The sequence below is a fragment of the Balaenoptera physalus genome (assembly GCF_965194825.1).
Source record: "Balaenoptera physalus genome assembly, chromosome: 6".
NCBI classification, from domain to species: domain Eukaryota; kingdom Metazoa; phylum Chordata; class Mammalia; order Artiodactyla; family Balaenopteridae; genus Balaenoptera; species Balaenoptera physalus.
In genome coordinates, this window is record NC_138885.1 from 50,355,189 (window position 1) to 50,499,367 (window position 144,179).

Below are 144,179 nucleotides of genomic sequence, written 5' to 3' on the forward strand. Positions count from 1 at the left end.
CTTCAACTCCTTAGTTCATTTTAATATTTTAAACATCTTTCTCAACCTTTTAATCCTCTGCCTGTCCAATATTTGTGCATCTCCAGTTTCATGTACTGTGTGAATTTTTAAAGCAAGAAAGTTGACAATAAACCCTCTGAGCATGATTCTATGTTTTGATCAAATTTCTATCTTTCAAGAACTCTTAAATTTTTGTGGAATGCTTTCTCCTAAGCAACACTTACAACTGCATTTGAATATATTATGTCAAACAACATGAGCATAAATCTTCTTAGATGAATATAATACCTCCTTTTGCCATTGCTTTTTTTCCCCTTCAATTTATCTATTGAGTGTCACTCTTTGGAATAGCTAGGGGATGCTCAATAAAGCAAGAGACGTTTTGTTGTCACTGTAGGAAGGAGAAGCCAACAGAAAATATTCTGCAGCATGAAGACTTTAAATTCAATTCAGCCCATGGTCTAAAGTCACTGTCCTCTAGCAGCTGTTTTTAGATATCTCCAGAGACAGGGGGCAGAAAGTGGTATGACACAACTGGGGATCCGAACTATAAATAATTAGGATACAACAGAAGTGTGAGCAACAATCCTCAATGTAATTATTAACTGTTAAAACAGAAAACAGCACCTGATGCCTACCCTTCCCACGGCCCAATCTTCAATAAAGCTGTTACACATATATGTATATCTATAGACCTCTCTCTTTCTAACTATCCATCTATCTATCATGACTTTCAGAACCAATGTCATGGTCTAATAGGCCCAAGCATTTGACACCCATCTGTTTTCAGTTTCCTAACTGAAACAGGCAAAAGTCTTTATTACTAATGAGAATTGGAGAAATGTCCCACTCACTGGACACCCCAAAAAGAGAAGGTGAGAATGAAATGGTCTCTGAGGATTCAGAGCAGTCTAGGTATAGATCAATTTGGATGCTTTCTCTGGCCAGGGAACAAGAAGGACCTGCACTTAGGCTCCACTCCAATCAAATAGTCATTGCATAGCTGGAATGTGGATAAGAGAGTAACAGACAACAGCCTGATGGAAAAGAACTTAGGATGGTGGCCAGGCACAGAAAAGGAATGGAGTATGTCCCAGACTTCCAAATCAACCATGAGCCTGCAGTAAGCAGTTACACCTCAAAGAAAACAGGTGTGTAGGGGAAGACCGATGGAGAATGGAATCCTCCAGGTCAGCTGCCGAAGTGTAAAAACAAACAAGAACAACAAAAACCTAATTTTTCTACTTGATTTCTGGCTTTCAGGGTAAACATTACTCAAGTTCCTACCTATGTCTTTGTGGCTGTGGTTTTGACATTTTCTTGTATAAATTGTGACACTTTGATGCTACCAAAGGGAAAAAAGTCTAAATTTTCCATGTTTCAGTAGCCTAGGTTTGAAAGAAGTGAAAGAAGTCCAATCAAATAAACTACAAGTACTGATTAAGATATGCTCTACACACTTAGAGCAAACGGACTTCAATGAAAGAGAATCTCTGTAGGAAACAGGTTAAGGATTATTTTGCCTGAATTATATAAAGGCAGACTTTCATGATACAAGGGAAATGATTTAAAACATGATAATAATGACAGAGAAATAGAAAACAGGGTTGCCAGACTAGAGTGGCAACAGATACCATACTGAGTACTTTAGGGAAGCATGTTAGTTACTTAGAAAGACACTTGAATAAATTATTTCAGAACTAGGAGCAAAAGGGGAAGAAAAGGCATAAATTAGGAAATAAAACATAAATGACATGAGAAGTTTGATATATCCAATATAATTGTAATGGGCATTCTAGATAGCCAGATGACAGAATGAGTTAGATAGAGAAAAGGATATAACCAAAGGTATTTGGGGAGAAAAGTTTTCTGCTCTGAAGAAGGACTTGAGAAGTGTTGCAACATCAGCGTTGATGGTGCTTCATGGCTTCTCAGTCTTGGGCTCCCTCCTGGCACCACTTATGCTCCTCAAGGCCCCTTACTACCCAGCTACATTTTATTTCTGCTATTCTACTCAATACCAACACTGCCTGGTACAAAAACTGAGTGGTATTTGTGGGAATTAGGGAGGATACTTTTGTGAACCTTATGCTATTCTCTTTTAGCAATGTCTTTAATGTCTTAAATGAATAATGTTTGTGGTTCAATATTTTATATATTTCAGCTTTTCTTACAGTTCCTCACACCACTGGGCTGGGTAAGAAGAAAAATCTGACTAATAGGCACCAAGGTTTGTTCAGAATTAGTGTGTCTATCTGTAATTTTGTGGGTGTTATTGTTAAAGGGCTAAGTCTGTAGGATCCAGGTCTTAATCACTTTAGCATGGATCTTTTTTTTTTTTTCAGAAGAGAACTCAACACCTCCTTCTATATGCAAATAGACTATTGTTTGTCTAGCTAACTAATCCAATTGACAGCATATTTATATTCAGTCATCCCTTGGTATTCTCAGGTTCTGTCTCCTCAGATTCAACCGTGAATGGTAAATATTTGAAAAAAATTCCAGAAAGTTCCAAAAGAGAAATTTGAATTTGCTGTGCACCGGCAACTATTTACATAGCATTTATAAAGTATTAGATGTTGTGAGTAACCTAGAGATGATTTAGAATAGTTTATAAACTTCCAAAGAAATTCATAACACAGAGCATACTTAGGGATTATAATTAGAATTATCTTGGTTAATTAATCATTTTTCAGTTTGGAAATATGGCCAGATGTGTCTTTTTTAGAAACAGCATTGTGACATTTGCCGCTCAATTGAATGGATCTGTGGTATCTAATTGGATTTTCAGGCGTGACTTAAAAATTGTAATGTCTACTATTTAAAATAGTCGTTCTGACATTCCTTCAAGCATTTTTATTTAGTAGTTTAAATAATGATTAATTGCTCTTTGTATAAGGAAGGGGAAAACTTCTAGAAAGAAAATATAAAATTAAATCACACATTTGATTCATAGATTGTTTTGTTTTATAATACATCTCTACACATTCATTTACTCAGAAATGGCCACACACCACCCCCTTCATTTCTGTTTTTTCATTACTTCCTTTGATCTCACATTATGCTATTTTTTTCTCCTAAGGACATAGCTGCCTTCCTTCAAAGACACTACCCCCACCCCATACCAAATATCACCTTCTCCACAGAGCATTTCTGGTGCAGCTGAATCCATACAAGATTATACTAGCAAAACATCATCACCTAACAAAAACCTAAGGTGTATCGGGAGAGAATATGGTGTAATTGCTTGGGAATTTCAGTGTGGTTGCTGATTTCTTTATGTGGTAGCATGCTTCACTCCAGAACTTGTTACCAAATATTTATTTCTTCAACTTTGAAAAAAAAAATTATTTAAAAACCTACCACAAACTCTAAAATTCAGGGTATGTTTTATTAATCAATAGAAGGACAATTGACAAAATCCTAATGATTTCAAGTATTTACAAGCTTTGTAACGGTAGATCAGAACTGCATATTGAAAACTTGTTATCAACCCTTCAATTATCCCCTGAGGATGTAAAAATTCTTTCAATGTGGGGGAAATAGGGCAGGTGAAGTTTCACTCAGTCATGAGATAGTGTATGTTTATATCCACCCAAAGCCAGATTCAATAAGTCCGCAAATGGACAGTCATTTAAATAAGAACAATCAGTTACTGTGCCTTTGATTGTTATTCTTTATGGCAACAAATTTTACAAATCTAATTTCATAAATGTACAAACTGTTTGTCTTATAAGTTAGCAATGAAACTTTTTTGTTATCAACTTCCATATAAGAGCTTTTTGAGCTTCAACATGGCAGAGGAGTGAGACGTGGAGATTGCCTCCTCCATACAAATATATCAGAAATACATCTACATGTGAAACAACTCCTACAGAACACCTACTGAACGCTGGCAGAAGACCTCGGACTTCCCAAAAGGCAAGAAACTCCCCACGTACCTGGGTAGGGCAAAAGAAAAAAAAAAAAAAAAACAGAGACAAAAGAATAAGGACGGTACCTGCACCTTGGGGAGGGAGCTGTGAAGGAGGAAAAGTTTCCACACACTAGGAAGCCCCTTCACTGGAGGAGATGGGGGGTGGCGGAGGGGGGGAGCTTCAGAGCTACGGAGGAGAGTGCAGCCAAAGGGGTGCGGAGGGCAAAGCGGAGAGATTCCTGCACAGAGGCTCGGCTCCGACCAGCACTCACCAGCCCGAGAGGCTTGTCTGCTCACCCACTGGGGCGGGCAGGGCTGGGAGCTGAGGCTCGGGCTTCGGTCGGATCGCAGGGAGAGGACTGGGGTTGGCGGCGTGAACACAGCCTGAAGGGGCTAGTGCACCACAGCTAGCCGGGAGGGAGTCCGGGAAAAGGTCTGGACCTGCTGAAGAGACAAGAGACCATTGTTTCTTGGTGCGCGAGAGGAGGGGATTCAGAGCACCACCTAAACAAGCTCCAGAGATGGGCGCGAGCCGTGCCTATCACCACAGACATCAGAGATGGTCATAGACGCTAAGGCTGCTGCTGCAGCCACCAAGAAGCCTGTGTGCGAGCACAGGTCACTACCTACACCTCCCCTCCCGGGAACCTGTGCAACCTGCCACTACCAGCCTCCTGTGATCCAGGGACAACTTCCCCAGGAGAACACACGGTTTGCCTCAGGCTGTTGCAACGTCTCGCCAGCCTCTGCCACCACAGGCTCGCCTCGCATCCGTACCCCTCCCTCCCCCCACCTGAGTGAGCCAGAGCACCCAGATCAGCAGCTACTTTAACCCCGTCCAGTCTAGGTGAAGAACAGATGCCCCCAGGCAACCTACACGCAGAGGCAGGGCCAAATCCAAAGCTGAACCCCAGGAGCTGTGAGAACAAAGAAGAGAAAGGGAAATCTCTCCCAGCAGCCTCAGGAGCAGTGGATTAAATCTCCACAAAAAACTTGATGTACCCAGCATCTGAGGAATACCTGAATAGACTAGGAACTATCCCAAAATTGAGGCGGTGGACTTTGGGAGCAACTATATATATAATTTTTTCTTTTTCTCTTTTTGTGAGTGTGTATGTGTATGCTTCCTTGTGTGATTTTGTCTGTATAGCTTTGCTTTTACCATTTGTCCTAGGGTTCTGTCTGTCCATTTTTTTTTTTTTAATGATAGTTTTTAGCATTTGTTATCATTGGTGGATTTGTTTTTTGGTCTGGTTTCTCTGTTCTTTCTTTCTTTCTTTTTACTTTTTTTTATTACATTTTAATTTTTTTAATAATTATTTCTTATTTTAATAACTTTATTTTATTTACTTATTTTTCTTTCTTTCTTTTTTTCTCCCTTTTCTTCTAAGCCATGTGGCTGACAGGGTCTTGGTGCTCCAGCCAGGTATCAGGCCTGTGCCTCTGAGGTGGGAGAGATCAGTTCAGGACATTGGTCCACCAGAGACATCCCGGCTCCATGTAATATCAAATGGTGAAAGCTCTCCCAGAGATCTCCATCTCACCGTGAAGACCCAGCTCCACTCAACGACCAGAAAGCTACAGTGCTGGGCACCCCATGCCAAACAACTAGCAAGACAGAATCACAACCCTACCCATTAGCAGAGAGGTTGCTTAGAATGATAATAAGGTCACAGACACCCCAAAACACACCACCAGACGTGGTACTGCCCACCAGAAAGACAAGATCCAGACTCATCAACCAGAACACAGGCACCAGTCCCCTTCACCAGGAAGCCTACACAACCCACTGAACCAACCTTAGCGACGGGGGACAGACACCAAAATCAACAGGAGCTACGAACCTGCAGCCTGTGAAAAGGAGACCCCCAAAAAAGTAAGTTAAGCAAAATGAGAAGACAGAGAAACACACAGCAGATGAAGGAGCAAGGTAAAAACCCACCAGACCAAACAAATGAAGAGGAAATAGGCAGTCTACCTGAAAAACAATTCAGAATAATGATAGTACAGATGATCCAAAATCTTGGAAATAGAATGGAGAAAATACAAGAAATGTGTAACAAGAACCTAGAAGAACTAAAGAGCAAACAAACAATGGTAACACAATAAATGAAATTAAAAATTCTCTAAAAGGAATCAATAGCAAAATAAGTGAGACAGAAAAACGGATAAGTGACCTGGAAGATAAAATAGTGAAAATAACTACAGCAGAGCAGAATAAAGAAAAATGAATGAAAAGAATTGAGGACAGTTTCAGAGACCTCTAGGACAACATTAAATGCACAAACATTCAAAGTATAGGGGTCTCAGAAGAAGAAGAAGAGACAAAAAGAAAGGGACTGACAAAATATTTGAACAGATTGTAGTGGAAAACTTCCCTAATATGGGAAAGGAAATAGTTAATCAAGTCCAGGAAGCACAGAGAGTCCCATACAAGATAAATCCAAGGAGAAACACGCTAAGACACATATTAATCAAACTATCAAAAATTAAACACAAAGAAAAAATATTAAAAACAGCAAGGGAAAAGCAACAAATAACATAAAAGGGAATCCCCATAAGGTTAACAGCTGATCTTTCAGCAGAAACTCTGCATGCCAGAAGGAAGTGTCAGGACATATTTAAAGTGATGAAAGGGAAAAACCTACGACCAAGATTACTCTACCCAGCAAGGATCTCATTCAGATTCATCAGAGAAATGAAAACCTTTACAGACAAACAAAAGCTAAGAGAATTCAGCACCACCAAACCAGCTTTACAACAAATGCTAGAGGAACTTCTTTAGGCAGGAAACACAAGAGAAGGAAAAGACCTACAATAACAAACCCAAAACAGTTAAGAAAAAGGTAATAGGAACATACATCTTGATAATTATCTTAAATGTAAATGGATTAAATGCTCGAACTAAAAGACATAGACTGGCTGAATGGATACAAAAAACAAGACCCATATATATGCTGTCTACAAGAGACCCACTTCAGACCTAGGGACACATACAGGCTAAAAATGAGGTGATGGAAAAAGATATTCCATGCATGGAAATCAAAAGAAAGCTGGAGGAGCAATTCTCATATCAGACAAAATAGAGTTTAAAATAAAGACTATTACAAGAGACAAAGAAGGACACTACATAATGATCAAGGGTTCAATCCAAAAAGAAGATATAACAATTGTAAATATTTATGCACCCAACATAGGAGCACCTCAAAACATAAGGCAACTGCTAACAGCCATAAAAGGGGAAATCAACAGTAACACAATCAGTGTAGGGGACTTTAACACCCCACTTGCACCAATGGACACATCATCCAAAATGAAAATAAACAAGAAAACACGAGCTTTAAATTATATATTAAACAAGATGGACTTAATTGATATTTATAGGACATTCCATGCAAAAACAACAGAATACACTTTCTTCTCAAGTGTTCATGGAACATTCTCTGGGACACATCATATCTTGGGTCACAAGTCAAGCCTTGGTAAATTTAAGAAAACTGAAATCATATCAAGTATGTTTTCTGACCACAACACTATGAGACTAGATATCAAATACGGGAAAAAATATATAAAAAATACAAACACATGGAGGGTAAACAATACACTACTTAATAAGCAAGAGATCACTGAAGAAATCAAAGAGGAAATAAAAAAATTCCTAGAAACAAATGACAATGAAAACACGATGACCCAAAACCTATAAGATGCAGCAAAAGGAGTTCTAAGAGGGAAGTTTATAGCAATACAATTCTACCTCAAGAAATATCTCTAATAAACAACCTAAACTTACATGTAAAGCAATTAGAGAATGAAGAACAGAAAAACCCCCAAAGTTAGCAGAAAGAAAGAATCATAAGGTTTAGATCACAAATAAATGAAAAAGAAATGAAGGAAACAATAGCAAATATCAATAAAACTGAAAGCTGGTTCTTTGAGAAGGTAAACAAAATTGATAAACAATTAGCCAGACTCATCAAGAAAAAAAGGAAGAATACACAAATCAATAGAATTAGAAATGAAAAGGAGAAGTAACAACTGACACTGCAGAAACACAAAGGATCATGAGAGATTACTACAAGCAGCTATATGCCAAAACAAATTGACAACCTGGAAGAAATGAACACATTCTTAGAAAAGTACAACCTTCTGAGACTGAACCAGGAGGAAATAGAAAATATAAACAGACCAATCACCAGCACTGAAATTGAAACTGTGATTAAAAATCTTCCAACAAACAGAGGCCCAGGAGCAGATGGCTTCGCAGGTGAATTCTATCAAACATTTAGAGAAGAGCTAACACCTATGCTTCTCAAACTCTTCCAAAATATAGCAGAGGGAGGAACACTCCCAAACACATTCTACGAGGCCACCATCACCCTGATACCAAAACCAGACAAAGATGTCACAAAGAAAGAAAACTACAGGCCAATATCAATGATGAACATAGATACAAAAATCCTCAACAAAATACTAGTAAACAGAATCCAACAGCACATTAAAAGGATCGTACACCATGATCAAGTGGGGCTTATCCCAAGAATGCAAGGATACTTCAATATATGCAAATCAATCAATGTGATGCATCATATTAACAAATTGAAGGGTAAAATCCATATGACCATCTCAATAGTTGGAGAAAAAGCTTTTGACAAAATTCAACACCAATTCATGATAAAAACCCTCCAGAAAGTAGGCATAGAGGGAACTTATCTCAACATAATAAAAGCCATATATGAGAAACCCACAGCCAACATGGTTGTCAATGGTGAAAAACTGAAACCATTTCCACTAAGATTAGGAAGAAGACAAGGTTGCCCACTCTCACCACTATTATTCAACAAAGTTTTGGAACTTTTAGCCAAGCAATCAGAGAACAAAAAGAAACAAATGGAATCCAAATCAGAAAACAAGAAGTAAAGCTGTCACTGCTTGCAGATGAAATGTTATTATACATAGAGAATCCTAAAGATGCCACCAGCAAACTACTAGAGGTAATCAATGAATTTGGTAAAGTAGCAGGATACAAAATTAATACACAGGAATCTCTTGCATTCCTATATACTAATGATGAAATATCTGAAAGAGAATTTAAGGAAACACTCCCATTTACCACTGCAAAAAAATGAATAAAATATCTAGGAATAAACCTACTTAAGGAGACAAAAGACCTGTATGCAGAAAATTATAAGACACTGATGAAAGAAATTAAAGATGATACAAACAGATGGAGAGATATACCATGTTCTTGGATTGGAAGAATCAACATTGTGAAAATAACTCTACTACCCAAAACAATCTACAGATTCAATGCAATCCCTATCCAAATACCAATGGCATTTTTCACAGTACTAGAACAAAAAATTTCACAATTTGTATGGAAACACAAAAGACCCCGAATAACCAAAGCAATCTTGAGAAAGAAAAACGGAGCTGGAGGAATCAGGCTCCTGGACTTCAGACTATACTACAAGGCTACAGTAATCAAGAGAATATGGTACTGGCACAAAAACAGACATATAGATCAATGGAACAAGATAGAAAGCCCAGAGATAAACTCACACACATATGGTCACCTTATTTTTGAAAAAGGAGGCAAAAATATACAATGGAGAAAAGACAGCCTCTTCAATAAGTAGTGCTGGGAAAACTGGACAGCTACATGTAAAAGAATGATATTAGAACACTCCCTAACACCATACACAAAAATAAACTCAAAATTGATTAAAGACTTAAATGTAAGGTCAGACACTATAAAACTCTTAGAGGAAAACAAAGGGAGAACACTCTATGACATAAATCACAGCAAGATCCTTTTTGACCCAGCTCCTAGAGCAATGGAAATAAGAACAAAAATAAACAAATGGGACCTAATGAAACTTCAAAGCTTTTGCACAGCAAAGGAAACCATAAGCAAGACGAAAAGACAACCCTCAGAATAGGAGAAAATGTTTGCAAATGAAGCAACTGACAAAGGATTAATCTCCAAAATATACAAGCAGCTCATGCAGCTCAACATGAAAAGAACAAACAACCCAATCCCAAAATGGGCAGAAGCCCTAAATAGACATTTGTCCAAAGAAGATATACAGATAGCCAACAAACACATGAAAGAATGCTCAACATCACTAATCATTAGAGAAATGCACAACAAAACTACAATGTGGTATCATGTCACACCAGTCAGAATGGCCATCATCAAAAAATCTACAAACACTAAGTGCTGGAGGGGGTGTGGAGAAAAGGGAACCCTCTTGCACTGTTGGTGGGAATATAAATTAGTACAGCCACTATGGAGAACAGTATGGCAGTTCCTTAAAAAACTAAAAATAGAACTACCGTATGACCCAGCAATCCCACTCCTGGGCATATACACTGGGAAAACCATAATTCAAAAAGAGTCATGTACCACAATATTCATTTCAGCACTGTTTACAATCGCCAGGACATGGAAGCAACCTAAGTGTCCATCAACAGATGAATGGATAAAGAATATGTGACGCATATATACAATGGAATATTACTCAGCCATAAAAAGAAACAAAATTGAGTTATTTGTAGTGAGGTGGATTGACCTAGAGTCTGTCATACAGAGTGAAGTTAGTGAGAAAGAGAAAAACAAATACCGTATGCTAACACCTATATATGGAATCTAAAAAAAAAAAAGAATTATTCTGAAGAACCTAGGTGCAGGACAGGAATAAAGATGCAGCGGTAGAGAATGGACTTTAGGGCAAGGGGAGGAGGAAGGGTAAGCTGGGATGAAGTGAGAGAGTGGCATGGACTTATATATACTACCAAATGTAAAATAGGTAGCAAATGGGAAGCAGTGGCATAGCACAGGGAGATCAGCTCGGTGCTTTGTGACCACCTAGAGGGGTGGGATAGGGAGGATGGGAGGGAGACGTAAGAGGGAGGAGATATGGGGATATATGTGTATGTATAGCTGATTCACTTTGTAATACAGCAGAAACTAACACACCATTGTAAAGCAATTATACTCCAATAAAGATGTTAAAAAAAATAAATTTCCATGTAAGAGATGTCTTCTTACAGTCTTAGATGTATCTACTGCCATAAAGAGAAAATAAAAACTCTTACTCTTGTTTTTGCCTCTGGTTAGATTCACCTTCTACTCACAGAAAAGACCACCCACACATGGCCCTAACTGCAGAAGAGATTACAGAAGCAAAAATTTTTACGTAGGCTTTCCTAGAGCCTGTGCTTATTGGCATTGTATAATGACCTACATAACCTAACACATTCATGACTCCATCTTGGCTGTTTTTATCTTATGCCAGCTGACTCTGGGTTCCCAGAGTTTGTTTTTGACTACTGATACCTCTCTCATCTTTCTCTAGATTTCTCTATATCTATCTATCTATCTATCTATCTATCTATCTATCTATCTATCTATCTATCTATCTATCTATCTATCTACCTATGTATCCATCTTTCAGCTCTCTATATCTAACATTTTTCCTCAATCTTGGTTTTCAGTCTCTGATTAATATTTCCATAGAGCAGCTTGAAACCAAATCTGTCAATCTCAATTTAAGATATTCTCTAGCTCATGCATACACTTGGCCAGTCCCTTAGTAGTTGCTCAGTGTGTCAGAGTTTTTATGAAGTCAGTGATTGACTTCTAGGCCTTTCCAGTATAATTTCATGTAAACTGCTACCATATATCATAGTACCTTGTTTATGGTGCTATAATCTTTATACATAGATTCCAATTTATTCATCCATTGTTAGTTGCTGTGCTAGTAAAAAAAAATTGCATAGGCAAAAATAAATAAATAAATTTGTGCCTTAGGGAGCCTAGATTTTAGAGTGGAGAAAAGATATATGCAAAAATATTACAAAGTGAAATGCTGCACAGTAGTACCTATGGGCTACCTAGGAAAAAATCCTGTATTATGCACTTACTAGTGAATGACTTTAAACATATTAAATTCTACACATATTTACTGACACATGATAAGAATTCAATGAATATTTATGGCTAGAGTTGTAGGAAGTCTTAACGCACAATGAACTCCCAAAACGTGGGGAAATAAGTGTATGTTAACATAATTTTTAGATTGATATATCTTTTTATTATCTTTGTCACTAACAGTTGTATTCTCAGTATGAACTATCTAGACTTTGATTTGTTGATTGCTCCTTTATTTGAAACTATCTCTCTACCTAGATTTATGGCATTTCCTCGTTCTTCTCTTATAGACTGACATTGTTTCCTTCATATTAACTCTTGACTTATCCTCTCTAGCAATTCTTATGAATAGGATCAGATATCATTTTCCAGAATAAAATTTTAATATACTAAGGTATAAAATATCTTTCTCATAGTACTTATAATCAAACCCATAATTAATAATTTGAAATACTATCTGGAAATTTCTCTAAAATGATTTTCAGTGAAAATGCAGTTTATAATTAATAGATTTTAGTTGACAATTTCATTGAAGACTTGTAACTTAAAATCAGAAAATAAAAGAGAGACAAATACCTTGTTGAATGATCTGACATATTAAAAATACTAAGTTTACTTCTGAGTTCTTGGGAAATGCGATTACATTTAGAATTGATGTAGCCATGGCTCCACATTTATGTAGGCATGGTACTATCAAATTAGAATAGCTCATGTGTAGTTTGTAGAATAATGGTTTAATCTTTTCTTATCCTTTTCTCTGATGAGAAAGGCAGGGTTTGGAAGGCAGTAGGGATAGAATCCACTATTAAAATCTTCTCCTCCAGCAAAAAAAAAAAAAAAAAAAAACAAGGATAAAATGAGATAAACAATGCAGTTCAACTGAAGCTAATTCTTCATTTTAATCATAAATTATTTTGAAAAATGTTCATGTAATACGGTTTAGATTCCTTCAGCTTTGAGTAAAATCACGGCCTTTTGTAGTTTTCCACCTGCAAATCTTGTGAAGATCAATAATACTCTTCTCACAGTCAAAAATCAAAGGTCGATTTTCAGTTTTGATTCTCTATGTCTTCCACATTTAGGACACTGTTGAGTAGCACGATTGTAAACACTCTCCTTTCTTGGTTTCTATAGTGATGTTCTATCTATCATCTCTCTCTCTCTCTAATCTACCTATCTATCATCATTTTACCAACATCATCGGTAAGACCCAACTCAATGGTAGTAAAAATTTCACTACCTATCGAACTTTATTTCCCGGAATTCACCAGCATTTAGAAATGTTTCTGTAATAGCAATTGCAATGTGGTTCTTAATACAATGCTGTATTGCATCTTTTTATCTAACATAATGCCTGTCACATAAAAACGTTTGTTGAAGGGATGAGTGGATAGATTGAGTCAACCAGCTTACCTTGCTCAGTGGCCCATATGACCTCATGGTTAGTCTTTTTTAATGTTTGACTTTTCGCTGAGTATTGGCAGGCAAACTGGGGAGACAGGAGAGCATGACCAGGATGTTTATCCTAGCGACCTCCGCCCTATCATAGTTTCCGTCTACCAGGGTTGCTTTGGTCTGAAGTTGTTTCTCTTAATGAAAACTAAGTCTCTCTCAGGGGTCATTTCCATAAGGTTGGGGTGAGAGATCCTAGGACATCTATATTTGTTAATCAGCCTTACCCAGAGAAAGAGTAAATTTTCTTGTACCTTTATAACAGGAGGTAATATTACAATTTAGAGCAAGGTTCCCACTGAAGTGAGGCTCCCACCTCCCACAGAGACTGGAAGATAGAGGTGCTATCTTCCTTGGTGATTACATTTCCAAGAGATGGCTCCCAGGTCCTTGAGAAAAACTGTCCTGTGATATAAAACTGGTAAAAGTCTTTTTAAAAGATTTATTCCTCAAAGGAGCAGAGAAAGAGTTTTCAATTACCAATTTTCTAAAGTAAATGCTTTAAGGAAAAGGAGGTAATGGACTTCTGTGGTTAGGCCATCTGGATTCTGTAAAGGACCATGTGGGAGGGAGATCAGGGGCTTAGAGGCAGGAGGAAGCCTGTTTAAAGTTTAGTCAAGCTGAACTAAGGAAACTTTAAGGTCATCTTGCTGAGTATAATTTAGAAGGAAAGTACTAAGAACCCCTTAGAGAGTATGGCTCACACAAGTGTGATGTACAGGCAAATGAAACAAGCTCAGTTAAGTCTGAAGCATATAATGTGAAAGCAAGTGTTTTCAGATATGAGTCCATAAAAATTACAAAGTGAAAAGTCTTACAAGTACGTTGAAATATAATCTGGTTCAGCTAATTAAAAGGTAATATAAAACCTATTGGAGGCACAAATGTATGACATAGAAGCAAAACAAAAAAAAAAGACAAAAATGATGCCAGAGTTGATGAGGGAACAGCATTTCATTAATAAAAGTACGAGTAAATAATGCCAAATGTGGTCACTTAGAAATAGCTTATGGAGGTAGCAATTAGAAGTCTGTCCATGGCCTTTAAGACAGAAATCTTCATAGAGTAGTGGAGAAAGAAATTAGATGTAAAGAGTTGAGAAACTAGTGAATAGAAGTAGAAAATATAAAGGAAGGCCATTTTATAGAACTTTCAAGTAATCTGGCAGTAAAGAGAAGGAAAGGTAAAACATTGTGATTCTTTACATTAAGCAAAGTTTTTAGAAATATTTCTGTATTGGTATGTATTAGGATAGTTTCTATGGCTTAGCTATTTGGGATTTTTCCTCTTTACTTGTTCAGTCTACGTGCCTGGTCCAAAATTTGCTTGGTGAAGAAAAGAAAATGTCTCATCAGGCATATGTCTGCCTCAGATGGATTTATCCCTACCTGATCCTCATTTGTCTGGATTAACCATCTCTAGACCCATTTGTTATATGTCTTGATCTTTGGCCTGCCTCACACCCCTGGCTTAATTGATTTACCACAGTTAGAAAATAGTTTTCTTAGTAAGACTTTATAAATGTAAATGATTTTATGTTGAGATCTATGGTTGATGTAAACAATGTTGAAGTTATTATTATCTCTACTACCCAGTGAAGAACTTAAAGTAAAATTAATTTAGCTACAATAATATTGCCAGTTAATGTAGACTTAACATTTAAATCCAGCAAGGCTCATGCTCTATTCTAAATCACTGTATTTAATGTTTGAAAAAAAATAGAGTGGAGACTAAAATGCAAATGTAAGTATTTTGGTCACCAAGAAAAGTTATATAATCTGTATAAATAGATAATTTATTATAATTTAAAATTATGTGGGATAGTCAGGTCCAATATAGATAAATATCTTATAATACAATAATAGAACAAAGAATTCAAATATTTTTAGTTTTCTTAAAGACAGAATTAATACACATTACTACCCAATTTGTCTTATTCTATTCGATCAACTTAGATTTATGTTAAACAGACTAGTAGAATATTAAATCATTGCTATCTTTAAAAAATACTTAAGAATAATGCATTCATTATTATTCAGTTGATCAATAATAGCTTTAATATTACTGTTCTCCCAAGATAAATTTCTCTCTGATCACTGCCCACTATATAATCATACTTTCAATATTAGCAATATGTTGGTCTAAATGTTTCATGTTGAGCTATTATTATACCTGTACTGTCTTTTCTTTTGCCCAGTAAGCCTGTCAAAATGCAAATTGCTTTCTCTGACCAAAACTACAGCAGGAGCTCAGCCTGGCTCCTTTTTGCACAAAACCAGCAACAGATTTGTCAACAGCTGCTCTTGGGGTCTGTACACATAATGGCAACTTCAGAACCTTGCAGGACCCACAGTTTTTCTGTCTGCAGCCCAGGAATCATTTAACAGTAGATGACACTTTTGGCAATGTATAATTAAAGAGCTTGTTTTAGCGACACTACACACTGTGAAACACATAATAAAAGAGAGGTGGGGGGAAGGTGACATGCATGAGTGTACAATTTAGATTGTGGCAGAGAATGTGAGTACAGCTGGGAGCTTGACAGTTTTGGCTGTGGTTGCTGAGATCAGATTTGGAAAAACAAATCACTATATGTTTCAACATTATCTAGGTGACGAATGAATCAATAAGCTAATTAAATATATCTTTCCTTCCTTATTCTGCTAATTGAGACTGGAGAAGATTATAAACAGGTCCACAACATGACAAACCAGAGGTCGTCATTTAATTTGGATACCAGCATCACCTTTCCAAGGTATTGATATTTGGTTTACAGGGGAATAAAATAAGGAGAATTTAAGTGACTCTGACTTGCATTATTCTGAACACATATGATGCTGCGATTCAGATTGATGGGATGTAATAGATCTTTAAAACAGGACAGCTTTGGATCAATGGGGCTAGCATATTGGGTTATATTTCTTTTACAATCAGCTTGTTAAGTGTTCTTCATCATTTGCTACTAAAAGCAAAGGCAATCCTGTAGTTTAGAAAGATGATTTAAAAAATAAATTAGAAACTGAAGAGAAGAAATGTATTCTATTCCATTCCTGACAGTTGTACATCCCATTACTCATTAATAACTTACCATGATTAAATGTGTTTTACAGTCATTGTTTTCACCATGGATGACATCCTTCTACATGTCTGTTACCATTGACTACTTTTGCTTACATCTGAAATGTATGTAAATGAAATCATACTGTATGGGCACATTTTGATCAAGCTTTTTAAGTTAACATTATATTAGTGAGATTTATCAAAGTTGTTACACATAAGTGTAGTTCATTCACTTTCATTGATGTAAGGCTTTCCATAATAATTCCTATTATTCTGTGCCATGCTATATGTGGTTAATATTGATGGACATTTTAGTTATTATAAATAATGCTCATGTAAAGATTGTTTTACATGTATTTTGATGACCATGTGTAAGCATATTGATAGACACATACGTAGAAATAGAATTTCTGCTTTACAAAATATATGTATATTTAGCCTCTCTAATATTGCCAACAATTTTCCAAAGGGGATGTACAAAGTTATACTCCCACTGTCAGTATGTAAGAGTTTCATATCCTCCCCAAAGCTTAGAAATATTAGTATTTTGTTATATTTTAGTAATTCTAGTGAGCATAGTGTGGTATTTCATTATTGTTTTCATTTTCATTTTCCTGATAATGAATGATGTTGAGCATCTTTTCATGTTATAAATCATTTGGATGACCTTTATTAAAAGTACCTGCCCAAGTCTTTAGGCTGTTTTTTATTGGGTTGTCTATCTTGATGTTACTGATCTGAAATATTTCCTTTTGTATTCTCAATATCTTTCATATATATGTGTGTATACAGACACATATATACATTTCTATACACTCTTCTCTCTATGGCTTTCCTTTTCTAAGTCTTAATAGTGTCTTTTGGGACTTCCCTGGTGATGCAGCGGTTATGAATCGGCCTGCCAATGCAGGGGACATGGGTTTGATCCCTGGTCCGGGAAGATCCCATATGCTGTGGAGCAACTAAGCCCATGCACGATAACTACTAAGCCTGCGCTAGAGGGCCCACGAGCCACAACTGCTGAGCCCACGTGCTGCAACTACTGAGCCCTCATGCTACAACTACTGAAGCCCATGTGCCTAGAGCCCATGCTCCGCAACAAGAGAAGCCATCACAATGAAAACGGCAACAAAGAGTAGCCCTTGCTCACCACAACTAGAGAAAGCCCATGCACAGCAATAAAGACCCAATGCAGCCAAAAAAATAAATAATAAGTAAATAAGTAAATAGTGTCTTTTGAGAGAAACAGAATGTCTTAATTTTAATGAAATCTAACTTTTCAGTTTTTCATTTTTTTTAACATCTTTATTGGAGTATAGTTGCTTTACTATGTTGTGTTAGTTTCTGCTGTATAACAAAGTGAATCAGCTATACGTATACATATATCCCCATATCCCCTCCCTCTTGTGCCTCCTTCCCACCCTCCTTATCCCACCCCTCTAGGTGGTCACAAAACACTGAGCTGATCTCCCTGTGCTATGCGGCTGCTTCCCACTAGCTATCTATTTTACATTTGGTAGTGTGTATATGTCCATGCCACTCTCTCACTTCATCCCAGCTTACCCTTCCTCCTCCTATTGTCCTCAAGTCCATTCTGTATGTCTGCGTCTTTATTCCTGTTCTGCCCCTAGGTTCATCAGAAACTTTTTGTTTAGATTCCATATATATGTGTTAGCATATGGTATTTGTTTTTCTGACTTACTTCACTCTGTATGACAGATTCTAGGTCCATCCACCTCACTACAAATAACTCAATTTCGTTTCCTTTAATGGGTGAGTAATATTCTATTGTATATATGTGTCACTTCTTCTATATCCATTCATCTGTCGATGGACACTTAGGTTGTTTCCATGTCCTGGCTACTGTAAATAGAGCTGCAATGAACATTGTGGTACACGACTCTTTTTGAATTATGGTTTTCTCAGGGTATATGCCCAGTAGTGGGATTGCTGGGTCGTATGGTACTTCTATTTTTACTATTTTAAAGAACCTCCATACTGTTCTCCATAGTGGCTGTATCAATTTACATTCCCACCAACAGTGCAAGAGGGTTCCCTTTTCTCCACACCCTCTCCAGCATTTATTGTTTGTAGATTTTTTGATGATGGCCATTCTGACCACAGAGAGGTGATACCTCATTGTAGCTTTGATTTGCATTTTTCTAATGATTAGTGATGTTGAGCATCCTTTCATGTGTTTGTTGGCCATCTATATACCTTCTTTGGAGAAATGTCTATTTAGGTCTTCTGACCATTTTTGGAATGGGTTGTTTGTTTTCTTGATATTGAGCTGCATGGGTTGCTTGTATATTTTGGAAATTAATCCTTTGTCAGTTACTTCATTTGCAAATATATTCTCTGATTATGAGGGTTGTCTTTTCATCTTGTTTATGGTTTCCTTTGCTGTACAAAGCTTTTAAGTTTCATTAAATCCTATTTGTTTATTTTTGTTTTTATTTCCATTTCTCTAGGAAGTGGGTCAAAAAGGATCTTGCTGTGATTTATGTCATAGAGTGTTCTGCCTATGTTTTCCTCTAAGAGTTTTATAGTTTCTGGCCTTACATTTAGGTCTTTAATCAAGTTTCAGTTTATTTTTGTGTATAGTCTTAGGAAGTGTTCTAATTTCATTCTTTTACATGTAGCTGTCCAGTTTTCCCAGCACCACTTATTGAAGAGGCTGTCTTTTCTCCATTGTATATTCTTGCCTCCTTTAGAAAAGATAAGGTGACCATATGTGCATGAGTTTATCTCTGGACTTTCTATCCTGTTCCATTGATCTATGTTTCTGTTTTTGTGCCAGTACCATACTGTCTTGATTACTGTAGCTTTGTAGTATCGTCTGAAGTCAGGCAGCCTGATTCCTCCAGCTCCATTTTTCTTTTTCAAGATTGCTTTGGTTATTTCGGGTCTTTTGTGTTTCCATACAAATTGTGAAATTTTTTGTTCTAGTTCTGTTAAAAATACCATTGGTAGTTTGATAGGTATTGCATACAATCTGTAGATTGCTTTGGGTAGTATAGTCATTTTCACAATGTTGATTCTTCCAATCCAAGAGCATGGTATATCTCTCCATCTGATTGTATCATCTTTAATTTCTTTCATCAGTGTCTTATAGTTTTCATACAGTTCTTTTGTGTCCTTATTCCTAGGTATTTTATTCTTTTTGTTGAAATGGTAAATGGAGGTATTTTCTTAACTTCTCTTTCAGTTTTTTCATTGCTAGTGTATGGGAATACAAGAGATTTCTGTACATTAATTTGGTATCCTGCTACTTTACCAAATTCACTGATTAGCTCTAGTAGTTTTCTGACAGCATCTTTAGGATTCTTTATGTATTGTATCATGCCATCTGCAAACAGTGACAGTTTTACTTCTTCTTTCCCAGTTTGGATTCCTTTTATTTCTTTTTCTTCTCTGATTCCGTGGCTAAAACTTCCAAAACTATGTTGAGTAATAGTGGTGAGAGTGGGCAACCTTGTCTTGTTCCTGAACTTAGAGGAAATGGTTTCACTTTTTTCACCATTGAGAACGATGTTGGCTGTGGGTTTGTCATATATGGCCTTTATTATGATGAGGTAGGTTCACTCTATGCCTACTTTCTGGAGAGTTTTTATCCTAAATGGGTGTTGAATTTTGTCAGAGGCTTTTTTTGCATCTATTGAGATGATCATATGGATTTTATCCTTCAGTTTGTTAATATGGTGTATAACATTGATTGATTTGTGTATATTGAGGAATCCTTGCATTCCTGGGATAATCCCCACTTGATCATGGTGTATGACCCTTTTAAGGTGCTGTTGGATTCTGTTCGCTAGTTTTTTGTTGAGGATTTTTGCATCTATGCTCATCAGTGATAGTGGCCTGTAGTTTTCTTCTTTTGTAGTATCTTTGTCTGGTTTTAGTATCAGGTGATTGTGGCCTCATAGAATGAGTTTGGGAGTGTTCCTCCCTCTGTTATATTTTGGAAGAGTTTGAGAACGATAGGTGTTAGCTCTTCTCTAAATGTTTGATAACATTCGCCTGTGATGCCATCTGGCCCAGGGCTTTTGTTTGTTGGAAGATTTGTAATCACTGTTTCAAATTCTGTGCTTGTGATTGGTCTGTTCATATTTTCTATTATTTCTTCCTAATTCAGTCTTGGAAGGTTATGCTTTTCTAAGAATTTGTCCATTTCTTCCAGGTTGTCCATTTTATTGGCATATAGTTACTTGTAGTAATCTCTCATGATCCTTTGTATTTCTGCAGTGACAGTTGCTATTTCTCTTTCTTCATTTCAAATTCTGTTGATTTGAGTCTTCTCCCTTTTTTTCTTGTTGAGTCTTGCTAATGGTTTATCAATTTTGTTTATCTTCTCAAAGAACTAGTTTTTAGTTTTATTGATCTTTGTTATTGTTTCCTTCATTTCTTTTTCATTTATTTGTGATCTGAACCTTATGATTCCTTCTGCTAACTTTGGGGGTTTTTCTGTTCTTCTTTCTTTTATTGCTTCATGTGTAAGTTTCAGTTGTTTATTTGAGATTTTTCTTGTTTCTTGAGGTAGGATTGTATTACTATAAACTTCCCTCTTAGAACTGCTTTTGTTGCACACCATAGGTTTTGGGTTGGAGTGTTTTCATCATTTGTTTCTAGCTATTTTTTTTATTTCCTCTTTAATTTCTCCAGTGATCACTTGGTTATTAAGTAGTTCATTGTTTAGCATCTATGTGCTTGTATTTTTTACAGACTTTTTCCTGTAATTGATATCTCGTCTCATAGTGTTGTGGTCGGAAGAGATACTTGATATGATTTCAATTTTCTTAAATTTACCAAGGCTTGATTTGTGACCCAAGATATGATCTATCCTGGAGAATGTTCCATGAGCAGTTGAGAAAAATGTGTATTCTGTTGTTTTTGGATGGAATGTCCAATAAGGTTCAATTAAGTCCATCTTGTCTAATGTGTCATTTAAAGCTTGTGTTTCCTTATTTATTTTCATTTTGGATGATCTGTCTATTGTTGAAAATGGGGTGTTAAAGTCCCCTACTATTATTGCATTACTGTCGATTTCCCCTTTTATGGCTGTTAGCATTTGCCTTATGTTTTGAGGTGCTCCTATGTTGGGTGCATAAATATTTACAATTGTAATCTTCTTCTTGGATTGATCCTTTTTTCATTATGTAATGTCCTTCTTTGTCTGTTGTAATAGTCTTTATTTTAAAGTCTATTTTGTCTGATATAACAATTGCTACTTCACCTTTCTTTTGATTTCCATTTGCATGGAATATCTTTTTCCATCCCCTCACTTTCAGTCTGTATGTGTCCCTAGGTCTGAATTGGGTCTCTTGTAGACAGCATATATACAGGTCTTGTTTCTGTATCCATTCAGCCAGTCTATGCCCTTTGATTGGAGCATTTAATCCATTTAAATTTAAGATAATTATCAATATGTACGTTCCTATACCATTTTCTTAATTGTTTGGGGTTTGTTATTGTAGGTCTTTTTCTTCTCTTGTGTTTCCTGCCTAGAGAAGTTCCTTTAGCATTTGTTGTAAAGCTGGTTTGGTGGTGCTGAATTCTCTTAGCTTTTGCTGTCTGTAAAGGTTTTAATTTCTCCATCGAATTTGAATGAGATCCTTGCTGGGTAGAATAATCTTGGTTGTAGATTTTTTCCCTTTCATCACTCTAAATATGCCCTGCCACTCCCTTCTGGCTTGCAGAGTTTCTGCTGAAAGATCAGCTGTTAACCTTTGGGGATTCCCTTACGTGTTACTTGTTGCTTTTTCCTTGCTGCTTTTAATAATTTTTCTTTGTATTTAATTTTTGATAGTTTGATTAATATGTGTCTTGGTGTGTTTCTCCTTGGATTTATCCTGTATGGATTCTCTGTGCTTCCTGGAATTGACTATTTCCTTTCCCATGTTAGGGAAGTTTTCAATTATAATCTCTTCAAATATTTTCTGTCCCTTTCTTTTTCTCTTCTTCTTCTGGGACCACTATAATTTGAATGTTGGGGTGTTTAATGTTGTCCCAGAGGTCTCTGAGACCGTTCTCAAGTCTTTTTATTCGTTTTTCTTTATTCTGCTCTGTGTCAGTTATTTCCATTATTTTATCTTCCAGGTCACTTATCCGTTCTTCTGCCTCACTTATTCTGCTATTGATTCCTTCTAGAGAATTTTTAATTTCATTTATTGTGTTGTTCATCATTGTTTGTTTGCTCTTCAGTTCTTCTAGTTCCTTGTTAAGCATTTCTTGTATTTTCATTTCTATTTCCAAGATTTTGGATCATCTTTACTATCATTATTCTGAATTATTTTTCAGGTAGACTGCCTATTCACTATTCATTTGTTTGGTCTGGTGGGTCTTTACCTTGCTCCTTTATCTGTTGCATACTTCTCTGTCTTCTCATTTTGCTTAACTTACTGTTTTGGGGGTCTCCTTTTCGCAGGCTGCATGTTCATATTTCCCATTGTTTTTGGTGTCTGCCCCCAGTGTGTGAGGTTGGTTCAGTGGCTTGTGTGGTCTTCCTGGTGGAGGGGACTGGTGCCTGTGTTCTGGTGGGTGGGAGTGGATCTTGTCTTTCTGGTGGGCACCTCCACATCTGGTGGTGTGTTTTGGGGTGTCTGTGAACTTAGTATGATCTTAGGCAGCCTCTCTGCTAATGGATGGGGTTGTGTTCCTTTCTTGCTGCTTGTTTGGCATAGGGTGTCCAGCACTGTAGCTTGCTGGTCATTGAGTGAAGCTGGGTCTTGATGTTGAGATGGAGATCTCTGAGAGATTTTCGCCATTTGGTATTTCGTGGAGCTGGGAGGTCTCTTGTGGACCAGTGTCCTGAAGTTGGCTCTCCCACCTCAGAGGCACAGCCCTGATGCCTGGCTGGAGCACCAAGAGCCTTTCATCCACACAGCTCAGAATAAAAGGGAGAAAAAAATAGAAAGAAAGAAAGAAAGAGGATAAAATAAAATAAAATAAAATAAAGCTATTATAATAAAAAATAAGAAAAAAATTATTAAGAGAAAATTTATTAAGAAAACATTTTTTAAATTTTTTAAAATAAATTTATTTATTTTTTATAATAAAAAATAAGAAAAAAATTATTAAGAAAATAATTATTAAGAAAAAAATTTTTAATTTTTTTAAAATAAAAAATAAAAGACTTATTAAGAAAAAAATTTTTTAATTCTTTAAAATAAGGAAAAAATTATTAAGAAAAAAAAATTTTTTAAGTAAAAAACATAAAAAACAAACAAAAAAATGGACAGACCGAACCCTAGGACAAATGGTGAAAGCAAAGCTATACAGACAAAATCTCACCCAGAAGCATACACATATACACTCACAAAAAAAGGAAAAGGGGAAAAATTAATATATCCTGCTCCCAAAGTCCACCTCCTGAATTTGGGATGATTTGTTGTCTATTCAGGTATTCAACAGGTGCAGGTACATCAAGTTGTTTGTGGAGCTTTAATCCGCTGCTCCTGAGGCTGCTGGGAAAGATTTCCCTTTCTCTTCTTTGTTCACACAGCTCCCAGGGTTCAGCTTTGGATTTGGACCCACCTCTGAGTGTAGGTCGCCTGAGGGCGTCTGTTCCCTGCCCAGACAGAACGGGGTTAAAGGAGCAGCTGCTTTGGGGGCTCTGGCTCACTCAGGCCAGGGGGAGGGAAGAGTACAGATGCGGGGCGAGCCTGCGGCGGGAGAGGCCGGCATGACGTTGCGCCGGCGTGACGTTGCCCCAGCGTGAGGCGCGCCGTGCGTTCTCCCGGGGAAGTTGTTGCTGGATCATGGGAGCCTGGCAGTGGCGGGCAGCACAGGCTCCCGGGAGGGGCGGTGTGGATAGTGACCTGTGCTCTCACACAGGCTTCTTGGTGGCGGCAGCAGCAGCCTTAGCGTCTCCTGCCCGTCTCTGGGGTCCGCGCTGATAGCCGCGGCTTGCACCTGTCTCTGGGGCTCGTTTAGGCGGCGCTCTGAATCCCCTCTCCTCGCGCACCAGGAAACAAAGAGGCAAGAAAAAGTCTCTTGCCTCTTTGGCAGCTCCAGCCTTTTTCCCAGACTCCCTCCAGGCTAGCCGTGGTGCGCTAACCCCTTCAGGCTGTGTTCATGCAGCCAACCCCAGTCCTCTCCCTGGGATCTGACCTCAGAAGCCCAAGCCTCAGCTCCCAGCCCCCGCCTGCCCTGGCGGGTGAGCAGACAAGCCTCTCGGGCTGGTGAGTGCTGGTCGGCACCAACCCTCTGTGCGGGAATCTCTCTACTTTTCCCTCTGCACCCCTGTTGCTGTGGGGTTCGCGCTGATAGCCGCGGCTCGCACCCGTCTCTGGGGCTCGTTTAGGCGGTGCTCTGAATCCCCTCTCCTCGCGCACCAGGAAACAAAGAGGTAAGACAAAGTCTCTTGCCTCTTCGGCAGCTGCAGACTTTTTCCGGGACTCCCTCCTGGCTAGCTGTGGTGCGCTAACCCCTTCAGGCTGTGTTCATGCAGCCAACCCCAGTCCTCTGCCTGGGATCTGACCTCCGAAGCCCGAGCCTCAGCTCCCAGCCCCCGCCCGCCCCGGCGGGGGAGGAGACAAGCCTCTCGGGCTGGTGAGTACTGCTCGGCGCCGATCCTCTGTGCGGGAATCTCTCCGCTTTGCCCTCCGCACCCCTGTGGCTGCGCTCTCCTCCGTGGCTCCGAAGCTTCCCCCCTCTGCCACCCGCAGTCTCCGCCCGCGAAGGGGCTTCCTAGTGCGTGGAAACCTTTCCTCCTTCACGGCTCCCTCCCACTGGTGCAGGTCCCGTCCCTATTCTTTTGTCTCTGTTATTTCTTTTTTCTTTTACCCTGCGCAAGTACAAGGGGAGTTTCTTGCCTTTTGGGAGGTCTGACGTCTTCTGCCAGCGTTCAGTGGGTGTTCTGTAGGAGCAGTTCCACGTGTAGATGTATTTCTACTGTATCTGTGGGAAGGAAGGTGATCTCCGCGTCTTACTCTTCCGCCATCTTGCCCAGACTCCATATTTGTACTTTATATGAGGCTCTAAAAAGATTTCAAGAGACCAAAATCATAATATGGCAGTTGAAAATCAGTTCTAGAATATATCTGAGTAATTAAATTCTAACTAGTGCTACACAATGCTCAGATTAGATGAGAAAGAACTGCAAAATTATATAATTTATCATCTTAATAATATTTACAGAGCCCTATGGAGAAAAATAAGGATTTAAAAAAATTTATTTGGAATATTTACATATGTTTAATTATGTATTGAAACCATAATTATACATTATACAAATATATTTAAAATATAATACTAATTTTCCAATGATTGATTTTGATTAAAATAAATCAGGATTATGGGAAAAGTATTAGACTTAAGTGTTAAGGTAAGATTAATAATAAATTTGAATTATTGGAAGAGCTCAAATAAATAATTAACATTTGGTGAACTGTTAATCTACCTTTCAAACTCTGTACTAAACACTTTGCATACCAAATCTTATTCAATTATTGTAAGTATTCTATGAGGTGGGTAATTTATCATCCTCATTTGAGAAAGTCACGTTTCTGATCTTCTAAGGGACTTCCAATATCACAGAGCAAATAGATGGAGAAACTAGGATTTAATGTGTTTCTGTCTGTCCTGGGAACACAGTATCTACCAACTGAGGTAAATTTTTCTTAAGAACAAGGGTACTGTTTATTTTTCTTATAGTATAAGCTCTTATTTACTATAATCTTCAGATTCTTCTTTTTAGAATTCTTAACAGTTTATAGACACTAGTAATATAGGTATCCAAATATAGAATCTGAAGTTGCTTTCAAATCATAGAGGAGTCTGAGCCTAAGAGGCTGTAAATAATTAGATCAAACCCCCAGGAAAAAAATTCATGTTAGATTTCATGAGGTTACACATGAATTAAGAGCTGGGTCTGAATCTTTTCTCCCAAGGTTTTGTTTCCATGTTAAACACTTGGCACTAAACTCATAATCCATAAGGGTTGTTCTTCTCTTTGTTTAAGTTATGGGCTTTTATTTTTTTCTTCAGGTAAACATGCAGGCTTAAACGTCTTTTAGGAATAGAATATATCTAGCTGATATACAGTGAAGTATCCCTTTATTGTCCTTGTCATTCTTTTCCCTTGTTATTCTTTCTTCCTCTGGTTGGTTGTCCAGGAACCAAATGCAATTCTTTCTCCACTACTAAAGTATATCCATACTTTTTACTATGCAGTGCATTGCTTTCAATGGAATCAGTACTTACCTGTCACTGGGGTTGCTATTTAGATAGAGTGTTAATCCAAATCACCTCCTGACAATAAACTAATGAAAACTATTGAACTACTGTGTTTACTATGTTTGAGAGCATATTACAAAGAGTGACTTTGTGTGTGTGATTTCCAGGAACGATGAAAGGGTAACAGGGAATGCGAGACCTTCGTATATCAGTTTCACCTGGATAAATATGGAAAGATGTAATTGACTTAACTGTCTGTACTTACTAACATTTAAAAATTGTTGGGAATAGTAGAGCTTTCAGAAATGTTTCCTATTAGAAATGCATTACTTTACATGATTACGCACAATTATTTCTGTCATGACTCTTCCATTTCCTATTGGTATACCTTTTTCTACCTCACTATTCACTTAAAAAACAAACAAACAAACGAAATAGAGGCTTGTGGATACAACGTGGTTGAAGAGATATAAGTGCTTTGAGTTGGGACTGAATCATTTGTCACAACTTCTTTTGGAATTCGTGTCGGTTGGTTTCCTTAGGGAAACAGACTGAAAATCAGGTTTGCAAGCAAGAGGTTTAATAGGAGGTGTTTCCTCATGCCCCTCATGTGAGGAAAGGGAAGCAAGACCTGACGGATAGTAGCAACAGAGGCCTCAATCACTCATTCAGGGGGCTCCGGAACTGTAGCACTCTTCAGATTTGTCATTTTTGACACCAGGGGGCCTGGGCATTTATTTTTTAAATTAAAGTATAGTCAATTTACAATGTTTCAGGGGTACAGCAAAGTGATTCAGTTATATATATATATATATATATTTTTTTCAGATTCTTTTCCATTATAGGTTATTACAAGATATTGAATATAGTTCCCTGTGCTATACAGTAGGTCCTTGTTTATTTTATATATAGTAGTGTGTATCTGTTAATCCCAAATTCCTAACTTATCCCACCCCAAGTCTTTCTCCTTTGGAAACCATAAATAGTTTTCTATGTCTGTGTCTATTTCCACTTTGTAAATAAGTTCATTTGTATCATTATTTTTAAGATATAAATGATACTGTATGATATTTGTCTTTCTCTGATTTACTTCACTTAGTATGAGAATGTCTAGGTCCACCAATGTTGCTGCAAACGGCATTATTTTGTTCTTTTTTATGGCTGAGTAATACTCCACTGTATATATGTACCACATCTTCTTTATCCATTCATCTATCGATGAACATTTAGGTTGCTTTCATATCTTGACTATTGTAAATAGTGCTGCTATGAACATTGGGGTGCATACATCTTTTCAAATTAGAATTTTTATCTTTTTCAGATATATGGGCCTGGGCCTTTTGAAACCCTCATAAGAACTATCTTGGGATGCTGGTTGCCCTGGAAAGAGCATGTCACTGTGGAAGAGGCAGCTTCCTTTGGCTGCAGGAAATTCCTGAAGAGGACTGGGCTGTGAGTTGTCAGGTAAGGTCTCAGTTCTGAAGGAGGATCTGAATATCAGGCCTCAGGATATATGAATCTTTAAAAACCATGTTTGAAATTAATATGCTACCTACCTCTATCTATTTATATATGTTATGTTTTGAATGGGGCTTTCCATTTTTTAAAACTCAATCTTTTCTTCACAGCTTTCTTTAAGTTTCAGTATTCATTATTTTCTCTCAAAACATGTGAAAAGTGTTCTCTTATTTTGAATATATTTATATACTTTTAATCAAATAAGAGGCTAGACATGTCTGAAGGAAACAGAGTACCATATAAAATGCAAGATTAAATATATTCAAATTTAATATTAGAATAATTTCAATTTTAAAGCTTAATGATCCCTCAAATATAATATGAAATAACAAAATCATAAAAATAAAATATTCTGAAAGTGTATGTAAGCTTTCTCCCAAGTGTTCCTTGATGTTTTGACTCAAAAGTAGATGAAAAGAAATGTTGATGTACCTTTATCAACAAGAATTATATTAAATAACATTATCTAATATAAGCATTCTCTCTTCTGAGTATTAAATTTAACTGAAATTTTAACTAAGTTTTTAGGTAAATCTATTATATCACAAAAGGACATTAAAAAACCATGTGTTCATTTCCTCACATATAGCACAAGTCTGAATTCATGATTTTCAATTCTATGATGTGCTCAGAAAGAATTTTAAATGAATACTATACAGAGCAATGACTTTCAGAAAGTATTCAGAAAGGGCTCTCAGCAACTGCTAGCATTTATTGAATGCTATGTTCTAGAAACTGGGTTGTGTACTTAATGTATCTTATCTCATTTAATTCTCTGCAGGACAAGAAGGTAAGTCCATTAAGGCTGTTTTCCAGATGAGAAATCTGAGACTCAGAGTTTAATGAAGTTACCTAAGGCTACAAAGATAGTAAACAGAGAAATCAAGAAATAGATCTATCTTTATTTGGATCCAACACACAGTCTCTTTCTACTATTACCAAGCTACAGGGGTTCAACAAAATTGGTAGTCACTGAGTTGGAAGTTGAGTACTAAGCAGAATGCATAAGATAAGCAGTCAAAGTTCTTGAAACATAGTACTCAGAGACCATTTCTACCCATTTCCACAATTAATGATAACATAGACAGGAAATCAACTTAGATTTAGGGATGGTTGTTCCAAAGTTTATTATGTAGAACAGTATAATAACTATTATACACTCCCACAAAAGAGGAGAATAGGGTGGTTCCCTTCCAAAGTTTCCCAAATAACTTTGAGACATAATGGTTTAAACAAATATATATATTTTTTAAACTGGAGGATCTTAATATAATAACGTGCATTGTAAACACCCCCAAAAGAGTGGGGTATATGAATCATAACTCCAAATGCTTTTCTCCAAATAATCTTTTTCTTTTTTTTAAATTGGCCATCTCTCAGCACTCATTTCTTCAGGATACAGTTCAGTTGATTCTGTGATATTATGTTAAGTATAAATATCCACTCCAGAAGAACAAGTACACTAAAATTATAGCTACAGGATGACTATATTGTCATTATTTAGAACTACATAAACTAAAAGAACAAAATCAGACAAAAACTGTACAACACAATTAGGAAGTTGGGCTGGACTTCATTTACAAAACCTGCTTAATATACAGTCAGTTCAGTGTTAACTGAATTACTCTTTCTTTTTTCTTTTATTTTTTTCTTGTCTTACAGTTTTATTAAATAAAAACTCCACTAATAAAGAATATAGTGTTACCTTTGGCTCCTATTCTGCAATTATTTTTTAAACATCTTTATTGGAGTATAATTGCTTTACATTGTTGTGTTAGTTTCTGCTGTATAACAAAGTGAATCAGTTATACATATACATATACCCCCATATCTCCTCCCTCTTGCATCTCCCTCCCATCCACCCTATCCCACCCCTCTAGGTGGTCACAAAGCACTGAGCTGATCTCCCTGTGCTATGCAGCTGCTTCCCACTAGCTATCTATTTTACATTTGGTAGTGTATATATGTCAATGCCACTCTCTCACTTCTTCCCAGCTTACCCTTCCCCCTCCCCAGATCCAAACATCCTCAATTCTTTTTCATGCCAACCCTCCCTACAACTTAAATTGTCTTCACTAAAGCAATCTACAGATTTTGTCAAGCTGGGACTTGGGAGGCATCAGGACAGGACTGATGGGGATTTGAGGGACAGAAGGGGGAACCAAGGCCTAAGTTCAGACACATAGAAATGGGCAGGAGTTTCTCAAGATAAGAGAAGCAAGCATGTGGGCAGCATAAAGGAGACAAAAGGGAAGTCACAGGCTACTTTTATAAAACTGGGCAATGAAGGGCAGGTCTAAGAAGTCAGCTGAAATAGTGGTCCATGGCACAAATTGTAGTGTGGATAAGCATGTTTCTGGTACTCAGACAAAAAAAATTGGTTAAGAAAAGAAGCAAAAAAAAAAGTGAAAGAACCCAGGCTAATTGCATGCTCTTTGAGGTCAGGACCTAGGCACAGGGCACTAGAAACAACTTGATACCAACTCAAGGACTTTTCTGAGAATGGTGGGTCTCCTAATTTCCTTCTGTCCAGAATCAGCTCCTCTGAAGTGCTACCCAAATGGAGAACATTAAGCACACGAAATTGAGGGAGTCAGATGAGGGGATAAAAGCAAATGGTTACAACAGTTGTCTCTGTACCTGGAAGGATATCTTAAAGTAGGGGGGCAGGAGATGTCTAAAATGAAGAACTAAGAGGAAGAGAGGAACTCACATTATTCAAAACAATGTAGTTGACCTGTGGCTGCATGTACAAAGTCAGATTCCTGGTTTTTTTTTCTATTAATTACTGAAAACTGTTCCCAAATTATTTCATATTTTGCCAGTGTAAGAAGAACCATTATCAGATTTACATGAAAGAAAATTTCATTGAAAGCATCTTCTCAATGATACAGAATTATAAACTGGGAGAGTTAATGTACTAGGTATTTCCCCATTATCCTATTTACTAAGATCACTGCAAAAAAATATGTTAACTAATAGACATAGACACTCTCTGAAAAAAATGTGAAGTTCTTATAAGCAAATATTACTTATTACTTTCAGAAGCATAGTTTTTCAATTTAAGTAGCCCCATTATGAGTCTTTTCTCTGGTCACAAATATTTCTGAGTTTCAGGATATGGCCAATGTCATGTTACATATGTTTTAAAAAGTGTATGATTTTTTTTAATAGGATAATAGTTTGGTTAAAACTTTTACTGACTACGTGCAGAGATTAAGGAAAATATCATTCATTAATTATCCTTGGGGAACAAAATTAATCTGGTGCAATAGTTTGGATATATAAGCTATATAAAGAAACAAAAAACCTTTGCCTAAATTAAAATAGAAGAGATTGTGTGCGATTGTGCACATATGCTTTATCTACTAAAAGATTAGCCAAAAGAATCTGATTTTCCTTGACGGTCTAATTTCAATGTCTTTGTTAAAAAGACTAAACCTAGTGACAAGGGGAGCAGTGATCATTTCAGTGACAATGGGAAATTTGTTTATGATGGATTTTATTAAATGAATGCAAGTTTTATGGCATACTTACCTTTGAAAACACTTTTAAAGTTTTATTTGCTGTAACGCACAATTAGTTAAGATTCAAGCCAAAGTACTGCCCTTGTGCATACAGCATATGTTGTAAATGCTTCTTGGCTGACTTTGCTGAAGAAGTTTATAAAGTCGTTGCAGTATATTTTCCTTGCCAAAAGAGAAAATAAATAATACTTCTGTGCTGTTATTTCAGGGACATCATTTTAAAGTTAGTACCATTCTTAATGGAAAACCTTTTGCAATTCAACAGTGGCAACATTGAGATAAGGCTAAAAATACCAAGTGGAAAGAATAAAGATGATTTGTGAAGCATTTCAAAACATAAAAAAATGTAGTTTTGGAAATAGCTTTAGAAAATTTACCCTGTGGGGAAATGACCAGATGGTAAGAAGATGAAGAGGTATAATTAGGGAATGTCATAAGTTATTATGTGATATAGAGGTTAGATACTGTTTGCATAAATCAAGGATATATCACCTTCTAACTCAAGTCAAGCTTCAAAATGATAAGTTAACACAAGTCAAAACTAGCTTATCATTATAAATGTAGTGAAAAGGGTAAAGAAGGCAAAGTCTTTTCCTCTTTTCCTCTTTTTTCTATTGGCTATCACAAAGAAACTTCTTTGAATTCTGTTCTCTATTAGTAAACATGAGTTATTGTATATTGCATTAGTAGGTACAATGACTTTGAGCTGAGAAAAGAAGCCAAGTCCAGGCAAGTCAATCATGTTTCAAAATATACAAAAGCATGCAAAATAGGGTAGTAATATCTGCCCTATTTAATATATAGGAGATGGGTGTAGTTATAAAATCAAATGAGAATATCCGTATGAAAATGCTTTCGGTAAAGAGCTATTAAAGATAAGAGTAGTAGGATAATAATTGAGTGACTCAGACCTTGAGAAGATATATTTCCTGGATCTTAAACCAACTTTATTGAGAAATAATTCACCTATGATAAAATTCACAGATTTAAGTGACTCCAACCCAATCAAAATGTAGCATTTCTATCTTTGCAGTTGATTTTCGCACCTTTACTTCCCCACTCCAGGCTATCATTAATCTGATTTATACCACCGTAACTTTATTTTGCCTGATCTAGAATTTCATGGAAATGGAACCATACATTGCATATTCTCTTGTGTCTAGCTTTTTTTTACTCAATATGATGCTGGAGAGATTCACCTATGTTAATGCAATTTCAAAAGTTCGTTTATTTTTATTTCTGAGTTGATTTCTACTGTATGAATGGACTACATTTTTTAAAATCCATTCTCTTGTCAAGAGATATTGTATTGTTTCCAGTTTTTTGATTTTTTTGTTTGTTTTTTACTGTGATAAATAAAACTTTCATGAACATTCATATAGAAGTTTGTCTACAAACATATGTTTTCATTTCTCTTGGGTAAACACCTAAGAATAAAATTACTGAGTTGCCTACCTAGTAATTACTCCTGAGAAATGAAAACATATGTCCACAAAAACAAAACAAAACAAAACAAAAAGTAAAAAAATCCTCATGCAAACGTTCATAGCAGCTACTTTATTTATATTTTAAGAGTCTCCTTTGGGCTAGAGGATGAGATTGAGTATTAATGGATGAGGCACATACTCTTTTTTCCTTGTTAAGGGGTTCAATGATTCCGTAGTCAAGCACTCTATGAACTAGTTAATTCTGGGGAGAACAATGAGACTGATATGATAGAGGGAGGGATTTCTACCTGTCTCTGGGGTTTTAATGTATTAACTTAGGCTCTGAGACTTGAAAAACCTGAAGTGTACCTGGAGTGGGGCTGGAAGAAGAAACAGTAAGCTACTATTATTATATCGATGTGGAGCTAGTCTAGGCATAATTATGTAATTATGTAATTATAGTGTGGCAGTGGCCGTGATAGCAGCAGCTCAGATATCAACTCTGAGTCCTGAGGCCAAAGTAAGAACACGGGTGGTGCTAGTCAGCTGAGGACAGATCTGTCCAGGACAGTGGTCATGGCATGAGGGTCGTCATTGGCACAAACAGCAAAGAGGGCCAGAATAAAGGAATCTATTCAGAGATCTATATCTTGAGAAAGTCCCAGAAATAACTTGAGAAATGACTCTTTTGTAGGATATTGATGTCTGGCAAGTAAGTAAGTATTCTAATAATGTGAATATAAAAATTACATATGTTTTATTTTGTCCTCACTGCTTCAGGACAACAGTGGAAATGGGTTTTGTTTTTGTTAAATCACGTATCTCATATGTTTAGGGCTTATAGTATGTGACCTTACTAACATTAGACATTAACCTAAATTAAACATTAACCTAAAACTAATTGATTTGGGGCATATTCTTATTGAATAATTCTAAGTCCATTCAGCTTTGGAAATGCTCAGAAAATTAGTGGTAAAACTGCTGGAATATTTCTACCATGCAGCTTGGATAACTATATGAGGTTGTACTTACCAGTTTCAAAGATTATTTCCTTGTCTCTGTGTACTCCATTACATTAATAAAAATATTGAGATTGTCCACTGATCACTGGAATTAATGTTTCTTCTGGAAAAGTCCAAAATTTTTCTCCTGTTTTTCTGGTTTTAGGGAACCTTCCCACATTTCTCAATTAAGAATTACAGCTATAATGATTACTTATCATTTCAGTAGAATTAAAGTTAAAGTATTGCAAGACAGATATTACAGTTATACATTTTGAGTTGGTTTTAACCATGCTTTTACACCCGCAAGGTAACTGAGAATAAGAAATCCATTGCCGGGTGTATCTGAACTCGCATGTTTAAATTATAGATGTAGAATGTAAAAAGAACATGGTTCCATCTCTTTTCTTTAAGTGGGTATAATTTAATTTTAATTTTGGCTTATCCCCTGTCATATAAAGCTTACCAGGCCTTAAAATGGTAGAGTCTCCTCTGTAATTACAATTGGTACATTTGAAATCACTAAACTGTAACAAAGAGCATCCTTCTAAAAGCCTCCATAGAGTATAGGTTATCACTGGCCGGGCAGGCTTACCTCCCACTCTCATCATGAAGCCATGAATAACTAAAAAGGGTACTCTAATATGTGGCTGCTGTAACTATGTGTAGAAACGGCTGTTTTTAACTCTTTGGTTTGAGAACTGGCCAGAAATCATTACTCAAAACAAAACACCTTCTTTCCAATTGCTGCTTGCCAGGTGCAGTTTTCTGTAGTTCTTATCAAGGTCCCTCTGTGTTACATTTAAAATATGCTTAAAACTTCCTCTTTTATCCATATGTGTTCCTCTTCCACTCATGTAAGTTCCTTGAATATCAATCTTTCACCTGGTAATAAGAAAATGAATTATTAGGCCATGATTTTTTTTAACTCTTCACTAGGCATCACAGATCTCCTATATTTAGTATATATTATTAGCTACTTAGCATCCTAAGTAAGGAAGTTTTCATTCTACCTCTCCGTTCCTATTGAAAGTAGATGCCCTGTCAACTCTATGTATCTGATTCATTACTTATATTTCTGAGATAATATTTGTTCCTTATTGTCCTAATTTCAGTTTTATGAGGGGATTTGAAATTTCTAATAGTACATTGAAGTTGAAGAAAAAGTCTTAGAGTTCCAGATGTTACATATGGATCATACAAAGGATTTCTTGAGCATCTGGTAACTAAGAGGAGTACTCAATATCGATGTCAGATAAAGATAAAGTCAGATTCCTGGAGAAGAGGACATGAAAAATATATGATACTCCCAGGATTTTCCTATAGAGAGCAGTTATGTATATGTATTTGTATAGCTTTCTTTTCTAAATAAAGAAAATAAGCTAAAATATATTAGATGACTTCAGATATGCTACCAATATCACCACCTTGACAAAAATTAAGAAGACCAGACATCTTACTTACAATAAATTATTTCACATTAGGAATAAATTGTTGTGTATGCTAATGAACTTGAAAAACTTGAGGAAAAAAAAAGAGTTCGTTAACCTTAGAGTGGTGTGGAAAACTCTCCATTGTTCCATCTCAGCTTCTCTCTTCTGTTCATCTCCAGCATCACTGAAATGAGCTCTTTGCCCAGCATGGCAAACAGTGTACAATATGTGGGTGCCTGGTCCTTCTCATGGCTCCATAGATTGACAGATGAAGTTACATTGCTCTGGAATGCTGTTTCCAGTCCCATCCACCTCACGTACTCTCACTCCTGACATCATTTCTCTGAAGATTCCTTTATACACTGCAGCGTAAGTGTGCTCCTTCCCTCCAATTTTTTTTTTTTTTTTCTCTTATGACTTCCTAGGCAGTAGTCTACCACATAGAACATCTCATAGAGTGTGCTAACTGTCCATTGGGCTGTCCCTCTTGGCAGGCTGAAAGAATTTTTCATGCAAAGCTAGATCTTATGTGCATAGTAATCTTCAATATCTCACATATTCCTGACACATAGTATATAATCAGTAATAATTTGTTGAATAAATAGAATTATACCACCAAGTTGTTGGGCAGAGAAATAGAATTTAGTTTTTAAAAATTGAGGTTGCCTTCAGGGCCAGCAGTTCAAATTTATATTACCACACCAATCTTGGTTCAGACTGAAGAACTTTATGGTAGTTTTTTTTTTTTTTTTTTTTTTTTTTTTTGGTGTTAGTGTGATTCAAATATTACTAAGCTTTGAGCCATTTGCTTAATACTACATAGCAAGGGAATGCTGTGATCTGATCTGTGATTAAGAAACATAGCAACATTGTGAGGGAAAGAGAGAAGTGGAAAGATCAGACCCTTTACATTGGTGTTAAACTATCACAAATCTTCATATCAAAGAATTTGTAACATTTGGTGCTCTTCCTTTTTCTAATAACACATGACAGAGGCTTGGTGATACTTTAAAAATATTTGTTCCTTTAGGAACCAGATGAAATGCACTGCTTTTTGACTTATCTCAATGGATCTTCATGGTGTAATATTTGAAAATCTATATTTTAAGAAAATAAATTCCAAATATAAGGTGTTAAAGAAAGCTAGAATTTTGTTACAAGTATTAGAGAATAAATAATATCAATGGACTCAATATCTTTAAACTTACTATCTTTTACCCCAGGAATCAGTAGACACATATAGCTGAAATTTCACTTGAATGTGTTTTGGCATAATTTGATCAACTATTATAAAGCCAAAAAAGTGTGATTTCCAGAATTAAACATAATAAAACATTCATAATTCAATGTTCACTCATTTTTAAAATATTTACAGAAAAATAAAGACATACCTTTGAGTGTGGCAGAGAAATTAACATCCAACTCATAATAAAGGTAGACTTTAATATGAAATTTAAAAGCACTCCTATTTTCCCCATAATTGATGTATTTGTTTTGTTTTTCAATAAGTACAAATTTGTTTGGCATATATAACAACTTAAAAATTAGAGAAAAATAGGATATTTAAGTAAACCAATAGGTTTTACCATTGTTGAACAACTTGGAAAAACACCTGGAGTATTTATGTAAGATACGATTAAAACCAATTACTCAATAATTAACCCCAAATAATTGTGCCCTATTTCAAACAGAAAGAAATTCCTTAAAAACAGAGACACTGATAATAAAAGAATTGCCTTGGGTCAAATTTAGAAGAACCAGCTGAATGAGATGTTGCAGCGTTCTGTGTGTTGAACAAGTTAGCCCTAATCTGAAATCTGAAAAATGATTAATCCCAATGTTATTAAAGCATACAGAGTATAGGCATGATATGTTATAAGGAATATCTTAGACCGAAGATCAAAGACAAAATACCAAAAAAAAGCAAAGCACAAGGGAAATTTGCATTACTAAAATAGGTATACCATGACTAAGCCTGGAGACATGAAGAAAAGAGAGAAGATGAAAGCAGTAGCAGAAGTCCTGGAGACTGGAATAGTTACGTACCACTGGGACTTGCCTTTTCAACTCTGCACACAACATAAAAAGAAATCTTGTCTGCAGTAGATTCCACAGAGAGACCAGGAATGCTGAAAAAGTTGAGGCTTTTACTCTTTCAAAGTATTGCCACAGCTAGAAGAGGAGTGAGAAACACACACATACATAGAGATAAATATAACAAACTCATGAAAATTGGGTGAGAATTGCACTATGTTATACTTTCGACATCAAGTATTTCTGACTCCTCATCAATACTGACAACAGACTGGAATTGTAATGAAGTAGTCATAGGACATACAAAAATGGAGTTGAGCAACCACTGAGGACCTGGTTTCAGACATGTCCCTGCACCACTGAGAACTTGAAGTTTCTGTGAACTATACCAAACCCAAGGATACCAGCTGTTTTTTAAAACAACACCTGCAGTCTCTTCAATAGATGATGCTGGGAAAACAGGACAGCTACAATGTAACAGGAGGAAATTAGAACGTTTTATAACACCATATACAAAATAAACTCAAAATGGATTAAAGACCTAAATGTAAGACTGGAAACCATAAAACTCCTAGAGGAAAACATGGCAGATCACCCTTGACATAAATCATAGCAAATTTTTTGGGGATCTGTCTCCTAAAGCAAAGGAAATAAAAGCAAAAATAAACAAAGGGAACTTAATTAAACTTAAAAGCTTTTGCACAGCAAAACCACTGACAAAACCAAAAAACGACCTACTGAATGGGAAAAAATATTTGCAAATGATATGACCAATAAGGGGTTAATATCCAAAATATATTAACAGCTCATACAACTCAACACCAAAAAAACAAACAAACCAATTAAAAAATAGGCAGAAGACTGAATAGACATTTTTTCAGAGAAGACATACAGATGGCCAACAGCCACATGAAAAGATGCTCAGTATCATTAATCATCAGAGAAACGTAAATCAAAACCACAATGAGATATTACCTCATACCTGTCGGAATGGCTATCATCAAAAAGACCACAAATAACAAATGGCGAGGATGTGGAGAAAAGGAAACCCTTCTACTCTGTTGGTGGGAATGTAAATTGATGCAGCCACTGTGGAAAACAGTACGGAGATTCCTCAAAAAACTAAGTAGAGCTACCATATGACCCAGCAATTCCACTCCTAAGTATATAGCCGAAAAAAACAAAAACACTAATTTGAAAAGATACATGCACCCCAATGTTCATAACAGCATTATTTACAATTGCCAAGATATGGAAGCAACCTAAGCGCCCATCAGTAGATGAATGGATAAAGAGGATGTGGTATATATGTATAAACAACTCAGGTAACTAATTGTGGCCTTGCAGTTTTTTGCCTTTATAAGCCTCCTTCATTTTGTAGTCAGGTGGAACACAATATAAGAACTTCTTGAATCTATGTCTCCCGAGCTGCCGTTCTAACATACCCCAAATAAACACCTTTTTATTTCAATCAGATCTCCGTTTCTGAAATCTTGGTTAATAATACAAAATGGCCTGACTTCAGAATGTGATTCAGATGTTCTACACTTCCCTTAGAGGTGGGTTTCATTTAAGTGTTTCAGCCAAATCAAAACTTTGGGAAAAAAAAGGGAAGGAACAGAAACTGTTAAAATACAGGAAATGCTAATAGACTATTCTTACTTTCCTAGTTCATAACTTTTCTTGTATAAAACTAAAACAACAATGAAATGAATGATTACATTTAAAGGCTGATCAATGATATTTTTTTTCACTAAGGTTTGAAATGCTCATTTGGGACTGCCAGGGATGACAGTCTAGGGAGAATGTCAAAGTTTCTGCCCTCCTGACTTCTTACCATAACTTGTGGGCTCATTTGCTGATCTAATCCTTAGATGTGCTGAGCTATCTCAACACTGCCATCCTGCCATTCTCTTCCTCAAAAACTCTCATTTCCTACAAAACCCCTCAAAAATACACTTTCGATTTCATTCTCTTGCTATTTCCCTAAATCTCACTAAACTGCAAACTCCTTGAGAGCATGAAATATGACTTGAGTTTGTATCCACAGGGTCTAATTTATGCCATTACATTTTAAATAATTTGATGCAAATTACATTTTAAATAAATAACTTGATGTGCCCTCCCTGAATGGATGATATATCAGTAGAGGCATAAGAATATTTCCATAGACCTAAGGTATTTTCTGGACACACCTTGTATTTTCAAGCTCCTTGAGTTTTTATTTTGATCTCTGATTACTTTACCACCTCTAACCATTACATCTTCCCTCCATCACTGTTATCCAATATGAAAATTCTATTCAGTTTTAAGGTCAAGCTTAATAATAAATAGCACTTATTGAGGCTGTGCGATATACCTGTCATTTGCATAATTATATGTAATTCTCAATGTAAGCATGTTATTAAAAATGGAGTTTTATTATTACAATCATAGTAATCTATCTTCTATAGCAGTACATCTCAATCTATCTGGATTATAGGCCCTTTGAGACGCTCCATAGGGGAAGAAAACAGTTATACATATTTTCGATGTAATTTCTTTAGGACTTATTCTTAAACAGAACGAGTCCCCTACTTAAACAAATTTTGAGGCTATACCTTTTGCCCCCAAAATCGAGAAAAAAATAATCTTACATTTGAGAAACAATTAAAGTGTAACCATTTGAAATCAGTACACTGTGAATATATTTCATGTGAATAGCTGTTTCTTTGTTTTTGTGATTTTACTTCATTCTATTTCATTTATTTGTGGGCAATTAACTGCAGTGCCATCCTAACATTAATTCTGTATACAAATTCTGTGAAAAAAATTCAGGTGCCCAGTTTCTAGATCTCAATGTTCTGCAATGTTTCAGAAGCAGCATTTCAAGTCTCAGAGTTTGGTCCATCACTTCTCTGAAACTACTCTGGCCAAAGTTACAATACCTTTGTTACTAAAGACAAAGGACACATATTTTTTTCTCATACGGTAACTTTTGAAAGTGTATTTTACTTCTGGTTTTTACTTCTGCTCTCCAGAGTGCACAGCTTTTAGCTTATGGGGAGCAGCTACCTTAGATTTTCTCCTACACTGCTCTCACCTGCTTTCTAATCTCTTAAATATCTTGCTCATTGGTATTCCATGATAGCTCTTTTCTCTCTTTACATCCTCACCATGGCTGGCTTCATCCAGATGAGGTTTTCTGATTATTTAAATGTTTATGACTCCATCTGGTACTTACTTCAGAATGGAAATTGGTTATGTCAACATCTAAGTTTATGGAATAAAATACTTTTCAGTACCTGTAGCACTTGTCATTAGAGTTCATATGTAATAAAAATGGTCATTTAAATGTGTGGAAAATAGATTGCTCAAAATATAGGACAATTAGCAATCTATTAAAATAAATATAGATTTCTATCTCAGCTCATACATAAAAATAAATCTTATATGGATTGAACATTAAAATATTAGAAATTATGACTGAGTCATATAAAAATAGATAAAGCTAAGGTTAGGTTTCTTTTATAAATGGTGAAAGAAAGAAGTTTAATTTTTAAAACCTCATTAACAACCTTATTTACTATTAGAGTAATTATTTTAAATTGGTAATTTTAAAGCACTGACACAAATAGAAAACTACTATTTAGTACTGAAACATATTTGTAAATTTGAAAATATTAAGAAGATTCATTTATTTGATGCTCTTTATTTTAACACAATCATGTCTGTCTTAATTTAATAAAATGTATTTCAATGGCAATTATATGTTACTTTTAAGAATTTGAAGAAATATGTGATCACAACACATATAGTAAACAAGCATAATAAATGCTTTACAATAAATATCAATGATAAAACCTTTTAAAACTATTGATCTATAAATAAGACGATTATTTAATAAATACCATGCTCAATAATCATGTGCAATGCATATCTTCCCATTAAACACATTAGTGGAAAGAAGTACTCTAATATTCTACAGCAGTAAAATATTTTCAAATAGTTTTGATCTTGAAAACTTTTGAGTGACAAATTTTAATAAGATCAATAAAGCAGACAGATAAAAGTAGAATTGCTTTTGTATCCATTCAGCCAGTTTATGTCTTTTGGTTGGAGCATTTAATCCATTTACATTTAAGGTAATTATCTATATGTATGTTCCTATTACCATTTTCTTAATTGTTTGGGGTTTATTATTGTAGGTCTTTTCCTTCTCTTGTGTTTCCTGCCTAGAGAAGTTCCTTTAGCATTTGTTGTAAAGCTGGTTTGGTGGTGCTGAACTCTCTCAGCTTTTGCTTCTCTGTAAAGCTTTTAATTACTCTGTCAAATCTGAATGAGATCCTTGCTGGGTAGAGTAATCTTGGTTGTAGGTTTTTCTCCTTCATCCCTTTAAATATGTCCTGCCACTCCCTTCTGGCTTGCAGAGTTTCTGCTGAAAGATCAGCTGTTAACCTTATGGGGATTCCCTTATGTGTTTTTTGTTGTTTTTCCCTTGTTGCTTTTAATATTTGTTCTTTGTATTTAATTTTTGATAGTTTGATTAATATGTGTCTTGTCATGTTTCTCCTTGGATTTATCCTGTATGGGACTCTCTGTGCTTCCTGGACTTGATTAACATTTCCTGTCCCATATTAGGGAATTTTCAACTATAATCTCTTCAAATATTTTCTTAGTCCCTTTCTTTTTCTCTTCTTATTCTGGGACCCCTATAATTCGAATTTTGGTGCATTTAATGTTGTCCCAGAGGTCTCTGAGACTGTCCTCAATTCTTTTCATTCTTTTTTCTTTATTCTGCTCTGCAGTAGTTATTTCCACTATTTTATCTTCCAGGTCACTTATCCATTCTTCTGCCTAAATGTAAGGCCAGACACCATCACACTCTTAGAGGAAAACATAGGCAGAACACTCTATGACATAAATCACAGCAAGATCCTTTTTGACCCACCTCCTAGAGAAATGGAAATAAAAACAAAAATAAAGAAATGGGACCTAATGAAACTTCAAAGCTTTTGCACAGCAAAGGAAACCATAAACAAGACGAAAAGGCAACCCTCAGAATGGGAGAAAATATTTGCAAATGAAGCAACTGACAAAGGATTAATCTCCAAAACATACAAGCAACTCATGCAGCTCAATATCAAACAAACAAACAACCCAATCCAAAAATGGGAAGAAGACCTAAATAGACATTTCTCCAAAGAAGATATACAGATTGCCAACAAACACATGAAAGAATGCTCAACATCATTAATCATTAGAGAAATGCAAATCAAAACTACAATGAGATATCATCTCACACCGGTCAGAATGGCCATCATCAAAAAATCTAGAAACAATAAATGCTGGAGAGGGTGTGGAGAAAAGGGAACCCTCTTGCATTGTTGGTGGGAATGTAAATTGATACAGCCCCTATGGAGAACAGTATGGAGGTTCCTTAAAAAACTAAAAATAGAACTACCATACGACCCAGCAATCCCACTACTGGGCATATACCCTGAGAAAACCATAATTCAAAAAGAGTCATGTACCAAGATGTTCATTGCAGCTCTATTTATAATAGCCAAGACATGGAATCAACCTAAGTACCCATCCACAGATGAATGAATAAAGAAGATGTGGCACATACATACAATGGAATATTATGGAATATTACTCAGCCATAAAAAGGAATGAAACTGAGTTATTTGTAGTGAGGTGGATGGACCTAGAGACCATCATACAGAGTGAAGTAAGTCAGAAAGAAAAAAATAAATGCCGTATGCCAACACATATGTATGGAATCTAAAAAAAAGAAAAGAAAAAAAAATGGTCAGAAGAACCTAGGGGCAAGATGGGAATAAAGATGCAGACCTACTAGAGAATGGACTTGAGGATACGGGGAGGGGGAAGGGTAAGCTAGGACAAAGTAAGAGAGTGACATGGACATATATACACTACCAAACGTAAAATAGATAGCTAGTGGGAAGCAGCCGCATAGCACAGGGAGATCAGCTCCGTGCTTTGTGACCACCTAGAGGGGTGGGATAGGGAGGGTAGGAGGGAGGGAGATGCAAGAGGGAAGAGATACGGGGACATATGTATATGTATAACTGATTCACTTTGTTATAAAGCAGAAACTACCACACCATGGCAAAGCAATTATATTCCAATAAAGATGTTAAAAAAAAAAAAAGAAAGAATTGCTTTGGTTTGGGTAGGTTTTGAGGGATAAAGCCCCAGATACTTGTAATATGCAATGCATGCTTGAGGAAACTTGAGCTCTGAGGAATGCAGTTCTGCTTTGAAAACAATCATTTATACCTCAAATTCATCATTTTCTAACGTTATTCTAGCTGACCATTAGTTGCTTTTACATATCACATCAAGAGCTTTAATGCCTGACCTCTTCTCTGTGTTTATATTTTCATTCATTAATATTAAATAAATTCTCTCTTCACTGAGAAGAATATTCCATTTTAATTAAGGAAACACTGATAATTTTATAATTGCATAATGTGTACATGTAATAATTATATTTTATGACACAAAATAGCAAACAATAATAAGGTACACTAAATACAGCATAATAGGACATATTTTAATGTTATAATTAGAAAAAAAATTAGCCTTCAAGCATAGACTTTCAATTTATGCATATCATTGTGTATGAAGCCAAGTGATGAGTATCCTTGGCATTCTCCAAAAGCCAAATGATCTTTTCAGAGATTTTTATGCTACCAACATCAACATTTTTAAAAAAGAATCTTCATTATCTTTTTTACTCTAAATTCTGTCTTTTTGTGTCACCATATATATTCTACTTAGATTTGATTTTTGTTTATGTGAGTAATTTGAATGAGTAAATTCATTAATATTAAAATTAGAGACACATATAATGTTATTTCTTACATTGTTTTCCTTATTAAATTACTTTATTTTCTAATTTTTATTGTACTTTTTTCCAGCTTTATTGAGATACAGTTGACAAAAGTTGTATACAATTAGGTTATACAATGTGATTTTTTAAAGGGGTTCAACATGGTTTAATATACATATACTGCATTGTGAAATGATTACCACAATCATGTTAATTAACACATCCATCATTTCACATGGCTACCATTTGTGTGTCTGCATATGTGTGTGTGTGTGTGTGTGTGTGGTGAGAACCCTTAAGATCTACTCTCTCAACAAATTTCAAGTGCACAATACAATATTATTAACTATAATCACCATGCTATACACTAGATCCCCAGAGTCGAGTCTCATCGCGAGCTGCTCTGTTCTACCTCCCTACGAGGGGCACCTCTCAGGAGTCTGAGAAATCCTTTTCCAGACTTCTAGAATGGAGACTGAAGGGTACCCAGAGATACAAAGAAACAGAAAAATCCAGGATGATGAAATATTAATTATTATTTATAACTAAATTTATATATATATAAATTATGTATTTATAACTGAAAGTTTGTAACATTTTACTAACATCTCCCCAGTTCCCCAGCCCCCAACCCCTGGAAACCACATTTTTACTCTTATTCAATGAGCTAGACTTTTTCAGATTTCACATATAAAGGAGATCACACAGCTTTGTCTTTCTAGAGACAAATGTAATTTTATATATACAGGCTTAGAAATCACCAAGACCAGTCCTACAGCTTTGTAGATGAGCTCACAGAGACTCAAATTACTTTGACATCTGCTCAAATCATACAGGTAAAAACTGAGAAAGGCTGTTAATAATCAGCTAGCTTCTTTTGCAATACTTAGAATTGGGACTTCCCTGGTGGTGCAGTGGATAAGAATCCACCTGCCAATGCAGGGGACACAGGTTCGAGCCCTGACCTGGGAAGATCCCACATGTGGCAGAGCAACCAAGCCCGTGTGCCACAACTACTGAGCCTACACTCTAGAGCCTGTGAGCCACAACTACTGAGCCTGTGTGCCACAAGTATTGAAGCCCTCATACCTAGAGAAAGCCCATGCACAGCAACAAAGACCCAATGCAGCCAAAAATAAATAAATAAATAAATCTATTTTAAAAAATACTTAGAATCCTTAAAATGGTATCATTTGGCTAAACGTCTAAAATATTGCTGGCACTATTTACAAAATATCATCTTTAGAATTAAAAAGTCATCATTGTCCTAAAATACTCTGTGTAACTTATAGCATTCAATCACCAAATATCCAGTTTAACAAATTAACTTTAAATATAATAGTGTAAACTGGCATTTGAGTCATGGGTTTACACTATGGAGACATAACAACTTGTTTCCATTCAATTGATTTTATTTCCTGCCTTAAAAATGGTTTCCTTTACTTTTTTTAAGACTGAAAGTAGAAACTTACACTCTCCATTGCTATTTGTAACCAAAACCAAAATTGTTTCTGCCTCATGGTTTAAACCCAGATTTGCCATGGATATGAAATGTATGTTTAAGTGATTTTTATGGTGTCTCTTTTTTCATGTAGTCTTTTCATCATATGATGATAAAGTCAAAAATTCAGAAATATGAAAATTAATGCCACAGATCAATAAAGTAGTATTTAGTAGGAGTCTATTGTGCATATAGGAATAGTCTGTGAACTGAGAGCTTTCAAATTCAAAACTGATATGGAGTTCACAGGCATGACATTACAAGATGGCTTATAGGATGAAAGTGGAGAAGTTGTTTAAGCTTTACAATGATTGGTCATTACAATAGGGGTTTCCAAATGGCAGGGGATTTGTTGAAAGGGATTATCTCATACTATTTTCGGAAGAGAACTTAAGTTTCTTTTATGATTATCAGAGGCATTTATGAGAAAGAACCTAAGTTAATTTTCATCTATGTTCATGAAATAAGCTAGATTTAGTTCGGTTCACATGGCTTAAATGGTTTTGTCTGCTCAGGGAATTTTGAAGTCTGGTCTCCATTTTGTATTTAATTTCAACAATACTGACACCTGAAGAATAATTATTCAATAGCCATGAAAAAATTACCATAGGCTGGGTCTATTATATTTCCTGATGTTAATCAGGCACTTTGATCAATTAAATTTTCCAGGAAATTGATAAATTAATTGCCAGGAATTTGATAAATATGTGAACAGGGAGTCTGTTAAGTAACTTGGTAATTATCCCTGGTATACAATGGCAGTAGTTATTAAGTTGGTTTGAAATAGCCTTAGACAACTTATAAATGTCCCAAGAAATTTTCCAAATATAATGTATTCATTTGATATATTTTAAATGGTTATAATTTGTAGCATTATGTAAATAATTAGGATCCAGTTATTTATGTGGTTTTAAATTCCATTTTCAAATATTTTATGATAGAAATTTCTCTATCACCTTGAAGGAAATTCATTAATGCAATGTTACTAGAGGACCAATAATGATTATTTATTTATAAAGGATGTAGAATATACTAAGTACTTATAAAACAATAAGACCCAGTGTCTCCTAACATGTGGCTAAATGGTAATAGCGAATGAAGTATAGTTACATGTTCTAAGTAAGAAAAAAGTTGTTATTTAATTGCCAAATAAATGATTTGAATTCTGCAAATCAAATTAATACTCCAAATAATATCTATAATCACAGAGCTAAGTATAAACTCTTCCTGCAAATAGCTTTCATGCCACCACAAAAATAGATCAAATTTAATGTAAAAGCAAACACAAAAAGAATAAAATTCAAATCAACACATTGTCATATGATAAGTGTTGTTTTGATAAAACTAATTTGCTATCCCCAACAATTATGGTATTCATTGCCGTGGCAGAAAAACTTTGGAGTCTGCCCTCACACCAACAAGTGTTGTGTAAAAATTTAATTTTCCTATTACTTTTCACTTATTTGAGCTGCTCAAGGGTCATAGACCCCTACAAAGTAGGAAGATTCACAATTTCAACATGCCTAAAGATGGAAATTTTGCTATTATAAGGAGAATAGAAGGAGGTGCTGTGATATCACAATGAGATTTAGTTTTATTTTGATTTTCAGCAATTGACTAGACTTGGGTATGCTGACATATGTCTTAAGTCTAACGAGTAATTTGGTAAATGCTTATCACTTATATATGTACAAATATAAAATATTAAAGCAATTAACAAACTGACAAATTATAATGTTATTTACTGTCTAATTCCTAAGGCTAATTTTAAAATAAACATTTTTTGTTATAAAAGCATTAAATCAGTGCCTTAAAGTAATAAACATTTAGATTGAAAATGAACATCATTGCTAGCATAAATGAATTAATAGGCAAATCAAAAATGGATATTTGTCAGGGCATATGGACATAAGTGAATGAATTTAGAAACTTATTTCAACCTTTAACCTGTATGGTATGTAAAAATTCTTGCTATGTTTTAGTTATCTAAGCAGTGATTTGTAAAGAAAATCAGGAAATTGCGTGAAAATCAAAAAACAGAGCAGAAATCCACTATAATTCAAACGTTTTTTAATATAAACTTTCCCAGTTAAAAAATGATTAGATTCTGAAAGATTGTTATGATTTCTTCATAAACACAAATTAAAACTATATAGCAACAGGTGACATACTGTGAATATTCAAATTGATTAAATTTGCCTCTTGTTTTTTATTTTTGCTTAGTTGAAAGTTAGTAAATAGAGAACTTTGATTATATAAAGAAAGATATAGAAATTCATTCCTTGCCACACCGGTCTCACTATTTTAAAATAGTATAAAATAGTTATACTGTATTCACTAAAAGTTTTATGCATATTTATATTTATATATTTTTACATATACAAATATATGTTTATATATATTTAAATATATATAACTATATTTCCAAATTTTATACTAGAAACATTTCATAATGTTTTATAATTTTGAAAAATAATTTATAATTATTTATAAATTATAAAATTTATAATGTTTGAATTTTATAATTCAAAACCTTTAAAAAGGAACTTAGTAATCAAGTAATATATATTAGCTTTGCTATTGTTCAACTACAAAAATTACTTTAATTTTTACCTTACTCTACTATCTCTAGCTCTTATCTGTAATGGGAAAGCATTTGCATATTACTTCTAAAGCAACATTTTTTCCAATGGTGTAAACAGCAGCTATTACCTTTAAAATCATAAAAATGAAGGTGAATCATAAAAATCACTGTCAATTAAATTTATGTAAATTAATTATTTTAAAGAAAATCAAATAAGACTTTCAGAAATTCCATAAGTTACAATAAGATTAGCCATGCTATTCCAAAGTCTCTAAGAAACCACTCCTCTGACCAAATCCTCTATTTTTTTTGGATCTTTAAAGACTCTACTTCAGACAGTCTGTTTCTCCTTTTCATCAACTCCTTGTGTTTAAGAGACTTTAGATGGTACTCCTTCTAGTATATTTTCACTTCTGAAACTAGAAGGTATTCAATTAGTCTTAATTGCTGGCTGTATGATTATCTGGTCAGCAGACTAGCTAATTAAGAATTGGACATTATTAAACATTCACATATCCTAATCTGTCCATAAGAGAAAAATAACATTTTACTTATTATGCATTAAAACTGTATCCAGATCAACCTTAGTACAAAATTTGTTTTTGTATTTAGAGGTATAGACCAGTGACTTACCTCTTTTAAACCTAAATTTTCAGAGCGAACAATATCTAGCTACCAGAATTATTGCAAAGTTTAAAGACATATGTGAAACTTCTTTGTCAATATCTGTGTGCCATACAAAAATATTTTTAAAATATAAATAAGATGAAATCAGACATCTGTGCCCTAATTTAAAGAAATTAAATACATGAAAATCCAAACACATAAAACAGAGACTAGCAACCAAAATTTTATAGGCATAGCATTTTTCATTTTTTAAAGACAGTTCATATTATGAGAAAGATGAGACAAATATTTTTGTTTTGCTTTCTAAATTTTTATTTTATAGCTGCAGAAGTGACAACTCAGAGATTGTTACTTATTAAAGGTCACAAGTGTACTAAGTACAGGGGTTAAGACTATGATTTAAGTGTTAGTAGCATTTCACAATTTCCTTTTACTTCACAAGGAGAATTTACATAAATGTTAGTGTATAGGGTAACATTTAAATGAGTAAAAATAAAGTTGGCGTCAATATAAAAGAATTGCTACTCTACTTTCTTCTTACAAACCCCACCCTATCTAAAAAAAAGTAAAGAAACGTCCATGTTCAAGGAAACAAATAAATCATAACTTCAAAATGCAAACAATGAAGGAGATCTTCATTACACTGTAAAATCTATACACACAGGAGGAAAGCAAATTAGAGGCAATTCATAGCCCCCTAGTCTCTGAAACTGGCCCAGAACTCAAAGTGACTTATTTGATATTGTCTTGAAAAATGACAGGATTTAGGAGCATAAGGAAAACCATGGGAGGATAGAGAATGTCCCCAATGGCTCCAGTTTCATAATGCAGAACAAAAAAGAAGATAGGATTGAAAAAGTGATGTCACCTATGTATTCTGGAATTTAACCTTCTAATCCAAAGTGTGGTGAAAGCTGAGAGAAGCTGAAGGAGAGTCGATACATACAGAACAGAAGGAAAGGAGAAGATACTGCAGAGAGTAGGTGTGCAGAATAGAGTAGCAAATAAAAGAGGAAACCTCAAGAAGCAAGTTTAAAAAAGTTAAAACAATAAGCTGAGCCTGGCTGAAAGTAGGGAAGCAACAAAAAAATAGATAAAATACCAGGGGCACCTCCAAATTACCAAGAATGATGTGGCAGAAGAAAATATTTCTACTGCCACTGAAGACACACAAATTATTCAAGGCCTAGAAATTCAAAATTTAGGCAAGGCACAGAGTTTTGTGAAGAGAGTGCTACAAAAGGGCTTTTCCTCACTAGTGTCCTAGGTACATGGACTTCACATGCTCCAAGAGCAGCTTCATACAAGCATCATGCTCAGAGTGATTATCTGGGTGAAACAAATGCAGGGACACAGCAGGAAAAAAAGAGACATAGTTCACACTCCATGAAACCCAGGAAGTTCAGAGCACAGATCTTAAAAGGAAAATGCGCATATTTATTGCATGACATGGAGATGAAATTCAGCCTCGAGTGATGCCTGGTAATGTTGCCGGATGCTATATCAAATTTTAAAACTTCCATATAGAAAGAGTGGTAAATTCCCTTCGCTGAGCAGGAATACTGTATGTATAGGTGGATTTATTTTTCTTCCAGATATGGAAATTTCAGTTGCTTCATTAACACTAAATATGCCAGATTTCTGAGAGAACTGAATCTAAGATTTCTCTTTTTCTCTCGTGCTATCTTTCTCTGTTTTCTGTTTTCAAGATGTCTCTGAGTCTCTGCTTTGTTCTTAGGAAACAATAACATGGGCCTGGATTGTACAAAAACCAGTCCTGAGTTCTGGGAACATACTTTTGCTTTTAATAACTGCTTTAGGTGCTGGGATATGTTTGCATTTTCTCAATTTTATGTGTTTAATGTTGTGTTGATGTTATGAGTGGGACACTTGAGAAATGTGGGGTTGGTTTGATTCAAACTCAAAGGACCTGAAGAAATTGACACTTGTTTTTGTGGAAGGCAGCTGATGTTGAACTTGCTAAAGGAACCCAGACTCTCCCTGGGCATTAGGGTAGAACTTCACTTGTTGGAGATGAAAAAGAATAACAAATTGGCTAGGAAAAATATTTGGTTTATTATTCCTTCAAACTAAACCTTAATGAATTTGAACTTCCCTTGTTTCAGGTATAAAATTCAAGGAAAATACAATTATATCAGCCTTGATTGCTCTTTGAGATTTGGATAGTCAGAGGGGTTCATATTATCCATACATGGAATGTGTTACATGACTGATTAATTGTGTGAAGTACATTTAGACTGTCCTTTGGGCTCACATAGATTCTAGCGAGTTATATCAGACGTGGCTTGTATATTTTGAATGGGAAATGGAATAGACAGTAAAGTTTTGACTTAGGGAGCAGCATGGTCTTGGAGTTATCTATTTGGACCCATTTCAGAGGCTTCTTTTGGTAAAAGCTAAATTGCCCACCTTGGATTCAGAAAACTCGGAAGAGTAATGGATGATTGGAACAAGCTTCATGAAGGTGATACAGTACTACCCCTTCTTTTTCCCTGAAGAGGTAGACCACTGGATGAATCATTGAAACACATAAGAAAAGAAAAATCTGGAAAACATTAGCCCCATCCATCACTTATATTCAGGTGTCCATGAAGAAATTTCCATTCCACTGTAATTATAAAAGATTAGTAATAAGAAAGTTATTTCTGTTTTCTCAAACTTTTTTCCATTTAAAACTACAGGGTGACTTCCTAAAGAATGAAGGAGAAAAGATAATTTTAGTTTCTAACATATTTTCATGAATGTGCTTGGTGCATAAAAACATATCCACTGCTTTAAAAAATAATAATATAGAAAAAAAAATAAAATTCACGCTCCAAGCAATTTCAGCAAAATCTAAATATTTATTTTTAGGTGTGTTATTTTCTTTGTATTGATCAATTTGATATTGGACATAGATATTTCTGTTTATATCATTCGACCTGTGAAGGATTTTTTTTAATTTTTTTTACTGAAAGGTTAAACCAAAATTAAGCAACCATAATTTCTCTTGTGTATTAGTGGGCTTCTTACGTAGCTCTTTATTATTTTAGGTCTTAAATTGTTTAAATTGCTTAACATGCTTAACTTAAAATTTTGTAGTATATTTGTGAGTGAATATCTATTGTGAATTTTGAATGTATATTTCATTTTTAACAACATTACAATATATATTTTCTAGATGATCCCTCTCAAAGAACAAGGCTCATCTCTATACAAATGGAAATCTCAGGAAAACATTTTACACAGCTCTTCACATTCTACAAGCTGTGAGAACTGAAAGCAGAGCCCTCATCTGAAAACTGGGGATTAAGAAGGATATTTAGAAGACAGCCAACAACCTTTCACTTCGTTTTCAACGGACAGATAATGGACTTAATGGCCCACAGTGTTACAGGTCAGTCATATTGCCTTCTTTCACTTTTCATTCATTATTCATCAACTCAGCAAACATTTTCTAAGTGCCTACCATGGGAAGACACTGTCCTAGGAGCTGGAAACACATTATTAAGCAAAAATAGAGTCTTTCCTTGCTCTCTTGGCATTTAAAGCCTTGGAGACACTGGTGAATATCACAGACTTAGTTTTTATATTCAAGGATCCTACAGTCTTGTGGTTGATAGAGGTGCAGACAAGTCATTAAAAACTGTGTGATTAGCAGCTGTGAAAAAGCATTGAAGAAGTATAGAGACACACAAACACGTTACAGTGATGTCTCTTCTAGAATGGGCTTCTTTGAGAAGGTAACATATGAATTGAGATCTGAAGAATGACTAGCAATTGTTAATTGGAATTGGGAGGTAGTCAGCCTTGAAGAAGAAAAAAAACCAGCTTATATAAACGCACATGGCAGAAAGAAAACACGATGTTTGCTTGAAATTGTAATCAGAAGGTGTTGAGAAGATAAGAGTTCGATCTTGCAGCTTCTTACAAAAGTTAACTTCATTAGGAACGCATTAAAGAGTTTTAAGGAGAGGAGTTATATGATGTATTTTTTAAAATAAAAGATCACTTCATCCACACTGTTGAAAATAAATTGGGCTGTCAGAAGTACAGTAGGAGTAATGGAGGGAAATTGAGTAAGGGACCTATGTAACAGATGGGTGAGAAATGATGGCATCTTAGAATCAGTGGTGGTAATGGAGAAAAATATCATGAATTCAAGATATTTAGGAAAAAAGACTAGCTAGAAGTTGCTGATTGGTATAGCATGGCAAGTCCTAAAGTCTGGAATCATTTGTACATTTTCCACATTCTGAACCAAGAATTAACCAATGTTCAACTTTCTCTAATATTTCAACTCTCACTTGCTGAATAACTTTTGTATTATCTGGAGAACTAGCTGAAACAGTTTCATAAAATATGGAGTATGTTAGACTTGTACAAGTCATAAATTTGGGTCACTACCGAATTCAGTCTTCTGAACATTAATTTAACTAAAATTTCTGTTTTCTGGCTAAGAACCATGTCACCTAATTAGTCTTTCTCCATTTCTGTCCACATAAATAGACAATGTCTAACCTAACAAAAAATAGGATTTATCACTTCAGGGAAGACTTTTCCTACACACAGATAGAGAACAATAGATACCCTTCTGGGTTGTTAGTTAATCTCTCTTACAAGCTCAGTGACTCAGTCCTGCAGATAAACCTCATAGCAATAAACAGTGTTCAGAATTGCACCACAGCAGAATGATAGATTGCCACACGTCATGGATACAGAGAGTTACTCCTGAATAATTGTCCTAACCTTGGCCTACAAAGCCCTACTTTTTCTGATTCCTACCTACTTCAGTGAGCTCTGTCTTTGCTTAGTTTGCTCTTTGTGCTGTTTCTTGTACATGTCAAGTTTCTGCCTGACTTAGGCTCCCCGTACAGGCTATTCTCTCTGCTGAAAGTGCTTCTGCCAGATTCTCTGTTGCCTCTCTCCCTGCTTTATTCGAGTTTCTGCGCAATATCTCTCCTTCCTGTCTCCGATCATACTATCTTTACTGGCTTCTATTACTCAATATCCTCTTACCTTGCTTATTTTTCCTTCATAGCCTTAATTAATAACTGAGATTACTTTGTATTTCACAACTTGTGCTTGCTTACTGTGGCAGACTGAATAATGGCAACCTCCCACTTCCTGAAGATGTTTATGTCCCAATCTCCAGAACCTATTACCTTACAGCAGAAAAGGGGCTTTGCAAAGGAGATGAAAAGATGATCCTGTATTATCCAGGTGGGCCTAAAGTAATCACAAGGGTCCTTGTTAACTGGAGGCAGGAGGCTCAGAGGAGTAGAAGAGATGGTAATGGAAGCAAGAAGCTGTAGTCATGTGAGGAAGAGGTCATGCACTAAGGAATGTAAGCAGGTTCTGGAAGTTGAAAAAGGAAAAGGAACATTCTCTTCTCGAGCCTCAAGAAGGAACACAGTTCAACTTGATTTTAGACTTCTGACCTCTAATATGAGAGTAAATTTTTGCTGTTTTAAGCCATTAAATTTGTGGTAACTTGTTATAGAAGCCATGAGGAACTAATACAGTTACTTTCTACCTTCTCCACCTGAATGTAACCTTGAAGAAATTAGGGACTTAATCTTTTTACCATTATATAATTATGTATGGAACACTGTGTGCTCAAGGTAGGTAATTAATAACGACTTCTAAAATAATCAAATTATATTAGGAAATAAAATTTATAAATACACAGAGTCTAATATACACACAAAAATGCATACATGTATACGTACACCACAAAAACCACAAGCATATACAGTCACATATCTGAAAAATACTATACTACTCTTGGTTAATTAAATAAATGCTTATGTGTATATTTTGAAACAGTTGATTAACCATTTTTAGTTCTCACAAATGTACAAAGAATGCAGGCAAGGTGAGAAATGTTAATTTAAGTATAATAACTATACCCTAGTGCATTGGGTGAACCATTGTAATCAAGGAGATGACCTTCTATATCAATGTCTGGTGCCTTCTGTTGCAATGCAGTTGGGATGAAGGTAACATGGCTGTTACAGTATAAAGTGTATATTCTTGTTTTTAATTTTTAAATTTTTAATTTTTAAATTTTTTTTACTGGGGTATAGTTGCTTTACAATGTTGTGCTAGTTTCTGTTGTACAACGAAGTGAACCAGCTATATGTATACATATATCCCCTCCCTCTTGGACCTCCCTCCCACCCCCCAACCCATCCATCTAGGTCACCACAGAGAACCGAGCTGAGCTCCCCCTGCTATACAGCAGGTTCCCACTATCTGTTTTACACATGGCAGTGCTCATACATCAGTCCCAATCTCCCAATTCATCCCACCTCATCCCCATGTCCACAGGTCCATTCCCTACATCTGCATCTCTATTCGTACCCAGCAAATATGTTCATCTGTACCATTTTTCTAGATTCCATATACATGTGTTAATATACAATATTTGTTTTTCTCTTTCTGACTTACTTCACTCTAGGTCCATCCACATCTCTACAAATGACCCAATTTCGTTTCTTTTTATAGCTGAGTAATATTCCATCGTATATATGTACCACATCTTCTTTATCCATTCATCTGTCAATGGACATTTAGACTGTGCCCATATCCTGCCTATTGTAAACAGTGCTACAATGAACATTGGGGTGCATGTGTCTTTTTGAATTATGGTTCTCTCAGGTTATATGCCCAGTAGTGGGATTGCTGGGTCATATGGTAGTTCTATTTTTAGTTTTTTAAGGAACCTCCATACTGTTCTCCATAGTGGCTGTATCAATTTACATTCCCACCAACAGTGCAGGCGGGTTCCGTTTTCTGCATACCCTCCCCATCATTTATTGTTTGTAGATTTTTTGATGATAGCCATTGTGACCAGTGTGAGGTGATACCTCACTGTAGTTTTGATTTTCATTTCTCTAATAATTAATGATGTTGAGCATTAAAGTGTATATTCTTTCCTGAAACAAAATTGAGATAAAGAAAAGCCATTTTATTGCAACTCAGCTAGGTCTTCAGCACCGTTTTTCAGCAATAGCAAGGGTTTGACTTTTAGGGAGAAACAGGGAATAAACATAATTCAGGACTGAGCAAAAAAACACATTATCTCACTATTCCTGAATTTAAAGGCTGATTTTTCAGCGCTTTGGGTGAGCAGGATTAACACTGAGCCAGCCAAGAGCTCAACAAACTACTGTAGCCTGCCCTGGCAGCCACCTACGGTGGTATCCTGGCAACCCTGGGTATTTCATTCAAGCCAGAAGCCTTATAATAGTTCTACTTTGGTCTTAAGAGTGAGATTGTGATGCACCATTTGTTACGAATTAAAATTAAGAGGCCATAATCAAATGTAATTCAGATGCTTATATCAATAAGTGGTTTTACCTGGCTAGTTACACACTGCAACTCCCTTTGTGCACTTGTTATATAATGAGGATAATCTTCAGGTTCTTCCTTTGTCAAATAAATTCCTTACCTACACTGATGATGCGATTTCCTAGTCCTCCAATGTATTCAGCTATCAAAATAGAATAGCGAATGTTGGAAATTTACATAGACGCTGATCAGCAGTGTTCATTTTTAGAATAGCTAGAATTCAAAATAGAGCTGCTGGGGAGCTGCAATCTGCCATTTTTATGTTTGAAAGAAAGGCCTATTCATTCAAAGAGTAGAAATGAGAAATCACAGAGTAATCATTTTCTTTAAAATTCCTGGTCAGTATAAAATTGTTATGTGTGCTTTATTTTATGGAAACAATGAACAATTAAAATCCCTTTGTATATGTAGTTATAATATTTTAAGCAAAGCTGATGCAGCTAGAACTCAGAACATTTATTTTAAACACCTAAGATATATCAAACTACAACTTATCCAGCCAATATTGCCAAGAAACTGAAATCATAGTATGGTTAATAGGCAGTTGGGGAAACATAACATAAAAATTGGATTTTGAGCCTGATTTAGCATTTGGCTTGATTTACGATATTTCCAACTTTATTCGGTTACTTCTAAAATTGAAACCAATCTCAATTTAGAAACTATCACATAACAACGAAATTACTTATCATTCTGTAACCATTTTTATATTTAGTTCTATTTATCTCTTTAGAATTAAATATTGGATTTAAATTCCCATGTAGTAAATGCTTTTCCAAATTCAATTTAAATATACACTTAAGATATGGACTCATTTTGATTTTGTGTTTTCCTATTTGATTTTTCATAAAGCACATAGACATAATTAATTAAACAGTAACCTTTTAATAGGCACATTTAAAGACATTTAACATAATTTGTTAATTTAAATATGCAGGTTGATAGCCATTTCATTTTATAGCTTAATAATCAGATAAAGAGTGCTGTCAGCAGGAAAGTTTCAGGAAGAAGCTTTGAAAACTCTCCTTTGAAAAAGCAGTGGGAACACTGCTAAAATTTTTCAAAACTCATTTTTTTTTCAGAACTTTGGGAATAAATCTAAAGCTTGCAACAATCTGGGGAGTACTTAATTAAGAAAAAACAGGTAAATCTCAGTAAGGACAGTGAGATTTATGGTGTTTTAACTTGCCTTATTCCCATCACCCTCTTCCCAGCTCCATAGTAGCACTGAAAACTAACAACTCTTTAATAACAGTGAAAACCCAGAAGTCAGTCACTTGAGGTGGCAGAACAGGGTTGGAGCTCCCTAATAGCCCCATTCCCAGATAACTATCCTGAATTTACCTGATAGTTCCTTAAAAAATTCCACTTGTAAGTCTTGTCTTTATTTGATCTGACTCAGAGCTTGCCCAGTGCAAACAGCCTCTCCCCTGAGGGTGTTTGCTGAAAACAGTCAACAATAGTTTAACATCACAATTCCACTAGGCAGCAGTATGAGTTGGGACAAATAACAAAATACTTAAAAGAAAAACCTGGAGAATAAGATGACCATACAGGGCTTTGAAAAATTCTGACATATTCTTGGAAATCTAGAACGCCACCCACATGCATAAAGCTATGTATAAACATGGCTATTCAGATGCTCACAAAAGACTGGAGAAGGCTCTAAGCTTTACCTCTAGCTGAACTCCATAAATGAAAAAGAAAGGCTCAGACATAGTTGTGAACTCCCTCTCTGTGCATTGAAGACATGCCCCAATGTGCACATAGAGTCTCTCAGCAAAGATTAGAATACTTATTGATTCCAGAAATTTAAGAAAATCATATCCAATCATTAGTTGACCACTAAGCTGACAGACCAGAGACTTCAGTAGCCACAGAATAACGAATCCACAAAAGTTGTTCAGGAAAGTCATTAAACAAACAGCAGCAGCAAAAACAAAAACAACAACAACAAATGGCAACAATAACAAAAATCTTTGGTTCCTAAAGTTGCCATTTTATACTATTAAAGATGTCCAATTTTCAGCCAAAAAGTTATGAGACATGTTAAAAACAAACAAAAAGCAAGAATGTAAGGCCCATTAAAAAAAGTCAACTAAAACTGTCTCTGAGGAAACTTTACTTTTTAGACAAAGACTTTAAATCTAGTATTTTAAATACCTTCAAAGAACTAAAGGAAACTATGTCTAAAGAACTAAAGGAAAGCATGACAACAGTGTTTCACCAAATAGAGAATATCAATAAAAAGAACTTAATAAAAAAGAATAAATGGCAATTCTGTAGGTAATAAGTACATAACTGAAATGAAAACTTCACTAGAGGGGTCATGAATGTGTTTGAAATTAAGTCAATTGAGACAATTCAGTCTGAGGAACAAAAAGGAAAAAAAAATAAAGAAAAAATGAATAGAACCTCAGAGACATGTGGGATAACATAAAGAAATCAACACAATGGGATTACCAGAAAGAGAGGAGTGAAAGAAAGGGTCAGAAAGAATATCTGAAGATTATAATGTTAAAAGAATCCAAAAATTGATGAAAATATTAATCTACACATCCAAGAAACTCAGTCAACTTAAATGGGATACACTCAAAGAAATCCACATCCAGACACATTAGAATCAAACAGTTGAAAGCTGAAGCTAAGAGAAAATCTTGGAAAACAGCAAGAGAGAAATGACTCATTATGTACATGGTATCTACACTAATACTGACAGCAAATTTTTCATCAGAAACTATGGAGTCTTGAAGACATGGGGATTATATATTCAATGTACCGACAGAAAAGTACTGTCTCAACTAAGAATTCTATATCTAGTAAAACCATCTTTCAAAAAATGAAAAGGGTACTAAGTTATTCTGAGATAAACAAAAACTGAGAAAATTTATGCCAGCAAACCTGCCCTAGAATAAATATTAAATAAGTACTTCAGTCTGAAATGAAAAGACATTAGAATTAACATGAAGAAATAAAGAGCACCAGTAAAGATAACTTAGGTAAATATAAAAAATAACACAAATAAATATAAGTATATTTCTTGTCTGTAACACTTTTTCCTCTTATCTGATTTAAAAGACTACTGTAACAACTGTATAGAGCAATAATTATAAATCTGTCTTGATGAGTATACAATGTATAATGATTGGCAATAATAGTATGAAGGAAGGGAAGAAAATAGAGCTATATAGGAGCAAAGATTTTGTAAACTATTGCAGTTAAATTTCTATTAATCTGAACTAGATTGTTACAAATTAGGATGTAATTTGTAAAACTTGGGGCAACCAGTAAGAAAATAATTAAATATTGTAGTAAAAGAAATGGCAATGAAGTTAAAATGGTATACTAGAGAATATCTATTTAACACAAAGGAAAGTAGCAGGGAATAACAGTTAAAAAAACAAAAAGAAGACAAGACAAACAGAAAACAAGTGGAAAAATGACAAATTCTTATTTTATCAGTAATTATATTAAGTGTAAATAGATGAAGCATTTCAATCAAAGAGCAGAGATTTGCTAAATGGATTACAAACATGATCCAACTATATGTTGGCTACAGAGGACACACCCAAGTTTCTAGAAAAGAGTTTGAAAGTAAAAGAATGAAAAAATGCATTCCACATCAGCAATAACTAAAATAACTAAAAGAGAGCAGGAGTAGACATGTTAATATTAGACAAAATATACCTAAATTCAAAGACTGATACTAGAGACAAAAACAACTTATAATAATAAAAGGGTCAGTCTATCGTGAAGCTATAATTATATACATATATTCTCATAACAATAGAATCCAAAATATAAGCAGCAAATATGGACAGATTTGAAGAGAGAAATAGACATTTCAACAATAATAGCTGTACACTTCCATAAGACATCTTCAATAATGTATTAAAAAACTAGGCAGAAGAGAAACAGAAAAACAAGACTTTAACAATACTATAAGACAAGACCTAACAGATATTTAAAGAGTACACCATTCAACACAGCACAATATATATTCTTCCGAAGTGCACCTGAAATTTTATCCAAGGATAGACCACATGTTAGGTCATAAAGGAAGTCTTCATAAATTTTTAAAAGATGGAAATCGCACAAAGCATCTTCTCCAACTACATTGGAATGAAAATAGAAATCAACAACAGAAGGAAATCTGGAAAATTCATGAGTATGTGGAAATTAAGCAACATGCTCCTAATTAATCAATAGGTCAAAGATGAGATCACGAGGGAAATTAGAACATATTTTGAGATGAATGGAATAAAGATACAACATATCAAAACCTATGGGATGCAGCTAAAGTAGTGCTTAGTAAGAAATCTATAACTGTAAATGTCTCCATTTAAAAAAAGGAAAGGTTGTTAATAACACAACTTTCCACCTTAAGACACTAGAATTAGAAGAGCAAACTAAATTCAAACCAGATAGAAGTAAGGAAATTAAATTGGAAATTAGCAAAACAGAGAAGAGAAAAACAATAGTGAAAATCAAGAAAAAAATAATAGAATTGACAGTTCAGAAATAAACAGAAACATTTGTGGTGAAATTATTTTTGAAAAGGGTGCCAAGACCACTGAATGATAATATAATAGTCTCTTTTTTTTTAAATTATTTATTTATTTATTTATGGCTGTGTTGGGTCTTCGTTTCTGTGCGAGGGCTTTCTCTAGTTGCAGCAAGTGGGGGCCACTCTTCATCACAGTGCGCGGGCCTCTCACTATCGCGGCCTCTCTTGTTGCGGAGCACAGGCTCCAGACGCGCAGGCTCAGTAATTGTGGCTCATGGGCCTAGTCGCTCCGCAGCATGTGGGATCTTCCCAGAGCAGGGCTCGAACCCACGTCCCCTGCATTGGCAGGCAGATTCTCAACCACTGTGCCACCAGGGAAGCCCAATAGTCTCTTAAATAAATGATGCTGAGACAACTGTATATCTACATGCAAAAGATTGAAGATTGACTGCTACTTCATACCATATACAAAAAAACAAAACAAAACAAAAACAAAAAACAAAAAATACAAAAGCAAAATCTTCAAAATGGATCCAAGAACTAAATGTAAAAGTAAAACTGTAAAACTCCTAGAAAGAAACGTAAATCTTCAAAACCTTGGATTCGGCAATATGACACCAAAAGAAAAAGGAAAACAAGAAAAGAACACAGTTTAGTCATTCCATAATAAATTAAAAATAGAATTGCCATATGATTCAGCCAAATCCATTCCTAAGTACATACCTAAAAGAAGTGAGAACATAGGTTCACCTAGAAAAAATACATATTTTAATGTTTATAGCAGCATTATTCACAGAAGACAAAAAGTAGGAAAAACCCAAATTTCCATCAACTGATGAATGGAAAAACAAATATGGTATATCTATGCAATGAAATATTATTCATAAAAGGAATGAACTACCAATACATACCAAAACATGGATGAACTTTGGAAATTTTATGCTTACTGAAGGATGCCAGACACAAAAGACTACATATTATATAATTCTATTTATAAAATGTCCAGAACAGGCAAATCAATAGAGAAAATAAGTAGATAAATGGTGGTCAAGGGATGGGGAAGGTGGAATTTGTACTGACTATTAATAGGTACAAGATTTATTTTTTGGATTAATGGAAATAATCTATAATTATATATGAAAATAGTTGCACAACTTTGTGAATATACTATAAATCACTGAATTTTACACTTTGAAGTTTGAATTTTATGATGTGTGAAATCTATCTAAATTTAAAATAAACAAAAAATGCTGTGATTAAATCTTAAAAGAATTCATTTATTATTTTACAATATTAAAATTTATTTTCAAAATTGAACAATGAGAAAAAATGAAATTTAAGCTCAAAATTACCCAAAGACGATAAACTCAAGGCAATGCAACACTGATCAAGTTTTTATTTGTCTTTAGAGAGCCACTGTGCCTATTACAAAGAGAAATTTTGAAACCAGATAATATTTGTTAGGAATTATGTTTTGATACCTGTTTTGACATCTGATATTACTATTTTTTCAATTTCCTCACCTTTAAAATTGGAATCTATATTACTTCGCAGAGTTATTTTTAGATAGGACAGTATATTTAATGAGCTTAACATAATGCACAGTATAGAGGAGGTTAAAATTGGTTTCTTTTATTATCACTATTATTATTATTACTTGTTGTTTTAGTTTTACTATTTCAATATTTTAATAAATGTGCTTGACTTATTAAGTCTTTGCTTGGTGGATTAGAAATAATATTATTTAACCTTAACCATTTGTGATGGATTAGTTACATAAACCAATTGTTTGATACTTAATAATCAAGGGGGAATATGCCATGTTTTCAATTTCACTCTCAGAAAATAAAAAGGAGTGAAATGAGAAGCAATAAAATTTTTCTACTTCATATTTTAATAGAGATACTTCATACTAATAAATGAAAGTGGTTTGGGGTTCAGGATATTTTTTTTGAAGTAGCCTATTAAAGTCTAATAACACTGTGTTGCATTTCTGTCCCAGAGTTTACAGAAGTGCAAAATCATAATACTTATTTGGTTCTCTATGTTAGAAGTAAGGATTTGGTACTCTGAAATAGCTGTTGGAATGTTTATCTAAATGGCAACATTTACACTGTAGCTTCAATTATTTATTACTAAGGATATGATTTTCTCAAATGTCAATAATATTTTCCCCAAATAGATTAGTCAATAAATAACGTAAAGACTGCAATAAATTCCTTCTGATTAAATAGCTTTCTTTGTACTAAGAGTATGTGTAAGCTGATTTAAGGTATCACTGGTATTCTATAGATTTTCACATGACAATATGAGATAATCTGTGCATGTATGCAGTATCTCAACTTGAAGATCATAGTACTTAAAAGGTCCATGTCAAGACTGTAGACAGTTGATGAATCTATAAAATTGTATGCAAAATGTGGGCTTGGGTATTTTTCAGAGAGATGGTTTGTACATTTAACCAGACTATTAAAAAACTTGGCAATCAGTTTAATCCTCACATTAGTGGTACATAGTTCCCAAGTCTACAATATATAGTCATAACTGTGTTTACCTATATATAAGAAGCTTACAGCAAACAACTGACAAATTTAAGTAAAATGGGAATTTTTCCTTTCTGCTTATGTAATCTGCATTTTAATTTTTAAAGACAATTAGATTCGATAATTGTTCAGATTTAATACAAATGTGTAAAAGATACTATTATTGATCCTTAATTTATCCATTTGGTAATTCACACAGTTTTAGTCTTAAATAATATTCATGCATTTGATAAGTATTTAAACTACTGTATTCATAATAAATACACTTATAACACTAAACAAAATATTTATAACTTTTTATAAAGTTATGACTTTTCAAATTTGCTATCTGCAGTCTAATGTACATTCCCAGAGGGATTGCATTAAGTAAAGCTGCGTTGCTAGAAAGCTAAGCTTATTAACATCATCCATTTTTATTTCAAATTAAGCTATGCTGACTGCATTTATTGGAGGATTAACTCATTGCAACTCTGGCAATACCCTGTGTCTGATAGGAAAACACCATGTAAAACAGAATGATCAAAGGTCTGAAGATCTGGAGCATCCCTTTCTAATAGGGACACTTCAGTCAAACTTTCCTCAAAGACACTGAACTGTTAATGAAGCTGTGGAGGGAAAGGAAATCCAAACTGTTACAAAAGTTGCAGATACCCCCACTTCGCTGCTAAATGCTGATTCAGGTGGCTCTGCACTGCAGAGAATACCCATCTCCAATAGACATCAAAGGCAAGTCAGAATAAAACTAAAAAACACACTCTGAGGCACTTTTGATACATAAAGCTGCATGAATGTTAACTTCTAAAACAGAACAACTGGAGTGACATCAACAAGATGGATAAATAAGATATTCTTTTGTATTCTCCCTCAAAAATAGCAATTTGGCATCCATCCACAGACAAAAGTACATTTGTGGGAACTGTGGGATCCAGGAAGGAGACTGTGAAACTCCAGGTTCATCCAAAAACAGGAAGACCCAGTTTGAGAAGACAGGCCTGCACCTAGGTAGCTAATTCACTCACTGAGGTCCCAACAATAGACCCAGAGACAACTACATAACCCTGAGGACTCTGCTGAAGCCCTGTTTGTCTTTGGTTCTGTCATCAGCACCATGCACAAAGGGACCCAGGAGGAGTCTTGCCCACTGATATGCTAGGTAATAGACATACATGCCTTGGTCATGACTCTGGACCCTGAAGTGCCCATGAACTGGCTCCAGTCTCTCTTGGCCACAGTCTGGGAGCTGCTGGAGAACAATTACCATAGATGAGAGAGGCTTTGTGGAAATCCAGGAGTTCAGCAAAGAAGTTTTAGCATACCACTGATTGCAAAAACCACAAGATTGGGTGCACTGGAGAAGGTAAGAGGGGCAGTTTGACTTTACCTGTATTACCCTCTCCTAAGGTGATACCTCAGTGCAAAAAGAGCCATTCTCAGCCTGTGATTTCTCCTGCAGGGAAAAGTGAGAGTGTGAGTGAACATGCAGCAGGAGGCCTACTCACAAGCCACTACTGGTTTCCCCAGCTGGCCCAGGGCACCCCCAGAAATCCATGCACCTCACCCACTCCTACCCCTCCCCCAGCCCCACTCCATGACTGATTCTTTGCACACACTCTTTTTTTTTTTTTAAACGTCTTATTGGAGTATAATTGCTTTACAATGGTGTGTTAGTTTCTGCTGTATTACAAAGTGAATCAGCTATATGTATACATATATCCCCATATCCCCTTCCTCTTGCGTCTCCTTCCCATCCTCCCTATCCCACCCCTCTAGGTGGTCACAAAGCACCGAGCTGATCTCCCTGTGTGCACACTCTTGACAGTGCAAGAGCAAGCTTTTGCAGATAGCTAATGAACGTGTGCAGAAATCTGGCCTGAATCTTCGGGCTTGGGAGAGAATGCCATTGGGAAAGTAAAAGAGAGGTTGTCAGCACATGGCCTGGCTATACAGGACTGAGCCAAAGCCTATAAGCTCAAGAGTTCTGCCACACAGAGAGCAAAATGTGTGGAGTAGGCATATCCATAGAAGGTCTGAGAAAGCCTCAGAATCCTTAGCAGGGCTGAAGGAAGGTATTTCTCTCCCAAAGGGAAATTTCTCCCAAAGAGGTATTTCTCTCAGTTAGTAAAGACTTAAGAAGGAACACGAAAAATCAAGAAAATACGACATCACAAAAGGATCACAGTAATCTTTCAATAACCAACCCAAAAGATATCAACAGCTGCCATTTACCCAATAAAGAATTCAAAATAGATGTAATTAAGAAACTCAATGAGCTACAAGAAAATATAGAAAGACAATTCAATGAAATCAGGAAAACAATTCATGAACAAAATGAAAAATTTAACAAAGAGATAGAAATAATAAAAAAGAATCGAAAGGGAATTCTGGAGCTGAAAAATACAATGAGTGAAAATTTTAAAATGACATACAAAGCATCAATAGCAGAATGGATCAAGCAGAAGAAAAAAATCTGCATTAAAAGACAGGAGCTTTGAAATTATCCAGTCAGAGGAGAACAAAGAAGAGAGAATGAAAAATGGTGAAGAGAGCCTAGGTGATCTAGGGGGTTACCATCAAAAGAAACAATCTGCAAATTATTAGAGTACTAGAAAGAAAAGAGAAGGAGAAGCATGCAGCTTCAATAATTTCTTAATGGATACACAATGTAAAAGAGGTAAATTATGACATCAAAAACATAAAACAGAAAAGTAAAAGAGTAGAGTTTTTTTTATGTGATTGAAATTAAGTTGTTATCAGCAAAAAATAGTTATAGCTATAAGATGTTTTGTGCAAGCCTCACAATAATCACAAAGCAAACCTCTATAGTAGATACACAAAGATAAAGAGAAGGAAATCAAAGCTTGTTCTTCAACCAGATTTTGTTTACCAGAGACTATTGCATGCACCTCCATGCTCTCAGGCATTCTTTATAAGTCAATTATTTCTGTTTTCCATTTCTCTGATTGATCTCTTAGCTTACACATAACTGGTTCTGGATCTCTATTATTGAATTCACTCTTAATCATTGCTGTTCTCTTTGGAACAAGTGAAATAGTTACTGTTAAAATTATGTTTGCAATTTAGCATATATAATTTTTGTCAAAACTGGTCTTTTATAAACAATTATATTAATATAAGCACAAAGTGACATATTTCTACATGTATTGCTTAAAACTACAAAATACTAGCAAAATGAACTCATGTGTTCCGAGAGTTCATCATAAATTAAGAAACAAAATATCAGCATATCTCAGAAATCATAGTGTACTTCTTATAGGTACACTATGAAACCCTTGGCTTTAGTTATTCACTAAACCTTCTAGATGTAATTTATTTCTCTGAGATTGTTACCCAGAATCTTTGGCAACACTATCGTTTTTTCTCAGTCCAAGGAGCTGATATTCCTCCTTCATTCACTAATTTATCCACTCACTGATCAATCATTTGCTGCAAACCAGGTACTATGCTTGGCCAAAGATAAACATTTGAGTAAGACCTGTGCTCTATACTTACAAAGTTCAAATTCTCTAGGGTGACAGAGAAGTGACTTATGACAGTTTGTTAAATGCTCTTATGGAAAGAAGTTCAGGATGAGTAGCTCACCAGGAAGCATATACATTTGAATATGCAGTGTTATATAGTACTGTCACAGACATCTATTGCCATGGAACCATGACTATGGCCTTTTGGTGAGTGGAAAAATACAGGTTGGGGAGTAGCCTGTAATGTGGAACAGAATGGAATGGGTAGTTATTGTTTTATGGCTACCAAGTTTCAGTTTGCAACTTTATGGTGAAAGTTTTCAGATGAAAACATTCTGGAGATGGATGGTGGTAATGGTTGTACAACAATGTGAATGTACTTAATGCCTTTAAAATTAAAATGGTAAATTTTATGTCTATTTTACCAAAAAAAATGACAATAATAACTTGTTTCTTAAAAAAAGAGGAAAAGGGATAGATAGACTTGTTCTATGTTGTTCTATCTATATTGTATGAAGAGTTTTCCTACAGTTTCGCATTACTGGTAAGCTAAGAATTGGAAGAGCCAGGTAAGGAACAAGATACTTATGTGATACCAGGTATCTAAAGGTAATATAATTAATTAATCATTCTCACAAAATTATAAACTCTGTAAATTAAATACTTTAATTACATATTTCAATTTACTGAATCCTCAAATGCAAAACTACCTTTCATATCAAGGAAGAGTTTTAAATAATAAATCAGTAGCCCCTGAGGAGATGGTTTCTTCAAGCTCAGGTAACTGACAGACACACATACAGTAGAGGATTCATTTAAACATTTTACACATTTTACAATTTTAAAATGTGTAAAATTTTTACAAATTTAATACTAGCAGTTTTAATCCAAATGTTAGAAAATATGAAGTTAGATATTGTGAAGAATATATGTGAAGAAAGATGTAAAGTAATAATATTGAAATAGTTTACTACTGTTGTTTATCACTAATACAATTTTGACCCTATTTTCTCCTTCTAAGAAGTGTAGCCTGCATCATTTTAATACTGAAAAGTTTGTAGCCGTAGACATAGCTATAGTCTATAAGTAATTGAAAAAAGAAAAAAAAAAAGAAATCATTGTAACGTGGTTTTATCATTTAACTTTGGCTAATTTTTATTCCAACTTATCAGTTTTAACATCTTGGAAGTTCTTTAGCACTCTTATTCTGGAGGCCTGTAACCTACATCATAGCAAAATACTAAAAATTCAACATCGTCTTTTAAATTTAAAAAAAATAAATGTAAAGGATCATGGCGATTTTGAAATTCATTGGACAGAAGTAATTCATTCCACGTCTGGCTGGCTGTGACTTCTTGGTAATTATTGTGCTTATTTGGGAAAACCCATTCCTAGGGCTGAAGGAGGACACCCAAGAAAGAACACATTTGAAAGAGGAATCGCTTCCCAGTGGTTGGAGTTCAGAACTCATTGGAGAGGGACGGTTGCAGCCGACTGTGTAGTTGCCATGGTCAAAGCTAGGAAAAGCAGAAAGCAACACTCCAGAGAATAGGCAAGCAGCAGCCAGAAGACAGTGTCTGGCCAGGGCTGCAGGCTTGCTGCGAAGGGCCCTGCACTGTAGGTGTGTGACTTGGGCAAAGCACAACCAGATGTCCTCACATATACATTACTGACCAGCCCTGCTGTGGCCAGAACCAAGAGAAGCCCTTCTTCCTGCAATGTCCTTCCACGCTCTCTCTTAAGAAAGTTTACCATCATGCTCACTCAAAAGGAGAAATGCTTTACAGAATTCTACCAGGATTACAGAGAAGGTATTAAAGAATGAGTTTGGAGCCAAGAGACAATACAATGATACTGTCACAGTTTTTTTCTTTAAGTATTTTGGGAGCAATCCTATTGTTTTTTCATCATGCTTCAAATATTTTTTGCAGGAAATGTAAAGTCTTTAAGTCCAGGATTAATAATTACTATTATTTAAAATGGCCCTGGCTCTGTATCTCTCCAAAGGGGAGTCTGAATCTCAAATGAAGACTTCGCAGCTGCTTTTTTTCCCCTTCAGTCCTTATTAATTTTTAGGTTTTTCATATTCTATTGCAAAAGTAAAAATGATGACGTGAAAAGCAAATGGTGATACTCTTCCCACAAAGCTGGGTCTCTTCCATATCAGTTGGTTTCTTTTTACCCTTTAATTCAAGAATATTCAATAGATGTTTATCACATGGCACTGTGCTGGGTAATGGGAGAAAATAAATATGACTTCTGCCCTCAAGGAGTTTACTACTGTAGCAGAAGCATTTCTCCTCAAGGAAGAATTCTTTCTTCAGTTTGCTTGGCTGATGTACATTTGCATTAGGTCACGGTAGTACCTGGAGATGAATATTTCAATAATGCTAAATTTTTCTATTTGTGAAAAGAGGAGGAAGATAAACATAAAGAAAAGTAGAAGGATCATGATTATAAAAAAGAGACAATTCCAATGTGATATTTTAAGACTGACCCAGACTGAGAGACAGATTTCATAATTGTCAGAGGGAAGAAATTGTAATTATCTTGAGAGGAATTGAGGAATTTTAGGATATTTTACTGCGTACATGTGTCTGTGTCTGTGTATTTTTTTTTCTTCTGAAAGTCTTTAAATTTTTTGATTTTGTTAATTGTTAACATTAGTCTAAAAGTAAATATAGGTAGCTCAAGGTCACTCAGGTGTATTCCAGTTGCCCAAAGTGGAGGAGGGCGTAGACAGTCTAAGTCACGTCAATAAAGATACAACAAGCAGAAGCGTGACTGTGATGATGAAGAAATATATGTGATGCTATGAGAGTAAATTGTAAGCCCTGACCTAGTTTGGACAATAAGAAAAATGTTTCCTGGATGTTTTCTTTAATTAAACTGCAATGAGATAAGGAGTAAATTAGGCAAAGCCATTGATAGGTCAGCTGATGGTATTGTCAGGGACAGAATTTGAGGTATAGGAAATGGCTAGATGGTGGTAAAAAAATTTTTTCTGGATAGAAATATTTATTTGTAAATTTCTTTCCTGCATTAATTTGTGCTCTTCCATCATAAAAGCCCAGTCTCCGCAGAGGATAATTATATAATCAGTATATGGTTAGTGTAATAAGGCAGGGTCTCTCAACTGTACAGCTTTACTATTTTTCACCTTAATCTTCCTTTACATATGCAATTTATTTTCCCTAAAGTAGACATGTGCGTTAAATCTGAAAAAGTTAAAACTGGATTTCCCCCATAGCAAATCAGGTTTAAAATGCAATAACAGTCAGCTTTCCTCACCCTATATAAATATTATTTCTAATTCTTTAACTATGCTTTGTTTTTCTATATTAAATGCCGAATATAGACTCAATTACAGGATTTAGAAAAAATGTTTTTTTAAATGACACATTATGTTTTCCACAAGTCACTCTCTGTTTAATTAACCTGCTTTATTTTCTTCAGACAATCATTATTAGACACATTTATTTAGCGAGCTAATTTTTGTTTGTTGCTTACCTGCTCAACACTAGTGGAGTAAACTCCACTAAACAGGGACCCTCCTGTCTTGTTCACCACTGTGCCCCATCACTGAAAATAGTCCTGACTCAATAAACGTCTGTTAAAAGAATGCTTCAATGAGTCATATGTTGGCAAGTATGGATACCGTGTAAAAGATTTATAGGTGTTATTATCACCCTGGCTATAAGGAGAGGTAAAAATTTCATATATATATATATATATATATATATATATACAGTATATTTTTTCTGCCCTTATGCAAACATACAAATAATTATATTTTTAAAACTTATCTTTGCATTTAAATAACTGCTCAGTTCTTTAAAGTATTATTTGCAAACATTTAAAAGGACAAAAGCTGAAAAGGATAAAAGTAGTAAAAAATGAACACTATGAGATGCAAATACTGGTTACAAGAGAAAAAGACAGAAAACATCTCTTTCCAGTTGAGGGGAAGAAAATAAAACTTGTATTAATGAAGTGACTGGTAAATGTATTTGTCCATTCCAGTGTGTTACTTCAGAGAAGTCAAGAATACTTTCATGTTTAATCTTATGGCTGAGGAAAATCATTATACTAAGAGATTCATATAAGATAAAAATGGACAATTTCAGCTTGTGCTAGAAAATGACTTTTATTGCATTGACATGTTCCATTTATTTTTATGATTTAAAAATGGCATGAACTCAAATTTAAAACAAATCCCATGAAACAATTAGGAAAGAGTTTTACTAGAAATAATGGGAAATGTAAAATTCTGTGAAGCTCTTAAAACAAACACCAATTACTACACAAAGTTGAATAACAACCTTGCAAACCCTTTGAATTAAAAACTTTTATATGCATTCTTTTGTATTTCTCTGAATAACTTTGAGGTCAAGAAATATGGCATAACATTTGAGCAATACCTTATTTTCCCCTCATCTAATCATGAATGTAAATATATGGAGTTCTTACCTTGGTAAAGAAAAATGGAAAATATGCTAAATTCGGAGGGATTCTGGATATTTTGTGTTTATTTTTCTGGAATTATCTTTCATATTTATTTTCTGTTTTTTATTTCTTCTTTTGAGACATTCCTAGAATATAAATTGGTAAGAGCAATTTGCGTCTTAGAAAATGCAACCTAAATACAGTTTTATTCAATCAAATGTCATTTGCAAAAAATGAATAAATTCAAGATATTGAACAAAAACTCTCAAATTCCAAACAAAAATAATGTATTAAAATTTTTCTCACTTTAGTTCATAATTAAACCCAAACAGAAATTTCCATTAATTTACCAAAGTGGCATGTCATTTTGCTATGTTTAATAAATAATCAACTTCACTTTCTAACTCGTATAATATTTAAGAAAAAAGATACAATTTCTAAACAAACTTCTTATCATAAAGAACAATTTATGGAAAATAACTTCTGTAACACTGAATATTAATAAGTTACAATAATTACTTCGCCTTAACAGCTTACCCTTCACAAGCTATGAATCAAGGCTAAAGTTTACAATATAATATCATCTAATAAATAAACTATTATATTTAGTAATATTTCAAAATATCCCTGGGATAAATAGATCTTGGAATTCCATCTCTGTTTCCAGGCCACCCTATTTTAATTTAATGAGTGAATATACAAGTATTTTAGACATATACATGACTTCTCTACAAATGCATATCTGACGCTTGTTTCACGTGTATCAATAGTTCCTTTCTCATTGTATCCCCTTTAGTGAGAGATCAGATTTATTAAAAATAAAAGTTATTTAAGTTGATTCTATTTATGAAGGTAGATATCTGTACTCTAGCTAGGCAAGTGATGATAAATATATGATTTTCTTTGTGAAGGAAAACTAATAGTCGTATTTTCTGCCCCCAAATAAAGTTAACAATCATGTATTATGCATTTTGTTAAGCAGTGAGGCCTTCTTCTAACACTCATTTATTTTCTTAAATTAGGACCAGGGTTAACAGTCTGAAGCAAAAGAAAAAAGGAACTAAGGATATCCAAACACACTTACGTATTTTTACCGTCACTGTCAATTCCCTTACACTATAATATTTTCACAAATAAAAATTTGATCCAAAGTTTCCATAAGATTGTTTAATCTTTAGTATTGTGTTAACTGTAAATCACTCTAGAACTTAGAACTTTGTAATAGTGATGTTTAGTCACCTAGTAATAACACTAAAAATAACATCTAATATAATGATTCTCATCAGGAGCAATTATGGTTCCCAGGGAGCATCTGGCAATGTCTGGAGACATTTTTGGTCCCTACTGAAAGTACTATTGGTATCTACTAGGTAGAAGCAAAGGATGCTGATAAACATCTCAATAGGATAGTCCCCATAACAAATAATTTTCTGACTCAAAATGTCAATAATACCAAGATTGAGGAAGCTTGACCCAAATGTCTTGATCTGATTTTAAAATATGTCATTTTAAAGGACTAAATGGCCTTTAGATCAAGACATTCAGGTCAGCTTCCAAATTAGAAACCTTGTAGAGACAAACTGTGTGATTATTTTTATACTTGGCAAAACTCACACTCACATACAGGAAAATTTTCAATGTCACCAAATTGGTAAATTAAAGTGATCATTTCTGGTAAAGTATATTGGTAACAATTTTCCTAAAATAGATTATAAGGAATAGCCTAGGAGATATCTGAAAAGAACAGGCTTTCTGTGCTCTCTGAGAAAATAAAAAGAATAGCTGAAGAGAAATACATTTCCATAATTTCATCATTGTACCAGGCAATTACATCTCAAAAACTTTGAGTGTCTGAGGCATACAGTACAAATTGAACTAAACTGAGGCAAGATATTAGGCGTTAACAGTAACTGCTTTTCCAGACACCAGAAGAGAGTTATTGGAAGTGTGCTGTAGAATATCTGGGAAACCATGGCTATATTTCTTATTGTAGATTAACACTGGAGAGCCGGAGCCAGAGGGTGTGACATATCCAATATTCGAGCTTATCCATCATACATCCCAATCTACTTCCTCTGTAACTTCCTGTACTGCAGAAATTAGAAAGCAAAGAAATGTATTCCCTGAGTTCACAGCAGCTAGGTTTCTATATGTGATTTAGATTTCTATCATCAGATGTATTCATATGAGTTCTGAATTGAAAACTGAATTAAAGTAAGGGAGAGAGAAGAAAGATCAGAGAGGGAGACAGAGAGAGAGAGAAGAGGATACAAGAGCAAGGCAACCACTTAGCAGGAGAGTAGAGTGTGTAGGTACTTTGGAGCCAACAGTTCTGGTGGTTTCTTCTTGATCTTCAGATTGCAGAGTGCAGGTAAGGTGGGTGCCAGTTTGTGCACCAGCTGCCTCAATCTCAATCTCTGGTGTTGACCAAGTAAAATGTGTAAAGATTAATGTCCTGTGTGTGATCACGGTGTTATTTAAAATAAGCAAAATATGGCAACAACCTAAATGTTCCTCAAGAGTGGGTCACTTAAATAAATAAATGTACATTAATAGAATTTATTTAAATTCACCTATAAAAATAATATAGATCTGTGTTAATTGTTAAGGAAAGATGTGATGATACAAATATTCAGACATGCATTTTTTAACAAATATTTATGGTATACCTACTGTATATTTGGTAATGTAATATATATTGACAATGACAAAATAGAAGTATTTCCACCAATTACATACATTAATATTTTGAAATTCATAAGGTATCTTTAAATGAAAAATGTTGTGAAACTGTATGAACAACAATAATCTATCATTAAAAACATACCTGGGTTTGCATATTCATAGAAAAATCATATGAGGTGATTTAGTAAACATTACCAGTGGATATTTCCAAACTATATAGGTAAAAGCTACTACCTTATTTCACATTTTGTTTTTTTGCATCACACTTTTGTTTGTATAGGCAGAGGAAATAAATTATTTCCATTTTAAAGTGGAATGATTTAAATATTTGTGATATACTTATAACTCTCCTTTATAATACACTATTTCCTCTCAAGTTCAACTTGTCTGATATGTGAATAGATAGTCTTTATACACATGTATGTATATACCTGTTTCCTTATATGTGTGTCATATTTTATATATCTCTTACTGATGAAATTAATATAATATGCCTTCTTAAGTTGCAACAGAAATAAAAAGAATCAGGTAAATACAATTCTAAGTATGTTGTAAAAATTCCAATATGCATTTCTTCCAAATGGCTATATGTTACTGAGCATTTATAATGTGCAAGACATGGTTCTAATTACTTTAGATGAATTCCCTTAATTAATCCTCACCACAACACAATACACTAGATCCAAAACCTAGCACCTCTTTATGTAATAGGAAACTATCACTCAGAGAACCTAAGTGCCTTACCCCGTGTTTATGGCCAGTACATGATAGAGTTTGTTGACCTGAAAAAATCCCACAACATAAGAGCTATGAGTTGAGTCTATTCAGTGACTTACTGAGGACTATAGCTCAAGAAACAGCTTCTCATCTAGCTCTGAGAAACTGTTCTGAAGAGGAATGGGAGGAGCCGGGTAAATAAGAACTGTTTTGCTGGGGAAAACATGTAGTCAAGCATAGAAAGAGTGCTTACCACTAATCACAAAGAGCAGACATCCCAAGTAAATCATTTTAGTGCTTTTCTATGTATGGAAAGATACACGAATCTAGGATTGTTTAAAATTTTCCTTAGAAATGTATTTTAACTATCTAGGGGTCAGTATATCTAAAGCACATGGTACTTTCTGTTCCTCTCCATCCTGAATTCCCCGCAGACACACTGTCGGTGGGTGGGCAGCTGCAGTGGCTAATGGCTTGATCCTTATAGAACTGGAAAGGTAGGCAACATTTTTTTTTATAGGGCATAGCATTGAAAAGAGTTTTCTAGAACCTCTGAGTCCATATTCTAAGATACTATATCTTTTTTATTTACCTATTATTTTATTTTGGGTACTTCAAAATTATCTTCCAAAACATTGTTCTTTCATCCTACAAGAAATATATTCTTATAAATTCCTTACACCATTGTCGATGCTGATTAACTCAACAAGATTTCAACTTCAGGCTATGTGCTAGTATAGTATAAGCCCTGACAGTTTTCTTTTCTTTTTGTAATGCAAGTGCCTGACTTAAGCTTTGATTGCCCAGGCATTCACTTCAAAGAAGCATCCACTTCAAAGATGGCTCTCTCCAATAAACATAACACCGGCCACAGGACTAGGTAAAGACCCAGGCCTCTTTGTTTTAAAGCTCTTGGTTGATTTTGATAACTGACCTTTGGGCCATTTGTTTTTTCCTCTTTCCGTGTTTTAAATTTCCAATCTTACGTTTTAAATTCACCAATAAAGAGTGAGCTCTTGAAACACTAGGTCCCCACCGTCAACCCCAATAAAAGTAGAACCTCAGACTCATGCATTCTGTCCCTCTTTCTCTCTCTTTCTCTGTACATGTGACCACCCTATGGGGCCCCAGATGTGCCATGTAATATTCAGGACTTGTAAGTAATAAACCTTTTCTTTTTTCAAGTTTCCTGATGGTTATTTCCAAGGACGTCTTGTAATCATAAGAACCACAAGGGTGGGTCCAGCCATGACATTAGTTATCGACAGGCTGAGACCAGCAAAAAACAAATATGAATATTTATATTTGTCTTCTCACAGAATGATGAAGAGGCATAAGCTTACTGTGCACATCTTCATATGTGTTGAGTTTAATGTGTTAATTCATGTTAACCTCATGATTGCAGTGAAATTCTGCTGCTTGTCATTCACAAAGCTATGTAAGCATATCTATTTTGTTCATCATCATTTCTTTCTGCCATACAAAAAATCTTTTCTTTGGAATCTCTATTTCTCCACTTCGGTGGTTAAATTTTAGAAACAAATAAAGGAGAGTATCACAATGCCCACAGAAGGTTATTGTATAACTTTGTAGCAATATCTCATTGTCCTTCAAAAGACTTCTTAAGACCAATAGATAACTATGTGACTCTGAGGGAAAAATTAACATACATCTTGAATTTGTGCAGTAAAGATTTGTCTGTCTTTTCTGTTCAACTTCTAATTAACCTTCTTGTTTCTAATTGTCTGTGCGATTCTTAGGAAGTCATATCCTTTCAAAGAAAAAGTTAATGATTGAAAGTTACCATCTTATTAGCCAAGTGACTGATGTTAGATAATTGTACTGCAAAAGATAACAGCTACAAATAAGAGCCTTCTTATTTTCACCAGCTTAGCACTCTTTCTTAATAAAACACCAAAATGTTACCTCCCAAATGTTATTATTCACACTTTGTTTTATAATTAAACACCATATAATAAAAGAACAGAGGTGACAGTAAGATATGAAGAATGCTAGTGTTAAACGTGAATGTGGTTGTATTTTTTTCCCTGAATTTGCAAAAACGCTAAATATATTAGTGCAGACCTAAGGCAAATGCAACCAGATGAACTTTAAGCATAATATATAGAAAAGTAAACTTTATGAATTCTAAAACCAACAAGAATATGTTTATTAATACAATTAATTAAATATGGTGTTCTCTGATTTCTAGACTGTGTAATTCAAATAATGTAAAAATCCATGTGCTAAACTATACATTGTAATAAGCACATGGGAATCAAAATTGAAAAGGTGAAATCTCTGCCCTCAATGTAGGAAATGTGCCCTCTAACAGATGAGAGAGAGTCAATGCCATGGGCTGCACTCCTATATGCAAATTCTTTACACAAACTGTGAGTAAAGGAATATCAGAGAAGGTGCTATAAGAGCTAAACATTATGGATCAATAGAATTTTGTCAAACCAAGAAGAAAAAAAAAAGAGATTAATTCCAGGCAGAAAAAATAGTGTAAAAGAAGCAGACATGGTGAAACTACATGGGGCATTCACATACTAATGTGCACACCAGTGTAACTAACATGGACAGTGCATGGCAACAAGTGCTGGAAGATCAAACTAAAGGTAGATTGGAGATACATTATGCAATGTAAATTACCAGCTCTGTTTTAGAAAGATAACTCCAGCAGCAATTGGGTGTTGTGGGAGCAGGGTAGGAACAAATTCCAAGGATCATTTTTGAGTCTATTGCAGGAATCTAAAAGAGAGATGATGAGAGAGCCTGAGCAAGTTCCAGTGGCGGCTGAATGGGGGCAGAGGAAGATCCAGAAAGGCCTGGAGGTAAGGTCAACATCAAGGTGTTCAGCTTCATGGGGACATTTTGGAAGGAGACAGGAAAACTTCAGCTTTAAAAAATATGTGATGCTTTGAAATCTTCCATTCATTTCATTTGATAACATCTGTATTAGACAATCAGCACCATGCCTGACTTGCAGATAAAACAACTGAAACCCTGATGTCAAGTAGTTTATCTAGTTCACAAAGAAGATGCAAATCTAAAAACAATAGCTTTCTTGACTATTATTCTGACACTCTTCGTACAATAGATTAAGTAATTTTTTATGTAACCAAGAAAAATTGTAGGAAATATTAGTTTTCCATTTGAAAATATATCTATATCTGTCTATCTTCATCTACATCTATATCTGTACCTATAACTATCATCCATCTATTTATCTTTAGCATAATCCTTAAGAATAGGAGAAATTATGATCTTAAATTCTGCAATAAATTTCTTCAAAGTAACAGTTTTATTATGTTTATATATTTTATTCTCATAGTGGGACTTCTGATTTCTTCTGTATGATTCCTTGCCCAGCCTAGACAACCATGTTCAGAAACTTCTGGAATGTCCTGACAAATATTCCTTATATTCTACTTCCAGCATTAACTCCTGCCACTCTAAACTAAAATTACCTGAAGTACACCTCTCCTTCCACTTCTCATAGAGTTGTTGTCAAGCAACAAAGGACAGTTTAGACCCAGCCCACTAAACATAACATTTTATTTCAATTATATCCTTGTTACGGCTTGGAAATTCTCATGGTCATCAATCAATATTCCTAAAATAATTTTAAACCTAGAATGTAAAATGAAGTTTTTAAGCTATTACATTACTATTGTAATAATAATAATAATAAACTAGAATTTGTTGAGTATTTTCAAGTTGTCAAACTGTCATAAATGCTTTGCATGCATTATCTCATTTAACCCTCACAATGGATATATTATTATTATTATTATTATTATTATTATTATTATTATTATTATTATTATTGTACAGCCAGAGCCGCAGAGGTTTAGAAATATTAAACAAATATGTCAAGGTCACAGAACTATGAGCTGTCAAAACTAGAACTCAAACCCACTTCTATTTGAACTTAAAGTTAATTGTTATATTATATTGTACTAATATTATTGTCTATCAAAGGTCCTCATTCAAAGTCCCTACCATAGTGCATAGTAAAATATAGGCACTAAAACTAGCTTTGATTTAATGTCACAGTTGCTTAAGTGAGACAATAGGTTTGTTGAAATAAATACAAAGATATTGAAACCAACAATACAAGAGATTTAATAAAAGTATTATTAATTGGGAGATGCATGTACAAAAATTAACTTTTTAAACTAAAATCCAATGGGCATAATTGCTTTCCTTACTCCTCTCTACCCAAGAAGTGCTTGAAATGATATATTAGATTTTACACCTTTTTAAAGAGTAAACTCATAATTGTGATGGAAAACCAGACAATAAGCAAACAGTAGATCCTCTATTTCAAGAAATTCTTGGAAAATAGAAGGTAGATGGGGTATTATCTACTAAGAAGTAGCAGAGGGAACTACAAGCAAAGCCACATCATAGAATATTCTAGAGAAAGTCTCAAATGAAGGTAAATCATCAAAAGCAAGAGGGGAGGTGCAAAGACATAGGATCTTCTTTAGTATTTTTGAGATCTTTATTCTGAGAATCTGCCCATGGACAGAATGGGCAATCCTCACTCTCAACCTCTCTTAAACATGTTCTAAATAGACTGAACTATCTGCTAAGAGAGAGCTCCTGTCGTAATCATCAAGGCTGGAGATTTGCAGGAGCACAACTCCAGACCACCAAAAGGACCACTGAGGTAGAAACAAAAGGAGAAGAAACAGGGCTGACTCCAGCTTCCATCCTGAAGCAGTGTCTCTGAAGCAAGACCTCTGACATTCCAGACTCTGGCTTAAGAAAGAAAATAGAGAAAGCCCAAAACTCTTGGGCCTAAGAAGGATGGGAAATTGCCAGAGCTGGAATGCAAACTAACTGCACACTCTCCCTTCTTAAAACCATGCACAGTTTTTAGCTACAATAAGAACACAGATTCACTGACAAGGAAATATCAATAATCAAAGGCAATTAGGAAAAAAACAACACTGAATCAACAGATATTTAAGAAAATCAAATGTTTTGTGTGAAGACAAGAATCCCTACAAAGCACCACACCATAGTGATTGAGTTTAAAGAAAATACATATTCAATATCTTCAATAAAAATGCACAGCTAACAAATAAAAAGCCCCTTTTAAAAAGAAATTTTAAAAAAGAAATTAAAACAACATATTTAAAAAGAAACAAAATAAATATGACTGAATATTGTCTTAGTAAATTGGAAAGTGTAATTGAGAGTTTCTACCTGAATGCTGAGCCAAGAACAAAGTGGTAGAATTTATGAGAAAACTTAGGAAAAATGAAAAGATGAATTCACATGTTCCAAGATGTATCTTAGAGAAGTAAGTAAAAAGAGAGTACCAAAAGAGGAAACAAAAGAAAATAATAACATGGCTGAATAAATTTCCCAGTCTTCTTTAGACTGAAAGAGGGCTCACAGGGCTTTAATTAAAAATAAAGGAAAATAGAGTGACTTGCCCAAGGTCACTCTATTTTCATTATGTTACATTAGGTTACAAAATCTACTTGTTATGAATGAAATGTACATAAAATGCTTAGCACAGTGCCAGATTCATAGAATGTGTTTAATACTTAGATTTTTTTTTCCTAAAGGACTTGAAACAATGTGTGTGTTTACGTGTGTGCACATGAGTACATGTAGTAGGTGCTGAATAAATAACACATTGATTGAACAAAAAAAAAGAAAAGAAAACCAACAACACAATGTATTTTAACAAGACAAATTTAGGCATATTCTTGTCCAGTTTCAGAACTCCAAAAGCAAATAGAAATAAAAATAACAGCAGAAAATTTTAGGCATAAGGTTTTTTTTATCACTGCTAAAAGACAATGACAACCTGAAAGGAAATTATTTTAAACCTATCATCTTATGCCAGGAAAAACTAGCATTCCAATATAAAGACTAATTAAAGATATTCTCTGAAAATTTCTGGTAAAATTCAAAGATGATAAATTTAAGAAAACAGAAAAGAAATCCAAAAAAATGTAGGATACATGACACATTGTTGAGGGAAATAAAGCAAATCATTGCTATATATAAATAATGGTCAAAATATACATTAATAAAAATTATGAAATGATATTGTAGATAACACTACCTCAGGGCTAGATATCGGTAGAGAATAACATATAATAAGAAATTTATTAAAGCATTCTGATCTACCAGTGAAAACAGAATTTAAGATGTGCAGGAGTTATTAGAATTTACATTTACCTGAAACTAATGAGTTAATGAGCTATTTTTCCATTTTGGCCTAAACAGTAAAGAGTTTGTCACTAGAGTTATTCAATTAAATGTTTGTTATATGCATAATAACATGCAAAGCTCACAGTTTTTTGCCAAAACTTATGATTGACTTTCCTTTGGTTGGCATTACAAACTGAAATAAATGCTTCCCTGATGTTAACATGCACTAATAAATCTCTTGATTGCTTTGCCTCATGATCTCTTAATAAGCTGTTAATGTAGCACTCAGATATTTTGACTGTCTTCTGAGACAAAAGAGAAAAACAAGTAAATGATGAAAATTTTTTGCTTAAACAGTGCTTTTATTACTCTTCATCCAGTTTGTTAAAAGACATTGACATTTTCTTGAGAATGAAATTCTACAGAAAACATATCTTCTTACATTATATATATTAGATAATTTTAAAAATATGTTTTAAAAGTGATAAAAAGAGTTACAATAATTATCAGCCTGTTTGATACAATCGTATTTTAAAGCTATATTCTACAGTCTTTAATATTTAGTTTTTTGTTCTGTTAGGGATTTTGAATAGAGATGGATAGCTCAGAGGAAAGAGTCAGGGAAATACATGAGCATTGGATTTGAAAAAATCTAGGAAAATTATTGATAACAGGATACAATAGCTCCTTTTCCTCTGGGTATTTCTGCAAGATATCAAGAAACTTTAAGCAAACAATTTTATGAAGAATGTGGTTATCTTGTACCCAGTCTGTCCTTATCAATCAGATCATATAGAAATGTTCAAGTGTTTGAATGAGTAAAGAAATAAATGTTTGCCTAAATGAATTAATAAATACATTGATTACCTGGAACACAAGAGAAAAAATAACTTACCTTTAAGTACACATATATACAATGAAATAATTATTTAGAAAAGATTCATTACATTTAATATACTAAATAGGGTACTAAATATTGGGGCAGAACATTGAATAAGGCAGAAATCACCCCTGCCTTCAAGATGTAAATATCAGAGAGAAAAATGAAACTAAAAAAAGAATTGAAAAATAAGCTAAATATTAGCATAAGTGAAGACTAGTTTAGATGCAAAGAGGGAGTACAGAACCTGGAGAAATCTGAAGGATAATTATGAATTACCAAGGATAAGAAAGATGGGGAAGGAATAGCATGTATACATAATAGGTTAGAGAAATACAATTGACCTATGAAAAACATGGGTTTAAACTTATGTGGGTCCACTCACACAAGGATTTTTTTCAATAGTAAATACTACAGTACTACACGATCCGAGGATGGTGGAATCAGTGGACGCAAAACCGCGGATACGGAAGTACTGCAGATATGGAGGGCCATATAAGTTATGCACAAATTGTGACTGTGCGGAGGGTCAACGCCCCAACCCCCCATGTTATTCAAGTGTCAACTGTACTTCCTTTAAAGTCATCTCGGTCTTCTCAGATGCACAGGGTAATTTTCTGGACTTGTTTTTTTCTTAATACAACAACTTCCTTTTTTCTTAATACAGCAACAAGTCAGGCAGGAAGTTGAATTTCTTTCTTTATGATGTGAATTTTATGTAACACAACTTTTAAAAATATTTATTCTAACATTACCCTAATTTTGACACTTCCCATTATGCCTTAGATTATTGCAATAGTTTCTAATCTCATCTTCACACTCTAACATAGAACTTTTTTAGAGCATCTTTTTCTTCAGTGATCGGTATTTTCCTACAAGAGCATGCTGATCATATAACACCTGTCTTTCAGATAGTGTTAGTGATCCACACATTAACATCATTACCATGGCAACCACAACTGCTATTAGGTGACATTAACTGACTTTTCTACTGTGTTTTTTAACCAACCTCTCCATGAAACCTCCATAACAATTACAGTAGAAAGATAAATTATTGATACTGGCATAAAAAACAGACACATAGATCAATGCAATAGAATAGACAGCATGGAAATAAACCTATGCTTAAATGGTCAATTCATCTACAGCAAAGAAGGCAATAATATACAAGGGGAAAATACAACCTCTTCAATAAATGGTACTGGGAAAACTGGACAGCTACATGCAAAAGAATCACCGTGGACTACCTTCTCACACCATATACAAAAATAAACTTAAAATGGATTAAAGACTTAAATGTAAGACCTGAAGTCATAAAACTCCTAGAAGAAAAAATAAGTTGTACCCTTTTTGACATAGGTCTTAGCAATATTTTTTTGGATATGTCTCCTCAGGCAATAGAAACAGAAGAAAAAATAAACAAATGGGACTACATGAAACTAAAAGGCTTTTGCACAAAGAAGGAAACGATCAACAAAACATAAAGACAACCTACTGAATGGGAGAAGATATTTGCAAATAATATATACAATAAGGGGATATACAATAATGTATATCTAAAATATACAAAGGACTCACAACTCAACAGCAAAAAAAAAAGACAACCTGATTTAAAAATCATCAGAGGATCTGAATAAATATTTTTCTAAATAAGATATACAAATGATCAACAGGCACATGAAAGATGCTCAACATCGCAGGGACATGTAAATCAAAACCACAATGTGACACCTCCTCACTCTTGTCTCAATGTCTATTATCAAAAAGACAACAAATAACAAGTGTTGGCAAGGCTATGGAAAATAAGGAACACTTGTGTACTGTTTATGGGGTTGTAAATTGGTGCAGTCACAATGGAAAACAATATGGATGTTCTCAAAAAATTAAAAATAGAACTGCCATATGATCCAGCAGTTTCACTTCAGGTATTTACCCGAAGAAAACAAAATTGCTAATTCGAAAAGATAAGTGCAGGGCTTCCCTGGTGGTGCAGTGGTTAAGAATCTGCCTGCCAATGCAGGGGACACGGGTTCAAGCCCTGGTCCGGTAAGATCCCACATGCCGCGGAGCAACTAAGCCCGTGCGCCACAACTCCTGAGACTGCGCTCTAGAGCCCACGAGCCACAACTACTGAGCCCACGTGCCACAACTACTGAAGCCCGTGTGCCTAGAGCCTGTGCTCCGCAACAAGAGAAGCCACCACAATGAGAAGCCCGCGCACCGCAACGAAGAGTAGCCCCCTCTCGCCACAACTAGAAAAAGCCCGCGCGCAGCAACGGAGACCCAATACAGCCAAAAATATATAAATAAAATAAATACATTTAAAAAAAAAAAAAAAGATAAGTGCACTACAGTGTCCTCTGCAACATTATTTGCAATAGTCAAGTGGTGGAAGCAACCTGTGTCTATCGATAAACAAATGGATAAAGAAGATGTGGTATACTTATATTATGGAATAATACTCAGCCACTGAATAACAAATGAAATCTTTCCATTTGTGTCAATATGGATGGATCTAGAGAGTGTTATGCTAAGGGAAATAAGTCAGAGAAAGACAAATACTGCATAATGTTACTTATATGTGGAATCTGAAAAAACAAAACACTCAAACAAAACAGAATAAAACAGACTCAGATACAGAGAATAAATGAATGGTTGCCAGAAAGGGGGGAGGGGTAAGAGGGTGGTCAAAACAGGTGAAGAGGATTAAATATAATTCTCCAGTTATATAAGAAATAAGTCATGGGGATGTAATATACAGCATAAGGAGTATGGTCAGTAATATTGTAATAACTTTGTATGGGGTTAGATGGTTACTAGAATTATCATGGTGTTCATTTCATCATGTATGCAGTGTCAAATCATTATGTAGTACACCTGAAATTAACATAATATTATAGGTCAACTATATTTCAATTTTAAAAAGCCTTTCCTTTTTATGCTATAACATTTTATTTATATCTTCATTAGGATATTTATTTAATTCTCCTTTACATTACAATTAGTTCATTCATTTATTCAGTGAATATTTCACTGTTTAGTGTGTGTGTGATGCTTCCTATGTGCCCTCTACTGGCTTATAAATTCTTTTAGAATAAGTTGTATGTTCTCTTATTATTTCATCAGTGTCTAGAAAGGTATTTTCTGAGGAATACACGTAACATTCTGTTTTGTAATTTAAAAATAAGAAAATCATGTAAGTACAGTTCTGGGAGATGATTTTTTGATTTAAGAAGATTAGGTAAGAAAGTTATGTGTCTCTTATAAGAGCAAATCCTAGGTTAAGTTGTCTTTTTAAAAATATGTTCAGAAAAACATATGTTCACGTATTTCTCTCTTAACCAGAGTCATCTAATGCATTATACTTAATTTTGTGTTTTGCAATTGAAGAGTCCTATTGGAAAAACAATGAAATGCATGCAAAGACACATTAACAGAATGATGAAGCTTTGGGATATTAGGTTATGGGAGAAGAGATGGAAAGTTAGAGAAATGGGATATATCTGTGGAAAATTAATCACATTGGGGAGAGGGGAGGGAGAGGACTATTATCATTAAATTTTGCATATCCATCCAGACAGTAGATCTAGAACTAATGCAAAATATATAATGGAGAGGTAGAGTCAGATTTTAATTTAAAAATGAGAAGATACTTGCTAAGAGATAGAGTTCTTTGGGAGTGTTCATGCAGAGACTGGATAAATGCTGAATTGGAACTCCTTAATTGGAAAGCTGTACTATAAGTAGGGCATTGAACTTGACAATTTCTAAGGCTCCTTTTCAAGTTGTGAATCAAGGATACTTCACATATCCAGTCATATTCCAATTTTCCATTTTTTCTCTATTTTAGGATTTCATTGTTTTCACTGTAGCTAGAAAGAATGGCATGTAAGTGAATATAAGTATCAAACATTGGTGCTAATGGTTTAGAAAGTAAAAATATTTCTGAAGCTTAGATTTCCAGAGATTTTAAAAGTTATTTTCAATGTTTATAAGTTAACAAGTCATCAAGTGCCTACACAGTGTTCATAAATTGTATAATCACTCATAAATGAAGGTCTACTTTGGTTTCACATACAACTTTCTCTTTTAAATTTATTTTTATTTTTTTTAATTGAAGTATAGTTGATTTACAATGTTGTGTTAGTTTCAGGTGTACAGCAAAGTTATTCAGCTCTATATGTGTGTGTGTATATATATATATATATATATATATATATTACATATATATATTCTTTTTCAGATTCTTTTCCCTTATACGTTATTACAAAATATTGAGTACAGATCCCTGTGCTATTCAGTAGGTCCTTGTTGGTTGTCTGTTTTATGTTTAGTAGTATGTATATAAGTTTGGGATTAACACGTACAACTTTCTTAATAGAAGTACAATTCTATTTGTGAAGATCGAGCATATTTAACATGATTAAATGATAAAGATATGCATGGGCTCACATAATTTATGTATTTGATGATTTTTTTGGTATATCCACTCTTAGCCAAAACATTTATAATGTTCATAAAATGCCAAGAGAAGCCTTATTTTAAAAACATGATAATAAAATGATAAAATTTATTTTAGTATGACATGTGACATTAATATGTTTAATAAAGAAAATTAATATAAGGAGTCAAAATGCAAGCAGTAAAAGTATAATAAAGACATCTGTAAAAAAAAAAGAGTTAGTGACACATGTTTCAAAAATCCAGAGAAGGAGCAATTCACCCAGTCACTCTGCTAATTACCTTAATCGTAGTAGGGCCATATAACCACCATGAGTCTCAATGTTCTCATCTCTTTAGTTAGGATATTGGTACAGATCATCTAAAAGGTCCCTCTGAACTCTAAACATATAATTTTATAAACTTCCTCATGTATTCATTATCAAATAAAGTGCATTTCAAATGCTTTGGGAAACAGGCATGCTTTCTTTTAATGAAAGGAAAGATATAGTTGTGGCTTTGGGAATATTTGTCAACTCTTAAATATCTAGTTTTGGAATTACCATTTTCTTATCTTTTGTCTTTCCATTGCACACTTTTCAGTCATTTCACTCGTTATTAATACCAGATAGCTTGTGAAGAATTGGGAAACTTAAATCAGCAAACACTGCTATTATATAATCCTTTTAAAAACAATAAGAGAGAAAATGGATTAAAATGAGACCTTTGAATTAACCATGGATTGAAGAATTCTTCTCATTACAGCAGATCATCAGGACTTTGCTATTAAGACCACAAAACATCTTGGTGAGAATTTCATTCTCAACACCTAAGGATAATGTCAACAAAAAACACTGCTATATAACAATAATTATATAATTATTGATAGATTAAGTGATTAGAACCCTATCTAAGAGAAATATTAGTATTGATCTCTAAAGATGGCCATGTATTTAAAGATTAATTGTAATTGAATCCCTGAGTCTGGAACAAAGTAATCAAATTATAAAAGAATTTATTTTAAGGAAACTTGATTTTATCTGAATGTAAGATAGTATAAAATATAGAGATATGTTATATAAATATACAAATTAATTAGTGATTAATGTATTCATGAATTCAATTAATATGTATAACACAATTATATTTGAGTATAGTAATAGAAAAACAAATAAAATATAATATTCTAACATATGCTTCTATGTAGAGGAAGCTGCAATACAAATTTTAAATATTTTTATAAAGTAAGATTTGCAATGGGAAAACATTTTATGTTCACATAAATTGAATGGCTGTTAGTTAATCACAATTAAAGAATTATAAAAATAACTGATTTTCCAAATGGACAGCCAGAGAAATGTTTACTAATCTTTGTGTGGCATATTAACATCTAAAATATGTGTAAAAATAGAAGACACTCCTAAGTTCTTCCTTTGTTGTACAATGACCTTATAAACCAATGTCTAAACAACATCTACATAGGTCTATTTGTTCTTTTATTACCGTTTAACTGAAAATTTTTTACCATGAATGGGTGCTGATTTTTGCCAGATGCTTTTTTGTATTGTGGTTTTGCAAAATGTGTTTTGCATTTTCTAAAAATGGTTGCAAAAGCATTTCCCATCCCACACGCTTTCTACACTGTGACCTTGCCAACTGGAGATTATTTCTCTAGTCCCTTGAATGTGAGCAGACTTTGGTGCTGCTTTGTTTAATAAAATGTGGTGGCAATGATTCTATGATGGCTGATTCTGGAGATAGCCATTTACTGGTCAGACAGTTTCTTCTGCTTGACACTTGGAAGACAACCATCATGTAAGAAGTACAACAACCCGAAAACTGCCATGCTGTGAGAAGTCAGGACACAAGGAGAGGCCCTGGAGAATCAAAGGGCAAGGGCATCTGGGTATCAGACATGTGAGTGATGATGCCATCATGGTAGTGGATTTTCTAGCCTCAGCCACCTCGGCTGAAGCCAAATGAATCAAAGAATCACCCAGCTAAGTCTTTCCTGAGTTCCTGACCCAAAGAACAGGGGCAAAAGGAAGTATTGCTTTAAGCAACTAAATACCAGAGCACCTGGTAATGTAGCAGTAAATAACCAAATGTATACCTCTTGAGAGGATAATATAGACTTTTCTCTTTTTATTTAGTTAATGTGGTCAAAAACTACATTGTTTGAATTTCAAATATTGAAATAACCTTATTCCTGAAATATACCAAAGGTGGTTTGTGGGGAGATGTTTACTAAGAGGAGAAATTAAGAGTAAGGGGATTCTTCTGGTAAACATAAGTTCGTTCTCTAAGTATGAACGTTCATTCTCTTATGGTTAGAGAGGGGAAGGGTGGGGCGTGGAGGGATAGTTAGGGAGTGTGGGGTTGACATGTACACACTACTATATTTAAAGTGGTTAACAAACAAGGACCTAGTCTATAGCACAGGAACTCTGCTCAATATTATGTAGCAACCTAAATGGGAAAAGAATTTGAAAAAGACTAGATACATGTATATGTATAACCGAATCACTTTGCTGCACAACTGAAACTAACACAACCTTGTTAATCAACTATACTCCAATATAAAATAAAAAGTAAAAAAAAAAAAAAAGGGGGGGATTCTCACTGAAGGTAGGCAGGTGATAAGATATCAAGGGTTGGTCGGGGGTGGGGGAATGAGGAATTTGATCAGATAACCGGGGTGATCAGATATCCAAGGTGGGGAATTCTCTTTAAACTGACTTAGCAAGATTTTTGCTACAACTGGACGATGCAAGCTCATCAAGGAAAGGGGCCAACGTCAAGGCCTAGTTGAGAAGAGGGTTCAGAAGAGTGTGACTAAAGTTTGGTTAAGGAAAGAGCTTTTTTAGGGTCTAGACTTTACAAATATGTTACAATCTTGATCATTACTCTATCTCTTTGATTTTATTATGTACAGTATTATGTTGCTTCTGTTGATATCTTTCACATTTTAACATTTTTCAAACAGAGTTGCAGCTAAACATTGAAGAGTATATTTAATGCTATAGTCTTTCTTTTCCTAAAAAAAATAACATCACAAAACATTATAAATGAATATATGTTTAGAATTAAGAAAATATGATACCTGTCCAGTTACATAACCTTCTCATTCTCCATTGAAATGTAAAATAACCCTAAGAAATTAGAAAGCTTATCACTTAATATAATAGATATTTTGCTATTCAACAATATGATATTTTAAATAAATCCAAGGTCAGATTCTTCCTTCAAGTGAGAATAGTAAACACAGTAAGTAGTTAAGAATACTGTCTTTAGAGTCATAAAGACCAAGTTTGAAATCCTTCATCTGACAAGATTCTCTAAAGACATGCAAATAACCATCTTAGAATGGTTCCTCAACCATTCTTAGTATCATATATAAAGTAAAGATAATAACATGTACTTTGTAAGATTATGGTGAAATTAAACATATTTTTCCCCCAAAAATCAGCATAGTAGGTAGTTGATACTAAAAATTCAATATATGTTAAATTATTAAGATCAAGCTTTGATGGCATTTTTTGACGATGTTAAAATATATGTCCTTAAACTTCTAAAGGATCATTGTAGTATAGAGGTTAAATGCTGCTTCATGTCTGTGTCTATGGGAAAAAATAGATAACATAATCTGAATCCAGAAAGAGTAGAATATACTGACAGAATGATTAAACATTGAAAGACTAACTGACTCATCAACTCTTCCTCCGGAAACCATTTACATTAAAAGATATTCCTCTGTCTAGAAAGATTTATGTCTATACATTTTTCGAAGGATGCCTGGACCAGCACTTTGCATTTTCTTTCTGTTCAGTGTGCAATATACCTGGTATCCTCTTCTAAGTGAGGATGAGTGGGAATGAAGTAGAGGATAGATCTAGGCTGTACTCTAGATGCAGACGTTGGCTGGGATATAAAGGAGCATACAAAAAATAAATCAGTCCAAAGGAGTAAAGTCACGTTCAGCAACTAGCAATTGGAAATAAGTTCTGAAGCAAGTAAGAGCTGGAAAAATCTCCTGAGGCAATGTTACAAGATCTGGATTTGGAGTAGAGAGTCTTTTATAAAATGCCAGTGGAGGAGCTCTTGGTCAGAAAGAGGGTTGTTAAGGGCCCTGAGTTAGTCAGACAAATTAAACACGTGTTAGTGTTAGCAAAAGGGTGTAAGAATTAGAACTACAAGGTATTGAGAAATGTTTCACTCATCATTTAACAAGAGAGACTTTAAAGAACAGGGAACAGTTGTAAAGTTAAACTTTGTGAGTCTAGTAAGAAACATCAAGGAGATGCATTTGTGTCGTAAGCAAAAAATTAAGAAAAAAAAACTTGCCTGTTATTAGCTGACAAGACTGAAATTAAGAAGAAAGCATTGACCTTGCTTAAGTGTATTTACAATTTATAATAATTTATAGAAAGCTTTCTTATAAAAGAAGAGAGATTAGTTTTGTTTTGATTTTAAAATTTCAATTGTGTACCTGAATCTCTCCATGCCTATACGTATTCTCAATTTCTAAATTAGATAAGTTAATGAAGGGGCTTCTCACTTTAACTCTACCTCTGCTGCTCATGTTAATGCAGATTCCTAACTTGCCACTTACACTGATTTAATTTAATTTAATTTTAGACAGCTTTATTAAAGTATAATTCATATACCAAAGATGGGCATGGTTAATGTATACAATGTGATGAGTTTGGAGATATGCAAACACACATGAAACCATCACCACAACATAGCCAACACCTCCAAAAGTATCCTTCTGTCTCTTTGGATGTTTTTGTTTGTTTTTTGTTGTTGATTTTGTGTGGTAAGAGCTCTTAACATGACATCTACCTCTCTAACAAATTTTCAAGTGTACAATACTGAGTTGTTCACTACAGGCCTACCTCAGAGATATCTCAGGTTTAGTTCCAGACCACCACAGAAAAGTGAATATCACAGTCAAGTGAGCCAGATGATTTTTTTGGTTTCCCAGTGCATATAAAAGTATGTTTACACTATTCTGTAGTCTGTTAAGTGTGCAGTAGCATTATGCCTAAAAAAACAATGTACATACCTTTATTGAAAAATACTTTATTGTTAAACAATGCTAGCCATCCTCTGAGCCTTCAGTAAGTCATACTCCTTTTGCAACATCAGACAAAGACCACTATCACAGATCCACCACAACAAATACAATAATAACAACATAGTTTAGAATGTTGCAAGAATTACCAAACTATGACACACAGACACAAATGCTGCTGGAAAAATAGCGCCAATAGACTTGCTTGAGGCAGGGTTGTCACAACCCTTCAGTTTGTAAAAAACACAATATCTGCAAAGGGCAATAAAGTGAAGTACAATAAAACAAGGTATGCCAGTATGACATTGTTGTACAACAGATCTCTGGAATTCATTCATCTTGCATAACTGAAATTTTCTACCCATTGAACAACTCTCCATTTCCCTGCACCCCCAGGCCCTGGCAACCATCATTCTATTCTTTGTTTCTAAAAGTTGAACAATTTTTAGATACCTCATATGCTGAATCATGCAGTATTTGTCCTTTTATGATTTATTTCACTTAGCATAATGTCCTTCAGTTTGACTCATGTTATTGCATATGGCAGGAATTACCTTTTTTTACGGCTGGATAATATTCCATTTTGTGTAAATACCATATTTTATTCATCAGTCAATGGAAATTTAGATTGTTTCCATATCTTGGCTATTGTAAATAATGCTGCAATGAACATGGGAATGCAAATATTGCTTCAAGATTCTGATATCAATTCTTTTGGATAAATATCCAGAAGTAGAATTGCTGGATTATGTGGTGGCTCTATTTAATTTTTTGAGAAACCTCCATCCTCTTTTCCATAGTGGCTGTACTACTTTACCTTCCACTAACAGTGTACAAGTGTTCCAGTTTCTCTATATCTTTACCATCACTTGTTATCCTTTGTTTTTTGTTTGTTTGTTTGTTTTTTATAACAACCATCCTAACAGGTGTAAGATTATATCCCACTGTGGTTTTGATTTGCATTTTCCTGATTAGTGATGTTGAACATCTCTTCACATACCTGTTGTTCATTTGTATATCTATTCAAATTCTTTGCTCATTTTTAAATCAAGTTGTTTGATTTTTTTTTTTGCTATTGAGTTGTAGGAGTTTCTTACACATTTTGGATATTAGCCACTTATCAGACTTATTAATTTTGGTAGCTACATGTATCATGGTGTAGCTACCATTACCCTCTAATGACTCCATTTTTCTATCCATCCCTCATGAGAACTTGCCTCTTTTCCTTCCTCCTATAGGATCCCTGAACATAATTTTTTCAATCAATTGTTTTTAAAAACCAAAGTAAGATTCATTTTTGTTTGCTTGTATGTTGTGTTTATTTTGTTTTGATTTTCCCCAGACAATTTCTGCTTTAGGCATGATTACACAGAACAGCCTGAGGCAAAGATAAATAATTTCTTATGATAAAGGAGAGGGAAAATGCATGAAAACAGAATATAAATTAATATCTCCATATTATATTGACCTTCATATTTGCTTTGGGTTCCTTTAAAGCAGAGACTACTTTAACTCAACTTAGCAAAGACTCTTCTTAGTACCTAGTAGACCCTTGTGATCTAAGAACCTAGATCTTTCTTTACTTTCCATTTGATTATTTATGTTTCTTCTCTAGGTCCATTTCCCTCCTGCATTTGTATTATGACAAGTATATTAGATATACTCATAATACAAATTAGATGGTGAATTACATCCACATTTTCTACTCTTTTGTTCATCATAAATCTTATTGGCTTTTTTCTTTCAGTTTTTAGTGGATTCCTCAAGCTGGACTTATACTTCACTGACACAATTTTGCTCTTTTCTGCTATTTACAATATTTTCCTAAGAGATTGTTTAAACAATTTGGCAACTATAATTTAAAAAAATTTCCTATCAGAGTTTTTAATGGATTCATTGACATCTTGAACCTTGTTAAGAGTGTAAAAATAGTATTTTCAAAGCCTTTCTCCTGTTTATCAAAGTGTTTCTTTTTTTTTTTTTTTTTTTTTAATGGCTGTGTTGGGTCTTCGTTTCTGTGCGAGGGCTTTCTCCAGTTGTGGCAAGCGGGGGCCACTCTTCATTGCGGTGCGCGGGCCTCTCATTATTGCGGCCTCTCTTGTTGCGGAGCACAGGCTCCAGACGCACAGGCTCAGTAATTGTGGCTCACGGGCCCAGTTGCTCCACGGCATGTGGGATCTTCCCAGACCAGGGCTTGAACCCGTGTCGCCTGCATTGGCAGGCAGATTCTCAACCACTGCGCCACCAGGGAAGCCCAAAGTGTTTTTTTAAGAGGTGAACTTTTATTTCTTCATGTAAATTTCCTTCTTCAGAATATTTATATATGCCTGACATTTTTCTCTTTCAGAAAAAAGTACTCATTTGTTCCTCATTATAATTAAGACTGTCCTATTAGATTTTTTTTATGAATCCAGTTAAAAAATTTAGTCTTAAGGAAAGAGGGAAGAGAAAGCATTATATTGTTTGCATTCTCATGTTGTTAACTGGGAACTGTGTTTTTCTGTGAAGCACAGAGAGAGAACTTCTGAGAGGAGAATGTGGCAATGGAAAGAAGAGTTACCACTATGGGGATTAATTGTGGTAGTTGGGAGTTAGCTTGGGGCAACACTCTTCCTTCCAACTGGAATACTTGGTCTTGTTGAGAGCCTGTCCCAGCAATAACAGCTTTCACAAGTCTCTCTGTGTCTCTACTGAGGTTCCTTCCTTTGCCACACAGTGAGAACGCAGTGCAGTTCCCCTCCTGGTGCTGACATTTACTCAGCATCCATCTGTCCTTGATGTTAATACATGCCTAACACTTCCCTCCTGACGCTGTCATGGCCACCCCTCAATATCAGCACCTGACACTAATTTGAAGTATTTTTGTGTTCTTATAGAAGATTCTATTCAACTCGTCCCAGAGACTTGGTAATATTTCCCTTTATCCAGTCCTTTTTACATTTTATTTTGCAGAACAATCTCATATGTTGTGGCATTTCAATGAGAATTTTAAAGGAAGGAAACCACTCAATTGTGTTGGTTCAAGTCATCAACTTGAAGTTGTGGACTTTTCTTCTATTCTGGCATAGAATGTAACATAGCATGTCACCCAAGAAAAGTAGGAAATTAGAATTTGACAGCACTTTTGAATTTCTTTAGTATGTTCTGTGAAATAAAATGTCTGCATAGGGCTTTGACCTTTTGTAGGAAAATCCTACGTAAGTGCAAAGACCAACTCTTCCTCAAATTGAAATATTCTTTTGCATAGTTCCATAATGATTTATAAGTACCCTTATGAAAACTGTAGTGTACACCTGGATAATATAGGATAATCTTCCCACCTCATGACCCTTAATTTAATCAAATCTGCAGAGTCTGTTTTACCATGAAAGATAACATAGTCATAAGTTTCATGGAGTTAGTAGGTGGATATCTTTGGGAGACCATTATTCTGCCTGTCACAGAGACATTTTACAAAATAACTGGTTGTATCTTAAATAAATGTCAGTTTCATAAAACAAATAAAATGTGATGAATCACTCCAATTAAAGGAGACTAAAGATAGATTAAAACTAAATACAGTGCCTAATCCTTGTTTGGATTTTGGATTAGAAAAAATTGCTCTCAGATACTATTGGGATAACTGACAGGATTTGAATAATTGAACTATAACTATGTAAGTGAAGGTCCTTGTTCTGAGGAAATACACATTGAAATATTTAGAAGTAAAGGAGCATGTTGCTACAACATATTCCCAAATGAATTAACAGTAATAATAATAACAATAATAATTATAATGAGAATTATAGAGCAGATGTGGCAAAATATAAGCAATTGGTTTATCTGTTTAAGAGATACAAGAGTTCTTTGTAAGAGTCTTGCTAATTTTTCTGTACATGTGAAATTATTTCTAAATAAAACAATACTAAAGTATGCTTATAGAAGATTTCTTCCAGTATGATCTTATCAGCTAAGCTCTTCATCATCAGCACTTACATTAACAGAGTTACCCAGAAATGGTCTTCATGCTATGTCAAATGAGGATAGTAGGAAGACATAATTGAGACTCAGGAGAGAAAATACTGGAGACAAATGTTCAGTGTTGATGCCTAAAAAGAGCCTGTATTCGAGTACAATAGGATGGTAATACATAGAACTTTAAAGTCAGTGGTAAACTAAAATTTCTTTTTGAACTACATAGTATTTCAGAAGATATTTTACTTATGGGGTAACATGATGCAAATAGTAATTAAGGCAAAAATGTGCACGATGAATTGGAAGCAAAACACTTTGGAATTTAACAGCAAAAGAAATTTACAACATGTTATAAGACTTTTCTAGCATTTTAATTTTGAGATGGTAGGGATTAAAACTGGGATATTAGCAGGTGGCCTGGGGAGGAAGAAATACAGAGTTATTGCAAAAAATAAATCAATAGGACTTAACAACAAGCAAGATAGAGCAAGATAAAGAGAAAGATGAAACTAAGGATAAGATGTATTTGATGTTTTTTAGTTTGGGTAACTAAACAAATAATGGAAACTTTTCAGGAAAATTGGCATGTGAAAATGACTAATTCAACACTTGGCATAATTAGTCTGATTACATACCAAGATAAACATTAAGAAATAACCAGTAAGAAATTGTAGTTTTAGGATTAGCTCTCAGTAGACACAAAAAGAAGTTCAGTTGTAAAATTTGGTTATGGGAAGATGTCTACTGATTCTAATATCCTACATTAACATTGGATCTAGAGTTATTTGATGTTATGGAAACATGGAAAATCTAATATAGTAAGAAGAGAAATCTATTTTAACTTAATCTATTTCCATACTCATACAGCAATAAGCTGTCAGTTTATGCACTTGTGAAGTTTCATTTCCTTTCAAGATAAAATGAATTTTGTATGTATAATTTGTCTCTAATTTTATCACATACTGTTATTTTAAAGCAATGCAACAGATCTATTTTTGTCAAGATAGCATTATAATTTTAGAACCTGTGTGAAAATTAACTTCAAAATCTATAAAATCACATTCAAATTTTGTCATGATTAATTCCACCTGGTACTTTTCAAAAAAAACTCATTCACTCCCTCTAAATATGCAATATAAATTCTATGTTAATTGATTCTGCAAAACTGATGACTATCACTCACTACTTAACTACTCTGCAGATTTTTTTTTTCCTTTTTACATGTCCAGGTGCTATAACCTTCTGAAGAATTCCCAATTGAAAAATCTTCCCTTTTTTTGATAGCCTCTTTTTCTATACTTCTATCTAATGCCAGTAAGCTGCATCCCATTGGATCCTATATTTGTGTACCCTTTAGAAAAATAACCCTCATTATCATAGATAATATTTATTGAGCACTTGCAATGCCCTAAATGTTGCCTGAAGTAGGTAATCATTTAAACAGATGAGGAAGCATGATATATTAGTTTCCTATTACTTCTGGAACAAACCACTTCAAACTTAGTGCTTTGAAAACTGCAAATTAATGTTCTTACAGTTCTGGAAGTCAGAAGTCTATTAAAAAATAAAAATAAAAAAGGTGTTGGCTAGGGCTGTGCTTCTTCCAGAGGCTTCATGAGAGAATATTCACTATATACTTCCTTGTCTGTTTCAGCTTCTAAAGACCAGCCAGATTCCTCACCCCTTCCTCCATCTTCAAAGGGCATTATTCCAACCATTGCTTCCCTTGCCCCAACTCCTTCTTCTGCCTTTGACCTTCTTACCTCCTCCTATAAGAGTTTTCTGATTATACTGGGCCCACTCAAATCCAGGATAATTTCCTCACCTCAAAATTCTTCCTTAATCACATCTTCAAAGATGCTTTTGCCATGCAAGGTGATAGACTCAGGTTCCGGGGATTAGGAGGTGGGCATTTTGGCGAGGCCATTATTCTGTCTACCACTCATGATTCAAAGAGGTAAATATCTTTCCAATGACACTCAGCTTGTTAGGTAGCAGAGGTCAAAATAAACCCAGAATTTTCTGACTCCAAAAGCAATCCCTACACTACTATACGACGTTGCCTTCCCAGATAGCCCTTACACCTTCCATCCTTCTTAAGCCTCCTACCTACTTTAAATTCTAACATGAATACCAGGAAATACACATACTTCACATATTAAAAACTGTGGAAATGAAATCACCGTAAGGATATCTGTGTTATTCTCTCAGAAATAACATGGGCACATATTACTTCTCTTTAAGCCTTGGTAAACTTTTTATATTTAAAATTTTTCAATGCTAGACAAAGTAAAGGTTATAGAATTGCTTTATTTGATTTTGATTCTGAAAAGTAATCTCTTTGCCACATGTTCTCCTCACCCGTATTTCTATTTAAAGCCAGTGTGCTGTATCCCTTTGTATACCATACTCATGTGACAACCTTGAAAATATATTGAAAGTATATTAGCTTTTTCAGAGTGATGGGTATCCACTTTAAAGTGACTCAATGAGAAGCCTTAAAGAATTGATTTAAATACCAAAGCAAACACAATAAACAACTCTAGAACTCCAGTCCACAGTAGAGTACATCTCATTATTATAGCTGACTTCTTTGTTTTAAGGAAATTTTTTATTTTGTGATAATTTTAGATTGGCAGACAAGTTGCAAAGATGGTACAAGAATCCCTGTTGAACAAAAGCAGTGATCTGTCTCTTGTATTCAAGAAAGCATTGTACCATGTTTGTTACAGAGTGTATGCTCAACAAATGGATGAATCGATGATGAATTTGAAATGTCAACCCTCAGTTGTTCAACCCTCAGTTTAAGACTGTTTTTCAACCAGGTATGATTTTGCCCCCTAGAAGACATTTGGCATTGTTTGGAACAATGGTTTTGTCACAACTGAGAGAGAGGAGTTGATACTGCCATCTAGTGGATAGCTACTGGCATCTAGCGGGTAAAAGCCAAGACTACCGCTAAACATCCCACAATGCATAGACTACTCGCTGTCTACAAAGAATTATCTAGCCCAAGGTGTCAAAACTACCAAGGTTGAGAAACTCTATTTTAGACCAATACAGTTGTAATAAATAACAATGGATTAATGAGAATCTGTACCTTTCCAATATGTAAATGAAACAAAATCAGTGTTCAAGATAACTCCATAAATTAATATAAACACATGCAAGTGTTAGCACAAAAAACATTTATATAACAACTAGAGAGCAATGGTAATTGCACTGATGTTGAATAAAGTGGAAAACAATTCCCTTTCTGTTGTTTCAGTGTTGTGGAGAAAATCACAGATATTAAGTCAGGTTTGCCCAACATTTGATCAGAGAACTATATGTTCTCTTTTGGGAAGTGAAAATATCTTTAAAAAACTCATCAAACACTCTAATTACTCTATTCTTTGTTCTGCACAAAAATTAGCCACAGCTTCCTGCAGAAGACAAGAATGCAGATGTTGCTTTTACACTCAGCCAGATGATTTCATTAAAACCAAATTGTAAACTCAAATATATGTTTCAATTTCTTCTCTCCCTTATGACTGCAGCATTTTAAGACTTAGATTATCAACTTTGTATAAAATATAGGCCAAGAAGAAATGTGCTTGAGATATCACATTAAAGTCAGTTCGAAGAAACCATTATAATTTTTATTTTTTTTAATCTACTTTTTTTTCACGTATTATACTATTAATTCTCAAGTGGAATTTCTAGAAGTTCTGAGGACTTTATTGAATTCAGAGAGCTCAACATGCCACTATTTTTTAAATCCCTTCCTATACCAAGAATGGTCAATTCTTTTCCTGGCAGAAATATTTACCTTTCACCATCTTACTGTGTTAGTCAGCCATGTGTATTGAGTGAATCAGTGAATTCTTTCCACTTCAGTTTTAGTATCTGTTATCACATGTCATCTAGTACATTTACAGTTTCCCTATCTAAGTGATATAAAAGTAACTTATTGCTACAATTCGCTTTTAAACATAAAATGTTTTCCAGAATTCTCAAGTAGCTTAGTCATAAGAGGGATAGTTTGAGACACATTCACCTAGGCAATGTGTATAATATGGGCTCAAATGAATTATTTACGTACTAATAAGTAAATATCCTGTGAGATAAGACAAATGACTTTCAAAAAATCAATATTCAAAGAAAGTTTTGCCTAAAATAATTCCTAAAAGTCTGCCCTGGATCAGTATACTTAAGCTAAGATTATACCTTATAGCATTTTAATTCTAAATAGGATTAAAAAGAAATATAGAAGAAAATGGTCATTTTAACATGAGGCTCCTGATCATAAGAACAGCAACAGAGCAATAGATTTACTTCTTTTTTAAGACCAATATTTCATTTTATATATATACTGCATTTTCTTTATCCATGTTTCCACCAATGAACATTTAAGTTGTTTCTATTTTATCTATTGTGAATACTGCTGTAATGAACATGGGAGTGGAAATATATCTTTGAGATCCTGATTTCAATCTTTTGGATATATACCCAGGAGTGAGGTTACTGGATTATATGGTAAATCTACTTTTAATTTTTTGAGAAACCTCCGTATTGTTTTCCAAAGTGGCCGTATCATTTTACATTCCCACCAAGAGTTCCAATTATTCCATGTCCTTGTCAACACTTAATATATTTTGTTTTTATGATAGTAACCAATCTAAGAGGTGTGAGTTTATATCTCATTGTGTGTTTGATTTGCATTTCCCTGATGGTAATTTTGAGCATCTTTTCATATATCTTCATATATCTTTTCATATATTGTTATCCATTTGTATGTCTTTTTTGAAGAAATGTCTATTCAAGTCCTTGCCCATTTTTAAATTGGATTATTCGGGTTTTTTGTTTGTTTGGTTTTTTTTGGCTATTGAGTTAAAGGTGTTTCTTGTATATTTTGGATATTAACCTTTTATATGGTTTCCAAATATTTACTCCCAACCCATGGATTGCCTTTTCACTTTGATAATTGTTTCCTTTGCTGTGCAGAAGATTTTTAGTTTGATGTGGTTCCACTTGCCTATTTTTGTTTCTGTTGTCTGTGCTTTTGGTGCCATATCCAAGAAATTACTGCCAAGACCAATGTCATCAACATTTTCCCCTATGTTTTCTTCTAGAAATTTTGCAGTTTCAGGTCTTACATTTACGTCTTAATCCACTTGTGTTTATTTTTTTGTATGTATAATTAAAGATCAGGGTCCACTTTCATTCTTTTGTGTGTGAATATCCCATTTACAGAGAATTATTCAACCTTAAAAAAGGAAAACCTGCTGTATGTGAAAACATGGATGAACCTTGAAGAAATGTTGCTAAGTGAAATAAGTCAGTCACATAAGGACAATTACTGCATGATGCCACTTGTATTAGGTATATATTATAGCTAAACACATAGAATCAGAGAATAGAATGGTGATTGCCAGGGGCTGTGAGGAGGGGCAAATGGGGAGTTGCTATTCACCAGGTATAAAGTTTCGGTTACACATGATTAAGTTCTAGACATCTGCTATATAACATTGTGCTTACAGTTAACAATACTGTATTTTACACTTTTAAGAGGGTAAATCACATTTTAAGTGTTCTTACCACAATTAAACAAATTAGAAGCTACTACTTACTAATCATCTGCTGTGGCACAGAGCTCAGAACTTTACAGATATCATTATTACTTCATTAATATTGACAGTAATTGAAGTAGGTTTGAGCTGTTCCATTTAACTATGAGAAAACTAAGGTTCAAGGATAATAAGGAATTTTCCCAAACTTATAAAGCAGATAAAAGGCAATGGTGAGATATGAATACAGTTCTGTAAAATTTTAAATCAATATTATTACCAACAGACTAGCCTCCCATTTTGCATTCTTTATCTTTAAGCTTTAAGTACAAGGCTTAAAGGAGAGGAGATACAGCCTGGAAGGTTGTACTTGTCAACAAGCTAAGCTAAGACAAATCAAGAGGCTGTATTGTTCCATTTCAAAGTAATTTCCTACCCAAAATATAATTGCTCTTTTATAATTGCATTTTCTATAGGCAGTGTATAAGATGCAGACTCTGAAATCATACTCCCTAGGTTCAAATCTCTTCTCTGCCACTTACAATCTTTGTGACAATCAGAAAGTTACTTAACTTCTTTGTTTCTCATATCTTTCCTTACCATGCTTGTAGTTACTGTAGCTATTAAATAAACAATGCATGTAAAATACCTAACATAACACCTTCCACTTACACAATGTTGTTCATCATATCTCAATGAAACTTGAAAAAAATAAAATTACAACCAACCTTTATCCCTTACTTTCTCCATCACATTATTCTATGAATGTGTAGTAATTTAACAATCTGTACTGTTTTCCCATGTAGCTGTTTGCTTGTTTATTGACTAGATCCAATATTAAATAAAAGGAATTCTCAAAGAAAAAAAATCTAACATAAGATGTATGCAGTTGATTGTTTTCTGTTGTTACTGTGGTTTTGTTGTTGATATTATCATTATAACTCTAGGATAGCATAGAAGGACATACACTTCCATTTAACATGGCTTGTATATGTCACTAAACATGATGCCAGAGTTACCTAGTTAATGACATTTTTCTCTGTAGTTCTCACATCTTGTCATTCTTCTCAGAAAAACATGTTTTCCATTTTCTAATATACTTCCTAGGTTATGAAGTCTAAAGCTACTAGAAGAGTTATACTTTTCTGAGAACTTGATATGCACTTTGTTTAAAAATGTGGGCAAGAAAAATATCAGAAAATGTTAACTGAAATAAATTTTCCAAGTAAACATTTGATTCCTCTTTAGTAAAATCACAGCTCTATAATACAGTTTTCAAAATTATTCCCAATGTCAGAATTGGGTGAACATGAACTCAATCACCTTTGTGCACCATTCACTTACTTACTCTTTTGGAGAGTAAGAAATATTTTTCTTAGCAGGAATTAATATATACCTTAAATTGTAAACAATAATTTTTGTTTTAAATTTATTGCTATTCTAAAACCGTTTCATCTTGCATATGGCCAGCATAAATTCTAATGTATATTTCCTAAATAGAGAAAATAAAATTGACTTTTTAACTCCACTGATTTTATAATTTTAAAAGAAGTAAAATTATTAATAACCTGTAGATTATAACTAATGTGTATCTTTTGTAGCTATTGATAATTATTGCTTAGAATTTATACACACAAAAACTTTAAATCAAAATGTTTTTTAAGTTTTATTATTAACTTGAGCAACTTATCCACTTTTAATATTATTTACCTTACCTCTTTTACAAATTTGTATAAATGTTAATCTTTAATCAAACAATAATAAAAATTTAATATTATAAAACATTTTAGAATGTCCAAAATTTATAACTATACTTACGTTTAAACTTAAACATGAATTAATAACATTTATGCAATAAGACAATATTAACTTTTTTTAATTGGCACACAGTTGATGTACAACATTATTTTAGTTTTGGGTGTACAACTTAGGGATTCAGCGCTTACATACATTATGAAATGATCACTATTATTTGTCTAGTAACGTCTGCCTCCATACAGATTTATTACAATACTGTTGACCATATTCCTTATGCTGTATATTACATCCCTGTGACTGACTTACTGTATAACTGGAAGTTTGTATCTCTTATCCCTTGACCTCTTTCACCCACACCACCACACCACCTACCTTTTGGCAACCACCAGTTTGTTCTCTATATGTGTCCATTTTCATTTTGTTTGTCTTGGTTTCTAGATTCCACATATTAGTACTAAGTAAATATTACCTTCTCTATCCTGACATGTGACCTCAATCTGAAGTCATCTTATGGTCCCCTACATTTACGAAGGTTACACCGGTAGAAATCTTCCCACACTACCTTTTATGCTTAGTTATGAACATGTCTTAACATTCTTGCAGATTAAGTTACAAGATAGCTGAGACTATGATATATACATTCATATTCATTCTCAGTTCTTAGCATAATAGTATAATCAAGTACTCTTTCAAGCACTTTTTCAGTGAATTAACAAATTATGAACAATACACACCACTGACTTCCAGGAAAATTAGATTGAAGGAAATAACAGACACAGTGGAATTATAAGAAGACGATACTATTAATTTTATACAATGAGTAACATACTTAGCTAGTAAACTGTACAAATGTAGACAGAAATAATACTAAAACTTTAAGTGAAACTTTCAGAGTTTTTCTTTTTTCATTTCTTAATAACATGGAATCCAGAACATATAATTCAGATATATGTGATTTCTTTCTATGGTACGCTACTATGGTAAATCTATCAAATAACTAAAACCTTTCAGGAAGAGTAGAGAAACTAGTACATTTCTTGGCTAATTAGCAATCTTTAACCAAGGTAGAATATAAACATTTTAAGTGCTTCATTTTTTTTTATGTGGTGATTCTTAGAATTTTCTCCAGACCTTAGCATTCAATGTAAAGACAATTATAATTAAAATGAAAGTACCTTACAGGGAATGTTGTACCAGTTTCTATTTTCCTTGATACTCTATAAACATATGTACCAGTATTTTATAGCCAACCAAGACTGCCTTGATCTCTCCCTTCTCTACTTATTTCTGCAATCATTGAAACTTGATTTCTATCATCATTTCGTGGAAATCACTCTCGCTCAAGTCATCCATAATCTTCTGATTATTAGTTTCAATGACAATTTTTAATGCCTCTTTAATTTGTGCCCTAATTTGATGCTGATGATTTCATGTCAAATTCTTCAGGGTTTTTTTCCCCACATTTCTGGCCACTGAATGTCACTCTCTTTTATGAGCCTTTCCTTCTTTGATCGCTTTTTAAATATGATACTCTCTAGATCCCTTAACCACTATAAACTGTGGTTTCAATTATATTCTAGAAACTGATGACTCCCCCCCCACCAATACACATCAGTGTACAAGAGTATTCTCTTATTTTCATTCCTGTGTTTCTGATTTTCTATTGCACATTTCCACTCAGGTGTATCCAAAACCCATAACACTTGACTATTTCAAAAATTATTCCGTGTGTTTTTACTAGGAGGCATGAGAAATCATCTAATGTTCACAGAAAGATAAGAAGGTCTACATGTCCTGAGACACATGATATGTAAATAAATGTTATCTCCACCTCCTCCAGGGCCAATGCATAATGCCTGAGAACTATCCTAAAACTAACTTTCCTAAATCCCTACAACTATACAGACACCAAAAGTGTAGAGCTGAAAACTCTACTTCTAAACTACTTCTAAACATCTCTCAAATCCATACCAACTGCTATAGTTCTGGACTATATCATTTCTTGCCTCAGTTATCTCACTATTTTTCTCCTTTCTTGCCCTATTCCTTTCTCCTTTTCCAGTTGTTTGCTCTGCACTAGAGTGATATTTCTAAATTGAAATCTAGTTAGTCATGCACATAAAATTTGTTAAATGATCCCAATCATAGTCAAGATAAAATCCTAAATGACATATAATATAAAGGACTTCATGATTTACATCCCCCGCTAATCTTTCTGCTTCTCCTTTCTGCTTTGGGCCTTATGTAACAGCCTGACTGAATTACTTTATAACAACACCTAATGAATCCTTATGTTTTTGTTCTATTGTTTCTTAGCTAATTAACTTCCTCTCAGATTCTGCTTTCATACTGTCTCCACCTGAAAAGTTCTACTCATCTGTCAAATATGAGTTTAAGAATAATCTATCTAAAATTTTCCTGAAATCCTGATATTTCCATTATCCTTAAATCCTATTTTTACCTTACTGAGATGGTAACTTATATCATATTGTGTTTTATTGCAGCTCACTGTTTTAACATCTCTCCCTTCACTCTCCTGTAAGCTTCTAGGATCAGTGACCATTTTAGGAAATTCAGTAAAGTTCAGTTTCTGTTGACTAATATGGACTGATACCAGTATAGGTTTGTTTAATTGAATTGTGGGCTGACTGGTGTAGAAAATTAGCGAATATACTTTGTCTTTGGGCAGAGACATACAATATTTTATCCAACCATTTTATTTTCCTTCCATTTCCCAGCTTCCTTGCATCTGAGTGATGCCTTTAAATTAATTATGTGCAGTGGAATGTGGACACCAGCAATGTGACGTAACTACTAAAATCTCCTGCTAGGTCTGCACCTTATTCTCTCTTTGCCCATTATCAGCTAAATTCAGATTATCAAGAATTCTGAAATCTTAGAAATGGCACTGGGTGCCTGCAAAACCATAAAGTGAACAAAAAGTATTGGTGCGTCTAGAACAGTCATTAATTTATACAGAATGTGTTGCTTGAGGACTATTGACTTTTAGGGAGTTTAATATTCCTTTTTACTTTCCCCACCTCCTGAGCAGGAATTAAGTAATTAAGTCAAATCTAGCTGTATTCATTCTACAACCATGTTGCTTTAGGTGGAGCTTTATGTTCAAAGAGGATGGATTTCACTCTACCTGATTCTGCAAGATTGGTTACTTTGTTTTGTGTGTTTGTTTTATTTCTTGTTCTTTGGACTCGGTGTCTGGTGATAGGTCTCCTTGGAATATAGATCTTATTCACGGCTGGTAGTGAAAGAAACTGGAAAACCTGCTTTCCAACCTCGCCCCTACCCCCTTAATAAATCAAGCAGAAGACAGAGGGAGACTTGGAAGAAAAAAAGTGTGGAGTGAATAGTTTAAATCATCAGTTACAGAGACATCTGCCTCCCACAAGGGGTTCACTTTTCCATGCCAATCGTGTGTTAAAGTATTCAGGATAAACTCCCTGCAGAATTTCTCCACTTGTAGCATAAACCCTGGGCCTTTGGTGGCCTTTGCAAAAGAAGTCAATTGTAAACCCAAGTGTGCTAGTCTGTCTTGTGATATGAGACAACAGTCTCATGGTAATAAATAGAGTTATTTGATATAGAGAATCTATTCTGTACATTTTCCCCATGAATCTGTGGAAGTGGTATGTAACTGGTCAGAGTCTGATTTCTGGCCAAATATCTTTTAACACGATTAATCAGAACCTCAAAATAAAATGGATGTATTCATTAACTTTTTATTTTCTCATACATGTAAATGTTAAGCTAAAGTTTTTGAACCAGTCTAATTAAAATAAGAAAGAAAAAAGAAAGCCTAGCAGCTGAAAACTGTATATGCATACTTACCTGAAATGATTGACAACACTGCAGTTTTTTTGTTTTTTTTATCATTCAAGTCACCACTGTTATAGAAGGACAGACTAGGAATTAAACAATGCTGTGATTTGAGAAAATATGAAAAAGAAGACTTAGGTGTTTATTGCATAACAGAGTAGAGAATATATGCTTCAGCTAACAAAAATTTTGTATGCTGAAACCTACAAATTCTGCTTACATTTATGAGAAAAAAAGCAGAGGTAGCAAAATGAAGGTTTAACATTCTTAAGGAAAATCCCTATTCTCTCCCACTGTCCAAAAAAAAGTCAGGTGATTCAAAAGCATCCTTTATAAAATGATGTCAATATAAGCATCCTTGTGCTGCATTGCTGGACCAATTGCATTCCACATTCTAGTTAACTCTTCGTAGTTTCTAATATTGACCTTTTGGAGACACCCTCCCCATCCTTCTTGTTGATTCTCTGTTTTCCTCACTTGTACCCCATTCAAAGGACAACTCTTCACTTGGCCTGGCTTTTCCTGTAATACAGCCACTGTAAACTGTCCCACACCTCCATTTCTCTAGCTCAGACTCTTGATGATCAAAATTCTGATGACCCAAAGAAATTCCTACACTCTTTATAGGCAACCAAGATATATACATTTAATTTCTAAAAATTGTTTTTCTATACAATGGCATTTCTTCCTATCTTTTCACTATAATATTTCTTGACTTATATTTAGGGTAGAGTAAAAAAAAAATTCTGAGTATGATGAAAAAATTAGTTACTAACTCAAGGTTAACAATAAAATTTGTCAAGCTTCTCATTTCTTGGATCACACTATTTCTGTTCAATAGGTATATATTTAATAAATACCATTTGCCCAGCATAGTCTTAAAGCTGAGGGGAAAAAAAAGAATAAGGCACAGCCACCTGAGCTGGATATATGCACAAATAAATACAATGTAATGTGATCTTTGCAGCAGTGAAAGTATATGTGTGTCACAGAAATAATACAGAATTTAAACTAATGCTCTCAGGAAGCTGTAACCATTAGGGAAGCATCACAAAGGAAGAGATTCCTAAGCAGAATTTTGAAAGATCAGTGGGAACGTCCAGATTTGCATTAATTAGGAATTCCATGAATAGAAATAGCATGTGTCAATATCAGCATGTGGGTGACTGTCTTTGTCTCGTTTAGTATCCACTGAGTAAAATGGACCCATGAAGTATGATATTCTTCATAACTCACATATTCTATTACCAAATCTATTTTACATTGGGACATAAGATCATTCTATTCCCAGTTATCATCAATATCATCTCCCTCACCCAAGTTCAGAAGGTTTATGTTTCTATGTGACTACATCTTTACACACAGTTTTATCCATATTGGAAGAAGGAATGATCTCTCATCTTTTTTCTCTTTTCTGTGGGCTCATTCTAGGACCCTACATAAAATATTAGAGCCATGTGGTAAGGGATGTTAAAACCCCCAAACTACAGATCAAAATTCCTCCCCCCAGTAGGGTAGGAAAATACCAGCTCTAATAGGAGATAAAATGAACAGATTCCTGGATACTGTATTTGCTTCTGACTCTATAGTAAAGAATGTGCTTGAAATAAATATTGCTGATGACCTTTATATGTTTCTCTTTATTAGCCATCCAGTTATTTAATAGTTATTTAATCAATCAATTAAGAATAGGTACCAAACAACAGGGAAACAATTGTTTTAGACATTTTTTAAATGCAAGGCAAAAGATTTTGAAATTATAATGCTATTTAAAGACCCCCAGAATACAAGCTGCATAACACAATTTCCCTAGCCTTCTATGTAATAGTCCATGTCCCAGAAAAGATTCATCTACAATATTGTATCAATATCAAAAAGTCAGTAGAAAGACCCAAAAGATTCACGATTCCTCTATAATATCTCAAATAGAAAACAATGAGCTGGACAATGTCTATAAAAGTGAGATTATAACTCAAATTTTCCAGGAACAAAAGACTGCTTGGGAGCCCCCTCTCTAAAATATATTACCTCTCTTACATTAAAAAAAGCAGAATAATAATTATCCAGTAGAGAACTACAAAGTTTGAATTGCTTAGCAGCAAATTCTATCCTTGGTAGAAACTTAGAACAGGATTTATGCAAGGTCCTCTTCATTTAAATTTTTGAGTATCATTTGATATTAAAAATGGATAAAAAATAAAATTATATAATTGTTCTTTATAGATATGAAATATCAGACTGTGTCCTTAGAAATCATATCTAGTGAATACTCTTTGAAAAATATAAAGAGAGAGTGAGAAGAGAAAAATATATATATGTATAGCATAAATTCTCAAAGTCACATTCAAGATTAATTTAGAGTAAGAGAGTTCTAAAATAAATATTGGTGAGCACACACACAAATCTTCAAAGCTGTCTCGATTCAGAGCATATTTTCATGAAACTGTAAATTGTCTTACATAAAAGTGATTCTTGAAATGAATGTAACTGATTCATTCACAATTGAAAGGAAATGGAAGAGCAAGAAAGTTGAAAAAGAAGTTTATTAAAGTGTGCTTATGTTAGATCCATAACATTGAATAGTTACCACATTATTTATAATCATAAAATACCTAGTTTATTGAAATCATACAATACAATAAAAATCACTTTGATTGAATAATGAGGCTTATGGAATAAAAGTCCTAAAGTATAACCATAATTTGCCATGTAAGGATAATGGTAAAGACAGGGAATACAAAATAAAAGTACACAAATGATTATTTGGATTATTTTTCAGAAAAAAACTCAACATTCTTTCCCTGTCACTATGAGTGAAGTATAATTCCTCCTTGCATTAATGTTGGGCTTGACCATGTAACTTTGGCTAGCAGGAGGCATTGATGCTGCAGCAAGCAAAGGTTTGGCTTGGATCTTATGATCTGATGGTCTATCATGGAAGGAATATACTCCAGATAGCCGGGGCCTCAGGATAGAACAAGTAAAACAGACCATAAGCCCTGTAGTTGCTGGTTCAAGCAAGATGAGATAATATGAAACTACCTGAATTTATATCTGCATCCTGGAGCCTGAGACCCAGAAACTGGAATCTAGAGTCTAGTCTAAACCAACTGATTTGCAGCCAACCCTCACACCAATGAGCATGAGAATAAATTATTGCTCGTTCAACTTCAAATAATTTGTCTCTTAAGAGCTACAAAGGAAAAGAAAAAGCTAGAAAGAAAATAATGTATTGGGATCTCATGCACAAAATCATTGTTATAATTTATTATTTTTGTACTTTTGCTCACCTTGATTGTTCCACACTTGGCAGGTGAAAAAGCATCTCTGAGGATGGTTGTTCATCCATGTGTTATTTCAACGAATCTTGAATTTATGTGAACATAAAGAGAATAGCCATAGGATGCAAAATGTTATGCATAATGACCTACTATTCTTCACTGATGGGCTTTAACTTTGTAGAAAGCATTCCATTTGGATATTTTAAAGATCTTTAGGTTTGGTACTAAAGTTTATGAATAACCGACTTACGAAAATACAATCTTTTAGGAATGAGTGACAAACAGAATAAAAGCATGTCAGAAATGAAAGTGTCAGTGGTTGATTTAGACATGTACAATTGACTATAAAAATCTACCATTGGTTTGTGGTTTTATTGCAATTCTGTTTTTTCAGGCTTAGTTCTGTCACATGAAATTGCTGAATGTGATGGTCAGTGAGGTACCATATGAAATTCACTTTATCGAGAAACAGCATACTTTCTTCCTAAATTAATGAAAGATTTCCAGGTTAAATATGAAGAGAGGAAATGTTGCATGGCTATCATGCAATCAAATCCAAAGAGATTTGCTTATCTTCCACACATGTTGCCTTATATTTGGAGTTACATTCTATAATTAAATCCAGAGGGAATGAATTGTAATTCTTTCTGATAACCCATCTTTCAATATTTTCACATAAATTTGGGGGATGTCTTGGTATAATAAAGCTAATTGGTCTCTGTGGGAAATACGGAAATGCATTTTGAAGCAATTTGCTTTCATTCGACTATGCGTTCTGTTTGGTATATTATTAATATGTGAAATAAAAAGTAAATATCTAAGCACATGTAAAGACATGCCTATAATTCATATAACGGATTGTGTTACATGAGGCCTGCTTAAGTTAGTTCTTTGGGACACAGATTGAACTTTTTCAGAAAAATAATGGTCTCTCCAAAGATTGGGATTCCAGGCAAGATCCAATTTATCAGAGACAGGGTTTGAACCTAAGGACACAGAAGTCAAAGTAAAAGAACTGAATTAGGTATACTTGAAGAATACTAACAAAAGGAAAGCCTGAGGTGGCATATTCATATTGGACTAAATAGACTTTAGGGGAAAAATACTGATGAAGATAAAAGTCTCTATACAATGATAAAAATATTAATTCACCAATATACTATATATATGTACATATATACTCTAAATATTTACGAGTAAATATCTAGACTTTACATATGTAAAACAAACAAAGGAACTACCAGCAACAGACATACTCACCATCACAATGAGATTTACCACACATTTATTATCTGTAGAAACAAAATTTTTTTAAATTTAAATTGGTGAGAAAATGACTTTATTAATACTTTAACCTAATAGGCATTACATTTGGCAACCACAGAATACAAATTCTTTTGAAACACATACAAATCAGTGGAAATATTAACCACATGCTGGGACAGAAAACAAATGTCAATAAATTCCAAATTTGATATTATACACAACACATTATCTAATCAAAATAAGTCAATTAAGATAAAAATTATTATACAAAATTAGAAAAGATACATGTTAGGAATTAAGAGATATACTTCAAAATGACTCATGAATCAAAGAAAAAAAAACAATAGAAATTAGAAAATATTTTGAACTAAACTATTTTTTAAAAACAAAATACATAAATGTGTGCACTACAGATAAAGCACCTCTTAGAGAGAATTTAAAACCTATAAATGTTTTTAAAAATTTTTTAAAGGCTGAAATGAATGTGTTAAGGAGAAAATTTAAGAACTTAGAAAAAATAAAATCTTAAATAAAAGAGAAGAAATGATATATTAAAATTAACAATATAATGTTTCAAAAAGCCATATTGGGTTACCATGGAAAAATAAAATAAAATAAAATAAAATGATAATCCTCAGGCAAGTTTGATCAAGACAGAAGGAAAGCACACATACAGACATAAAAACTAATAAGATTGGAAAATCTGACATAACTACATAGCTGAGACAAATAAGTTTAAAGGTTTTGTAAGTAACTCAAAAACTTGAAAAAATGTATAATCTATAAATTACTAAGATTGGTTCCATTTTGAAGAGAAAAGCTGAGAAAAAAATGGGCTTAGCTCGGTGCTTTGTGACCACCTAGAGGGGTGGGATGGGGAGGGTGGGAGGGAGGGAGATGCAAGAGGGAAGAGAAATGGGAACATATTGTATATGTATAACTGATTCACTTTGTTATAAAGCAGAAGCTAACACACCATTGTAAGGCAATTATACTTCAATAAAGATGTTTAAAAAAAAAAATGGGCTTAGAATAAAAAATAAACAAATTATAATTACTATCAGAAATTGGTTGTCTATGTGGAAAATTCAAAAAGAATATAGATAATTAGAATTAAAAAGATAATCTAACAAGGTCACTAGATTCAAGAAATCAATGTTTATAATTCAACGGCTAAAATTTCATTGAACTGATGTACACTTATTTGTGCACTTTTATGTAAGACAGTTGTAGCAAGAAAAAATTTGGTTTGTAAAAGTGTATTTCTAAACACCAACAAAAAATAGAATTATTAGAAATTTAAGCTATTTATAGTATCATTAAAAATATAGATTATCTAAGAAGAAACCTAACAAAGAAGTTCAAGATATTTTTGAAAATATTATACATTTTATTGAATTACGTTCAAGAAAACCCAAATAAAGAAGACCAAATGAATATGCTATGTTTATGGATTGAAAAAGTACATATGTAAATGCAATAGTTCTTTCTAGTTCATGCATAGATTCAATGCAATTAAAAAACAACTTTTTTTGTAGAAATTTACAAAATGAACTGATACATTTATCAATACGGGAAAAGCAAAAAACCAAGAATAGCTGAAATACTCCCAAAGAAAAGGAACAATATCTGTGAACCTGCCTTACCAGACATCAAGTATCATTAAAAAGTGAAATGATTAATATAGTATTGGACCAAAGCAAGAAAAATTAATTCATGGACACAGAATAGAGATCAGTAACAGATACTTGAAAACACTTAGGAACTTGATTAGAATTGAACTGATATTGCCGTTCACTGTGCAGTAGACAGGCTCTTTAATAACTACTGCTAGAACAATTGTTTGTCCACTTAGAAAAAGAAATCAGGCTGGACATTTCTCACATCAGAGACAAAAATAAATACCATTTTGACTACAAAATTAAATTACAGTTAAAATAAAATTATAAAGTTTTTAGAAGACAATAGATGAATGTTTTTTATTACCTCAAGTCCAAGAAGAATTTCTTTTTAAAAATATAAAACTAAAAATTATATAGTTAATTGTTTTATATTTAAGAAATTCTGCTTATCTAAAGACAACAAGAAGAAACTGAAAAACAAGCCACAAATCAAGAAAACAGTTTCAGACATATAAGGACAGTAACATATATATATATGTGTATGTGTGTATCATGTATCATATATCATCTACTATATATTATAAAAAAAGAACTTCTATAAATCAACAAGAAAAAAACAAGCAACCCTATTAAAAAATAGGCAAAATCTTGCAGACAGATTATATGGGGAGGAACAAGTAATAAATATATGAAGTTTTGCCTTATCTCATTTGAAATCAGAGGAATGCAAAATAAAATCACAATAAGATGTCATTTCACACATACACAGGATAGGTAAGAATTTTAACATCTGAAAATGTCAAGTACTAGAAGATATGTAGAACAGCCAGAGGCTAATAAACTGCTGTGATAATGTAATATGGCATAGCAAGCCTAGAAAACAATTTGGCATTATCTAATAAATTTGAAGATATGCAGAACATTTAGAAATTCTACTCCTGGGACTATATCCTAAAGAAGTTCTTGCTATTTATAAGCTCCAGGAGACCTCTTCAAGAATATTGATAGCCTTACATTAGCAGACACCTGGGAAGAGCATTATAATCCATTAAGAGAAGAATGGATTAGGAGTCCCTCTCATATTCATAGGCTAGAGTACGATACAGGGTTGAAAATGAGTACATTACAGCTAATGTAAACAGCACACACTGATCTTAAAAACTTAATTATGATTGAGAAATACAAGTCACATAGCATAATTTCATCATAAACATATAAAATGGAACTACGTATAGTTTAGAAATAAAAACATAAAATTATGATGAAAAAGAAGGAAATTATAAGCACAAAATTCAGGATAATGGTTTTTAATCTGACTGAAAAAAAAAAGGGATAGACAAGGCAAGGAGCAGAGGGGACTTCAAAATTATGGTAGGTGATATTTTATTTCTTAGTTTGGGTGATACTAACCAAATCATTACTTTTTATACTACTTACATTTGAGAGTCTTTCATGCCAAATGATTTTTTAAAAAAATAAAAGTTCTAATACTTTCATCTCACACCTCAAAGGATTGTCTGTCATAAACCCACTTGGAGGCCATCTACTACAGAATAAAGAGGAAGATAAGTACCCATCTTCACCAGAATTCCTTATGGCTCCCTAAAGACATATTTTTTTAATGTCTTATTGGGTTTTTATAGCATTATAGCCTTTCTTACTCTATTTCTTTGGATAATTAATTCATTCTGATTAATCCTCCTTCAAAGGTATTTTTTGATTTCTTTTCCTATTCTTTAACTCTCCTAAAGCACACAAGCTGGCATGACACACAAATGCTCTCTTGGCCCTGATCCATTTTCTTTTATTTCTCTCTGATAATTCCTTTACATTTTATTTTTCTTAGTTTCATGTACTTACTTATAATTACCACCCTCTTTAAATATGGTTTATAAAAAAATACATGCTCAAAGCAATTCACTATATTTTCAGTAGAGGATAGCCTTTTCAACACATCATACCAGAGAAATTGACATCTACAGGCAAAAAAAAAAAAAAAAAAAGGATTTATATATAAAGTATAACACTATAAAAAACTTGGGGAAAAAAAAGAGGAGAGGATCTTTAAGATTTGGGGCTAGGCAAAAGGTTCTTAGTCTCGACACTAAAAGCATGATTCATAAAAAAAAAATTGATAAATTAGGCTTCATCAAAATTAAAAACTTTTGCTTCATGAAAGACCCTGTTAAGAAAATAAAATGATAAGCTACAGAGTGAGAGAAAATATTTACAACCTCATATTAAACATAGGACTAGTGTGCAGAATATATAAAAAATTCTCAATACTCAACAGTAAAAAGCAGATAATCCAATTAAATCACGAGTAAAGATGTGTAGAGCTGTTTCACTAAAGTAGATATACAGTGTGCAAATCAACACATGAAAAAGTAAGCAACATCATCAGCCATTAGGAAAATGAAGCTAAAACCACAAGATACTACATAACTATGAGAATGGCTAAAATTTTTTAAAGGTATAATAAAAATGACAAGACCAAGTGCTGGGGCTTCCCTGGTGGCGCAGTGGTTGAGAATCCGCCTACCAATGCACGGGACACGGGTTCCAGCCCTGGTCCAGGAAGATCCCACATGTGGGGGAGCAACTAAGCCCGTGCACCACAACTACTGAGCCTGCGTGCTGCAACTACTGAAGCCCGTGCGCCTAGAGCCCGTGCTCCGCAGCAAGAGAACCCAACGCAAAGAGAAGCCGTTGCACTGCAACAAAGGGTAGCCCCCGCTCTCTACAGCTAGAGAAAGCCTGCGCGCAGCAATGAAGACCCAACACAGCCAAAAATAAATAAATAAAATAAATTTATTAAAAAAAAAAAAAAGAATGCATCTCTCATTTTTTCTAAAAAAAAAAAGACCAAATGCTGGCAAAATTTCAGAGAAACTCGATTCTTCATACATTGCCGGCGGGAATGTGAAATGGTATAGACACTTTGGAAAAGAGTTTGGTAGTTTCTTATAAAGAAACTAAACATGCAATTACCAAACAACCTAGCAATTGGACTCCTGGCCATTTATCCCTGAGAAATGAAGACCTTGGACTCCTGGCCATTTATCCCTGAGAAATGAAGACCTATGTTCACATAAAAACATGTACATGAGCATTTAGCAGCTTTATTCCTAATAGGCAAAAGTGGAAACAATTAAGATAGCTTTCAATGAGTGAATGATTTAAAAACCATTTAACCATGGATAAACACACTGTGGTACTTCCTTATCATGCAATACTTGTTGGCCATTAAAAGGAACACAGTATTGATACACACAACTCCCTGGATGAATTTCCAGAGAATTATGTTGAGTAAAGAAAGCTAATCCCCCAAATTATGTATTGGATGATTCCATTTACATTACAGTCTACAAATGACAAAATTACAGAAATGGAAAACAGATAGTGGTTGCCAGGATTTAAGGAAAGCATGGGGACAGGAGGGAAGTGGATGTGGCTGTAAAAGGGCAACAAGAGGGATCCTTGTGGTGCTAGAAATGTTCTGGGTTTCGACTCTATCAAAATCAATATCTTGGCTGTTTTGATATTGTACTAATTTTTTGTGAGATGTTACCATTGGGGGAAATGGGATAAAAAACACGAGATCACTCTGTACTGTTTCTTACAACTGTATGTGAATTTACATTTATCTAAGAAAGAAAAAAAAGCTTAATTTAAAAATTAAAACACATGCTTAATGAGGGTAACTAAATTAGCACTAACAATCAAAATACGTACATGTGATATTAGAACACCTTCCTATTGAATGAATAGTTTTGTCTCTTTATGCCTCTGAAGTATTAAAATATAACTCCATGGTAAAATTAAATTCATTTAATTTCATTTATTCATCATTTATCAATTACTCACTCATAATTAACAAGACATTTAACTTAACTGTAGTAAGGGACTTTGGTAAGTAATGTAGTCTAACCCCTCATTTCTAGTGGGAGATGTAAGGCAGAGCTTCTCAAATTTTAGCGGGCGTAAGAATTATCTGGAGAGATTGTTAACTCAGATTGCTGGGTCCCATCCACAGAAAGTCTAATTCATACGTTCTGGGCTTTGCCTGAGACTGCATTTCTGCTAAGTTTCCAAGGGTTGCTGTGATCCAGGTGTTGGACAATAGGCCATATTCGAGTAGTACTTTCCTTAAGGCCAAAGGAATTGTTTTCTTAAAGGCCACCCAATTCCCATAGCCAAGCACTATTTCCAGTCAAATTGCATTCCGTACCACCACTCTATTCTGGAATTTAGTTGTTGTTGTTTCATTGTTATTTTTAAAAGAAATATAATAAAAGAAGATTTTTCATCTCCACTGAGTGATATAACAAGGCATAAAGTAGAATTTCCACTTCTGTTGCACATGTCTCTCCATGAGCTCATCAGATTTTATGAAAAAATATCAAAAATTGAATTCACCATTTTAATTTTAGTTTAAAAAGTAGAAGCTTTTGAGGCACTGTGTAAGAAGTGTAAACTTGTCACAAGATGACTTTCAAACACAGCACGCACACAGCACCTACACAGGAGCAATCTCTTGAATACAATCACCTTTCAACGGCACAGTAGCATTGCATCAGAGACCTTATTTTTTTGAACTGTGAAAATAAAAAAGCAACATTATTTTTTGTAGCATTGCTTAGAAGTAGATTTTAAAACTCTAGATATATATACGATAACATTGCCATCTAATGTGTAATCCACAAAGAAATTTTACAGTTCATAATTAAATATGCTGTTGCTGTCCAGGTTCTGCTATGAATCCAGAGGAAAATCTTAGGTTACTACATCTGAATATTGCTAAGAAATAGGACACTAATTTTTTTCTGATGTGGAAAACAGTGACATAATATATCACAAATTACTGAGTTTGTTCAAACATTTTCCTTCTTTTCTGATAGAGCTAATTTTTCCTATTTCCCAGGAAACAAAGCAGGGCAACATGCATACTTTTTTGTATGAGTCTTAAAACTAAATGCTCATTCTCTGTCAAACTATTTAAACACTAATTGCATTTTGTGATAGAATAAAATTCATATTTTTTATAATTAATTAATTTATTTATTTATTTTTGGCTGCGTTGGATCTTTGTTGCTGCGCACAGGCTTTCTCTGGTTGCAGGGAGCAGGGGCTACTCTTTGTTGCGGTGCGCGGGCTTCTCATTGCGGTGGCTTCTCTTGTTGTGGACCCCGGGCTCTAGGCACGCCGGCTTCAGTAGTTGTGGCTCACGGGCTGTAGAGCGCAGGCTCAGTAGTTCTGGTGCACGGGCTTAGTTGTTCCACGGCATGTGGGATCTTCCCAGACCAGTGCTCGAACCTGTGTCCCCTGCATTGGCAGGCAGATTCTTAACCACTGCGCCACCAGGGAAGTCCCATATACGTTTTTTTTAAATAAATTCGAGCAATCATCAGAAATAGGGGAAGAAGGTTTACAAAGATTGCTATGGTGTAGAAGCTGCATTAAAATATGAAAGAAATGGAGATCGTGGTGAAGTACCCAGAGGCCTGGTGAAGAGCACAAGCCATCTGACAGTTGTGGTCTGACTTAATGAAAATTGATTACAATTTCATCGTTCACAAAGTACAAATTTGAGATCCAATGATCTTTTAGGTACCTTCTTGATTTAACATTCTTAAATGTCTTTCTGAGGTGCAGTTCCTTTCCTTACTGAGGATAAAAATTGGTTCCAGTTAGGAAAGTTCTTTTCAAGTAACGCTGAACCCATAATCACATCTCCTTTCTTTGGGATTTCCCAAATGCTTTACAAGACACCCAGTTTAAATCATTTTCATTTTTCACAATCCCAAGTTTTACTAATGCCTCAAGTATCATGAAAAGACATTTTCCCCACAATATTCTATCCTCAGAAAGATTCACCACAACCTTAGGAAATAAACTCTTCCAAGTATTCATCTTTCTTAGTATATATTTTCAGCAACAATATAAAGATAAAAGCAGAGTATCTAAAATTGCATTGTTTTTAGGCTTGCCTAGGGTAACCTAGTAACCATCTGTGGGGATGGAGATGCCCCCCACGACCACCGCTTTTGCGTTCTTGTGCCTGGACTAATACACAAGACAGATTCATAGGAGAAAAATCAATTTAATTTTGTGTGCATGAGAGGTCCTAAAATGATGCTCAAAGTGTGGCCAAAAGCAGGCAGCTTTTACATCTTTTTCTACAAAGAAACAATAAATTTGTGAAGATCTGAAAGGGCAAAGAAACAGGTTTGGATTTGTAAGGAATTTAAGCAAAGTTTGGGCTTGGGTAGAAAATTAGCAAGAAGTTACACAGTTTGTTTATATCAGCTTCTTTGCCCTGAATTCTGTCTCTGGTGATGAGTGTTTTTCTACCTCCCAGGACAAGGAGGACATATTTCACATGGGAGATTTATTTTCTACTTTCAGGGAGACAAGAGAGAAGGGTCAAAGCATCCCTCTGGCATCAGCCATTTAAGTAACTTTATTATTTTTTTAGTCTTTTAATAAAATTATTTTATTTTTTAATTGAAGTACAGTTGATATATAATATATAAGTTTCAGTACAGTATAGTGATTTACAATTTTTAAAGGTTGTATTCCATTTATAGTTATTACAAAATAATTGCTATACTCCCCGTGTTATACAATATATTCTTGTAGCTTATTTTATTTATACCTAATAGTTTGTACCTCTTAATCCCCTGCCCCTATATAGACCCTTGCCCCTTCCCCACTGGTAACCACTAGTTTGTTTTCTATATATGTGAGTCTGCTTCTTTTTTGATATATCTACTAGTTTATTATATTTTTAGATTCCACATGTAAGTGATGTCATATAATGTTTGTCTTTCATCTGTCTGAGATATTTCTCTTAGCATAATGCCCTCCAAGTTCATCCATGTTGCCATAAATGGCAAAATTTCATTCTTTTCTATGGCTGAGTAGTACTACATTGTATGTATATACCATATCTTTTTTTTTTTTAAATCACAAACACTTTCAATACTAGAGACTTTTCTGGAATATATGGCTTTACTGGCATGGCTGCTTGCACTGTGAGCTGGGTCTGCTACAGGATCCATTCTAAGCCTGCAGTGTATCTCTTCTAGGTGTGGGATGTGTTATCTCCAGGACCCAAAGAGCTCACCTGGTGCAGTGCTTCCTTCATTGTGGTAAGGCATGCAAGATGCAACCATTCATCTTTGACTTTGGAGAGGATATACTAACTAGAATGCTTCTGATTGCTGGACCCCCTAAAATTTGCTGATGCGGCTGGTGCCTGCATCTTCATAGGGTTTATTTTCCACCCTGTAAAACATATGTGTCTTAACACGGTCCACAGTGTACTAGTCACCTGTTTCTCATCTTGTCTAATCAGCATGATGTCACCAGCATAATAGATCTGTGAGATGGCAAGTAGTCTAGACTTCTTCAGACAATAAGAGAGTAGAAGAGTTAAAATAAACATGAGGAAAACCTATAAATGAATAATTGTGTCTATTCTGTATGAATGTGAATTGTTTCTGATACCTTTTTATAACTGGAAAGGAAAAGAGTTCATTTGTCAAATCAATGACCACATGTCACGTACCTGAGGCCTTATTAACCTCCTCGAGCAATGATACCACATTCTGACCCAGCCACTTGAATTGAATCTACTATTTTGTTAAGCCTGCAGTATGCTACAGTAATTCTCCAAGAAAGATCCACCCTGTTTCTTCAAGGGCCAAACAGGAGATTTAATCAGAGATATGATAATGACCATCATGCTTTCATCCTTATGGGTCCTTAATGGTGTCACTAGACCCTACCATCCCCATCCCCCAGAATATGATACTGCTTTTTGTTTCTATCTTGGCTAGCAGAGGGGAGGTTTCAGAGGTTTCCACTTGGCCTCCCCTATCATGTGTCTTAATAACTCTTACCCTATAGACAAGAGAACCTGAGAAGTTCCACAGTCTTACTAATATTGTCTACCATTCCTTAGAACCATAGCATATAAGACTTTTCTCATTTCCCATGACTCTTATAAAGAGTAGTAGGAAGAAGATTGAAGCAAGATCTACTTTCAGAATTCCTCTTGTGTAGTTAAGCTTCCAGATGTCATAATGAAGTTTAACCTTTCCTCCTCTTATAATCAAGTTATCTATTGGGGAAAAACAGGGAGCCAAAAGGGTAGTAGCTTATAGTTGTTATTGTTGTTGTTGGCTTTTCTTTTGTCACAAATACTAGTCATTAGAGTCTGTTCAGTCACCTGATCTTGGTCGTGTGTCCTGGTCCTCTCTAGAATATATTAGCCATGTCCTAAGCATCTTTTGGTAAATCATTCATTTTCTCCCATAGGACCTGTCTTTGTTATGCTGAGATCTGACTGTAGTTATCAGTTTGAGGATTTAAATGTTACCTTGTGAAGCATCTGCCTAAAATGAGATATTTGCTTAGTCTCCAGGAAATGGATGATCTTATCTCCTCTATAAAAGGGAAAGCTGCTGGCTTCTTCCATACCAAAGGGCACAGGGGAATCTAGGAATTCAAGGATTTTATATGCATCTCCCCAAACATTCCCATGACATTCTTCAGATTACACTTCTTTCCTGTCAAGGCCTTAACTAAATTTAGGTGCAGAAAAAAGCATAGGACAGGAATCAGCTAACATTTTTTGTAAAGAGCCAAATAATAAATATTTTCAATTTTGCAGGCCATATGATCTCTGTTGTAACTATTCAACTCTACTATTGTAGAGTGAAAATAACCAAAAAAATACTAAACAAATGCAAACAGATGCATTTCAATACAACTTTATTTAAGGAAAGAGGTCATGAGCTGTATTTGATACATGGCCATAATTTTGGATCCCTTGCATATGATTCTTGCTCAAATAATGAATACAAATTTCTTTGTATTTTTTAATGATTAAATTTTGGGCTTTATTACCAGTACAATCTCCTTCTAGAGAGAGGAAATGAGAGTCTCTATATAGACTCCCATAGAGGCTTTCTATCTCTTACAGCATGGCCTGAGTTGATAGTTCACTAATCTAAACCTCTCTTTCTCCTTCTTCAAGATGTCTTTGGTGTTTAACAAAATCCAACCCTATCTCTAATTATTATAATTATTATTGCCATCATATCTTTCAAATGCTAGAATAATTTCTTAAGATATATACCTTATTCCAGCACTCTGCAAGTGAAGAAAGCTTGAGCATTCATGATGCTTCATCAAGCTAGGATTCCACTAACAACAGGTTCCTTCTTGCCTTCGGAATGAAGAGTGATCCAATTCCAGATTTCCAACCAGAGTGCTTACTAAGTTCTCCCAGAAGCATTCAAGTTCATTCAATGACTCCCATCCCTTATTGTTGGTTTTGGGCATTAACACCTTCCCTCCCAAACCCTCCAGGCAGCTCCTGGCTCTGGCTGAACATTATTTTATGAACAGAGAACACTCTCAGGCAGGAAGATGCAGGAAGCTATTGGAGCGTCTGGGAACTGTCTGCTGATAACATCCAGGTGGACTGAGTTGATATCTGCAGGGACTGACAGGGTCTCTTACAGACTTTAAGTGGAGTGATTTGGGGAAACCACTGCATGGAGGTATCATCTGAGTTGTCACTGATCCATAGAAACATAAAGAAAGAACAATAAAATAATCTTAAAAGAATATTTTATCATCATTTAATTTTTAATTATACAAAATAAATAGCAAATAAATTAAAATGCCATGGTTTGGGGTGAGTAGTTACGGTATTAACTGCTTTCGTGTAGATATCTTGGAAATCTAGTCAGGGTCAATGCCCTCCATTCAATGACCACCAGGAACACATCTGTATTTGAACAAGTTGGACATATTACTTAATGCTGTGAGGGAGAAGGCACAGCAAGGAAAAGCATAGTTCATCTCAACAAGAGGGTGTTGGTAAGGACTTACGACAGGATCTGGCCCTGTGTTTGGTTAAGTTTGGGGAATATTTAAAGAAGCAGGCTTTGCTGTTGATGAGATGCTTTTGGGAAGCAGGGGTAATATATACTATGTCTGAATATCTTAATAAATCTTATCTAGGAGGACGGAAGACCAGACCAGGACGGAAACCGCAGTTGGCAGTTTTAAAGAAGTGGCAGTCACTCACTTAGCAGGGAGGGAGGAATACCTGGTACTTTGAAGCTAGGACAACGTTCATGTGTTATCTGTGTTCAGACATGACTATGGAGTGTTTTTGTCTTGATCCACCAGCCCCTAGAGAACGGCCTTGTCTGATGTTGATACTCTGTGATGTTGTTTATGTTTAATAGAAAACACCACACCTCTCAGTACCCAGCTAGGTCATATCAATCCCAAGGCCCAGCTGATAGCAAGAGATTCTGGATGTCAGTGGATGCTTTGCTCTCTCTCAAGGGCACAAACATCGTGGTACAGATCAAACACAGCTCTTTCAGAGTCCATTGCATTTCATGAAATCACATAAATTTTATGGAACAAAAATCATTTACAAGTGAGTATGTATTATAAATTTAAATTATTTGGATGAAAATTGGTAAATTATCCATGTATGCATTCCTAAGTGATTTCAGTTTATGATATTATTATTTTGCATTTTTAGAAAAATCCATGTATCTAGATTTATGTAAAATTATGATACTTACTTAACGCTTTCTTTAATTTTTTAGCATGATATATGTGCTTATATTCACTAGAATTTTTATGCTAGATAATTTTTAAAAGCTTTTACTTACTACTTCCCCTATAGCCCACTTATTTGTTTACAATATATATTGCTGAATTTCAGAAAAATTATTTATCCAAAATTTTTCAGAATTACCAATCTGGATACATTTTTCTGCTGCAGATTGAAGGAGCCTTCTAGAAAGTGTCTTTACTCTTGGTTCCAAAAGAGGAGAATCAATCTTATTATGAAAATTAAAATACTGCTGCATAGAAAGTAGTTTCTCACCATCTGATACTTACCTTTACTTTCAAAATAATAGATTATTTTAGCAAATTAACAGTTGCCTTTTTCTTATTCTATACCATCAAAATGTAAAGAAAAAGAAAACTTCTATTTATTTATGTATTTATTTATTTAAAAATATTCTAACCAGAAAATGAGGCCCTTAAGAACATAGAATAATTTTCTTCCTATACTTGAGTTTTAGAAGAAATTATTGACAAGTTATAATTTTTATTCTCCAAAGTTCAAATTTCTAAATGAGAGTTGATTAGAAACATAACAAATTATAAGTCCTGAATCATCAAATAAAGGATTAGTTTCTCTTTATTTTATTTACTAAATCTATTAAATACATAAGTACATTTTTGAAACATTTTAAATGTGAAATATATTTAGGAAAAAATCTGGAAAACATTCTTTTACAGACAGTTCAAACTAATAGGATTAACCAATTCCTCAATGATCCCAGTCACTTGAGATTTGACCCTACCATAGAAGAGCCAAGTCCAAGGTACAGGCTAACAAAATAGGAAGGTGAATAGAAATCATCTATCAATTTTCTATGCTAGGTCATACTAGAGTACCACTCAGGGGAAAACTGCCTCAATATTTGTTATCAACCAGTTGATATTCATAAGTATTTTATATAAATACTTTGCATCCCCTCTATTAATTTTCTAGACAAATGAGGAAGGTGTATATCTGTGTGTTTCTTTTGGGACAACTGTCTGGTGCTTTCCCTTTGCACTGGCTGCTAAACTCAGCCAGCCTTAGTAATTACCCAGGCAATGCCTCTTCTCCATCTGTCACAATAATAAGATTCAGTGCACAATAGAGATTTATTGTGAATAAAAAATAATGGTAAACAACTAACAGGAAATGTATTATAGATTATATAGAAGTATAGTTTACTGTTTCACTTAAAAATGATCAATAACAACACACAGTTGAAATGACCCTGTAAATCGCATTCTTGAGTGACCAGATGAAAAATCTTGCTCTATAGAAACCTATGCTCTCTATAAATTACAAAAGAAGTTAAAGATCTTTGTTTTATGTAAAGTTCTGGGATTAGAGGATCCTTGAAAATCCATTCTAGGTCTATCATTCCATAATTCTAACATTAAAAAATATATACTTTCGAGGAGAGAGGTTTATAAGAAGAATTCACGTCTCAGAGATGCTGCCTCCTGACAATTTTGTATACACAAATCATCACCTACTGCACAGTGGGAAATCTTGAAGCCATGGGACAAACTTGAGAGCACAGACTTAATCCCAAATATTCTAGGAAGAATTTAGCAGGTGATTCTCCATTTTACACCCCTGAGGGATAGGGAAGACATATGTCACAACCTTCAAGCTCCTCTCAGTATAGGGAACATATTTTAGCAATTTTATTCTAGAAGTTGGTATAATTACAATTTTCAGCCTTTTTGTTGTGCTTTATAAATAGATCAGGGTAAGAGCATCATCACGTAGTTAAAAGTGATTAGCGAGATTTCTTATAATAAAATTTTGTTACCCTAACTTGACTCATTTCTCTTATTTGAGTTTCATTCTATGGTACATGGAATTTCTTTCTTTGAGAGTTTTTCTATAATCAAAAAATCTAAAAAACATGTTAAATTGGATGAAACATTCTATGTCACCAATAATATTAATTCCAAATTATTATTTTCACTTTATTCCATAATTTAAACATTTCCAAATAAATGTTTCTAATGGTAGCAATTAAAAGCAAAATACCTGATCTCAGGATATCCTTATTTACTTCTAAGAAAAGTTTTGTTTGAGCCAATATATGACATTCAGGAAGTTCATATTTGTTTAAAGAAAACTTTATCAATATAAAAATGGAAGATCATCGTATTATATTTTAACTTAATACTAATTTTACAATGTTTTAAGTAAAATTATTTATGTATATATATCTTCCACTCATTAATATATGGTACATTTTTATTTTAAGTTCTACATAATCCTTCATAAGGAGTCATTAGACAAACCCAAAATAAAGGACATTCAACAAAATAATCGTCCTGGACTCTTTAAGAATATCAAGGTTATAAAAGACCGAGAAATGCTCCAGATTAAAAGAGACCAAAGATTCATGAAAACTAAAAGCAATATGAGATCATGGATTAGATCCTAAACAGAGGGGAAAAAATGGCAGTAAGGGCATTATTGAGAAAACTGGCAAAATTTTATCACAAACTATATAGATTAGATAACAGTATTATATCAATATCAGTTCTATAACAGATTTCCTGATTTACATAATTAAGTTAGTGTAAAAGAATGTCTTTATTTTTAGGATACATGTGGAAGTATGTAGAAGTAAATTACCAGGATATCTACAACTTACCCTCAATGGTTAAAAAAATTTGATATAAAAATATAAGGCAAATGTTAACAATTGATGCACTTGAGTAAATGGCATATAGGAGTCCTTTTTAGTATTTTTTCATTTTTGGTAAGTTTGAATTTGTGATAAATTTACAAAAAAGGAATATCATTATATCCATAAAACAAATTATATTAATTTTAGATAAATATAGAGATTTAGTTTATTTACATATCAATGTATGTTTCAGGATCCTTGTAAATATTTTTCCTTTAAAGGACAGTCTTTAATCCATATCTCTATGCTGTAAGTAAACATAGATCCACTTCCATTTTAGAATGCTCAAACATCAGAAAATTTGTGACATAAGAGCAAAATAATGATGACAATCCTTATAAATTTAAGGCAGACCAAATTCTTTGGCTCTCCGAAGGATGAAACTCTAAGGTATAAAAATCAATTCTCATTAACTTCTTTATCAAACTAAAGGGGATATGGATCAAATCTTACAAGTTGTATCATCTTGATTAGAGCTCCTCTCAGTGGCTTTATTTAGAATTTCACATTATATATATATGGATAAAGACACACACACATATATATTTATGGTCCCACAAATATTTAACTTTACAAGTAGGAAGAAGATTTATTTCAATACTCTGAAAGATATCGAAGTGCAACTACTTAAGTTTCTTTTCCAAAAATGCTGAAAACAGGCTACTTAGTACGAAATATACAGATGCTTCCATTTAATCCAACATGACCACAGACTTTTCACATCAGAGATATAAAAATAAAACTTTTCATTGTTTTAAAGATAGAACTGTCATTGAAAGAGTAAAGTTGGACTGTAAAAGTTAATGAAGAAATATAGTTATACATTATTGCTTGTATTTTCTTCCTGTGTTTTCAAAGGAAGTGTGTATTTAAGGGGCTGAAGTGAAAGTATTGATACAACTCATAACAACATATGCTTGTTTTCTCTTATTTCGGTAATTGATGTGAAACTAAATTTCTTATGTGTTAGCCACTCAAAAACACACAAGATAGCAATGCCAATAAAAATGTATGGAAAGATGCTGAGTTTATATTTTGAATATACAAATCTTATGTTTGAGTCAGAGAGTTTTAGACTATTTGATTTGAAAGCCAGAGGAAGGTGAAGCCAAAAACGAAATGAAACAATGACACAGAATTAAATAGGATTTGAAATTTTCCCGTTTGGTAGTAGACGTGTGTGTGTGTGTGTGTGTGTTGGGGCTGGAGGTGTGCAGGCGGGGATTGGCCCAGCTTTCCTTTCTTCCCTTGGGAACAGTTTTCCCTTTCTTAGGGCGAATTATTTGAAAACCCAGCTTCTACATGTGTTTTAAATGAAAGATGGCATTGCCCTGCTTTCCTGGGCACAGTGAGTGGTAGCCGTCTGACTCAGTGTGACAGACAGCCTCCAAGTCGTCCCCCTTGATTCTCACCTCCTGGTTTCCACAGCCCAACATATTATACCAGAGTTGGTCTGCATTACCAATACAACATGCTGAAGTGATCGCACGCTACTTCCAAGATTAAATTAGGAGAGTCACTGTGAGTCTCATCTTGGTCCTCCCTTCACTCTCTCTCTCTCTTCCTCTCTCATTATTTGCTCAAGCAGAAGTCAGCTGCCATGTTTTGAGCAGCCCTATGATAATATTGCAAGGTAAGAAACAGAAGATTCATTTTGCAATGTCATTCCTGAATGCCACCTCCACCTCTGAAGCACACGTTCACTTTTTTTGCTTAACGAAATCACACCTATTGAAATACTACTCATTTGTTTCCAAGCTCAGATCAAATGTCATCTCCATATTGAAGCCTACTTGAAGCTGTGGACATATATGGCTTAGGAATGGTGCTAATCTCTTTGATGTTCTCATCACTATAGTGGACTTGTGGCAGGACTGGGATATTATGTGATCATCTTAACTTTCACATCATGTTCAGATACCAAACAGAACCTAAGAGAGGAAGGGAGGTAATAAAAGGGAGTATTATTAAATTGTTTGCACATTCCCTATTTTTATTTCACTTTTTCTATCCATTCATACAAATGAATATATTTAAGTCTATTTCAATGCATAAACCTACTAATATGGTTATTTTGACAAAAAGCAACTAGTTATTTGCTAGTTTATTTGCTATAAAATGAAGTCTTCCCCACAGTGACATTTCTGGGCACTGGGTGTATGCTACCAGTCTGAGTGGACATTCTTTTCCATTTTCACCTGCAGAAATCACATACGTTGAAACCTACCTCTCTTTCCAGCCTTAGCTTAAGTGCCACCTAGATTGTGAAGTCCCCTGAATCCATAATAACGAGACAGATCACTTTGCTTCAAGTTTGAAACTTTGTTTTGTGTTATAATGAGTTCTATACCTGCATGCCTTCCCTATTTATGTGCTCCTTGAAGTCAGGAACAATCATTGTCCTCTTCATGAGTCGTATTAACAGGTAGCTAAATAAAAGTGACTTTTTATAAGAATTTCTAATGTCGGTAAAGAATTGATAGAACTAAAATGTCACCATGTTATAACCCCATCCACACTGAATTAATAAGCATTAATTAAGCATTAACCATCAACATTAAAAATGGGGAAATGACCGTTTTATTTCTCCTGTAATCTTGCCCAACAGGACCTTTAGTCATGACAAAGGATAAAACCTGAGTCTCATTTAACCTCTGGATCCAGTTGCTAATTTTCAGAAAATACAAAAGATGGAGAATCATATTGAAATCCACTCTGAGTGTGTAGCCAGCAAAATCAAGACTGTGGAAAATTCTCTAGGTCAAGTAGCTGAATCCTTCAAAAATAAATTGTAAGACATGAAAGAAGTAGATGAGGGATACATTGAATAAGAATTTTTTAAATATTAATTTTTTAAATGAACATGATTGAGCTATATTTTCTAAGAATTCACATTTGTATAATAAAACAATTTTTTAAAACAAGAAAATAATTACTATAAAAATGATAATAGTTGTTTATGGGAAGAAGGAAGGACTCATGGATATTTAGAAATGCTTCTGGGGTGGTTGGTAATAATCTGTTTCATGAGCTCGTAGTTACTTGTCTTACAATAATTCTTTAAGCTATACATTTGTTTTGTGGATTTTTCTGTCTGGGATTCATTTTATAATAATACAATTTTTACAAAAAAGAAGAAAGAACATCCATATATAAGAGATTCATGCACACAGAACCCATCTCTTTCATCAAAAGTTAATTTAAAATTAAACTGTAATATTACAAATTAAATTATTGAACTGTCTACAAATGAAGGACTAAGATGAATTTTGAAATTACTTTACTTGCATCATTTTGGAGAAAAATGAAAACTAAACATTCTGAGGTTGATGGAATTAAAGCTGCTTCTTCCAGTTCTAACAGCATATTTCTGGGGGATTTGTTTCGCTAGTCTTTTGTTCCAAAATTCATAATGTAGTATTCAGTATATTAATCACTAGTACACAGCTTTTCAGGGAAAAATAGGTATAGTTTTATAATTCTCTTGTATTTGCTTATGTAATATGTGTTTTAATTATATTTATTGAAATGAAATTTTGTGTCTGTTGCATCTAATAACAAAATGTTATACTTGTATTTCATATCACATGATTTTTTTAATTTCACTTTCCTAGTAATCCATTTTTACTGTATTTTAAGAGACTATTGCTATGCAATGAATTGGAAATTAGAAAGCCTAGTCCATCATCATAGATACTTTGAGAAGTACTGCCTTTCAACACTTTTAACTTAATTCATAGTGAATATATTTTTAAATTCAACCCACCAGATCTCATTGCTCAGTATTGCCTCTAAAATCTCAAAGTGTCCATACAGTTACATTTTCATTTTTATTATGCAAATGTACTTCACTGTTAAGTATATTAGAGTATACTTATCTAATATAATTCAATGGAATTTAGTTTAGTTCTACTAAATTCCTGCCATGTGAAACATACTGAACTAGGCAATGAAGGACAAAATGAATTATTAATAATTTGTCCCAAGGTTTAAGTAGCTTAACACTCCAATATGAAGAATAAAAATAGTATACAAATTACTATTATATAAGTACAAATAGGATGTATTTTCCTACATTTTACCATGTAGGAAGAAATCGTATTTTGTTCAAGATATCAGGAAAAAAAATTTAACTGAAGAAGACTTTGAAAGACATTGATGGGGAGAAAATTGTTGAAAAGAACATGAGGAAAATACTTTAATATTTAATGGAGTACTTGCTTTAATAGAAACAGAAACTTAATATAAAATAACATTTGAAAGATACATTATGGAGGACTTTAAATCCTAGGGCTAAATAACTTATTTATTCTTTCAAAAATCAATTGTATTGTTAAGCAAGTTTATGTCACAGGCTATACGCTAGAAAACTGGGGGTGAGGAAGGGAGGGAGGAAAGGTGAGATTAAAATCACAGAGGTAAATTACCCAAAAAATAGTGTTGAAAGATAATTACAGTCATGGTGATAAATTCTATTATACAGGGAATCATAAGTGTATGAGTATAAAGATGAAAAAAATATTCTGCTGGAAGCTTTGATTTGGGTGTTGGAGAATGAATAAGGGAAAATTAGACAAAGAATTTTTGAAAAGTATTATAGGCCAAGGGGAGATCATTCATTTATTCAACCATATAGTTACCTTTTTGTTTTTTTAATTACTTTATTTATTTATTTTTATTTTTGGCTGTGTTGGGTCTTCGTTTCTGTGCGAGGGCTTCCTCTAGTGTGGCGAGTGGGGGCCACTCTTCATCACGGTGCGAGGGCCTCTCTCTGTCGCGGCCTCTCTTGTTGCGGAGCACAGGCTCCAGACGCGCAGGCTCAGTAGTTGTAGCTCACGGGCCTAGTTGCTCCACGGCATGTGAGATCTTCCCAGACCAGGGCTTGAACCCGTGTACCCTGCATTGGCAGGTAGATTCTCAACCACTGTGCCACCAGGGAAGCCCCAGTTACCATTTTTTGAACTCCTACTGTTAGATGTTTGACACTTATCTCTTTACATATAAATGGGAATATACAGGATAAAATTTGTTGTGCCTGACTTCCTTTACTTAATATGATGTTTATGAAACTCATCTATGTTATGGCATATAGAGCTGCAGTTTATTTGTTTCCACTGATGGATGGTATTCTTTCATACGAATATACCACAATGTATTTATATATTCTACCACTGTTGGTCCTTTGGAGGTATGACTGATGCTGCAATGATAAACATTCTTGTAATGCCTTTTGTTACACATTTGCATGAGTTTCTGTTGGGTATAAACATGGGAGTGTAATTCCTGGATCAAAATTTGTGCATGGTGAAAGTTGACATTATAAGACTGTTTCCCAAACTCATATCAACTGATGCTCCTACCAGCATCAGTTGAGAGTTCTCACTGTTCCAATACCTTGCTGATATTTAGTACTGCCATTCTGCTTAATTTAAGCCACTTTGACATGTGAATACTAAAATGTCATGGTGGTTTTATTTGCATTTCTCTGATTACTAATATGTCTAGGCATTGTTTGTATGATTATTAACTATTTGGATTTCTTCATGGATTTGCAAAGTGGCTTTTCAAGTAATGCCATTCTTGGAAAGGGAAAAGTCTAGTGAGGAACAGATTTGACATTATGAGAAATATAATGAGATTTCTTTGAAAGACCCTAGTTTGAGTTACTAGATGTCCAGCAGAGTGTTGAATCAAAACTTGAGAGAAAAGGCAGAAATGACACCTAAATCTTTGCGAAGATGGGGAAGAAAAAGTCAACAACACAAGTGGAGAGAAGTTAGAACAGAAATATTATTTTGCATAGAGATAAGAACAAGGAACATACCATAGACAGATTCTGTGATAGAAAAATTATTAATGAGAGGTGGGATCAAGATGGCAGAGTAGGAAGATCCTGAGCTCACCTTCTCCCACGGACACATGAAAACTACATCCAGAACAACTCTCTGAGAATGACCTGAACACTAACAGAACGGCTCTTCTACAATTCAAGACATATAGAAAAAAACACATTGAGATGGGTAGGAGGGGCAGAGACATAATCTAGTCTAGACCCACACCCCCAGCAGGTGATCCACAAGTAGAAGGGATATCACAAACTCAGAGGTCCTCCCTAAGGAGTAAGGATTGGGCCCTACATTGGGCACTCCAGTCCTGGGGACCAGCAATGGTAAGATAAGTCTCCCCCCTCAAATGGTTTTGAAAACCAGTGGGGATTATGAATGAGAGGATAGGAGGTCTGTAAGAAATCAAGACTGCACTCTTAAAGTGCTTGTGAACAAACTCTAAGTCCTAGCAGAGAGGCAGCAGATTGAATAGTTCCTGGCACTCTAGATGGCCTGCTAAGACAATTGCAGCATGACCCCCTTCCCCCACACACATACAATTCTGCTCCAGCCCCCTGCACCAAGGTGGTGTCCCTGGTGCACCTCAGGAGAAGTCCCTGCCCATGATGGGCTCCAGCCCTCTCTTCAAGGCAGCAGTTCCCAGTGCACCTCAGGAAACTCCTGGCCCACACCTGCTTTAGCTCCAGCACCCCAGCCAAAGCAACTGGGCAGTTGCAGTCTGTATAGGGAAACTCCTAACAAGGACATGCCTTTAAGACCAGGAGAGGTAACTGTTTTGACTAATTCATGGACACAAACACAGAAAGTCAAACTAAATGAGAAGGTAGAGGAATATATATTCCAAATGAAAAAAAAAATTAAAAAAAGATAAAAGCGCAGAAAAATATCTAATGAAATAAAGGTAAGTTACCTGAAAGAATTCAAGGCAATGATCAAAAAAATGCTAACTGAACTCAGAAGAATGGAGAAACACAGTGGGAGTTTCAACAAAGAATTAGAAAATATTAAAAAAAAAATCAAAGCTGAAGAATATAATAACTGAAATGAAAAATACACTAGATGGAATCAACAGCAGATTAGACAATACAAAAGAACATATAAATAACCTGGACTTAAAGAGGATGAAATTCTTCTAAACTTATTCTACAAGGCCAGCATTACCCTCATACCAAAACCAGACAAAAGCACTACAAAAAAGAAAATTACAGGCTAATATCCATGATGAACATAGATATAAAAACCTTAACAAATTATTACTAAACCAAATTTTAAAATACATTAAAAGGATCATACACCATGATCAAGTGGGATTAATTTCAGGGATGCAAGGATGTTTCAGTAATTAGAAATCAATCCATGTGATACATCATATTAACAAAACAAAGGATATAAATCACATGATTAGCTCAATAGATGCAGAAAAAGCATTTGACAAAATTCAGTGTCCATTCATGATAAAAGATTGTCAACAGAGTAGGCATAGAGGTAACATACCTCAGCATAATAAAGGCCATATATGATAAACCCACAGATAGCATCATAGTCAATAGTGAAAAGCTGAAAGCTTTTCCTCCAAGATCAGGAAAAGATAAGGATGTCCACACTCATGACTTTTATTCAAATAGTATTGGAAGTTCTAGCCACAGCAATCAGACAAAAAAAGGAAACAAAAGGTATCCAAATTAAAATGGAAGACATTAAATTCTCAATTTTTGCAGTGGACATGATACTATATATATATACACAACCCTAAAGACTCCACCAAAAAAGGTTAGAACTAATAAATTAATTTAGTAAAGTTACAAAATACAAAATTAATGTGCAGAAATCTGTTGCATTTCTATACACTAATAATGAACTATTAGAAAGAGAAATCAGGAAAATAATCTCACTTAAAATTGCATCAAAATGAGTAAAATACCTAGTGATAAATTCAACCAAGAGATGAAAGACCTGTACCCTGAAAGCTACAAAACATTGATAAAAGAAATTGAACATGACACAAACAAATGGAAAGATATACTATGTTTATGGATCAGAAGAAATAATATTGTTAAAATGTCAATACTACCCAAAGCAATCTATAGATTCAATGCACTCCCTATCAAAATACCCATGGCATTTTTTACAGAACTAGAACAAATCTAAAGTTTGTATGGAATCACAAAAGACTCTGAATAGCCAAAGCAATCTTGAGGAAGGAGAACAGAGCTAGAAGTATCATGCTCTCTGACTTCAAACTCTACTACAAAGCAAACAAAAACACTATGGTACTGGCACCAAAGCAGTCACATAGATCAATGGAACCAGAGAGCCCAAAAATAAACCCATGCATATATGAGTTCAATTAATCTATAACAAAGAAAGCAAGAATATACAGTGGGGAAAATGCAGCTTCTTCAATAAATCTTATTGGAAAAACTGGACAGCCACATATAAAAGAAAAAACTAGACCATTTTCTCACGCCTTGTAAAAAATAAATTCAAAATGGATTAAAGACTTAAATGTAAGATCTGACACCATAAAATTTCTAGAAAAAAACAGGCAGTATGTTCTTTGACATTGGTCTTAGCAATATATTTTTAGATGTGTCTCCTTATGCAATACAAACAAAAACAAAAATAAATGGGACTACATCAAACTAAAAAGTCTCTGTATAGTGAAGGGAACCATCAACAAAACATAAAAGTAACCTACTGAATGGGAGAAGTTATTTGCAAATAATATGTTTAATAGGGGGTTAATATCCAAAATATATAAAGAACTCATACAAATCAATAGCACAAAAAATAAACAATTTGATTTAAAAAGGAACAGGGGACCTGAACTGGGATTTCCAAGAAGACATACAGATGACCAATAGATGCATGAAAAGATGCTCAACATTGCTAATCATCAGGGAAATGCGAATCAAAATCACAGTGAGATATCACCTCAGAGCCATGAATGGTTATGATTAAAAAGACAAGAACTATTAAGTGTTGGAGAGTATGTAGAGAAAAGGGAACCTTCATGCACTGTTGGGAATTTAAATTGATACAACCACTGTGAAAAACAATAGGGAAGTTCCTCAAAAAACTAAAAGTAGAACTACCATATAATCCAGCAATTCCACTTCCTATTTATCTCAAGAAAATGAAAACACTAATTTGAAAAGATACAGGCACCTCATTGTTTATTGCAGCATTATTTACGATAGCCAAGATATGGAAGCAAACTTAGTGTCCATTGATGGATGAATGGATAAAGAAGATGTGATATATATGCATATGTATAAAAATTTCCAGTCATTATGCACACCTAAAACTAATATAATATTGTAAGAATTGTATATTCTTGCTTTGTTTGTTATAGATTAATTGAACCCATACATGCATGGGTTTATTTCTGAGCTCTCTATTCTGTTCCATTCATCTATGTGTCTGTTTTTGTGCCAGTACCATACTGTTTCTATACTTCAATTTTTTAAAAAAAGAAAACTTATTGATAGAGTTAACATCAAATGACCTCTGTCTTATCAGAGAGGAAATTGTTGTGGCCTCAGCTAGTGCTGAAGTGTTTCTAGTGTTCTACAAAACCTGCATAAACAAAATCTCTTCTCTGTTACTATATCTGTCAGAGGAAACTCAATTTCTTCTAGGTTTCTTTTTCTGAAATCTTGTAGTTCTGAGTCTCTTTCGATTACTATAAATCTAATCCTTCTCAAGGCAGAGTCTCTCTACTCAGCTGCTTGTATCTGCCAGTTCCTAGATCTCTGTCAACAGCTCTATGACCTGTAAGGTTCCTGGAGCATCAAACTATTAAAGAATTTCCTCCAGTGAAATAATTCTTTCCAACACAGACTGTGGAATTGCCCTATATTCAATTGCTTTTTTCATAGATTCTATGTAGTCAAACTCTTGCAAAGTCTCTCAAGCTTTAACCAGTATCCTGCAAAAGTCATTGTAAAAATGAACAATGCTAATCTTAAATTAATGAATATCTCACTTTTAGTGATATAGCCTTAATCTGTTCCCCAATTACAATAAAACAGTTGATTGTAGTCCAGACAACCTCTCAAGGAAAAATGTATAACTTGGAACACTCAATTTTCTCTAAATTCTGAGTGACTCCTCGAATTTAGACTTATTATAAACTTTTATGTATATCTGAAATAGCTGTAGGGATTTCTCTTCTCTCTGCTTTTTTCCCTCCCTCCAAACAATGTTAGGATGCAAAATTGAATTTTAAAAAAAGAGTAAGATGAAAAAATATGTATAAAACATAGAAAAGTATGTAAGCTTATGGACAAAGACCAAAAAAATATATAAAACATTTCAATTTATTTCAAGGGTAGAGTTATAAGTGAATGTTTTCTTTTGTGTACTTAGACCCCATATTAATATACCAAAAAGTGTATAATAAAAATATATTACCTGATTTAGACCCAAGCTGGGATTTAGCTTCAATATTTTAGGGTTAGAAATATAAGATTAGGGTCACTTTTTAAAGTGGGAGACATCAAGGTGAAAATTTATTTTTGGGAACTATGTTCAGTCATCATCATAACCCCATATACCAATATAGAACTCTGGAGGAAAAGAATCTAACATCATTATCTAATTTGATAAAACCATGTTTAATTTCTGCCACCTAGGTCTTCTTGCTTTAATAATTCTACTATAGTGGATTTTTTTGTATATATAGTGGATTTTAGTTTGCCAATATAGGGAAAATAAGGAAGCACATGTTTATCCTAAATCAAATATTCCATTGGTGTATAAAACTGACTTGTGGCCTAGTGTGTGTTTCAGTGTTAATGTGGACATTTACTATAAATACAGCTTAATCCTTTCTTATTTTTTGATTTCAAAATTAATACAAATTGAAGCTGTAATATTTTTTCCTACCTCACCAATGCATTATCTTTTCACACACTGGGGTTCATCAAATACTTTGTAGTTTTCTGTTTTGAAATATAAATGCCATAACTGGGAATATACTATATCTTGTGGATGAGGCTTACATGCAAACACCGGAATAATCTCTTTTAGAATTAGTTAATAGATAAGATGAACTCGTGACTATTATTTTTAAGGAAACTAATTCTTTTTTAATAGACCAATGTTTAAAATCATTTTACAAAGTCTTTGGATGAGAATTCTGTCATTCAAAATCTAAACTGTCACAGCCAACTCTTCTCATGTTTGTACCTTTCCTTTCCTTTTTCTTCTTTACATTCCATTTATTTTACTGTTTTAAAAAAAGGTAACATTTGCTTCTGATATTGTTTTGGTACAAAACAATTTGGAAATACACACACCTAGTAGAATGGCCAAAATTTGGAACACTGACAACACCAAATGCTGACAGAGATGTAGAGCAACAGAAGCTCATTTATTGCCAGTGACAATGCAAAATAGTACAGCCATTTTTGAAGACAGTTTGGTGGTTTCTTAGAAAACTAAACATACTCTTACCACATGATCCAGCAATTGCACTCCTTGGTATTTATCAATAGGAATTGAAATTTTATGTTGACCCAAACACCTTCACAGAGATGCTTATAGCTGCTTCTTTGTAACTGTCAAAACTTGGAAGCAACAAAAATATCCTTCTAGTAGGTGTTGGATAAATATACTCTACTATATCCAGACAATGGAATATTAGTCAGCACCAAAAAGATTTCTTTATTAACTAATCAACTAAAGGTTGCTTTATCAACTAATGAAATGTATGGAGGAAGCTTAAATATATATTACTAAGTGAAAGAAGTCAATCAGCAAACTCTACACATTGTATGATTCTAACTATGTGACATTCTGGAAAAGGCAAAATTATAGTGATGCTGAAAAGAGGAGCAGTTGCCAGAGTTCAGAGTTGGGAGATGAAGATGAATTGGCAAAGCATGGAGGACTTTTTAGTGTCAAAAAAATACTCTTTATAATGTCTGTCATAATGATGGATATATGTCATTATACATGTGTCCAAATCTGTAGAATGTACAACACCAAGAGTAAATTCTCATGTAAACTATGGACTTTGGGTGATAATGATGTATCAGTGTGGGCTCATCAATTGTAACAAGTGTACCATAATCATGGGGGGCGTGGATAATGGGGGAGGCTAGGCATGTGTGGGGCAAAGGGGAATATGAGAAATTTCTATACCTTCCCTTCAATTTGGCTGTGAACCTAAAACTTCTCTAACGAAGTCAATAAAAAATGAACTATGAACAGTTTATTTCCCTCAGGTATTTTGTGTACAATTTGAACAGTTATTTATGTTCTAATTGTTGTATACTATAAGAATTTTTACAGAATAATACAAAATATTCACATTACTAGTCTTTTATAAAGAGTATTTTCTCCTGCTGTTCCATGATTCTATGATTAATTTATTCTGCACTTTTAAGGAACTGTTCCAAATGGCTTGCTGTGTTTTTCTGGAATAGAGGAAGGAAAGAAAGCTAAAGACAACAAAAGATTAGATGACTACCTCCCAAGGGATGAAGTCAGACTTCTTTTTTCATGTGATACTTGATCCTTTAATAACTCTGTCACGATGGATTCTTAATTGGGTGTCCCTGAGTGAGAGGTTCTGACAGATTTCTGCTAAAAATACTGGGTATATTTTGTACATATCCACTGATGACTTTTCTCAGTGCTATCATCAGAGTTCATGCACACATTCTTGGAAGTGAAAAATCAAATTTCTTCTGTGCATATAAATGATAATTCAGCTGGTTGATTGTAGCAGAATGAGGGAACTTGTAAAAATCCATATGACAGCACAGGCAAGGAGTGAGTGCTGACATCTGAGAATAAAATATAAAGAAAGAGCTCAACTTCAAATCTGAAAAAACTGATGAAAGCACATTAAACCTTAAAATCCATGGTTCAAAAACTACAAGAAACTGCATAGTATATTAGAATGAATTGTTTTCAGTAGTTGAAGAAAAACGAATTAAAGTATTGATAAATAAATTTATTAAGAATACAGTGGTTAAACCCAAGGTCCAAGTAGAAATTTTCCAAAATAACATTGTTCTTCAAGGTATAGATATTCAACCCAAGTATTCTTCATTCTGTAAATAGTATCACAATCCAAACAATTGTTCTAGCCCAAACACTAGACATCGTCCTGGATTTCTCTTTCAGTATATAATCCAAAAGCTTATTTTATCTGTATTATTTCCAAAATATGTGTCAGATATTTCCTTTTAATTTTACCTGGTATTACATTTTTCCAAACCAGCATCTTCCGTCATCTCAACTACTGCACTAGCATCTATGAGAAAGACTGTTAGATCCACCACCTCCAAGACCTATTCTCAGTTTAGAGGAGTTGCCTTACCACAACCTGTTTTTTATGACACCTATCAGATAATTCTCACTAAATTGAGGATGAGGTGAATGGACCATGCACAGGGACCAGTAAATAGAAAAGCCTAAACCTAAGAATTAAGAACTATGTTGAAATAAGCCCTTTTCTTCTTGATGCTAGTACATGAAAAGAAGTGGAAGCATATAGATCAAAAGCCCAGTAAGATTTTGGAAAAATTCTATTGCTAAAGAAATCACATGTCTGACCTGTGAAAGTCTATGTCTGTGTAACGTTAAACCCTCTCCTGTTTATCCAAACCGGCACTAGCAGGAAGAGTCAGCAAAGTGTTGTAGACACCAAGAGCATACTCCATGATGTGCTACAGATATTGTCACAGAAAATAATGTACAAGGAAGTTTCTTCCTGAGAGCAAACTGGGAACTATGAGACATAATTTTAAAAGTTCCTTTTCCATGCATCTAAGGAACTTACTCTAATCTCAGGGATGAGAGTTCAGCCTGAGTTTCTGCACAGCAGGTTTTTTACTTTTTTTAATATACTTATGTATTTAATTATTTATCTTCATGATTTCTGGGATAATGCAGTAGCATTATTCAGTTTTTTTTAACATGTTTATTGGAGTATAATTGCTTTACAATGGTGTGTTAGTTTCTGCTTTAAAACAAAGTGAATCAGTTATACACATACATATATCCCCATATCTCTTCCCTCTTACGTCTTCCTCCCTCCCACCCTCCCTATCCCACCCTTCTAGCAGGTCACAAAGCACTGAGCTGATCTCCCTGTGCTATGCGACTGCTTCCCACTAGCTATCTATTTTACATTTAGTAGTGTATATATGTCCATATATACACTACCACTCTCTCACTTTGTCCCAGCTTACCCTCCCCCTCCCCGTATCCTCAAGTCCATTCTCTAGTAGGTCTGCGTCTTTACTCCCATCTTGCCCCTAGGTTCTTCATGACCATTGTTTTTTTTTTTTTTTTTTAGATTCTATATATATGTGTTAGCATACGGTATTTGTTTTTCTCTTTCTGACTTACGTCACTCTGTATGACAGACTCTAGGATCATCCACCTCACTACAAATGACTCAATTTCATTTCTTTTTATGGCTGAGTAATATTCCATTTTATATATGTGCCACATCTTCTTTATCCATTCATCTGTCAATGGACATTTAGGGTGCTTCCATGTCCTGGCTATTGTAAATAGAGCTGCAATGAATATTGTGGTACATGACTCTTTTTGAGTTATGGTTTTCTCAGGGTATACGCCCAGTAGTGGGATTGCTGGGTCGTATGGTAGTTCTATTTTTAGTTTTTAAGGAACCTCCATACTGTTTTCCATAATGGCTGCATCAATTTACATTCCCACCAACAGTGCAAGAGGGTTCCCTTTTATCCACACCCTCTCCAGCATTTATTGTTTATAGATTTTTTGATGATGGCCATTCTGACCGGTGTGAGATGATATTGCACTGTAGTTTTGATTTGCATTTCTCTAATGATTAGTGATGTGGAGCATCTTTTCATGTGTTTGTTGGCAATCTGTACGTATTCTTTGGAGAAAGCTTTATTCAGGTCTTCCACCCATTTTTGGATTGGGTTGTTTGTTTTTTTGATATTGAGCTGTATGAGCTGCTTGTATATTTTGGAGATTAATCCTTTGTCAGTTGCTTCATTTGCAAATATTTTCTCCTATTCTGAGGGTTGTCTTTTCTTCTTGTTTGTGGTTTCCTTGGCTGTGCAAGAGCTTTTAAGTTTCATTAGGTCCCATTTGTTTATTTTTGTTTTTATTTCCATTTCTCTAGGAGGTGGGTCAAAAAGGATCTTGCTGTGATTTATGTCATAGAGTGTTCTGCCTAAGTTTTCCTCTAAGAGTTTGATAGTGTCTGGCCTTAAATTTAGGTCTTTAATCCATTTTGAGTTTATTTTTGTGTATGGTGTTAGGGAGTGTTCTATTTTCATTCTTTTACATGTAGCTGTCCAGTTTTCCCAGCACCACTTATTGAAGAGGCTGTCTTTTCTCCATTGTATATTCTTGCCTCCTTTATCAACGATAAGGTGACCATATGTGAGTGGGTTAATCTCTGAGATTTCTATCCTGTTCCATTGATCTATATTTCTTTTTTTGTGCCAGTACCATACTGTCTTGATTACTATAGCTTTGTAGTATAGTCTGAAGTCAGGGAGCCTGATTCCTCCAGCTCTGTTTTTCTTTCTCAAGATTGCTTTGGCTATTCGGGGTCTTCTGTGTTTTCATACACATTGTGAAATTTTTTGTTCTAGTTCTGTGAAAAATGCCAGTGCTAGTTTGATAGGGATTGCATTTAATCTGTAGACTTCTTTGGGTAGTAGAGTCATTTTCACAATGTTGATTCTTCCAATCCAAGAACATGGTATATCTCTCCATCTATTTGTATCATCTTTAATTTCTTTCATCAGTGTCTTATAATTTTCTGCATACTGGTCTTTTGTCTCCTTAGGTAGGTTTATTCCTAGGTATTTTATTCTTTTTGTTGCAATGGTAAATGGGAGTGTTTTCTTAATTTCACTTTCAGCCTTTTCATAATTAGTGTATAGGAATGCAAGAGGTTTCTGTGCATTAATTTTGTATCCTGCTACTTTCCCAGATTCATTGATTAGCTCTAGTAGTTTCCTGGTAACATCTTTAGGATTCTCTATGTATAGTATCATGTCATCTGCAAACAGTGACAGCTTTACTTCTTCTTTTCCGATTTAGATTCCTTTTATTTCTTTTTCTTCTCTGATTGCTGTGGCTAAAACTTCCAAAACTATGTTGAATAATAGTGGTAAGAGTGGGCAACCTTGTCTTGTTCCTGATGTTAGTGGAAATGGTTTCAGTTATTCACCATTGAGGATGATGTTGGCTGTTGGTTTGTCATATATGGCCTTTATTATGTGGAGGTAAGTTCCCTCTATGCCTACTTTCTGGAGGGTTTTTATCATAAATGGGTGTTGAATTTTGTTGAAAACTTTCTCTGCATCTATTGAGATGATCATATGGTTTTTCTCCTTTGATTTGTTAATATGGTGTATCACATTGATTGATTTGCATATATTGAAGAATCCTTGCATTCCTGGGATAAACCCCACTTGATCATGGTGTATGATCCTTCTAATGTGCTGTTGGATTCTGTTTGCTAGTACTTTGTTGAGGATTTTTGCACCTGCATTCATCAGTGATATTGGTCTGTAATTTTCTTTTTTTGTGACATCTTTGTTTGGTTTTGGTATCAGGGTGATGATGGCCTCGTAGAATGAGTTTGGGAGTGTTCCTCCCCCTGTTATATTTTAGAAGAGTTTGAGAAGGATACGTGTTAACTCTTCTCTAAATTTTTGATAGAATTTGCCTGGGAAACTATCTGGTCCTGAGCTTTTGTTTGTTGGAAGATTTTTAATCACAGTTTCAATTTCAGTGCTTGTGATTGGTCTGTTCATATTTTCTATTTCTTCCTGGTTCAGTCTCAGAAGGTTGTGCATTGCTAAAAATTTGTCCATTTCTTCCAGGTTGTCCATTTTATTTACATATAGTTGCTTGTAGTAATCTCTTATGATATTTTGTATTTCTGCAGTGTCAGTTGTTACTTATCCTTTTTCATTTCTAATTCTATTGATTTGAGTCTTCTCCTATTTTTCTTGATGAGTCAAGTCCTACTGACCACCCCCACGGCCGCCAAAATACAACGTTTCACTCCTTGGATTCATGTGCCACGACTAAAGACTGCCCCTCCCCCAAAAGACTAAAATTCTCAACTAGCTGAAGGATCACAGGACGGCCCCTACAGTTGCGAGGCTCTGGACGGTCTCTTCAAAAGACAATCAGGTGATGCCTCTCCAACCCCTGAGTCTCGATAGCCTGATTTTCAGTCTTATCACCCTCATTTTCATTTTATGGGCTCTCTCTCTCCCATAGGTAATTTTAGCCTACTCCTGTGGAAATACCTCCTGGTATTCTTGCTTGACTCAGGCATATCTAAGGTGGTACAGTCATAATTTCTCACACCCTGCCACCTCTTAATTTAGGTGTATACTATTAATCAGCTCCTTGGTCTACTTTTTTCGTCGTCTCCATCATCTCTCTCTGGTAGACCACCCCCGATTACGGTCTCAACACTCTGCTTTTATTACTCTTTATTACAAGATATAAACCTTCAAAACCCCCACCTATCCACCCTAACCCCTTCCCAACAACTGCAATAAGTACGTCAGTTAACATGGGACAAAACCCTCCAGGGAGACTTTCAAGATTATACCTCAAATCAACTCTATCAATATTTAAATATAACTTCCTGAGAACCATTCTGATTCTTCTTTCTTTTTCCATCTTTGCTCATACATATAACCCACATCTATATTTACCAACAGTTCAGGAAGCCCTTAAACTTCTTAATCGGCTGTCGCCAGGTTTATATAGAAACTGCTGGATTTGTGCCACTGTTGCCCCCCTATATGGCCTCACGGCACTCCCCATTCCACCAGGTGAATGGAGCCAACTTGAATCCTATCTAGCCCCCTTATATTTCAATAGACCAGGATGGGCCATCCATCCCAGAATAAAACCGACTGTAGATCATATACTCCTCAACCACATACATCAAAAACCTCACTATAACCTTCGATGACCCATATTCTCTTCAGTTTCTATGGTACGATCAGCCCCTCTATGTGTGTCCTCCCCCTCTCGTCCGGGACCCTCAGTAGGTAGATTCCTCAATATCTCCCAGGACTGTAATCATACATTCACTCTTTCCTCTACCCTAATGTGGGTTCCCCTCATAACTGAAGACAGAACTAACTACCTCGATTCTTATTATTATGATTCCCCTTTTTACAATACTTACCTCCCAAAACCCCCCAATATAACCGCTGATTGGACTCAAACTAGCTATTTTGGAACTTCCATCTGCCCTACCCCGTCTACAAGTTGTCCCTATAAAAACCACAATTTTTGGTTCCAAACCTTCAATATTAAGCAAGAAGACTGTAAGAAACTTAGGACAGCTGAAGAGTATGATATAGGCTGGAACCCCACTATTCCCT

At 34.4% G+C, this 144,179-nt stretch overlaps 1 long non-coding RNA gene across 2 annotated transcripts; it reads left to right on the top strand.

The window, feature by feature from the left end:
- Positions 1–4,457: 4,457 nt before the first annotated feature.
- LOC309662447 lies at positions 4,458–78,573 on the top strand. Of its 2 annotated transcripts, XR_014264690.1 has the most exons (4): positions 4,458–16,056; positions 27,859–28,001; positions 52,212–52,427; positions 72,384–78,573. It is a non-coding gene; the product is annotated as an uncharacterized lncRNA (long non-coding RNA). The 2 variants fall into 2 exon arrangements; XR_014264691.1 differs by lacking the exon at positions 4,458–16,056 and having other exon boundaries at positions 24,930–28,001.
- Positions 78,574–144,179: the final 65,606 nt, after the last annotated feature.